Genomic DNA, 144,179 nt, shown 5'->3' on the forward strand with positions numbered 1-144,179 from the left:
GTTTTTGTACCGAAATTTTGCTTTTTTATTTACCAAAAATATAATTTATTACTTAAACACACGTTGTTTTCCACGTTACCAAACGAGGATGAACATCTTGGCCACTGGTGCAACCTCAAGGAGGGGGCAGGGGGGGCATTGCAGAGGTTTCTTTTTTCGATTTCTTGATCACATTGACACTACCCATCATAGTTGCCACTGGCTGCCACTGGATGTAATTAGTGAAATTTTTTTGGAAAGCTTGAAAAAATATGGTCAAGCGACCAGTGTTGAACTTCATTTGGATTACCCCATACCATGAATGGTAAGATTTTGAAACAAAGTTAAAGGAAGGGAAATTTATTTCTTTTTACAGTGTGTTGCAAAATACCTGTTACAATGCTTGGGAGGTGATTCAACAAGTAAAAACAAGGAAAAAATGCCATGTGAAAAAATGTCGAAATCGGCACAGTTTTTGAGTGACAGGCGTGCGAAAATTGCCTCACACCATGTTTAGAGCACAATAACTCAAGTAGGAAGAAAGATATCAATGTCGGATTAAAATAATACAAAGACAGTTGTACCTGACAAATACAATGGTGCAGCAATTGAGGCCCAGTGTAGTTGCGCAAGGGGACTCTCAAAGAAAGTGGGGAATCGCCTGATAGAAAATACAGGAAATAGAAAAATAGAAAAAAGAAACCATACAAAAGATGACAAGAGGCTTTACAACTTAAAATTTCTTGGTTTACATGCAATAATAATAGAATAAATGAAGTAATCATTGAAAAGGCCTGTAGCTACTGTATCTGCATAGCGTTACCATATGGTAACGCTACCGAGCAAAAATTGAACAAGTGATGCAAATTCTTGAACAGAAAACATCATTAGTTTTAAATTACATGTGTTTACTAAATGCTGAAAACATTCAGAACTCCATAATGAAAGACAATCAGATAAAAACACCATATTTAGTTTCCAGCGTATGACATTTTGAATAAAAAAATTGAAGGTCAAAATAAATACATCCTATCAACAATGTCATTACCTGGATTGAAACTAACGGTCTCAAACACAAGCTTTATGCTTCCTAGAGCGACTTCTGGCAGTAGGTTTGCCTACACACTCAATATAGACAAGCCTCTAGCACGAAAGTGTGCAAATGTTGAGAGTTACCATATGGTAACGCTATGCGTTTAAGGGTTAATATGTCCCTTTCTAAGTTTATACAATATCCATTTACAGTTCTGCTAAAAAAATGAGATTTACTCACTAGATAAGTGTATTACAATAAAAATACTGGGGTGCTGCAGATGTTCTACGACAAAAATTATGTGACCCTTAAAAGAATAATTGGTGTAAGCTATTTGACTTTGATTTCCTGAAGTGTAGTTTTTCCCAATATTGATGCATAGGTTTGATCCTATTACCAACATAATGGGTGACCCCCCTCCCCCGTCCTCCTGCCACACACACATCCACTTCCCAAATGCACAAAATTAGAGCTCATATATACACACTGCACACATCTTTTTATAGAGAAAAATCAGCATTTCTTCAAACACAATTTATTATAAAAACAGGTATTTTGTAACAATTAAAATGACAACCATCCACAAAGGAAAACAGAAATTTTTGCACAAAACATGACATGTAATAATATATGGCTAGGAGTTAATTCTTCCATAACACTGGAATTAGAAAAATAAATGTCTTTCAAAAGCTTTGCAAATTTTGTTGCTTATAATAAAGAAATGGGTAATAATAAAAAATGAAATCAATAACAGAGGTCAATCTAAGGAGGTAGTTGTAAAATATTTCCATTTGTTCAATAATCTTTCATTCTTTTACACTCTCTCTGAACAACTACCTCAAGAACTTATAGCATATCAATGTGAATATTAATATATATCGAACTATAATTTAATCTTTCGGTCTGCTAAATTATATCTTTAGTAAAGATTACATTTTTTTATGATTAAAGCAGAATATTTCTTTGATTCTACATTAACTCATGACATGCATGAAACCAAGACTAACAGAATTGAATAAACACTGTAATGTAAAATATACATTTTATTCACACTGTATGTCTCTTTCTTTCCAATTTAAAGCTCTAGAGTGTATTGTTTGGACCCTGTAATTATATTACCAAGAAATATGGTTTGTTCCACCTTGTGCCAATGTATAAGAGTTCAATTCCAGATTAAAAATTTCAACATGTATTAGCCATGTATTAGCATATCACAATTTAGAAAATGAAAAACTTTTCTTAATTACTGCTAAATTTGTAGTCTTGCTTGTATGAAATTCTCCCTTATAATATTTCTAAATGTTTTATAATAATTTTTAATGATTTCAAAAAGGCAAAAGCAAAAATTAATTATAAAAACAATATTCTGATTGTTGCCCTATTATGAATATGTAAAAATCATTGTCAGTTATTGTATTTAAAGTTAGATGTTCAATTTCAAATGTTGACATCTAACAATATTTCCATCTCTGGTTCTTTATACATAATACAAACAAAACAAACATGTACACTGAAACAAAAGACAACAGCTGCAATTTTAAATTCAATTCAAAATATAAACAGTAGAATTCTTGAACTTTCTGCTAATGTCAAGTTATTAAAACAAAGATAAGTAAATACAATTCCTTTGAATTTTAACACAACCATTTTGTAAAGATTATTTGAAAAATGACATTTTGATATATTTGAGCATAGAGTTTCTGTTTCTTATTCAAGCACAGAATAAAAATAAATAAATAAATGTTTAGATCTTATGTACACATATACACACACATACAAAGTTTACAGTTGGAATATTGTTACACTTATATTTCACAAGAGTATCTTCAGTCCGGAGGTTTCTTTGCCTGGGCAAAAAAATTCTGAAAATAAACAGAATTATTAGATTGTCACCTACACAAATTCAAAACAAGCCCTTCCAAAGGTAAAACATGCAAAAGTTCTTATTGAAAATAATACATTAATGTTGCAATTCATGCACAGAAACCAAAAACTATATTCTTCAATTACCGTGTAAAAAATTCTCCTGAACTTATCTGAATCTAAAAGTGGAGAAACTATTATCAAGGCACCATGCTTTCTCAAATTAGAGAAAATATTGTTTCATTAAGTGTTTGTATGTCTTTTCTACATTACCATTTTGTGGGCAAAGTACTCCATCAAGGTTCAATAAATATCTCAAGATAGCTTTCAATATAATTAGTGGAACCTCAATTTTACATTTTTCAAGGGGAACAAGATGAAAAAACTTAAAAACGCAGGAAAATTTTGTAACATACTCTACAGGGACTATGAAGATTGAATGTACAGTCAAGGACACTTCTGGGTTGTAACAACTGCATTGACTTTCAATGGGATTACAACCCAGAAGTATGTGACTACAATGTGGAAAAACATAAAATCGGGGTTTCACTGTACATTTAGTGGTAACATTCTCCTAGTTCTGAGTTAGTTCTATTTCTATCTCTTAAGTTTTCAAATATGAAAATACCACTCTGCTAAAGCCACTCACTGTCTGTTTTACTGCCATTAAAAGTATATTTTTAAAAATTATAAAACCTTGTAGTTTCAATTAAACTGATAAAGATATAATTAGTTATATTTATTTTGAGCACATTATTTTTTATTTATCTTCGAGAGAATTGTCCACTCCCAGCCAATAGACACCAGCTGACTATGCCAGATCTTGTGACCTGTATTTCTATGCAATTTTTTTTTTTTTTTTTTTTAGTAGGGGACTCTGATTACAAACAACTTTGCATAATGTCTTTGTGCCAGGTGCCTACTAATAGAAAACTGCAAACTCGTATAGTAATGGGATCTTTTACCATGTGTATATGTACAGTCACTAACAATTCTGGGTTGTAAATAACCCATTGACTTTCAACTGTGTTGTTATAATGCAGAACTGTCCATGACTGTATCAGAGCTGATCTGATTTCAGAAAGTATCAGTTTGAATTTAACCATAGATACCAGCTTTTCTTTATGGGGTTCAGGAAATGTTGAGAGACACTTTCAGATTGCAGGTTTCAGAGGAATCCGGAATTTGGGGGAACTTGGATTTTAACAAAACGCTGGTATCAGTTCCACAAATCACACAAACTCTGAATGTTTGTACATAGACATATGAGAGCAGGAACAGTTCAATTGAAAGCAGAAGGAAATATGACACTTTGTGTTGCATATGATTTCACTGTTTGAGCCCAGGGCAGGAAGCAGGTGCAAGTGATGACATTGTTTTGGCATGAGATGTTGAGTGTACATTGGGTGCAAAATTGTCGAATCAATGAAAATTCTGTTGTTGTGCAACAGCTATCACTGATAAGGAATCTAAAAACAACATCGAACAAGGTGAACATGTTTGACAGAAACTAGGGATGGGACCGATTAATCGGTTCTCTATCGGTATTGGCCAATATAAGCATATCAGTGTATCGGTAAAATTACCGATTATTTTACCGATCTGATATATCGATAAATATCTTATAATTTAGTGCAAAATTCTGCCATTTTGTTGTAATTTTTATGGATAATTTCCATGCTCTTCTTTCTAAAAAGTAAATGTCTAAATATTTAGCTTCTCTTGCACTGCAGTCACCTCAAAACACACATATTTTAAGGAGATCAATGAACCTTTCAGGTTTTTCCAGGACCATTTCTAATTTTATATCGGATCGGTAGAATATTGGTTATCAGTATCTGTAAATTTTATATCGGTAGTTTATCGGTATCGGCCAAAATTTCATATTGGCCCATCCCTAACCAAAACAAAGAACAGCTGTAGCTTCACAATGCTGTTGTCACAACACTAATTTCATTGCTTTTAAGTTACCTAACTGCTACTCTTTTTCCAAAATCCAGATTTTTTCGATTTTTTTCTGATTCTAGAATTTATCCTAAATCCGGACTTTCCGGTTTTACTATCCCGATTCCAGATAGTAAAAAATCTGGATTTGGCCATACCTAGCTTGTATGAGGAAAAAAGACAAGCCCTTTTTCAGCTGTGGGTCAGGATACATACTGCCCCAGGCACCAGTGGTAACAGCTTTGAACACAGTGGTGGCAACACCTTACAAAACAACCCCCTTTTATTGGAGCTTTAGGTAGTTAAAAGCCTGTATTTGTATTTTAGGAACAATCAATCTTCAAAACCTGCAGGAGGGTTTTTTCCCTTTGAGGATGCATTCTCCCCTTCTTTGAAATTATTGTGATAGTTATTTCTACCAGGTGTGGCAGTATTTAGCTGGAGTCACAGGTACCCTGGGCTGAGCCCCTTCAGGAAATACATCATCATCCCTCTCAAAATTGTTATTTACCTTAGGAGAAGATGAGATGGTATCGACTTCTACAATAGTCACCAGTATTTGTTGTTACTAGGTATGATCTAGGAGTTCTACAAGCTTTAATGATGCCATATTGTTTTAAATCTTTAGCTCAGATTTGCTCACCCTGCCATATAAAAAAAGATAGCCCTCTTACAGCATTTAAATTACTCTGAACACTACATTGAATTCACTGTACTACTCCACAAAACTGATGAGCACAGCAAGTAAAATTGTATGGACTAGTATGAATAACAGCAAATTCTTACCTTCACATGTTTCTTGAAGTCCTTAGGTTCAGATTGAAGAGCATTGCAGTACTTTTCTATGGCTTCACTTGATAAATTTAAAGACGGCAAATATTGATTTCGCAGATAATTTACAAATGGTGCACCCTAATATAGTGAATAAAACATAAAAATCAGAATTAATGCACTAAAGATAGAAGTAAACTACATAGTATTAAATGAAAAAAAAAACAACAACAAAAAATAACACTTGAAGCAATTAGTAGTAATATTGCCTTTTGGCATGTACCTATTATTTTTTGGCCTCTTATTTTCACTACATCATGTTGCTTTATCTGGAAGTTGCGCAAGATTATTAAACTTTAAAACACATTAAAAGGTAAAGTTAAATACAAGTTTTAAATCCACTTTATGCTCACATAGCCTACTCCATACTGGACTACACTGTTGGCTATGTCAGCATGAAGGTAAAAAAATAATTAAAAATTATGTTTAGTCTTTCATACTGTTGCAATTGTGACCAGGTGCCTTCTTCCCTATAATGACACCAATGCACAAGCATGTCTTTTGTGGTTGATACTTTTAATTACAGGATATCTTGGCATATGTGTATCTGTCAAAACGTTGAATACATAAGAAAGTAGCAACCACGATCTAAATCTTTTTATCTTTTTTTCTATCCTATCTATCTATACCTTTTTTTAAACCTTCTACCTTTAAAAATGTTTCTTTTCAAATCACTGTATTAGAAATTATCTATTTACAGTTTTTAAAGCCAATCTCGGTTTGTTCAAATGTGGAAGACACTTCTGGATTTGCCAGTATTGAAATTCTTTATCAATCTAATTTACCATATAATCTTGTTGCAGGCTTGTCTTGTATATATGCCCCTGTAAGTTACTTTATCGTCTTCCTCATCAGTTTTTACATTACATTGCACATACTAGCATAAAGGTTTCATTCAATGTGTATTCACGGTGAATGAAACATATTGTTTTCTTTGTTTTTCTGGAGCTTCGCAATGGCATAGTGGTTTGGATCCCACTTTAAACTCTAGGTCCAGTCCCAATTAGCCTTTCTGTGCATGAAGTGAACTTAACACAAAACAAAAACAAAAAAACTTTTTCTTTTTCTTTGAAAGAATCATGCAAACAATGCATTTCTGCCATGAAGAGTTTCTTCCTTCTAGAGTGATGGCACGCTTTTATAAAGATGTTCTTTATCTGATTTTTTATATTTAGCATCGCTTTTCTGTACTTTTGGCTAATTGTGACGATGAAGATGAAATGACAAAATGATGAAGGGATGTTCACAAAGAAAACCCATGCGAGAATTCGAACCTGGGACCCCTGGCATTGTAGAATGCTGTGCTGACCATTATACCACAGAGGTCAGCTATGATGTTCTTTAATTACTTCATTTTTCAGTAATTTGTTGTTTAAAAGTTATATTTACATTTGTAATTGTAGTTTCCTTGCTGAACTAAAACATACATTTTTTCAGAATTTCCCATCTGAGGAGGAGTGTATTTGTATTTATACATTTTCTTATTTTATATTTCTTTTTTTGGGCTCTTTAGGCTTAACTACAATGAGAATAAATCTGATTAATAATGAAGGGACACCCAAAACTCAAAAGAGTTATTTGATTAGAACATAAAAGACAATTTATTTTTCTTACATTACCAAACAATGCAACATACCCAAAATACATAAATTCTTACCAGTCTTTGCTGAAGCAGATGCAAGCACATAGCACTTTCATTTAAGGCACTCTGTGTTTGGGTATCTGATAAATCAAAAGTCTCTTTCATGGGGGCCATAAAACAAGCAGGTACTATGTGATGATATGCAAAGTCAATGAAACTCGCAGGTCCATCAGGAACACACAAGGTCTCAATCAGCTTCCTCAAAGTGGCAAAACAAGCCTTCTGACTCTGGAAATAAATTGTAAAAATTTGCTATAATACGAGTAGATAAATAAACAGTTTTATTCATCATTACAATAGGAACGTGTACACTTGTCTCCTTAAAAAGCAGGAAGTAGAGCACATTTTTGCAAGCCAACCTAAATGACTGTAATAAATTGTTGGGGACATTGAGATGTGTCACAAAATAATAATATATGCAATGTGCTACAAATAAGGATTGAACCAATATCAACATAATGAAAAACAATTCTTCACACACTGTTGCTTATTTGGCATAAGTGCCACAAGTGAGAAAAAGTTTATAAACATGCAGATTTTAGGAACTTTCAACTGTAATGCGACAAAGTTTCATGTATCTGTCTCTAATGCTCAATGCATTAAAATTAAAATAAACAAAATTCTGTGATTGGTGCTCATGGCTCTACATCAGTTAAGTGACGATACATATAAACTGAATCCTGTGAGATATACAACATGCTGGAACACACAATTCCGTGGAAAAATCTTACAGCAAAAATTTACTTCTTTAAATAACAGAATGATTAATTTGAGATATGAAATTTGACTGAAATTGATAAAGAGTTTCAACATAAAATTTGCCAATAACTGATAGTGCACTTATCTGACATAAAATGCCCAACATTTCATGAATAACCTGAATGTTGGTTCACCTTCTTAATTAATATGTGACCTGAATCTGAAATACAGGGTGAATGAATTATGTTTTTATATTCATATGAATATCAAAATGACACAATTTTGCATTTCAATTGTACGAAGTTTACAGAAATATTACACCTGAAAATTATCAGCTATTTTACCAATACCCATATGGCATTATTGGCAGATAATGAAAATAAAACTGATTATAGTCCATCTCATGTCCAATTGATATTCTTATAAGATAAAAGTGAATGCAGTGTTTTTTCAGCTCATAATAAAAACCATAAAATGCACGAAAGCATTGAGGAGGCCTGAAACCCAAACGTGGGTAAGAAACAACTACACAATTGGCTTTTTTGAGGGTATAATATATTAAAAAGAATTTAACAACAGGAAAGAAGTAATATCATGAATCTGTTATTACAGATTAATGACCCTCTCTCATGGGTAGGAGTGGCAGAGGACTCCATTTGGCTGCTGCCTATTAGCTTTAATTTTGGGAGCCACGTCTAGTTAGTAGGGTGTCCGACTGCCATGCAGGAGACACAGGTTTGGAGTGGGTGATCTAAATTTGGAGCTTTCTCCCTGCATAAAGTGTCTCTGGGGCTCACCCAGTCTCAAATTAATGGGTACATGTTGGCACCCTGGAGAATAAAGGCAGCTGGAGCATGGTGCTGATCACCACCTCCAAAATGGCTGCGATCGAAGAATGTGTGGGATCGTATCTCAACATCCCCCCTATATAAGGTAAGGTAAAGTTCCCCATGCATATAGAACTGTAGTGGGGGTATTTGGGCTATTTTGAAGGTGATGTGATCAGCACCATGCTCTGGCTGCCTCATGGCATGGTGCAAAAAGTGCACAAGGAACTTTACCCTATCTTTATTAGGTTTAATTTAGTTCTTTGATGGGTAGGATCCCCATTTACTATGTTAATTGACAATTTATTGCTAGTTTTAGAAGTGCCAGGGTGGCAGGAGACATTCTCAAAATGATATCACTTGCACAAGGTATTACATAGTAATTTCTTCTGGGCATGTACTTTGCAAATATGAACATCAATGAACAGATTACAAAAATCGTAATTCAGCAAAACCTGATTAAATCACTAACTTAGGAAAACAAATCTTAATGTAATACTTACCATAGGGTCTGCAAAATCAATGGCCTGTGTAGCTGTAGTCGTCAAAACAGCTTCCTGGAATTCAGCAGTTTGTGTTACAAGTACTTCTGTAACATTATTGGACACAATTGCTCCAATGAAAATATGCATATTCCTTTGAAGCTGAATGCGATCTTGCCTTTCTTGTTCATCATTATTCACAACTGGATGAGTAAAGAGTATGGAACAAATGCCTTCTATGATGGGTACCACAACAATTTGAAGAAATGGAATAATTTCCTTCTGAAATACCCAAGATAGCTGTTTTTCAGTTGCAGTGAAGTAGCATTTTAATTACTACACTGTTGCAAACATGAAATTGCAAACCTTTAGTTGAATATATAATTTAATTTTCTACACTAAGTGATAACAAATCACATGAAACCATATATTAGAACATTATTTCAAAAACAAATATTCTACTACAGGGTGTTTCACTTGGGGCAGAACCCTGTATTTCGGTCATAACTCTGACACTAATAAAGATATTGCAACGAAATTTGGAGTGGATTTACCTCTGTTCATGCGAAGTCGGGTTACATCATAACACGTGTTGGAAATGGCCACCATTGGACGCAGCTTTCCATGTTGTGGAAAGTCCATCTTAGTACGTCAAGTGTCACTGCTTGGATGGCCGCAATGATGTTTGCTTTCAAGGCCTCTATGGTTCACGATTTGTTGGCGTAAACCTGCAACTTCAAATGTCCCCACAAAAAAAAATCAGGCGGCATGAGATTGGGCAAGTGCGGTGGCCAAAGTCCTTTGGAAATTACGTGGTTGCCGAAAAAAAAAAAAAAAAACAGATTTCGGCCATGCTTGCGTGCGAGGTGTGCGGTGTTGCTCCATCCTGCTGGAAATAACCAATGGATAATTCCTCATCGTCCAGTTGGTTCACAAAGCAGTTGAAGATGTCTAGGTATGCTGCTGTTTTGATTGTGGTGTCGAAGATGCCAATGGTGGCCATTTCCAGCACTTCTTATGCTGTCACCCGACTTCGCATGAACGAAGGTAAGTCCACTCCAAATTTCATTGCAATATCTTTATTAGTGTCCGAGTTATGACCAAAATACAGGGTTCCACTCTGAGTGAAACACCCGTTACTTATTTTTAATTTATTTTGTTAATAGTTGCCTTAAGATTCACACGCTATGAAAAAATAAACTAACTTCCTGATGGTAAGCCATCTTGCCAATTACAAGATATTGCAAAATCAATTACAAAATAGTTGAACAAATAATATAAAATCAAATCTAAGATTGACAAATCAAATTTTTACTCAAAACAAGATGTGTATAGTTTTACAGTATTCACAGCAATATTAAAAAAAAAAAAAAAAACACTTTATTGATGAACAAATGCGTAAAACACATGGGACTAGTACTTGCTGCAAAAAATTAGCTCACATCACAATGTGTACATACATAAAGAAGTGGAACAGACAGCACAATTTCTGCTTTTCCACTTATATGATACCATAATAAACAAATCTGTTGCAAAAGTTGAGTACATTTCATATGTACTGTTGCAGACTAGTTAGCACTTATTGCTTTCTTTATAAATATATTGTTTCTTGCTTGTATTTTGCGATAATGCTATTCCAGGATAATTCAAGATGGAAACTGTTGACATAGGTATGGGAATGCCGTATTTCACCTAATAATCACCAATAATTTTCAGTCCAAAAATTGGTTCATAACCTTTCATCACTTAGGAGTGTCAGATAACGAAACCAATTATAGCGGTGCAGAATCTTCAGACAAAGATGATTAAATTTTGGGAGTCAGTACTTTGCAACACTGCAGTAAATTTTCTCAAGTATAATATTTTGACACTAATGCACAAATAAATAACAACTATACTCCATGAGGCCTTAAAAAGATCGCTTCCCGGGCTTGCAGCAGACGATAATATGGGGGTGTGTCTGCGAGAACCAATCAGATCTGCGAATGTGCGAGCTCGGTTGCCACAGCTACCTCGCTGCACCCTTCTGGAAGGGTGAGTGACCTCTGCCTGTTTGTTCGGCTGAGGAGCAGACAACACAAGAGTATCGGCAACAGTGCAAGCGACATCTGATGTTAGCCCACGAAGCGATCTTTCTAAGGTCTCCTGCAGTATAATGTCTTAACTTTTTTCACACTGGAATAATGTTCATTGAACTGTCACAAAGAAATTATGTGATTGATTTGTTGTTTTAAGTCTACTTTATGCACAGGAAGGCTAATCGGGACTGGACCTACAGTTTAAAGTGGGATCCGAACCACTGTGCCATGTGCCTCCACCGGGTATCGAACCCAGAAAGAAATTATGTGCATTGATGTGGACTAATCTATTTTAACATATATTACGAGTATGCCATACATCCTAATTATGCTCCAAAGTCAGTTTACTTAATAAAAAAATATTTTTAAAGACAGATATAGATCCACCAAGGCATTTGAAACCCTGGCATGAGAGTAGTGGAGCTAGTGTTGCTAGTTAAAGTCATGAGGAAGCCTGTAGTTCACATATTTTCCAAGGTTTCAGAAGTCTTGGCACTACTATAATACCAGTACATTGTATCTAAATATATCCATTATATTTGCTCTAATGAGTTCAAGTTTCATTTTTTCATGCAGTTTTTTTTTTTGTTATTGATTTTGCCACCTGTCTGGTAGCCTCGTCAAGCATGTACTATCATGAGTACATGCCAGCAGGCATTAAAAAAAAAAACCTCATAAAATTTGCGACAATTATGTGGTGAAATATGCTACACATTACAATGTCTTTCTGCATCATTTTTCATTGAAACTCATTCCTTTGGAATAATTTCAGTTACCATCTTACACAAACTGTGTCATCAAGTTAACACAAGCAGGTCAGTGCCTTCATATGTTTACCAATGCATTACTTGATCATAGCTTGTTTTATGCATGAAATAAAACCAACATTCGGCATAACAAGCTTCCACTTTCTTTTAGATTCAGTGTGTACACACATGGAAGCTACACACTATTATTACCTGCTACAGATTGTTCAAGAAAATATGAGCATTGTTTTAAAGTAGAGAGAAGAAAAACAACTCGCTTATATTCTTATGAATATAAACTCTGTGCAACATCCCTTTGAGCTTGCAAAATGGCTTTCATTGAATGTGTTATGAACCAAAGTCAAGATACATTATGAATGGTATTTCCTTCAGGAGGAAGAAAACACTATTTGTAAGTGCCTTGACTTTTGATGGCCTTATTACATTATGCTTCAAAAAAGAGCTATAAGAATCATAACTGGAGTAAGGAAAACTTATTCATGTAGAACTCTTTTCCGTAAACTTAATGTGTTAACTCTTCCCTGCATATACATTTATGAATGCTTAATTTATGTTAAGCAAAATATTTCCAACTTTGCCACAAATGAGGAAATACATGGCCTAAACACAAGAAATAAAGACAAACTTCACATAAAACACTGCCGCCTTAACTTATGTAAGAAAGGTCCCTTAAACTCTTCAATAGACCTCTACAATAAACTACCACAAGATGTGAGGAAAGAACAAAAATTGATGATATTCAAGCACAAGATAAAATCAATGCTTCTGAAGCATGTTTTTTATTCTATAGCTGAATACATGGAAGCAACTTTTACATAAGACAAATGTACATAATGCAGTATAATCACATATTTTTCTTGTAAAATTAAATGTCAAATGAAAGTGGATAATTAGTATCACCTAGAAGTAGGCTGCAATGTTCTATATCTTCTCATGTTATATTTTTTTTTTTGTTGTGATTTTGACATAATACGAGAGTAAGACCTAATTTTTTACAATTTTTGGCTGTATATTTTGTATTTGTAAAATCTATTAATGTAGTATTGTATTGTAATGTAAGTATTGACATGTCCTATATTACCATGTACTGTAATTTGTACACACCGGTAGTCCTTGGATGCAAATAAACTAAACTAAACTAAAACTAAGCTATCAATGGCAGTGCGAATATTTAAGAAGTGTCTTGATAGCTTTTCACTTATGTTTGATACCTGGTGGAGGCACATTGCACAGTGGTTCGGATCCCACTTTAAACTGTGGGTCCAGTTTTGATTAGCCTATCTGTGCATAAAGTGGACTTGAAACAATAATTAAAACAAACAAACTTCTTCATTGGTGGACACATGGTCAGTGCGTGAAGTCCCATCGCCATTGTTCTATGGTTTTCTAGACTGGAGTCTGCTACTAATTCTTTGTCCTCACAATACTGGGTACAAAGTCACATTTTTGTCCCACTAGGGATCAAACCCAGACTACCATCAAAGGCAGAAGCTCAATGAAAAAATCCAAGATATCCCATTTTGTAGTTAAGAACAAATTGCCACACATCACCCAGTAACTTCTCTCTCTCAGGCATGTGGGAGTGAGGATGGCAATCGGTAGGAAGGGCCTAACCTTCAAGGGCTGTTGCACCACAGGTTATTATCTAATAATAATAATAATATACAAACAAAAGAACAAATTGCATTTCTGTGATAACATCCTTACCTTGAACTTTGTAATTATCTGAATTATCAATGGAATGTATTCTTGAATGCTGCGAGCATCTGAACAATTTAAGAGTCTCTCGGAAGCTAACGGAATGAATGGAAGTAAGTTCTCCTCCAAGCACACAACCATTCGGTGAAGAAATTGTCTCACACCATTTTGTAAAAGAGTTTGCTGCTTTTCAACCTGCAACAGTTGTACTAAGTAGTAAATGCATCACAGGATGTTAAATCAGGCTACTTTTAAAGAAAATTTAATGCAGTGGAACCTCGATTTTACATTTTTCAGGAAGCCGAGATGTAAAACTTACCATGGAAGTAATGTAAAATAAAGGAACATTACAGTTTACTATATTGGAACCATGAAAATTGACTGTATAATGTGGGAGAATGCTAAATTGGGATTACACTGCATACAACATATTACTCAATACTCATAATTTCAATTAACAAAAAAATATCACTACTTGTCCTCTACTTCTTAATTTACCATGCACTGCACTATTGGAAAGTACATGAGACTGTTGAGTTATAATATCAAGAAGCTTCTTGACCACTGTGGTGCAGGTCAAAGTTCTCGAACATTACCCACTAGGCTGCATTGTAGAGATCGACTGATGTGAAATTTTGGCCGTTACCGATAAAGTACCAATCTAAAATTTACCGATACTGATAACCAATATTCTACAGATCCAATATAAAATTCCAAATGATCCTTGAAGAAACTGAATGGCTAATTTACCTCCTTAATAAATGTATGCTACAATGCACAAGAAGCTCCATATTTTGACATTTACTTAAAATAGAGAATGGAAAATTATAGCAAAGTGGCAGAATATTGCACTAAATTATAAGATATTTAAAGATATATCAGATTGGTAAAATTTACTGATAAACCAATATGCCAATATTGGTCAATACCGACAAGAGTACAGATTAATATATCTCATCCCTACTACATTGTGACAGATTTCAGGTTCAATGCAACTTGATAAAAATATGAAACACTTAAGTTGTATTGTATGGCACACGTGAAGAAAGCATAAAAGGCAGACAATATTGGATAAAATTACAGTTGATAAAGGTACAAACCCAACAGCTCAATGGTAAGTACAGCCATGAAATGTATGTATCAAAAATTTATCTCATAACTGAAATTCTTCATTCCATTTACTTGAAAACATGATAGTTTCTGTATTGAAGGTAAAGAGTACAACTTAATCCACAAAGGAAGATCTAAGTAGCCTTGTATAGGACAAACAAGAATGGATGCTCATGGAAGGATTACTGTTTCAAGTACTCCAAGAACATGATTTGTAATATAACTGCAAAATGCACATGAACTGAAGGAAAAATAATAATATCAGATAAAAAATGCCCAAACAATGTTCTGATTAGTGAAAACATTACTGCCAGTCCTTAACATGGACCTGCACCACTTGACAGCATTTAACACACCATTATCTCCAAAACATATCTTAGACCTGTTTTTTTTTCTTTTCATCATTATGCATGATTAGAGGCACATATTTTTGGTAAATATAAAAGCAAAATTTCGGTGCAAAAACAGAGTCGATTTTGGGTTCAAAAGCGGTAAATAAAATAAAATTTTGGTGTTATAGGGGTGAATAATCACATCAAAAGTGCTATATAAAATGACATTTTGGTTTTAAAATTGTGAATATAATCCTAAATTTGATTTAAAAACTGCACTTATTACACAAAATAAACTTATCCCTTCTAATAGCACATTTATGTAGTTACCAGAGTAATACGTCTATTCCTGTGTAAAGGGGTCAATTTTTTCTTCTCAAATATTTACAGCAGAATTAATCAATTTTCCGTGAATTGCATAACTCACAGGATACTTCAGACTTCAGAAAGTGTCGCGTCTGTATATAAACGGTACATTTCTTGTTTAAGAGTCAATTTCGCATTTTGCAGTTCATTTCGCATTATTTCATGACAAAACAGGGTAGAAAAATGCATCTCAGACCTTTCAGAAACATGAAAAATGAACATTAGAGCATGTTATTTCATATTTCGTCAAAAACGAAATTTGCATGCCTCTATGCATGATATTGGCTCTGCCCTAAAATTTACAAAAAAAAATAAATTATATCAACATCCTTATTTCACCCCAACACAAGTATACAAGTATACATAGCATAGGGCTGACATGTTCATCACTTAAATAAGTTCCTAGTGCAATTACAAAAACAGTAACAGCTTTTCATAGATATATACAAGTCTACTGAAAAATTTAAATTCTTACCTGAAGACTACTAAGGAACACATTCAATGCTTGCAAGTAAGCCTGGTCACAACCACAAGCTCTCATTGTTTGGTGATTACTAAATGCTTTGCTTGTTCGACTAACCACTGCCATTATGTGGCACATATTCTGTGCAATACTTTCTTGTTGCTTCAAATCATCTTCTTTGGATAATTCAGGTACAAGTCTCATAAACTGATTTAATAATGGCTCCAGAAACCCAGTCAAAAGTTGTGTCTTGTACTACAAGGATAAAGTAATAGAATATTGCAATGTAATAACAAAATGAACTGTCCATAAAGATGGAAATATGTTTTGAACTACAGACTAAAGTAACAGAATATGGAAAAATGGGTGTGGAGACTGAGAGGGGGAGAGGGAAAGAATGCTGTCCCCCCCCACCCACCCACACACCTAAAAGCATGCCCTTTAAGGAGGTTCAAAATCAATTTTCAACGTTGTTTTTTTGTTTTAAAGTTTTCATAAATACTGTATTCAGTTGAGTACCACATGCACTTTTTTACTATGGCTTCATGGCTTAATCAGATATGAAGCTCCTACCAGAGTAAACATCATTTAATCAATACAGACATGCAACCTGTTAAGCACTTCTCATGTAACATCTTGTTGAAAAGAAAAGAAAACTTGAAAATCATGTGTATGCATAATATAATTTGCTCCAGAAATGAAAATTGAAGCATTCTGGTGTAATTGCCATAGGTTTTTGGATCACTGTAATAAGTTTATTTTTTCATTCTCTCACCTTTTCAATGAAATTTTGAAAATTCTAATAAATAAGAAAGGGTTATTTTCTTTCCATGTAAAACTCATAGCTCAAGTTACTAAATTAAAGAGTAACAAAATGATACAATTTTGCACTAAGTTACAGGATATTTATATATCAGTAATGTTATAATGAAATGAAATGATTGTAACTCTCAACTCAACTCTCAACAGAAAAAGTCTGGCATAAAAGTGCAAGATTGGTTGTGGCATACACTTAAAAAAAGATCCCCCTTCGTTCCTTCAAAATCCAGATGAGTAACTTACTCAAGGGTGCATGGACACTCAAATAAATATTGTATTTCTTTTGCTGCAAAATATCAGCAATGAATAAAATTTAAGTAAGTGCTATTCTACTTTACATTCTGTAAAGTATGATGCATAAATTGGACTTTATACAGTATTAGAAATATTTTCTAAAAAAGATCATAGGTATCGGATGGCCCTGAATGAAAATAATGTCAAGGTACCAGTGTGTAAAACACATTTATCAAAAAATCAATATTTTAGAAATGGCATTTTAAAAATATGTCCATTTCAAAATACACTGAAAATTACACTTGAGATAACAACACTGTGCTTAGAGCTCTCTTTTGAGTATTTGAAACAACACATTATCTGTTATCATTCACTATCTACATGAAATTATGCTTTACATGCTTCATTGCCTCAATTATTTTAAGTAACATGAAAAGAAGAACTAAAAATCAGAAACTTGTTCATATAAACAAAACCTACCTGTGGCTCATAAGATGAACTGACTATCAAGACCCCAACAGCCTCATACACAAAGAGAAGATCATCTTGGGATAACAAAGGATCTTGAGTGGGTGCTACAGGAGAAGAGAGAGCTATAAGGTCCTGTATACGGGCTACCATGCCTTCAGTGTATGGCTGCAAGTAAGCTCTGAAGAAAAATGAAAAACACAAATTATTTTCAAAAGTGAACACTACCCACAACTTACAATTAGTTTACAATTATACTACAAGGGTCATTCAAGTCAAATCAAGACTTGCAATTTTTTAGAACAACAGAACACACCCAGATGTATACAAAAGGCATTACATATAACAGACATGTCTATTATTACCAAATGGAGCACAAATGTTGTGGGCAATGAGTCATTTATTAAACAAGATGGCAGACAAGCCTTTGGGTGCAAAAATGAAATAGTACAGTGGAACCTCGATTTTACGTTCTTCAGGGGACTGAGCTGGAAAAACTTTAAATGCAGAAAATGTAAAATCAAGGAAAATTTTATAGCAATTTGCTATGTTGGGACCATCAAGATTGAATGTGTAATGCGTGAAAATGTAAAATCTGGGAACGTAAAATCGGGTTCCACTGTATGTTGTGATGAAATTTCTTGTGAATAACTGTGTAAAACCAAGTCTACAGAGAAGACTTCAAGCACAGTACGGTGATTGGGCTCTTTGAATGGTGCAAACAGTTTAAAGACAATCATGGCCGAAGGTGGTTTGGAGTCCACTGCAGTCATTCCCATGAACTTTCATCAAGTGGAACACCTGATCCTTGAAAATCAATGGATAACATATTGTCAACTTACGGAACAGATGCATTGTTCTGTAGAAAGATTGAACACAATCACAAAACAGCCTGCTTTGATCACTAAAGCATTCTGTTGCCTCAAGACAGTGCACACCTGTATATTGCTAACACATGATTTGCAGACTACAGGAACTTGATTGAGTGTTACTGGATCAAACACCTCAGTTCTGATATTGCTCAAAGCGATTTTCACCTATTTGGACCTTTAAAGGAATTCCTCAGAGGTCAGCATTTCAGTAGTGATTTCAACCAAGGCTTCGGCATACTGAGAAATCTTTCTATGATGCTAGTATCCACGTGCTAGTGAAACACTGGAATAAGCACATTAGTGTAGATGGGGATTACATTGAGAAATAAAAGTATTTTCTTTACATCCGAATGTGTTCAGTTATTCTTAATACTCAAAAGTACCAGTTTGACTATAACTTCTCTTATATATAATTAGCACATTAGGGAAATTTAGGATTTACAAATCACTTTCTTTTAAAATTGGGAGTTTTTTTATACATTTCAAATGTGGTAATACCAACAACAGTAAAATTCCAATGCAAATATAAAGCATAAAACATATCATGCAGAACCTGAGTGATTCATTTGCCACCTTAATTAACATATGTGATCATGACACTGAAAGTTCTATCCTTAGAAAATTTATTACTAAAAGTGACTTACATAAGTTATGCCCACAGGTTTGTAACAATTATTTGTTAAAAACACACAAACAGCATGATAAAAAACACTTTAGGAGTTCTTCCAAGCTTTCGATTCCATCTCAGAATCATCATCAGGGCTGGTGTTTTTAAAAAATAATGATATAATAGAAATATGCACTCTATAAATGACTATTTATAAGAATGGTGAATTGGTTAAAGTTATAGTGGAAACCAGACTTTACATTCTTCAATTTAACATTTTCCCCAACATTCTTAGTTTTAACATTTTCTCCATTTAACATGTTTATCATTACTGAATAATATTAGTGGTATCAGTCTCAAATTGTTCAATTGTTGTTTTAAGTCCACTTTATGCAGAGAGAGGCTAATCAGGACTGGACCTAAAGTTTAAAGTGGAAGCCAAACCACTGTGCAATGTGCCTCCACTGTGTATCAAACATGGTACCCCTCGATTACAAGGCAACAACATTACCACTATGCCATCAGGGAGGCCCCCATCTCAGCTTGAACCTATTCAGTGATGATAAACTGACAGTTTCTCACTGTATAATCTGGGTCTTATGCAATATGCAAAATTTTCTTTAATTCTCCACCAAAATCATCATGATTTGAGCAACCCAAGAGTAAAACGTGATAACCCATACTCTGTTCAAAATTGAGTTAACATTGGATGCATTTGCTGTACAGTCTCCTGTTGCTGCACAATAGATTGATTGATGGATTTAATTTAATTTACTTTGCTTTTCAGCCACTTTTGGCTACTCACAAAGATGAGGATGAGTGATGATATGATGAAATTGATGAAGGGACACTCACAAAGAACACCTATGGCCAGGCTGGGATTCAAATCTGGGACCCCTGGCATCATAGCTTGCTGGGCTAACCACTCCACCACCCAGGTCGGCACATGGATAGAATTGGAGAGGAAACATCAAAAATACAATGGAGCATCACTCCAACTCCACCATTAGATTAAAACCATTCTCATTCTGAGCATCAACATGCCTGAATAAATGATAACACAAAAGAGAACTGGGTTCATTCAGCATCCAGTGATAGGCAGAACCATGCAGGAACATGTGGGTGATGCATGAGCCACAACATGAAAACTTCAGATTGCTACAATGCTCAAGTATCAGTGTTGGCAAGAATGTGTAAAAGAGTATCTATTCAAATTATGTGTGGCATCATGTAATAAATGTAGTGCATTCACAAAAAATCTAAAACTGGAGGAAACATACTTACTTCAAAAACTTAACAACACGACAAAATAGATAGGAGCATCTGCTTCGCACTTTAGAACTGAAGTTGCCCATTCCTCTGTTATCCAAAAAGGCAAAAATTACAGAACCAACATACTGAGTATGGGCATGGAAGAATTTGTCATATCTTGCTACAGTCTCAAAAAATTGGAGAGAGACTGCAGGATGAGAATAATTACTTATTCCTGAGTCCACTAAAGATACCATCATCTCCCGCAGACCTGACTGTAGTGGCTGCAATGAGATATTTATACGTGACAATGGTTAGAAATACTAAACACACAAGAAAAATTTACATGAAGATAGTAAAGATCATGATGAATTTCAAGTAAACTAGTGACAAAAGATAATGCAAAACATTTTATTCATTTCAACCATGTATACAAATTCATTGCAAATTATTCTAAAAATAATTTTGAAAGTTAATAATTTGTTTCTCACGTCATGGTCTGTTATAATTTCTGGGTTATGACAACTTAGCCTTTAGGACTGAAGGGTTTGTAAGGCTTTGGCTGTCTGCTACCTTAATGTGTACGACAGCTCTTCCTATGAATTTATTTCTTTAGTCAAACACAATTACTGATTTAACAGATTTATTATTTCCTTAGCTATATCTGTCAGTAAAAAAATGGTTGAATTACTTAGCTAATGATCTCTCTACCCAATAAGACAGCTAGAATTTAGAAAAAAATGTTTCCTAGCCAGTTACCTTATGAAAAAGCATAGAACTAGCACAGAGAATTAATTCCTAAGCTTGTTATCCTAAGAGACAAACATAAAGCTAGCTGGGATGAAACTCCTACAGGGGTAAGATTTAGCCCTTTATACCTGTACTTCTCGATTGTTTAGGTGTAGCTACATAGCTATTATTTACCAAATTTTTCCTATTTAAACACATTATTATAAATTGTATGTAACATTTTAAAGAAAATATTTTTTTATAACAACTTAAAACTAAAGTATTTTTAATTCTCTTCCACTTTTAACACAAAACTCAAGATTCATTCAGCATGTATAAATACAGATATACTACCTACATAGGTAATTACACATAATTATCAAAGATGGCTGTTTGTTTCTTACAGAAGCAGGTTCAAATGTGAAGTCAATCAATGCCTAAATTCGAACATAAGATTTTTAGTTTCCATTAGATTGTATGACCAAGAAAAAAAAACTTCTGCTTTATCATGTCTTTTAACCTGAGAATTATAATATAATTAAGCCTTGTTTTTTCCATATTAAAACCAATACGTTGCTGACCAAGGCAGTTTATTAAGATAAAACACTTAACACGTAACGTTTCGACCCTGTATCAGGGTCTTCCTCAGACGAAGAACTAAACTAAAATGATGAAATATACTACATACAGAAAGATTACATACACATAGCAGGGTCACAAGCCACACAACAACAAATCAAGGTGACAGTCCTTATCTATGAAGATTTCTCCGAAGGAATTAAACATATCACCTCCTGACAGTTGTTGACTAATGGGTCTACTACACTGACAGGTGATTGGCAGGTCAAGATTAGCACCTGCTTACCACTCCCCCACCCCTCCTGCCTTTTTGGTTATGGATGAATGCCTCCTCCTCTGATCTTCTTCTTTTCTCTTCTTTCTTCCTTCTTCATACTTCTTTTTTCTTCATTCCTTTTCTTCATCCTTTCAACTTTCTCTAACACACTCTTCCATTCCTTGTTTATCTTGAGTCCTCCATTCCAATTCATGATGTCTTCTCCTTTCTTTTCTATTTCTTTGGCCTCCTTCCATTTTCTCACTAGTTCTCTCTTCTCTTTTCCTATTCGCCTAGCCGAATCCCATTCAACTTCATGTCCTGTTTCTCTAGTGTGTTTGAATATGGCATTCCTGTCTCTCTTCAATCTCACATCATCCATGTGTTGCTTTAACCTGTCTTTAAGTCTCTTCTTCGTTTCCCCGATATATACACTTTCACATCCTCTGCACTTCACCTCGTAGATAACCCCTTCCTCTTCTTCCTCTCTCTTTTCTTCCTTCTTCTTGCTGGCTATACTTAAAATAGTGCGTCCTCCCTTCCTGTAAGTTCTTATACCCACTTTCCTCAGCACTTTGCATATCTTCTCTGTGGCATCGCCCATACTTCTTATACCAAACCATCTCTCTTTTTCTTTTTCTTCCTTCTCTTCCAGTCCTCTCTCTTTTATCTCTTTCCTTCTTCTGTTGATGTTGTGCCTGTCTTTCTTTTCATAGCCATTCTCTTCTAGTTGTTCCCACAGGCTATTAATCTTGGTTTCTTCTTCCCCTTTCTCTGTGCATATCTTCTTTATTCGGTCTTCCATGTTCCTTATAAAATTACGTTTAGTTCCATCACCCACATCACTTCTTTTGTGGCAGAACACTCCTGCCGAACACTTCTTTTGATACCATGTAGCCACAATCCCCATTCCTCTCTTCTTTTTCATCTCAATATCAAAGAAATTTAATGCTCCTTCCTGTTCCGTTTCGAGCTCAAGGAATATCCCTGCTTTCTCATCTTCTACATCTTTAACAAGCTTACTCAGCTGCCTTTTTGTTCCCTTCCATATCCCAAAACAATCATCCACATATCTACAAAACAGACTTAACTTATCTCCTCCTTTCACTATCACTTCCTTCTCCCATTCATTCATAACTAATTCCGCCAGCACAGGGCTCAAGCAAGAGCCTATATTCAGACCTTGAAAAAGAAGAGAGGAATGGGGATTGTGGCTACATGGTATCAAAAGAAGTGTTCGGCAGGAGTGTTCTGCCACAAAAGAAGTGATGTGGGTGATGGAACTAAACGTAATTTTATAAGGAACATGGAAGACCGAATAAAGAAGATATGCACAGAGAAAGGGGAAGAAGAAACCAAGATTAATAGCCTGTGGGAACAACTAGAAGAGAATGGCTATGAAAAGAAAGACAGACACAACATCAACAGAAGAAGGAAAGAGATAAAAGAGAGAGGACTGGAAGAGAAGGAAGAAAAAGAAAAAGAGAGATGGTTTGGTATAAGAAGTATGGGCGATGCCACAGAGAAGATATGCAAAGTGCTGAGGAAAGTGGGTATAAGAACTTACAGGAAGGGAGGACGCACTATTTTAAGTATAGCCAGCAAGAAGAAGGAAGAAAAGAGAGAGGAAGAAGAGGAAGGGGTTATCTACGAGGTGAAGTGCAGAGGATGTGAAAGTGTATATATCGGGGAAACGAAGAAGAGACTTAAAGACAGGTTAAAGCAACACATGGATGATGTGAGATTGAAGAGAGACAGGAATGCCATATTCAAACACACTAGAGAAACAGGACATGAAGTTGAATGGGATTCGGCTAGGCGAATAGGAAAAGAGAAGAGAGAACTAGTGAGAAAATGGAAGGAGGCCAAAGAAATAGAAAAGAAAGGAGAAGACATCATGAATTGGAATGGAGGACTCAAGATAAACAAGGAATGGAAGAGTGTGTTAGAGAAAGTTGAAAGGATGAAGAAAAGGAATGAAGAAAAAAGAAGTATGAAGAAGGAAGAAAGAAGAGAAAAGAAGAAGATCAGAGGAGGAGGCATTCATCCATAACCAAAAAGGCAGGAGGGGTGGGGGAGTGGTAAGCAGGTGCTAATCTTGACCTGCCAATCACCTGTCAGTGTAGTAGACCCATTAGTCAACAACTGTCAGGAGGTGATATGTTTAATTCCTTCGGAGAAATCTTCATAGATAAGGACTGTCACCTTGATTTGTTGTTGTGTGGCTTGTGACCCTGCTATGTGTATGTAATCTTTCTGTATGTAGTATATTTCATCATTTTAGTTTAGTTCTTCGTCTGAGGAAGACCCTGATACAGGGTCGAAACGTTACGTGTTAAGTGTTTTATCTTAATAAACTGCCTTGGTCAGCAACGTATTGGTTTTAATCTGAGAATTATGTGGAAGGCTTACTACAGTTAACAAAGTTCTCTATACTAACAGCTGCATTACAAATAAAGTTAGCAAATTATATCCCTTGCATCAAAATCTATCTTGAGAGAACTGACTTTTCACTTTCATAAGGAAAATTGTGAAAGAAAAATGAAACTTGAATATAATAATGAATTACAACGTACAATGGAACCTTGGTTGTACGTTTGTCAGGGTATCGTGGCTAATATGGGAAAATTTTATAATAATTTGCTTTATTGGAACCAGGAAGGTCAAATGTAAAAAGTAGGGATGGGACCGATTAATTGGTACTCTATCGGTATCAGCCGATATAGGCATATCGGTTTATCGGTAAAATTACCGATTATTTTACCGATCCGATATATCGATAAATATCTGATAATTTAGTGGAAAATTCTGCCATTTTGTTGTAATTTTTATGGATAATCTCCATGCCCTAATTTCTAAAAAAGTAAATGTCTAAATATGCAATTTCTTTTTCACTGCAGTCACCTCAAAACACACAATTATTAAGGAGGTCAATGAACCTTTCAGGTTCTTCAAGGAAAATTTCTAATTTTATATCGGATCGGTAGAATGTCGGTTATCGGTATCGGTAAATTTTATATCGTTACTTTATCGGTATCGGCCAAAATTTCATATCAGCCCATCCCTAGTAAAAAGCAGAAAATCTAAAATCTGGGAACCTAAAATTGAGGTTATACTGTTCAATACAGTATGAGAGTAGATAGAGTTGGAGAGGAAACTGATCAAAAAGATAATGGAGCACTGCAACTCCACCATTGGATTAAACCCCTATCATTCTAAAATCATTCCTTCAAAGGAAACATGACAGGGTCAGATGCCAAATTTGACACACACATTTTAAGCTCAGTTCCTCAAAGAAGTTTAATTATAATTTAAATTTCAGTGAACGTGGGAGGAATATCAACTTACACTCCAACCCACACACACTCCATACTTTCATTTTCATTCTGGTAAAAAATAGACTCTGTGACACAACAGTCTATTGAGAGCAAAGGCCTGCCAAATAGCTTTCTTGGGTGGGTGATGCATGGTCAGCACATTGAGACCCATCAGCAGTCATGTCTGGCTTTCTAGATCATTATATGTATTAATAATAAACAGATATGACTTCTTCGCTGATACAAATGATGTATTGAAATAAAAAAAATACTGAAACTGATAACCAGTATTCTATCAATCTGTTATAAAATTGCAAATATTCTATGAAAAACCTGAATGGTTTATTCAGTTCTTTAATATACATAACCAAGCAACTGCAATGGATTTTGCTATAGAAAAAGAAATTGTGAATTTACTTTCAACAACAAAATGGCAATTTCACACTAATTTAAGGGTTATTTTTAGAAATATCAGATTGGTAAAATCATCACCAACTTTACTGTTGATGTGTGTCATCCCTAATATATACAGTAGAACCTCGATTTTACAATTTCGAAAAGACTGTCTAAAAAAATGTTCTGCAAGAAAATAAATTATCCAGGAACATTTCAAAACACTAGGTTATAATCCAAGGTCAGAATTTTTCTGGCTTTGTGCTTGCATAAGGTGGCTCTGGGGCTCACCCAGCCTCAAATCAGTGGGTACCTGGTGGCAACCCTGGGTGGTAAGGCAGCCAGAGCATGGTGCTGATCACAGCACCTCCAAAATGGCCATCCCCTAAATGTGCCTTCATGGCACACTATATGTACCTTTACATTTTATAACATTTTGTTTCATTGGGACTAGAAAGGTAGAATCTATAAAGCAGGAGAGTGTAAAAACAGGGGAACGTAACATCATAGTTACACTGTATACTAGAAGCATAAAACATGCATATGAAAAAGGACAACCTATTATCATAACTATTTATCTAATTATGCTGCAACTACATAACAAACTTTGTAAATTATACATACCTCATCACCTACAAAATAATTGCCACTAGTAGAAGGTAAAGCTTCACCCATTAGATAAAGCAAGTATATGGCATGCTCCATGTCATTGAACTCATAGGTAGCCCATGAGGCTAATATAGGCTGAGCTACTTGTTTCACAAATGCCATTACCATGTTCTGATCAAGAGCCACCAGATTATCAAATAATATTTTCAATTGCTTCCTGTTCGAAAAGAAAATGTAGAAATGTCAGAATTAAAAGTTACCAAATTGCGGTATTAACAATGAAATAGCTATCATTATCCACATTTTGAGATATGGTTAAATCTAGTAAAGTATTTACAAACATTTAACACTAGTTGGCTGATTTATTTAACAGTTATCATTGTCAGCAAGTCTCTTTTTCATTTTTAGGTCAGATTAGTCTGTCAATGTAGCATATATTGACAGACATTATCAGACTGCTAGTTTTAATTGTTTTTTGTTTTTTTTTTTGGTATATTTCTATTACTTTACATCCATTTTCTACCTCTCTTGGTTATTGCAATGATGAGTTGATGAACAAACATAACAAAACACCCATGACTAATACAGGAACCAATCTTACAACCTCTGACTTACTGAATGATGCTTCCTGAAAAATTCCTTAAAAAAATATTTTAAAAAACATCTAAAAATTGTTTACTTACTTGTTAGCGAGTATTTTGTTACTTTGAGCAACGTTTCAGGGTTCCTACAGCTCCCTTCTTCAGGCTTCTCGTGGCACTACATTATCCTACATGCCACGTCACATTTTTAAAAAACAAGAAATGTTACTTGGCATGTAGGATAATCTAGTGTCAAGAGAAGCCTGAAGAAGGGAGCTGTAGGAACCCTGAAACGTTGCTCAAAGTAACAAAATACTTGCTAATACGCAAGTAAAGAATTTTTAGATGTTTTTTAAAAGAATTTTTAAGGAATTTTTTAGAAAGCATTATTCAGTTTGCCACGAGTGAGTAATTTGCACCTGTGCTATTATAACCTCTGACTTGTAATGCTCTGTTGCTATTTTCGTGTTGGCTTATGAGCATAAAGATCCTGGGGTGGTTGGGTGTGATGTGGAAGGTAGAAAGCTGGCTTGGAATAATTCAAATATAAGTTTTGTTTTCTGTTTGTACAGTGGAGAGCTGATGTTTGTATATCCATGTTTATTTACATTTTTGTAATGATTTATTCCTCATTTAAGTATCTTCCAGTCTGGCTTGCTTCATTTTTTCTCGAATTTTTATGCTTTCAGCTGTCGGCTAATTGGGCCTGACACAGCCTACACCTGGGTGGTGGGGCTCCCACCTGTGGGTTCTCAGGTACACCCTTGTTTTTCTGTAGGGGTTCCAACTCCCTTAGCCTTTCTGGATCCCTTCAGGCCCACAAGGCAGCCGAGGTAAACACTTTTAAGGCAGTGTTTATTCACCATGACACAAGGCTGTCTATGGCTATTTGTGGTATTTGCTGAGTATTCTCATATCACTGGACACCCTCCACACCCTGATAGCCTTGCTGCCTTGATCCGGGATGGCTTATTTTGGTTTCTACTTATTCGCAGCTCCACCTCTGAGGGGAGTTTCACTATCTGCCAACTGTGACCCATCCATTAGTTGAGGCTTGCCCTGCTACTCCAGATAGTGGAGAGAGTTAGAAGAGGACAAGATTGGAACACCGGGGAAATGGCGTAGGTTGATGATGATTTAAGTATCTTCCTTGGATTATAACAGGAGAAAGTCAATGTGCAAAAGTTCAACCTTGCCTTATCATTTAGTTTAATAGGATGGTTGGGTAAGGTATGAACATACTAGAAACCTGTGTGTGAGTGACAAATTTGTTACATTTTCTCCCCATGGTGAGACAGCCTCTCTGATGATGTAGTGGTAATGTCATCACAGGCTCCCAGGTTCAATACCCAGTGGAGGCACACAGTAGTTTGGATCCTTCTTTAAACTGTAAGTCCAGTCCCAATTAGCCTTTCTGTGCATAAAGTGGATAGCAAAATATGTAACTTCAGGCTAATAGTTGAAAACTGAGTTAGACAATGATACATAATTTTGAAAAGAGAAAATTACTCTTATATTGTATTTCACCTTCACAGGTATTGAAGGAAAAACACTAGCATTTGTGAAGAAATTTGGGAAAAATATTTACATTACACAAAATGAATTCAAGGTTAAATAGAAAAGCTTATACTCAATACAGTGAATTTCCAGTCTAACATCTTGCATTTTTTCATGGTCCAAGTGAGCCTCCCAAGTAAGGTATGAATTTTTTCACATTTAATGTTCCCACATGTTTGAAAAAGAAGGTAAAGAAATCCACAGACATTTATTTATTGGTATATAAAAAAAAGTAAAGTAAAGTGTTCCCCTGTGCATAGCACCACGCCATGAAGGCGTATAGGGGGTGTGGGGGTAGCGCCCCACACTTTCTTGATCCGGTCGTGAGTGGGGGTGATGTGATCAGCATCCCGCCCCTGACCGCCTTTACCCCCCAGGGTTTCCCCCAGGTACCCATGTTATTCGACGCTGGGTGGGCGCCGGGGCCGCTTCCACCGTTAGAAAAGTTCCCGGATTTGAACCGGCCGGGGATCGAACCCGGGACCTTTAGCATGGTAGTCAGACACGTTACCGACTGTTCCCCTAGTTTCACTAGACCTTGACCAGAAGCAATTTCCTCCTTCCCTCCCTCTCCCCCTCCTCTTCATTACACTGTGATTTGATTGATTGATTGAGTTGGTGTTTTAAGTCCACTTTATGCACAGTAAGGCTAAACGGCACTGGACCTACAGTTTAAAGTGGGATTCGAAAAAATTGTGCCTCCACCGGGTATCAAACCCGGGACCCCTTGATTACAAGGCGACGATGCTACCACTGTGCCATAGGGGAGGCCCCATTACACTGTGAGAATGTGTATTAATTTTCTGGTGTCATAAAAAAACATGCTCAGTATGTAACAAATATCCCTATTCAATTAAATATCTCACAAATTAACAATGGTATAGCTGAGAATCATATCTCTTTCTGCTCATCACAGACCAGGAGGCTATATGGTGATGGTCATAAAGGACACCCATGCATCAGTATTTAGAAGAAAAATAAGAAAATCTGAAAACAATATTTTTCAAAAAATTACTTTTGCCCCCCCCCACCACTCCCCTCATTATGAAAGATATGGTAATACTCAGAACTATGTACAATTTTCAATATTTGAGAATGGAAATAAAATATGTAAAGTACCTGAACTCTTGGAAAGAAATCTCATCTTCACCCTCCCTGTTGAAGTTGTATGTTTCATCATACTTCATTTTCTTTATTACACATATTGTCATCTGTTCAGTGAATTTCCTTTGATGCTCAGTCAACATTGGCTTTGTTTTCAAAACCTGTGTAGAAGAAGCAGCACACACAATCAAAACACATTAATTACATAACTACCTAGTCTTACCATAAATACTGTCCCAAAGTTGTAAATAAATAGACACAAAATGGTGAGAGATATTGTAATATCAGAATAACATGAGGTGCATGGATGTATTATGAACCAAAATCACAAATAATTATTCGAAATGGGCACCTTTAGCACTGACACACTTCTGAAGTCTTTGTGGCCATGCATCAATTGAATTACGCAACACATCGACTGGAAAATGAACAACTGCCTTCAGAAGAGACTGACCGCTTTAAACTTTCAATATTGAGATGCCTGTTCTTTCAAGCCATCTCCTGAAGCTTGGACCACAATTTGTAGTCCAAAGAGTATAGGTCCAGACTTGCAGAAGGCCAATCTGAAGTGGAAATGAAGTCTGGAACATTTGCTATGAGGGCACGATCCATTTCTGTGAAAAAGGGGTAAAAACATCAGCCAAAGTGTACCAGCAGACAGTGCTTGAGAAACGATGCAAGAATTTTGCCAACACCATCTTCCATGGAGAGAACTGGAGCTTCCAGCAGGACTCAGCCCCAGCACACAAGGCACGCACCACCCAGCAGTGGTTGGAGGCAAATGTTCCTGACTTCATTTCCACATCAGATTGGCCCTCTGCCAGTCCAGACTTAAACCCTTTGGACTACAAATTGTGGTCCAAGCTTCAGGAGATGGCTTGCAAGAAGAGACATCCCAATATTGACAGTTTAAAGCGGTCTCTTCAGAAGGCAGCTGCGGAGTTTCCACTTGATGTGTTGCGTAATTCCATTGATGAGTGGCCACGAAGACTTCATAAGTGTGTCAGTGCTAAAGGTGCCCATTTCGAATAATTATTTGTGATTTTGGTTCATAATGCATCCATGCACCTCATGTTATTCTGATATTACAATATCTCTCACCATTTTGTGTCTATTTACTTACAACTTTGGGACAGTATTTATGGTAAGACTAGGTATATTAAATTGTCTAGCTCCTTTATAATGATACTGATAAACTCTTACAAAATCCAGTTCACAGGATTTAAAAAGATATTAGTAATACCAGGGATAGGGGGAGGCATCTGAATAAGCAATACACATTTTGTTTGGTTTACTGTGGTCAGGCAGTCAGTCACTACCAAATTTCAACATGCACTACAACTCAACACTAGACGGAATGCCATATTGAAGGTCCATGCCTTGGAAAGGAGCAATTCAGTGTTACAGGAAGTAATTCAATTCAATTTTCCTTTATTAAAGGGCGAGGTTCAGCCTGTGGCTGAATTCTATGTCCTGCTGATCTTAACTAACCTTCAAATATTCTCCATGAAATGGAAAGAACCATTTCACAATATAAGAAAAACACACTACAAAAATATTTATTATGGAAAATTTAGAAAAATATCTACCTCCTTATTAATTCTAATATTAATTCAAATTGATAAGTTGCCATTGTGGCTGACTGTTTTGAGTGGTTGACTAAACAATCTTACTACTTAAGGTTCCCAGTTTTATTAGTCCTGAGCATGACTGTTACTTTGGGATTGTTCCTTCATAAATTTAATCTAATGACCATTCATCCTCATTGTCGCAATTAGCCAAAAGTAGTATAAAAGTGATGCAAAATATAAAGATAAAATACACAAAATTCAAATTGAAAAGCATGTAGCTAACAAATAAAATTAAAATAACAAGTTCACTTTTCATTTTTATTTTATACTGCCTTTTTAAATTACCACATTCATCATTTTTGGATCCTATGTGCCTCCATATTTTAAGAGGTTTTCAGTACCTGTACATCCAACCCTAATTAGTATTACTGCAAAAGTTGGTAACAACTACGAGAACTATGTAGAATCATTTTGTTACTGCCTGCACAGCCTGGCTACTCTGAACAAATAACTATTGGGTCAGTTACGGTACTAATAACTAGAGACATATTTGTGACATTAATTTAAGCCACTGACTTTCTTGCTAAACTAATAGAATAGTGTGTTTGCTTTCCATGTGCAAGTTCCTAGGTTCAACCCTCAGCCATGGCAAAATCTTTTTGAGAAAGTACATGCCATTAGACAGAATACTTTGGGAAGCTTACATTCAAGGAAATTGTCTGATTTCTTTCCAATACAAGAGGTGGATAGGTTAAAGAGGAAAGTATTGGTTGTAATTTATTTACTGATACAGGTCAATAAGTTTCCAGCATTTTTCTCTTTCAAGGGGTTTGCAAGAATGCCATGTAACACTTTTGCGGTGTCTAATTATCCTGGAAATAATGAAAAATTTGGAGTATTTTTTCATTCTGCACCAGTTTTTTGGTGTGTAAAATGGATTTTACAAACATGTAATTTAATTTGTTAAAAACAACAAAAAAACACACAAACAGCATGATAAAAACACTTAAGGAGTTCTTCCAAACTTTTGATTCCATCTCGAAATTATCATCAGGAGAGACGACGAAAGGTACGCGATTGAAGTTCCACTGGCGCTACTCGCTGTGTCTGCTGGCATGTGATGTTTTTGACTGTCATACATATTTTAATATTATGATGTAATTCTTGAATGTTTTATAGCAAAACTCTTGGTAAATTTATGCATGTAATTGGAATACTTAAAAAAAATAAAAAGTAAAGTGTTCCCCTGTGTTGCATCACGCGCCATGAAGGCGTATTACATACTAATATTTATCAATGTCAAATAACTTATAATTATTACAACAAATAACTTATAATTATTACAATCTTCAAGCATCAGTATCGGTGGAAATCTGTAAGAGAATCAGCGTTGGTATGGGTTATCGGTTTAAAGTGGTATCGGCTCAGCTCTATTTGTGATGTATCAAAGTAATACTCCCATGAGTCACAACACTACATATTATACATAAATTTATTGAACTCAATCCTATGTACCTCACACATGCTCCATATATATATATTTACTTAACCCAGTCCTTTGTTATGGAAAATGAAATCAGATTATGAATACTTGCACAAGTTCATTCTACATATATCACAGATTAGACTACCCTACAGTAGTGTATCCCTCCTGTCCTCCGAATTTGCACTGAGCTTGTACATATCCCCTGTTAGGATCAATGATTCTACAGAAATTCCAACTACAGAGATGGAATAAATTCCATCTTTCATGCACAGGATAATTCCATAAAATTGTCATTTGTCCAACCATTCTAACAAACAATACCTATGAAAAAGAGCCACTGTGGTCCAGTTGGTAGGGTGTGCAACTGCCTTTTTTGCAGATCCCGACTGATTCCCAGAGTGAATATAATGGCCCTTTTACACACCATCTCTCATCAATGGGCACATGGAGAGTAAATGTGGTTAAGCCTGGTACTGATCACAGCACCCCCACTATGGCTGACATTGAGAATATGAATTGTACCCCAACCCCTTATGTGCTGTCAAGGCATGATACACTGAAAATATCCACCTTCCTGAAGAATAATAAATACAGTGGAACCTCGATTTTACATTTTTCAGGGAACCAAGCTGAAAAAATTAAATGCAGGAAAATGTTATAACATTTTGCTACATTGGTACCATCAAGATTGAATGTATAATGCTGGAAACATGTAAAATCGGGGTTCCACTGTACTAAATGAACAAATTCCTTTAAAAAATTTAACTGCTTGAGTGGAGGTATCACAAGCTCTACCAATCATTGTTTTCAGAAACTTTATCTGGGCCAACCCTGTTGGTAATGGTTACTACTTACACAAAATAACTGATGCATTTGGGTGAGTTACATATTTCTGCACTGACCAAAATTCTACATTTGTTCCTCTACAATTTTGAATTACCACATGGAATGTACGTATTTTACAGTTGGGCTCATCAAATGCTTCTTTAAGCAAAAAATACCATATTTACTCATGTATAATGTGCACTTTTTCCCAAAATTTTTGCCCCAAAAAACCATGGTGCATATTATGCACGGAATAATTCGGACAGCCAACATGAAACTGTACAGGGTCATTCCACGATTTTGTGACACTTGCATTGACTTTTAAAGTTTACAGAACCCTATCATGTTATATATTGTTGTAAAGCTTAAATCCTGCAGTTCCCGAATACGGCAACAGAATTCCATTCAAGATAGTGACACTAATGTGAAATGCGATTGAAATAAGCTCATCACCATATGAAGGAATGTTCCGATTTTTATGGTACTTTGGATGAAAAGAAAACATAAGGAAAAAGAAAATAATAATTAAAATGTACTACTGGTTAAATAATATTATATAGGGTGTCCCATATAACTTGACAAATTGAAATACCGTGAGAAATGTGCATCGAACGAAAAAATGTTCCATATGAAAGTATAATAGTATTGTGGGGGCAAGTCACCTACGATACAATGAACCCACCCTGCCACCCCCAGTGGGGTGGGGCAGGGGGCAACCTTGAAATGTTAAAAGGGAACCCCTATTTTTTATTGCAGATTCGAATTCGACTTCCGAAAATACGTAGGTTTTGTCAGACACATTTTGTTCCATTCGTGATAGATAGATGGCACTGTAAGCACAACGTGTTGGTTGTATCTCGCAAATGCAGTGTCTGGCAGGTTTGTGAGGAGGGATACTGTGGCCTAGAAGCATTGTGCTCGAACTCTCAGTAGTCAGTGATTGTAAGGTCAGTGCAGTGTGACCGCAGAGTCGAATGACACAGTTAAGTGGGGTATTCAACATCATGGATTATCTATCCGTAGAAGAATAAAATTGATATGATCCTTGTTTATGGTGAATGCAGAAGGAACATCGACGATGCTGTGACCCTTTATGCGCAACATTTTCCTGACAGGCCACGATTGCATTCTTCAATTGTTCGAGTTGTCAAAACAGTTTTGTGCCGAAGGAAGTGTACAACCTAAAAAAGGTTGTTAAACAACTTGAATAAATATATGGGACACCCTGTATATGGAGTGTGAATATGTCTTAATCGAAGAAATCTTGTTCTGCTAACTGTTAGTTTGAGGGTCCTGAATGTACCTTGTATAAATGTTACGTTAGTCACGGAAAAAGTATATATGTTGAAGTTTTTTTAGAAAAGGTAAAGAAGGAATGAGCAAAACCACATATACAAGTTTGAAGGCAATTTCCCACAATTTTTAACCTTCTAATGTAATGCTCTGCGACACCAAGAAAAGCAGTGCCATTCTGGCGGAATTCGAGAATGCACCTCACATCACGTGTGATGCGAACCAGTGGTATTTGTTGGGTGAGAAATAACAGAAAATCACTTCTTGAGCACTGCAAATCCATAACATAATTTTGATCTCACTTTCTATTACAGAATAAATAAGGTGGTTAAAGAGTGAAAGCTTTGGGATGCTAAACACAGTGGAGGGAGAGGGGGGAGGTGGTGTGGGTTGGTGACTTATTGTTTACACCAGAGGATATTCTCCTCTTGGTCCACAAAGCAACAGGTGACTCACTGAATAGGTATGATGTCATTCACTCTTTATCGGCATAGCAACAGCTTTACGACCTACAACTAAGAAAGCCATTTCTTGAAACTGGTTTGTACTGCACATTATATACGAGATGTTATTGTTTGTCACTTTTCCCCATCAAAAACCATGGTGCGCATTATACATGCGTAAATACAGTACTGTAGTCACCCACCCATCTTCTTGTAGGAAAATGACCCTCAACTACTTACATGGCAATATTCCTTTCCAAATTCAGTCACGGCAGATGACATATCATCATAATCACTACCCAAGCATTCAAGCATCAATGGCATTTTCGCTTCAGCACAGAGCATGGACCAATTTGCCTCAGACTCATTTCCAGATTTAGATAATCTGTAATGCAAGTATTAGAAAACCATAATCAATAACATGCAAGTAGGTACAGTATTATTATGCATTAGGGATGAATCAATAAACAATTTTTACCAGTGTCGATAAAGTAACAAACATAGTTTGCACTGCAGATAACTAATGTTCTGACATTGCAAAATCTTCCACGAAGAATCTGAGTCATTCCTTCACTTCTTGAATTAATGCATGTATACGCTTTGTTTCAGAAAAAGGTACTGCATTTACTTTTCAAAAACATTGTATATGTATATGAATTACATCCACAAGAAAATAACAAAATTGCAGAATTTTGCACTAAAAGTAATTTGTCACATAATTAAAACAAAAATATGTGGATGATGCTTTGCTTATAAGATTAGCAATTAATCTGTTCCATTCCTACTATTCATACTTTGGGGCAGAAATGTAGTACACACACATGAAGTTCAACAAGTTGGACGTAAAATTCTTGAAAGCGTGCAAACAGTGCGATGTTTTTCTCAAGTTCATTCAGTGGAAAGTGCATATTAGTAGTTACAGAATGAAAAACAAAGTGTCTTCGCAACAAACTACACCACCTGGGAGGAACATGGCTGAGTGAGTGTGCGATCAACCTGGATGACGGACAAGGAAAAAACATTGTAAATCTATCGAATCTCTCGATCCCTAGCAAATTCAAAGAACTCCTTGCCTACGGTGATAAGTTTAACGTACAAAACAGTAAGCCCCCCACCCTCGACCTCATATGTGCAGCAGAAAAAACCCCAAGATTCTGAAAACATCAGAACGTCAGCAGCCGGAATTTTTCAAAAAGTGATGACCAACAGTGAAACCAGGAAACCTAATCCAGTGCACCAAGAAATCACTTCAGTCCTCTCCGAGTTTGGCAAATGAAGTTTGGTGTTTAAAATCTGACAAAACGAACCAGTTTGTAATTATGCACAAGGGCGAATATTCTAAGAAAGTAAAAGACAAACTAAGCAGTGACTCGTACAGTGTCAGGGTCATCACAAAGGACCCCACAGACAGGTACAATAGAATTTTAAAAAATGCAGTGAAATCCAGTTTTATACTAAGTGAACAAGACCACAAATCCCTTCTCAACCCCAACCCCAATCCATTCCCAAAACTCATAAACCTGGAATCCCCATGCACCTTATAATAGATGGCTTCAATCACCCCACAGTTCAGCTGTGGCTTAAAAACAAAATATCTCAGTTCAACCACAAACGTGTACTGCCAAAAATCTTGTGACTTCAATAGTACAAGCTGACAGTGCAAAATTAGCCAACATTGACATAGCAGATATGTATAATTCAATCTCCATAGACCTAACTCTGCATTGAGTGGAATGGATGACAATAAACAGAATCCCTGCTCTAGAGGTACAAGAAACAACCAGGCTGTTGGAAGTTTGTTTAAAACACAACTACTTTCAGTTTGAGGATAAATTCTACAAACAGTCCGAGGGCCTTGCGATGGGCAATCTGCTGTCAGCTCCTTTAGCCAACATTGTCATGCACCTAGCTGAAAAAGAGATACTTCACACTCCAGAACTGCAATACGTCCGATATGGAAGGTATGCGGACGACACAATAGTCATTTACAAAAAGGCAGAAGAACTCAACCTTCTAGTGAACAAACTAAATAGCATTCATCCCAGGCTCAACTTCACCTTAGAACAAGAGGAATATCTCTTTCTCTATCTCTATATCTATCTATCTCTATCTCATGGTACGATCAACTTCCTGAACATCACAATCAGCCGTGAAATTCATAACCACTGTCTACAGAAAACCAAATGGAGGCAACCAGTACATACACGCTCTCTCTAGCCATCCCCCCAAACAAAAAGCTAACGTGTGGCTGAACTTTTATCGAAGAGACTTCTCCTACTGCTGCAGAGAAGAGGATCTACGAGAATAGATAGCCACCATCACTGGAATAGCCCTGAAACATGGCTACACAGAAGCACAACTTTCCAACTTGGTGCAGTAAAGTGGAAATACAGGTCAGGCACCCTAACCAGGCACAATCAACCCATCCACAAGCAGCACAGCCACATCAACCTCCAACAACCAATATTAATGGTTTGCCTTCCCCTACCATCCCACCACATCCAACCGCATATCCAAAGCCCTTCTCCCATATGGCATCAAAGTAGCGCACAAACCCAATGCCAAATAGCTGATAAACTAAACAAACGGTACTTCCTCTCCCCCCTTGATAACCCAGGTGTATATGATGCAGAGTGTGAGTGCAAGTAACATTACATTGGCAGATCCATCAGATCTGTCAATGAAAAATCCAGCAGCACCTAACGGATGCAAAAAAAGCCCAACCCACTACTGCTCTTGCCAAACACATCAAATACCATAGTCATAAAATTCAAAAGGTACAAGTCAAACACACTGCCCACACACTCGTAGACACCAAAATCAAGGAAACACACGCCATAATGCACTTCCCGCATGAGCTGAACATTGATAGCAGACAGGCACACCACACCTGGATTCCCCTACTACAACAGTTAACGCCGGAAAATAGCAGCAGACGACACCGGCGCAGACGTACAGTTAACAACAGCACACCTAACGGCGGCCGGAGAACTACAAGCAAAGACGCATGCTAAGCAACAGTACAGCGAGTTCCAATGAGGATGGTGACAGTGGCCACTGAAATTAACTGAACAAAGAAGAAAAAACAGTTTCGTGGATAAAGTGAGTACTAGTTTCTCCATAGTTATTCAACATTACAATGTGGAAATTATAATGATTCTGATAATTCATGATGCTGCATCATTATAATCAAGAAAGCAACAGACAAACTAATCAAATCAGTTCAAGCTTCACATTTTATACACATTTTCATCTCAAAACGAACTACAACTTCCATGATGTATATTACATATATGTTAACACTAGAATGTCCATGGGTGGGAAATTTGTTCTAGATAATATTTCATGAGCTAACCTCTACAAACGGCTTTCAAGCAGTGGCCCATTCTCCCATTAACTGGTATACCACCTGTAAACCAACTTTGTCCAAGTATAAAGAAATTGCTGGACAATTTGAAGTTGTCTGACTTCTGTTTTTGTTTTACTTGCATATCTGCATTGGTGTTTTATTTCTTGATTGATTGATTGATTTAGTTTATTTTACTTCGCGTTTTGTGCCTCTTGGCTAATTTGCGAAGATGGGGATGAGTGATGAAATGATGAAAGTGATGAATGGACATTCACAAACAACCAAGCCCGACCGGGATTCGAACCCAGGACCCTTGGCGTCGCAGCTCGATGTGCTAACCACTCAGCAACAGGGTCGGGTCGGTGTTTTATTTCTATTATATCTCATTAATATATAATGAATACATGCAATAAATAAAAATTATTGTGGTAAACTAGGTCAAATTTTCAGATTACGGATCTGCTTTCAAGAGAGGTCATAATAGGCTCCTATTATGTCTACAGTCTGTCACATTATACAATTTTCAGATAAATGATTTTTCCAGTTATACATTCAACGAGTTCAATCCCAACAAGGAAAACACTTCAGTTATACGTTTTTAACTGTGCTTGCTCAAAAGAATGCTGCTCTTGGAGTTCAAGATTTCTGTGATAACATGTGTCACCCATTTCCGTATAAGTTTTCTTATCAGCTGCAACCACGGGACAAGAATTCAATTTTGTTGCTTGCATTGGAGGGCAGGGGATGGGCAATGCACCTTTGATCCAGATTGGCCTGTCTTCCAAACTTTTTTGAGCAGGCCTCATCTCCAAAAAGGTATCAACTTGGGGCAAGCCCCAGCACCTACCAACCTGTTGGGTGAGAATGAGTCAAGGCAAGGACATTAAAATACATTTTCCTAGCCAGATTGGCCTGTGCTAAATAATCCTGCTTTTGTTCTCTGCATTGCGTTGGGCAAGTTGTATATGTCTAAAACAGACCAAAACTGATATCTTTAAAGCTGTCAGACAAGTCACTGGCTCCAAACTTCCCAGCCTGTCGTAAACATTGCAAACAAGGTGAAGAAAGGGAGGGGGAGTCAACAGCAACTTACAGGTGGGAAAAAATTCCGCTGTGTCCTACTACCATGATATTTAAAGATAATATGGTTGTTGAAGACAGAGAAGTTGTAGTACTTTTTCTATGCAAACGAAATCGCAGATAAACAATTTATGAAACACCCTTGACTTATTTTTAGCATGTGAATGGTCCTGAAGAAAAACAGTGATCATACTAAACATTGTGAGCATTTTCTTTCTGCAAGGGCAATTTGAAAAGCACTTTGTTTCCCTTTTGTTACTATGGGATAAATTGAAAATAAAATGCTATAACTGCTCAACCACTGCATCTTTTTGAACAATTTAAATTCTAAATATAAGAATGAGCAAAAAGCAACATTTTAAGTAACATCCAATAATTAAGGGTCCAGTGGGAAAGTGGGGGCAAAGGCCCAAAGTTCAAAATTTTCCATAATTATGCAAAATTTGCAAACGCCATAATTTCAGTTGTTTTTTCTTTTCCCCAAAGCTATGGCACGAGCATTACATATCCGTATAAAGTGGTCTTTTGTTGTGCTTCCCTCCAAATATGTTCCATCCAGCATCCATAGGGCCGATGCTAGAAGCAAAATTCTAGACATTGTCTTGAAGCTGGCAACACTGCCACTTTATACAATGTTATTATTTTTTACTCAACAAGTATCAGTCTGATTTCAATGGAACTTTGTATGGTTGTAAAAATGTACCATCACTACATACTGATTTTTTCATTCACTTCACTCTATTGAGGGGGCCACAGGGGTGTGTATATCCGAATTTTTTTTAGAAAGTCAATTTTCTTTTTCTACTTCCTTTAACACTAATTATTGGGAGGCACAATGTATAAACTTCACATTTGTAAAAGTCTTGTCTTAAGAAAGAAAACAAAACCAATTTCAACTGTCTACGACAATTAGTTCTACAGTGGAGCCCAAGTTAAGAGTTCAGTATGGGCTCTTATGGGCTTTTACTTTTGAGATCACCACCCCTAAACAAGAGTGTTTCTGTCAGAAACAAAAGTCGTTAACATTCGAAGAGAAAATCATAAATAAGCAAAAACCAGAGGAAATGTAAGGCTTTGATGGTCTTCATCATCTTTTGCAATTCGGACCATCCAAACAAGATGTTTTCATTTCTTGTGTTTACCGTGATTTTGGGAGTTAAAAATAACAGCCGTCCGAAGGTTGCCACTTGCTGCAAACACGTGTTGGGAAGACGGAAGGGAGCAGGGAATGTTCAGGCAAACGTTCGTGAATAGGCTTCCGTCGGGGGTCAAGTGGTTTATTGTTTGCATGCATGCTTTCTCATTTTGGGTATTTCTTGAAGGAATTTATTATTGCAAAAAGGCAAAGGGTGGTATTATTAAGCATAAAAGTGTCCAGAGTCTTACAAGTAAAGAGAGACAAATTGTAATAAATATTACTGTATACTTAAAGCAGAAAAATCCTGGTAAAAGTTTTAGTCGGACTGCAAGCAAAACCGCTGAAACAACTGGAATTTAATTCAAAACTGTTTACAAAATTAATAGCGAAGCAATTAAAGGTCCTCTTGCAACACCAAATGAGGAGAAAAACACCAAGAAACAACAGGTACGCAAAATGCAAGGACTTTGAATACAACTTTTATAAGAAAAGTCGCAAAGTCCCAGGCACAGTGTATATATTACATACACATATCACATATAATACATTGGCAGATTTTTCAGGAGGAGGTTGACTTATCCCTCCCAAAATGATGACTAAGTATAATGAAAAGTATTGTTAGCATCATATTAAAAGATAAAAAAATTATCGAGCAGTTTTCATAGATAGTTAAAAGAATATCCGTTTCCTTCTTTCAGTAATTATTCTTCATACAAACACATTAGAACTTCTTTTATTTCACACATCTACTAATAATTGATTGATTGAGTTTTAAGTCGACTTTTATGCACAGATAGGTTAATTGAGACTGGACCTACAGTTTTATGCGAGATATGAACCACTATGTGCCTGCAGGAGGTATCAAACCCTGGATCCCTTGATTATAATGCAACGATGGAAAATCTGCTACGTTGAAGGTTCAGTCCCGATTAGTTCATCTGACCACAAATTAGACCTGGAACAAACCCTTGTAATCGTATTGATGTGAATGGCATGACGTGCCTAATGGGGGGTATGTGCTGGTCATAACTCCCCTTTGGATAAGTATTCCTAAAAGAAGAGGGTCAACAGCAGGAGAAAATCGCATACGAGGACCAGCTACTAAAAAGTATACGTACAACCCACCCCCCTCTTTGAAAACACTGGGCACACCACTGATATAAAGGCACTTTTTGATGTATCGAATAAGTTGCAAATCTGCACATTATATTTCCAATATTACGTAATGCTTACAGCATATTTTGTGCACGTCCCAGGAAAAAAATCTAGACCCGCCTATAACTGTCAAGTCATGGAGCGGCTGCTGTGCAAAGAGAATGGAGAAACAAACTAATAAAGACACAACAAGACTTTCTTTGCGGCCTTACGAGTGGTTTGCGAGCACCTACAGGTCACGGGGAGAGATTGCTTTGGTGTATGCCGGTAATGAACACGGTTTTGTCTCAATCGAGATAGTGTGCCGAGAAATGTGAAACAGGCCTCCTCGATGGCACAGTGGTAATGTCCTGGCCTCGTAATCAAGGGGTCCCGGGTTTGATACCCAGTGGTGGCATATAGTGGTTCAGATCCCAGTTTAAACTGTAGGTCCAGTCCTAATTAGCCTTTCTGTGCAAAAAGTGGACTTAAAAGAAAAAAACACTGCCAACATGCACGATAAAATGGACAGCAAAACAAATGACAAGTATATTCAGGAACAGCTATTTGCAAATCTCCCTCCATGGACCGTCATTACTCTGTACCACAGCCGCATGAAAGAACAGCTTCCCATCAAATCATGGAGGAAGGATTTGCATTCTTGTATTGAACAGTACCCGTTCCGTTGATCAATAACTTTTGTTGTGGCGTGTACTACAGCAGACGTTCAATGTGCGCTGGAGCCACCTTCTTCTGTAAACCATGCAGCAACACTGTCGCCATACTGAATTCTCTAAGTTAAGTTCACCAATAGCTACATTTTTTTTCTGGTTCCTAAAAAAAATATCAGATAACAGGAGTTGGCAAATTCTCATTACTTTTTTCCTGGCAAAAAAGAAGAAAAGAAAGTTTTCCAAGCAAGTTTCCCCCCCCCTTTTCTCTCCCTCCCATCTACTTGGAAGGATTACATAAAAGTGTGGGTAAAGAAGTGTGTATAGTGATTTAGCCATATTCTCAATTGCCCACATATGGTTTGTGGAGGGAGGGAGAAAAGACACACCTCAGTCACACTCTTAGAATGTGTTAAAACCCCCCAGAGAAAGCAACATTTAATGACTATCGCGGTTTGGCAATAGTGCTCTTGTTACCTGATCATAAGGCAGAAGTTCAAGGTTGCATGGTGAATGAATGAGGCTGCTGCAAAAGCAAGGAAGAGGGGAGATAGAGAGGTTACCTGGCATACGAACAGGCTACTGGCAAATTTTGTTACTGGTAGGGTTTGGAAAATGAAGCAGAAAATGAGAGTTACGGTAAGATCAAGATAAACATCTTAATGTTTAACATGTTTTTTTGCAGGGAATTGGCTGAACGAATTAAGCAGGTAAACTTTGCTTGCACCCCCCCCCCTTCCTCTATTTGTTGTGATTTTGTGAATTTACAATATTTTTAAGGAGTATATTGGGGAAGACTAGAAGGGATAGAATAAGAAATGAGGAGATCCGACAGACATTGGGGGTGGTGAAGCTTCAGGACAGGATAGATCAGGCACAGATGAGATGGTTTGGACACATGAAGAGGATGGCTACAGAAAGACTACCAGTAAGAGCTTACAATACACAAGGAGTGGGAATAAGGCCAAGGGGGAGACCAAGATGTCGGTGGAAAGAGCGGAGAGTGTTAGGAGAAGAGGACAAGATTGGAACACCGTGGAAAGAGATGAGTGATGGAAGACCAGGAAAAAATGGAGAGGCTTGACTTCTATGCCGACCCAGCCAGAGGCAGGAAACTGCAACGGATGGTGATGACAATAACGATTTAGAACAGATTAGTGTAATACAGCAAACCTTGGTATATATGTAGTACTCCTTATCTTTGTGTACTTAGTTTTACCATTTTTAATTATCTTTCAATAATACAATTTTTCTCATCTGTTCCCCATAAAAGGTATAACTGAGATGTCACTGTATAATATAGTTCTTTACATAAAATTTCCTGCCATCATTTTATCATCATATTATTTCATTATCATTATTGTCACCTATTAAACAAAATCTTAACAGAAATTAATTTACTTACTTGTTAAAACTCTCTATAAGAAATGTTCCCATTCCATTAATGAGTTTTGCTATCCTGACTGAAAAATCAGATTCGTCATTCTGGAAAAAAATGTAAAAATTGATTTGTGACAGTTTTATCTTTAGTATTATGCTCCATCATTATGTTTGCTACAATCAATTAAATTCTAATTACTTATCAAATTTAGAAAAACATGCATATGATGATCAGTTATATCTCTTCATCAACAACATATAGTAGACAATGTATTTTGCTTGCTTTACATGAGTTTTCTACTCCCATAAACACAAAGACTCATACTTAGGAACATGAATTCCCAAGGATATTACACACACCACTACGAATGCCAGCAAATGCAAGAAAAATTATGATAATCAGCTCAAAAGTTGATGCACATGATGCTAAGCATAATGGTAGTCTGTTTCTCTTCAGTTACAACCAGAAAACATTGTTTTTATTCAGAACTTTGGGGGTTATTAGTCGGTTTTCAAATTTTCCGTAGGTTTTCATAGCACTTAAATAATTGTTTAGGGTTCATAAGTGTATTTGGTTCCTACATGGTTGCTTGTTGCATTTAGTTGTATTTTGATTTGATCTGACTGATTGATTTGGTTTATTTTACTTCGCTTATGTGCCATTTTTGGCTAATTGTGAAGATAAGGATGAGTGATGATATGATGAAATAGATGAATGGACATTCACAGAAACTCATGCCCAGACCGGGATTCGAACACGGGACCCCTGACTTAGCTGTATTTTCTTATTCCAAAATCCTACATTGGAAATTGCATCCTTTAGTTCAAGTTAAAAGAGAAAGCACCCTCTTAATGCCTGATGATAGGAAAAGAAGGTAGCTGTAGTCAATAGCAATAAAAATGGGATACCTAAATTGTGAAATTTTCACTTCCCTGCAATGCATTGTGTGGGTTGCTCAACTTTACAGCAATGAGTGAACTTCAATAGTCAGTTCGGCTATTGCCATCGAGTTAGGAAGATTTCAGACCAAAGTAACAAACAACACAGGGTCCCCCTTCAGACTATAAGCAAGCATTCACTGTACATGCATGAACAACAGGCTGAGGTGACACAATGTACTTCAAGAAAATGGTCCAGTCTGAGTGACCCATGCAACTTTTTTATGTCGCTTCAGTTTGAAAGGTTCCATTGATTACTGAGAGTTCACTTCCAAGCAACATGTGTTGCCTGTTTGTCCCTTTGGTCTGAATCTTAGGCACATACACTGCACTGCTGGGAAATGAGTATTTCAAGGTCTGCGTGTCTCATTATTATTGCCAGTATCTGTAAGATTACAATAACACTAATTTTTCCTTTCCCCCCAACATCACGACCCTCTCCTTAGTTTGAATAGTTTAAACCACCAAACATCTGGTTGTGTCAAGTAGTTTCACAACTACAGGACTCTGTTGCCCTTTATGGAAACTCAATTGAAAAGTAACTTTACATGTCATTTATTAAAAAGTATGTGATGTCATTTATTAAAAAGTATGTGTAATACAATGATTACAAGAAAAAGACAAAGGATAATTCAAAAAGAAGTAACAGGGTGGCTACAGACAAGCAGAAATGAAATTCCCTGACTTTTCCAGGTTTTCAAGGACAAAATGTAGATTTTTCCTTGACAATTATAAACCAAATTCATGTTCTTGCAAATGGAAATAAGAATGTCATACAGATCCAGGTGTATTAAGTACCTATATTAGCTTCCACGAAATTGACTTCATTTCTCTTTGATTTGCATTCAAACTGCAAAATAGTGAATTTGGAAAATGTTTACTATTCACAAGCTAGAGAGGAATTATGGAATTTTTTCATATGCAGCCAGTTTTTCAATAAAATATTTGATGATTTTTAAAGTTATGACTAAATGAGATTATAGTGAAGCGATTGATGCAAAAAAGAATTTTGTAATTTTTCAATCTCTTTAGCCTTTCTCGTTATTATATGAGGGCTAGTCAAAAAAGAGTGAGAATTAATTTTTCTTTTATCACACAGTGAACACGCAGCGATGCAGATAAAATTGCAAGCGCATATGCTCATGCACCTGGCAACACTGCGCAAACCCTATTGAGTTGTTGAATAGAACACAAATGGTCAGAAGTCTCATACCGAAAATGGAGTCTGATCATGAGGAGCAGTATGCCACTTTGAAATCTTGCATTCGTCTGCAGAAATCCACCACGGAATCATATGAAATGTTGCAGCAGGCATACGATGAAGATGTTCTTCCACAATCAACCTCATTTCGGTGGTTCAAGCAGTTCAAGGAGGGCCATGTTTCAACTACAAAGCAGGGCAGTTCGGGCACTCCAGCCACTGCAGTGAACAAGATCATGGTTAACACAGCTGCCGTCTTTTTTTGGGAAGATCGCCAAATAACAATAAATGAACTGGCGGACATGTTACACATTTCGTATGGTAGTGCGTTCACCATTCTGCACAATCGCTTGCACATGAGAGGCATATGTGCAAGATGGGTGCTGAGATTGCTAACGCCTGAACAGAAGCAGATGAGAGTGGAGGTGTATCTGGAGCTTCAGCATCTGGTAGCGTAGCATGGTGAGGTCTACCTGAAATCCATCAAACATTAAATGTGTCCCGCAAGTTCCATACAGCCTGCATCTTGCTCCGCGTTACTTTTTTATTCCCTTGTCTGAAATCGGAGCTGCGGGACAAGCGTTTCGACTCATGAAAGGCAGAGAAGGTTCTTTCAGGACTGGCAGACAAGATTGGCCAAGTGTATAGAACTTGATGAGGACTACCTCAAAAAAGACCATATCAACCTGGACCCTGTCTAATGTATTTCATAAGTAAAAAAAAAAGTTCTCATTATTTTTTGACCAGCCCTCGTATGTTGATATTTCCACTAAGGTTTGAAACCCTCTGCTTACAAGAACCATGAGTGCAGACTCATTTTTCAATGCACAAACCTACTTCTCTTTCCTATGTAAAGCAAACAACTTATTAACCCTTGCACACAAGTGAAACAATTGAATCATACAGAACAAAGTGTCATATTTCCTTACATTATTAATGGAACTTCTCCTTCAGTACAAACATTCAGAGAATATCCAAGTGAAGTACTGTGAAACTGGCAACATGCAGTTATACCATTATTACTGGCAAAAAGGGTATATATGTATTAAAAATTAAACACAAGCAATTTATGGAAGGTGAATCTACTGCATTGTAAAGGTGCTTGATTTAGCTAATCAAATATTAAAACAGGAGCACGCTGTTGATAACAGCTTACAAAAGTTTATGTACAAGGGGCATCCAGAAAAAGTTCCAATGCCACCTGTACGCAGCACTAGTGGTCGGAGCGCAACACATTATCTTGTGCAGTAAAATGCAGCAGTTTTAGGACAGTTCTAGGTTAAAGATGGCAGCTCTCATACAGTCTCCCACTGACTGTGAGGTATGTGTGGTAATCAGATTTTTGCACGCTCAGAATCCGGAATAGAGCCACCAGCAATCGTGTGAGGTGTACAGACCAGACATCATGAGCGATAGTATGATCAGACGATGAAGGCCAATCCAATGTGCATGACCCCATACAGCTGAGCACATGCAGGGTCTTGTACATCATTTCAAGTGAGATATCTTGGACCACTCACTGTACAGCTCTGGCCTTGCATGTACCCACTTTCATCTCCTTGTTCAGCTGAAGAGATTTCTGGCAGGACAAGGTTTTGACAGCTACACTGCAGTACAGATAGTTCCAGTCTTTGCTGTCAGACACATATGCCATGGGCACACAAAATTTAGTGTCATGCTATGACCAATGCCAGAACAACAGTGGTGATCATGCCAAAAATTAGATTAGGAGTCACTGTAACTAATGGTTTTAATTACTACTGACATTCTTGTTTTATTTATGCCTAATCAATAAGGACCTTGATCTTTTATTTTTCTTCCAAATTGGTGTTATTCTTTCCTTCTTTATTTATTTATTTTTACAATTCAGTGTTATTTTTCCCAAAATTCACATTTTCATTTTAGCGATTTTGTGTCAAATATATCTTAATATACACCTTCATGGTATTTTTAAACTAATGTTTTAATTGAAGGTCATGTGGTGTACGTATTTTCGTGACAGTTAGATATGTTGGAACCGATATTTGAGGAAGTTATTTTCCATTATTTATCCTCGACAAATGTTGATTTTAAGACTCCCCTGTGGCAGTAGGTGAGCACTCTATCTCCACCAAAATCGCACCACTTAGCATGGTGATTCAAATCACTTCTTGCGCAACAAATACTGATAATGCGGCATTCTGTGTGAAGCCCACCACTTTGCTCTGTGGTGCAAATTGTTCTGATAGTTGAGAAAATTCTAGGAAATATTTGATTGAATGTAGCTGTTGGAATTATTCCACGTTCTCATAGATAAAACGTTGGAAAAACTCGTGTTTTCTAGATACACAAATATGGCACATATTGTTTCCTTAAAAAAGACAAGAATGTTGGCTTTCGAGGTATTTCTCGTTGTTGTTTAAGCACATTTTTAAAATTAGTGAAAAATGCAAACAATTCAATTTTATGCCAAGTTTTTGTTATTTCGCTATTTCAAATGGGTGAAAAATGTGCCCACACATCACTGCACATTCATGAACACAATTTCGCAGCAATTGACATTTTTCAATATTATCGAGTTGCAAAAAATCAAGGTCCCTACTAATTGGAACTTACTTTCTGGATGCCCCTCATACAAATCAGTAATGAAAAGTGAAAATTTAGCAGGTCTGTCAGAGAAACTTCAATTACTGAAGAAAATGATTAGGATTCAGTGATTTGAGTAATTATATTAAAATATTTATGTATTTTTTATTATAATTTTATTTCCTAACATTGGATATTCCAAGAGTTTAAACACACAGGACCGAAGGGGGGGGGGGGGGGGCGTGAATTGCAATGCGAGTGTTGCAGAAAACTTGAGGTTGGGAACATCACACACTTCTCAAATTTATATGACGTTTACCAATGCAGATTTCTGTCTTACTTTTTCGTGACATTATTCACCATATAAGTATATCCCGATTTCTTGGATCCTTCTTGACATGGACTTACAGTTCCATGTCACTGTAAATGAATGTTGACCTGTGAGAAACCAGTATTACACCTGGATTATGAAAGAAAACCTTTGTACGCTTTTCTACATTGAATAAGATTAAGTGAGCCAGAAGAGTAATAAAATTCCAGCAGCATATTTGCAGTGGTGCAGCAGATGAAGGCTCCATTTTTGTTGGATGTTGCATCTGACAAACATCGAAAATGACAAAAACTGTCTTACTGGAACATCCAAGAAACGTCAGATTCATGAGAGCGCAATGTGTGTGATTTTTGTCGGATGTCGCAGAATGACAAGTATCGAACTGCTTAGTTCGATAAAAAATTGCATGCATATTAGGAGCCAAAAAGTTTGTTCAATGAAATGTTGTACCACACCAGACAAACTTGGATATACAAGGCTCTGTTTATGCATGGAATTTTTGTCAGATGTTGCAGTCCGAAGACATCCAACAAAAATCAATTTCATTTAGGCTCCATTGATACATGCGATTTTTGTCGCACGTTGTAGTGAACATTTTGTCGAAGTTCAACATTAATCAGACAGCGATATCTGACAAAAATCGTATGCATCAATGGAGACTAAATGTTCATCTGACAAATACTGTATCACGACATTAAAAATTACAGGGTTGCATAGTGCCCTTTTTGTTTCCATGTTCCTTCAGAATATCCGACAAAATGCAATACTACGACGACAACAACTATCAGACAGTGCCACACTGGTAATGCTCCTCCCTCCGAGCCCTCCATCTGTTGACTGTTCTGTTCCATTACTACTTCCATACAGACAACAAACATGATAATTCAATGCATTATCCATGTGATATTTAGAGGCTTATCAAATTTTTCTGCCCCTCTGGAAATTTCTCTCCACCCCTCCCCTCCCCCATCACTGGTTTCTGTTCTTGTGCTGTGGTTGTGTTGTGCATAAAAGGGGCCTGAAAGTTGAGGTCAAGATTTAGCAACAAGAGTTCCTGTTCCCATGAAGTGCTACATAACAACATCTTTCAAAGCAAACACCTGGCACATTCATTCCAGCGCTTAAAAAAAAGAAGAAAAAAATCAATATAGACAAAATTCCCTGACTTTTTTTGACCTCTGAAATTCCCTGACTTTTCCCGGTTTTCCAGGTCTGTCGCCACCCTGAGTAATGTACCATGTATTATTGTTGTTGAGTTTAAAGTTCACATTTTGCACAATAGACCACAACTGGACCTATAGTTTCAGGTGCAATCTAAACCATTACATCCCTCCACTGGGTATTGAACCCGGAACTCCTTGATTACCAGGCAACAGATGCAAAAAAATACAAAACATTTGTGAGTTCAACAGAATAATGAAAGTACATTGGAAATTAGGTGATTTAAATGAAAGGGCTTTACCAAATAAGTTGTAAAAAGCTGTTAAAATAAATATGAACTAAATGCAAAGAAGTTTGTTAGGTAATAGTCTGTATTCATTGTACTTGCTCTAAAAAATTATTACAAGAATTTAATGAACTAAGAAAAAGGTGCAAAGAGGATACTGGATGAAAAATCCAAACTGATAGGAAAAAGATAAACTTTTCATCAAATGAGAGTCACAAAATCATTGTTGCATTTAAAATAAATTTATGATAGAATTTTGGACTGATTAAAAGAAACCATGTGGAGAAAATTTCAAAGACTCCTACCAACAGGTTGATTATTTTCATCAATCTTCACTGAAACAAAAATATTTTTCTTACTTAAACAGAAAAACATTTACAAAACATGCATAGCATGAAAAAAAATAGTGAAATCAATTGGAGCCTTTCGAAATGTACAAACATTCAAACATTCGATTTTGAACTCAGAAGAAAAGCTGAACATTTTTAAGAAAATTTTAAAGATTGAATTGAAATATTGCATTCCTTTCAGAATACTTTACATGTATTCTGCATCTTTACTCATATATAACAAAAATGAAATCTTTCATGAGTTAAAGAGTTTGCCTGACTATAATGGCCCTATCGTGCCATTTAGCAGATTACTGTCAGTGCTCTCTTTTTAAAATTAAATCACACCAAATGAATTTTTCTCCAGGCAAATATACAAGGGCTGCTCAAAAAGAAATTGAACTCGTTTGTAAAGTTTGTATATAAATTTTGATTGAGTGATTTGCCTTATATTAATTAACTTTATGTGCCACTTTTGGCTAATTTGTGAGTGCCACTTTTGGCTAATTTGTGAAGATGGGGATGAGTGATGACATGATGATATTGATGAATGGACACTCACAAACATCCATGCCCAGGCCGGGATTCGAACCCGGGACCCCTGGTGTCGTAGCACAATGTGCTAACCACTCTGCCACGGGGGCCGGCATATATAAATTTGTTGAAGAGAACAGACAGTGGTGGTGTACAGTGGTGTCTTAGTTACTAACTTGGTCCAGTTTGAAAAGCTGTTTCTAACTGCAGTAATGCAGTAGATCGCATTTAGTGCCCATGGCAATTTTCAGTTACCCTATCATAAAGGAACTGGAAGAGTAGCGAGTGAATCTCTATACCTCATAGTATAGTTCTCTCAAAATTAGTCAAACATATCAAAGGTAAGAGCAGCTGTAAGCTCTTTCAAGAATTTCAACAGCTAAGAAAAAGATAATGGGGGCAAGAGGGTACTTTGCTGTTACAGTTAGTAATGTCAATACCCTAAATGTTCAAAAGTACATTGAGGAGCAGACAACTTTCGAAGAGACATATGACATGTTACATGAAGCCTATCACAAGGAATGTTTCAGTCGAACACAATGTTATGAATGGTATACATATGTTTCTTCAGATCGGGTCGAGTCTCCATCAAGGACAACACAAAATCTGGATTCCCATCCACCTCTACCGACATCGAAAAGGTGGAAAGGGTATGGGAAGTCATACATGTAAATCCTTGTCTCACCGAACATGAAGTTGCAGCATTCTACTTTAACATCATGCAACTATTATGAGAAAAGGTGTGGCACAATCGGCCACAGATGTGACAGAACAAGTCCTGGATTGTTCATCACGATAATGCATGTGCTCATTCTTCACTCGTTGTCCAGGAGTTTTTGGCAAAGCACCAGACATCTGTTGTCCCACAACCGGCCTACTCCCCTAATTTGGCACCAGCAGACTTCTTCCTCTTCCCCAAGTTGAAATCAACCCTCAAAGGTCAAGGATTCCAGACAATAGAAGAGATCAGAGAGAATTCGCTACAAGATCTACAGACCATTCCAAAACTGGAGTTCCAGCAAGCATTCCATGACTGGAAGAAATGCTGGGAGTGGTGTATGCACAATAGAAGAAGACAGGTCCAAATAGCTGGTGAATATTACCATTTTCTAAATTTTGTAAAAGTTCAGTTTCTTTTTGAACAGCCCTTGTAAATTATGTACCTTTGCTCAGGTCTTAAAGAAACATGGTTACCAATTACATACAAAATAATCAAATTGATGCATCATTCCCTTTAAATCCGATCAATTTTAATTTTTTACCTTCCCCTGTTGTGGCCTCACATGCAGAGTGTACTTTCTCCTCCATGCACTTGTACCAAAGTAAGATGTAGTGTAGTCTGTAGTTGAGCAAGTGCTTGGGTATTTGTAGAACCTACCCTAACTGCAGCTGGTTTCTTAAGAGCATTTGTTAACATTTTGAGTCTGATAGTCCTTATATTAGTTAGCAGTGTTTTGTCTCTAATCCGTGAGCCCTAATATGAGTTTTGCGACATTTAAGAAATTAGAGATACTAGTGGTAAATGGTGAGGTCCTTGCAACATTGATGGCCCTTTGTTCACTACATTTGGTACTCAACAAACAACATTTGCCATGAGACTGTTTTGAAGTGAACAAAGAGCTATGATATGTAGTTCATGAACTGGGTTCACTTATTCATACCACCTGTAGTGGTGAGTTCTAGTAATGATTATTTTGTTAATGTTCCATGCAAGAGGGAAATTTTCTGATGTGATAACCTCAACAGAGTGGCAGCTTATTGGGAGTTATAACCACTGTTGTCCCTGAATCCAATTAGAGGCTCTCGGATTGATAAAAATGACTACTTTTAGAATGTATTTAATCCAAAGCAACAAACTTACAAAATGATTCTATACGACTGTCTTTTAATAAACATTGTAATATGGAAAGCAAGAGTAGAAACTAAACTCTTACAGTTATAAGTGTTAGGCCCAGCTATAGGATTAATGTTATACTGGCAAACAAGTTAAGGTTCGGTAAGTAAATAAAAATGTAAGGAAAATTTGTGTACAAGCAAAAATTCATGAAATTTTGCAAACATATTTTTCACTTTAGCATAGAAGTTTAAACATGTAATAACTGAACAAACTACATACACAAAAAGCTCGATTGCAATCATGAGCAAGACTGCTTAGATGAAAAACTGATGAAGGGACAAGTAGAAAGGAAAATACACAAGCAAATAGCCAAGGACTCAAACCCACAATCTTGAATGGTGAAAAGAGTACTTTTAAACAATAAGATTTTGTATGAGTGGAGGGGAACTGGTCTCCAAAAGCTAACCATATGCTGACTGAAAGATTGTCTTTCCAATGTAGATTCAAACAAACAGTTGTAAAAACAGAAAATGCAAAAATGGTATTGGGTTAAACTGGTGTGTACTTGTATTTTGGTTATTCAATGTTCATTTTCTACAGCATTAGGTTCATTGTGACAGACTCTTCCCCAGCAAAAGTATTAGTCAATCATTCAATGCACCCATCTAAATGGTATGGTATGAATATTTGATATTCAATAAAACCTTCATAATTCAATATGCAATAATACCAACTAACATTTAACTCAGTTTGAAACTGACATAGTTAGATGTATAGTAAATGTCAATATTTGTATTGTTAAATTTGAACTTCCAGCAGCATAGGGAAATAAAATCCCCTTTCAAGAATGCTAACATTGTTTAAGGCTGGCAACTGATTTGAACTGATTGACCTCAGTTAAATAAATTAATTACTTTTGAGCCTCTGTGTGTTTCTGATGTGCCCTAAACATCATACAACCCTCTATCTTCCTAACCTGTGACTGAAAAAATGTGTTAATCTGTGTTGGGCATTTTTATTTCCTAGAATGCATAGATATACAATTATGATAATTCTACCATATGGAGAGAAGGATTTTCTTTCATATCACGTATCACAGACAAAGATATTTACCTAAAAATCTGGCTACAGTGAATTTCCAATCTAATGCTTTGCAACCTAAAGTTGTTTCCCAAATTTAATATTTTTCCCAGTTGTGGCAAATCTCTCATATAAAATTTACATTTAACAAATACTTTCTTGTGGATCTAATGTTACACATGAACACTCCCCAATGAAGAAGACAAATTGTTTTAAAAAGGCAGAAAGACAAAGGAATTTGCCAACTTTTATCTAAATAGTTCCTATCTCCCTCAACAATCCACCACACTCTTATATTCCACCCTAACAATAAAGACTTCATAACTTTAAAAAAAATGATATATTTCTTTTACACACACACACATACACACAAGATTAATTAACTGTACTTTGCATTTCTTTACATTCAACCAACATTGATTCTGCACAAACATTCACATGTAACTTTTGAAAAATCATAATTTTACAAATATCTGGCTAGTTTTGGTGAAAAAAACAGCAACATTGGATCAGAAATTCACTGTAAATATATTTTAGTATAACTTACCAACAGTGGCCGAATTGCAGGCTGAAGAATATCTGAAAACGATTCTATCAACCTTGCTTTCTGCAAGGGCTCCATCCCCTTTGATATGATATCTAACACACAGTCCATGGAAGCATCTCTGAGAGACTTATCTGACAAATACTTGATCATCTCTGCCACGAAGTTATCATTTGCCACTAAATTTATATCTATCCATGATATATATGCACCAACAACAGAGAGACACAAGACAACAACAGAGGGTGATTTTTCATGATATAGTCTCTGAAAGAAAGAAAAAAAATATGCAAAAAATAACACAACATTCACATATTCAATTTTTTAATGAGCCTAAACAAATGTATGGTATCAGCTCACATCTCTGATATCTGATATCTAGGGGCATGCATATTTCGTTTTTGACAAAAAAACGAAATTTGAAAAAACACGTTGTAGTGTTAATTTTTCATGTTTTTGAAAGGTGTGAGATGCATTTTGTGACCATGTTTTGTCACGAAATAATGCGAAATGAACTGCAAAAAGCGAAATTAACTCTTAAACACGAAATTCAGGGTTTATTCACCGACGCGACACCTAATGAGGTCTGAATTATCCTGAGAGTTATGCAATTCCCGGAAAATGGACTAATTCTGCTGTTAATATTGGAGAAGCAAAAATGGACTCCTTTACACAGAAATAAACTTAATACTCTGATAACTACATAAATGTGCTATTAGAAGTGAAATGTTAATTCTGTGGAATAAGTGTAGTTTTTAAATCAAATTTAGGATTATATTCACAATTTTAAAACCAAAATGTATTTTTATATACCACTTTTCATCCGATTTTTCACCGCTATAACACCGATATTTTATTTTATTTACCGCTTTTGAACCCAAAATTGACTCCGTTTTTGTACCGAAATTTTGCTTTTTTATTTACCAAAAATATGTGCCTCTACTGATATCTGATTTAATAACTACTTAGATTATCACTTCATTTCTCTCAAGAAAGAGAGAAACAGAGTAGAAACCATTTCAACGTTCACAAATCTTGTGATATATGAAAACTGTGAAAAACTGTTATCAAGATTTAGGGGGGATTTGCCACTAGGTTATCATAGGCTATAGCCTAGGGTCGCAAGTCCAAGGTGGGGGACAAAAATGAGCTGCTGAAGGGCGGAAGTGACAAAGACCATTGATTATTAAAATTCCTTAACTGATTCGAGCACAAGCTAATGGACTATGTAAATATTTTCAGAGGGTAGAAACAGTCATTTTGGTTATATTTTGGAGTGTGTTCAACATACAAATGAGGTGTTGCAAAATGAAACTGCTACCTTAATCGACATACATTTGTATAATTTACTCAATAATTATGTCAAAGGTCTTAGGGAAAGATTTGAATTTTATGGGGGAAAAAAGGATGGAACTACTGGTATCTCAGATATAGTGTTATCAACTACACAAACAAAGGCAAAGAAAACAAAGAGTAAAAAAAGAGGAGTGTCATGAAGAATTTGATGGAAAATCAGACACAAAAATACATTTCTAGCAATAGTTGCAGAACTGGAAGAGCAGTCGAATACCATCTTTAGTTTTCCTCGATAATTTAAAAACTCTTTCTTCAGAAGACATAAGAAAAATGGTGAAAAAAATTGTGGATAAATATCCGGACGTAGCATATGATCTGATTGAAGAACATGTGCACTTTCAAGGATTTTTAAGGAGTATACACTTGACTGAAGCAAATTATGGAGTGAATTCGGCTGGTGACTATTTAAAACGTATTTGTGAAAAACATTTAACAATACTTGTCCCAAATCTTGACATTCTGAGAATTTTTGTGAGTATTTTACCATCAATTGCCAGTGGAGAGCAGTTGTTTAATGTTCTAAAAAGAATTAAAACTGCCCTCAGAAATTCAGCATCGAATAGTAGACTTTCTACTTTGACATCCTTCACAACAAATGCTGATATCCTGCAAGAAATTGACTTGGGAGTCTGTCATTCATCAGTTTGCTGCCACGAAAGCAAGAAAGAAACAGTTTTACGTGGGTGTTATCTTGTTGAATCTAAGTGTATTGTTTTATAAAAGTTTTATGAATATTTTTAATCAAATGCTCTATAATTTAAAGTTTACAAGTAATATTAATACAGCATGCAATTAGTAGAAGTGAAGTACTATGAAAACAAAACTGTTAATAATAGTAATAATAATAAAATTTTGGCAGGGCCCAAATTTTATAAATCATCCCCTGTCAAGAGTACCAGCAATGGCATCGGTGTGGCATAGTGGCTCAGCCTTCTATGCAAATAAAAACAGCAAAAATCCTTTCAAAATCATGATATAGAATATCACTAGTATTCCAATAAATATATTGGACAGAACTTGGTTCAGCTCTATATTTTCTCCTCGTCAGTCAGTCCGTACACAGTGGAACCTTGATTTTTTTTTTTCAGGAGAACAAGCTGAAAAAACTTCAAATGCAGGAAAATGTAAAATCAAGGAAAATTGCTTAATGGTTTGCTACCTTGGGACCATTATGATTGAATGTATTATGCAGGAAAATGTAAAATTGAGGATCATAAAATTCACTGTATTTGTTTTTAGTATGGTTGATTCTCTTTACACTAACATGCTTATCTGACTAATCTGATCATACTTTTTTGATTATGAAAGAAATAATGCTTGCAAACACAGATATAAAAAATGTATCATCATCAGTTCTGAAACATTAAACACAAATCAACTTACCAGAATTTGGTACCAAGATTCAACCATTTCCTGCATAAACGTTTCGCGCATAGCATTCTTAATGACAGAATTTCTTCTACATTCTAGTTCAGTCCTGTGGAGATCTTTATCAGCAACCTGGAAATGAAGAAATTAAATTAACCACTTCAAGTAGTAATTTGCAAATGAAAACCTTTTTCCTGATTAGTCTATTTCCAAGAAAATACAGTCAAAAATGATTCGTATATGGTATGGGCTAAAACTAAAAATATAGAATTTGACAAAAATAACACCAAAGGCATGACAGAAGTAAGAGCCCCTGTATCCCTACAATAAGTTCTTGGATGTCAGAAATTTTAGTGCCAGTGTAAATGCTATGCTTGTAGACACAGAAGAAAAATTCTAAGGGTGTTATGAATTGGGAGGGGTATAGAAACCGTACACAGCATCTGTGTAGACTAGGAAACTCTTAACACTTCTAATGAGGAGATCCATCCAACTAGAATGCAACAGTTGATAGCAAACAGGCTCACTGCAGCACTGCAAATTGTTGAAGCATATGCAGATATGAATTTTCTTGGATTGGCAAGTCCTCAAAGAAAAACAAGGCAATGAAATTAGGGCTCACCAGCACACACAATGCAGATACTTTATTAGTATTGTGGATGCGCTTGACAAAGATGTGAAGATTTACTGGCCTGCAAATTCATGTCCATTTATGTTTCCATGTGTGTGAGTGGCCTGGCCAGAGAAAGCAACATGTTGATAGCAGTCTTCTAGACTTGTCAAGCTGAATTTGTAGCAGGAATTGCACTTTATAAGTGAGTGTGTTTGGAAAGAATGAAGAACAAGGAAGTGTGTCAGCACAAGCTGGAATGCAGAGTGGTGTGAGGGGACCAATCATAGTCTATGATGCACCACATCATGAACATGCCATTTCCAGCATTGTAAAACATGCAGTGCTCATTTTCAATAAGAAAACGTATGTTGAGGAGTATTGCAACACAACTTACACAGAATATATGATTGTGACAGTACACAAAGGGGGGTTAATGACTTGTTTATATTGACCCATTTCTCTCCAATATCATCAAAATTTCAATTCTTGCTGATCTCACAATTCTGTTTTAGTTCCAAGCACTTTTTCGAACACAGTGAGATTTGTTTACCTAGTGACAGAAGGGGAATTGCCAGCAGGAGCAAATGAGGCCAGTGCAGTGCAGCTTGTAGATAGTGACATGTCATTCATGCAAAGCAGCTGATGATACCGATGCAGGGGTGCAACTTTTTAATCTCATGTCATTTATCATTTTAATAACTTTTTATTCTAGTCTTTCCTTAATGTAATTTCTGGACAGCCCTGAGGAAGTAAGTGGCAACCTATACAAAATGTCGGAATTAGAAGAGGACATATAACCCTCCCATAACTAGAAACTCATGCTTTGATTAATATTTGCAAGCTGTGGATGGAACCTTTAAGAAATCACTTGCTAAAGCTGGCGGATAGTAATGTACTCAAGTTTCTCCAGGGACATCACAGTTTTACAAATCCTTCAGTCTGCCAAAACTGGGCCTTATGAATAGACCTTCTAAAGTGGGGTGCAAGCATGAAACTGGCATTTATCCCATGCCTCATTGGTGTTACATAATCAAATTTTACGCACAATACACATCAGTTGCACAATATAATTTGTCTACAAATGCCACCACATGGTTAAATTGATTTCATTGCATCAAAATGGACATTTATCTTTGTGTAGTAAATTATGGTAATGATTTGAAGTGTGTGTCTCAACCAGAACACCCTATGTACCAAAAAATATATATCACCAATTTTCACACATTCACAAATATATCTTCTGAAAGTCATATTTTCAGTTTAACTTTTTCCCAAATCTAACATTATTTTATTTATTGTTATTATTTTTTGGTCAGTCTCATCAAATGTTAGATCAGAACTACACTCTATTTGAAAGACAAAATAATTTCCTTTTAATTCAAATTGAATGTAACTGCTTATTCATCAGATTTTACATTACCATAATCAAATCACAGATTTAAATTATATATTTGAAAATACTATGACCCACACAAACAACAAAAACTTACTTCACAATCAATTGCCAGCAAAATTCTTAGATAAAGATCAACATCATCTTCTGCTTCCGCAAGACTTTTCAACATGTCACTGAAGAATGTGGGCCACGTCGCTGGATATTCTCTCACAAAAACCAAAGAATAAATTTGGGCAATTTTGTTTCGGACATATGTCGGGCAATTTCGTAACCTCTGAAATAAATTAACAATGTGAATCACTGAAGTTATAAATACAACAAATGAATAAAACTAAAGATTACATACAGATTGTTTTCCAAGTTCTCTTATTGCAGAAACAAATGTTCTTTTTGGCATGGGTAAGTTACTCAAACATCTATAATAGAGTTAAAATAAACAATTTAACAAGGTTGCTATTTAATCTCATGAGGAAAGGCACCTTCTTGCATTAATATGTTGTATAACATTTTGTAACCCATATAAACTTTCTTCTTTTCTATTAGGATGGTATTTCTGATTTGCTATTATAAATTCAACCATATAAATTTGTTATATGTAATGGTCCAAAGCTCTGAATTTATTGAGACAAAAATATCACTGAAAATGATTTGAGGGGTACAGCTCATTATGTGATTTCACTGTATTAGTGGGGGCCATAATTGTTGAAGTAAAACATTATTTAACTTTAGACTACAGAAAAATAATACAATATAAATTGTGAGTGTTACCATCCTTGTTGAAATCACCTCAACCAGGATTACAAAGTTGTGTGTACACCAGACAGTTTCCTGTAAAATATTACAGGAAACTATTACACTGATAGTATTTCACTCATGGAATGTTTACCATGGGAATTTTGCTGTGTATGTGCATTTTCGAAGTTAATATTCCATTCATATCGTATCAATCCATAAGATTGTATTTTATTTTAAAAGCCTCCCTGAATGCTTCATGTTGACCAGGGCATTCACTTGTTTATCTCAGTTGTCTCAACCTCTGAGGCATGTAAACAATGCACAGTGTTGTGCTATGCAAACCTCCTGAGGTATTCAGGAAACAGGTAGTTTCTTCTGCCTATGGAGTCAGTGGTTTGCATAGTGGCAATTAAAAACACGATTCGGCATGGAGGAAGGGCTCCATGGCCTGGGTAATATAGAGGTGAGACAAGCTGAGAGGGGACTGACTTTGGATTGGAATTGAGGAGAGAGAAGAGGTTAGGAGAGGAGTGGAGTAAAAGTGAGACGACGTGCTGGTCAACCTATAGAGAAGCCAACAGAGGACTTAGTTTATTTTTATTCATCGTATTTATCTTCATTTGTCAGATAGACAGGTAACTATCCTAAACCCAGCTATGATTCAGGTTCAAAGGTTTATAAAACCCAATGAGTGACCATTGCCTTTTCTAGTTGTTAAGTTCCTGAATCTTACTTGTACCCTTCGTACTGCCAAGTGTTAACTCGTCATGTTAATGACGAGTGCTCTCATCATAGAGGATGAATGATGAATAGCTTACATCACCCAGCAATTAATTGCGAAGTGACTGGTTCTGATCCCATCATTCTATAGAATGACACGATACTATGGGAATGAGACACGCGGTAATAGATAATTAAGGCACTAACGTTTTCCGCGAAGCTGTTTTACATTATTTTCTATTAATATTGCCAACGAGGATGGTGGCAGTGGCTACCGAAATTGATAGAAAATAATGTAAAACAGCTTCGCGGAAAACGTGAGTACGTTAATTATTAATATTCCAATGATAGTGTTCCAAAGTTCTACTTGCAAACATGTATCTCAATTATTAATGAGATACATGCTTCTCTTCCATCACTTCCAACACCTCTCACATTGGCAGTAAATGCAATGAAAGATTAAAATTATGGCTGAGGCCATACCACTTTGAACTAATACCTACACAGATACTGATGCTTGACACTTGCAACAATTAACAATTGTTTAAAATACTGATTAATATTAGTGGGTGAATATTCCACCCCAATTATAAGCATCAATTTTACCAGAGTTTTGGTTTAAAATACAGTGGAACTCCAGATTTTACATTTTCACACATTATATATTCAATCTTGATGGTCCCAACTTATCAGAATGATATAAGTTATTCTAGATTTTACATTTTCCTGCATTATAAGTTATTTTCAGCTTGGGCCACTGAATATGAAAACTACCTGTTGCATTATCACAAAATACAGCTCTTTCACATAATATTGGTACAAAATCAATAGAAACTTAGAATTTGGTATAATTTCCAGAAAAATTAGACTCCAGAAAAGTGTCATGTGGCTCCCATCCTGAGAGGCTAGCCAATGTCAGTCAAACATTAATTTTAAAAATTCACATGTTACTGCTTCAACTACTGACAATTATTTTGGTGACAAATACTATGGCAATTAACAAAAAGTAGTATGTTGCATAACACATTATGAGCACTACTTTACTCCTGTACTCTGATAGTTGATACTGATTTTGATACTATTACTGATGATTCTAAACCAGGGTTTATAATTATTATTTTTTTTTTTTGTAGGACCTACATACTACTAAAGCAATTTCTCACACCATATTTACACTAATGATAATCCAAGACAGGACGTATGTATTATCTGCACTGAGGCAGGTCACATAAAAATCCTTGATTGGCTGGATGTGACCCATGGACTGTAGTTTGGGTACCCCATGCCATAAACCATGTTTGCATACACAGACTATTACCAATCTCACCTTACAAAAGTCATTAAAATGAAAGAAAATTAAGATAGTACTGTCAATTAAAAAGAAAAGATTAAATATTAAATACAACTGCAAATTAAATTACTTAAATTCTATTACCTGCGATCCTATAAATTTAATCAGAAATTCTCGGATAAATGTCTGCTCAGTAAGTGGGGCATGAGCATATTTATTTTTTATGTAGTGTTCAAGAACTTGAAAGCACAGAAACTTTGCTCTATCGTCCATGCCCATATTTTCTAAGGCTTGGAGGCAAATCCTGTGTCCATGAGGATTGTTCTTTAGGGACTCGAAGTAGCGGTTCATCTGCAAGATAATTTTTACAATTAAAATGCATGTATATAATATGCATGTGTGTGGGTGTGTGCAAGTTTATGGAAAGAACAACAAAATAATGAACTTTCAGAAGCAGATTAGAAATCCCAACCCCTACCACATCTCATTCCCCAAGTGACATGGAAAGAGTGGGTGTAACTGAGGAATGGTGCGAGCCCATAAGCAGACTCAATAAATGTGAACACACAAAATCGCATGCTAGTGTGTTTGACAAAGTATGCTACCTTGGAAAATATAACAAGCGACACTAGCTCCACTGCTTTCATACCAGGGTTTCAAATACAGTGGTGGATCTAATTACCAAAATGTTCATTATTGATTAGTAAAATGCAATTGTTTTCCCTAAGTATGTCATGTGATAATTACACTTTCACAGCTATTCACACTTTGACAATATTTATAAAGTGTTTGAGTTATATAGGAATAAATTTGTGTGGGGGTGCTGTCTTAACAGTTCAGAGCAAGTATGTTGCAGTACTCAGGCAAATTTGAAGACTAACAGGACTGTGAATGGTAATTCCCCAACCCCCTAAAAATATGCCACATAAATAAATAAATCATTTCAGCTGCAGTATATTTTTTTGTTAAATGTGAGGTTTTACATTTGTGCAAGAATCCACATGTAATAACAAAATGTAGGTACTTAGGTATTTATATTATTTAATGTCACATTCCTGACACTGCTCATGACAATGAGGAGATATTATTGCACGATAGGAGGCATAACACTTGAATTTGAATTTTATTTTCTTCCGTTGACCCTTGATTAAAAGGGCATGGAAAACGCCAAGATACATAATGAAATAATAACTAGTTAAGTGCATAATAACAAAAAAGAAGAAACATTGTGTAGTACATTACATCACTACACCAAAGTAAAAATTAAAAAATACACTTCATTACACTACAATAAAAATAAAAACACATTATCATTGTTGCATGATTGAAATAAGAATACAATTAAAATACATATTTTTTAGTACATTGTATTGTCTTGTTCCATGAATTCTCTGATACTGTAGAGAGCTCTCTCTGTCAAATATTTTTTGTATTTGTTTATCTTTTGGAGATATCAGTTTTATGTCATGAGGCAGCTGGTTGTAGAATATTTTCCTTCATTCATTGGTGATTGTTTTGAGATATTGAGTCTGTGTTGGTTCTGGTAATAATTATCTTTCCCCCTTGTATTGTGGTTGTGTAATTGGATATTTTTAGTCATGCTTCATACCATAGATGCAGAAACAGCATAGGGTGCATCTGCAAAGACCAACTAGGCTGGCCAATTTGCCACCAGCATTGCCAAAGCATACTGCACCCCCTGACGATAGGGTCAGTGACCTCTGCACTCAGGACATTTCCCTTTGCTATTGCTCTTTGGATTGAAAATAGAATATGCAAGTGATATGGAAGGGTTGTTTCTAGCTGTGTTCTAGGAGTTTTTTTTTTTAATGGAAGAATTTAAAGTTCAGATATGAATGCTTGATTAATTGACTCAAACTCTTTGGGTGTGTCAAATTTGCACCTGCCACATTGTACAGAGCCCAAGCCCTTACTGTAACTAAAATCAACATCTGTCTCTTCAGGACTAAAATATCCTTACCTAGGTCAAAACCTGAGGCTGTAAAGGGGCACTCAGCACATATGTTGACAACTCTACAGAGGATTAGATAACAGTTTAGTATATTGGAAGCACATTTCTTCATTTTTACAGAAGAAACTACTTACGGAAATGAGTTTGTCTAAGTTTTACAACGTTCGTCGAGGTATTTTCTTTCATCGTGGAATATATTTGAACGGGAAATCATATATTTTTCAAGAGAAATATCTCACAGATGCACAATTGCCATTGTTTTCATTTGCCTCCTGTACGTAAACTGGATGCAGCGTACGTTTCATGATGTAAACCCCTGTCAGTGTTTCCAACCCCCTTTTTTTTTCACTATGCTTGTCTAACCTAACCTTATCGGAAATTGTTCATGGGGCTATCCATCAGCTACCGTGCAGAATGGTTCATGGGGCTATCCGTCAGCTACCCGGGCTATCCGTCCATAATGTACAATTTCCACCGATGATAGGTATTTTTTGGTGAAGAAGGTTGGAAACACTGCATACCCAAAACATGAGTCAAGATGTGGCCGCCATATTGTGTATTACAGAAGCAAAGAAAGGAATAAAAACAATCACTTTGTATGTTAAAAATTGTGTTTGATTTCATGTAAAAAGCATAATAGCATCTTGAACTATGTTCCACAATACACAATTGGTAAGTACGAACCATGTGAAACACAAAATATCTGATTTTAATGTGTTTCCGATATACTAAACTGTTACCGAGGTTTATACTACGGCCCAGATGCCAGAGCCTCATTGACCTTGCAACACTGCAGTTATCAGGTGTACTATGTGGAAGTGAGGTTGACTTTTGGTTGCCTTCCATGGTGGCCACTCTAGGACCATGATAAAATTCAAGTATAATTCCTGGTGTTCAAGGTTAACATTCCAGAAATTCAAGGGTACAAACTAGAGCTGAGCCGATACTGATGTATCATAAAATATTTATGAGGAACTTTTCCATTCATCAAATGGACGTACCATCATTCTTTCAGTTATTAAATAAATATTCAATTTTTTACTTCTTTGACATTGATTTCCTTGCCATGACAGTTGTTTTTACACAAATTTTAGAAGTCTTAACTACACGTAAACTAGATGATGAATATTTGCTGTTTTATATCGGATTTTATAGCATTTTTTTTTACTATTTATGTAACAACAATATTTTTAGTCAAGAAATAAAGAACAAAATAGGTATTAACATTGTCTTTCCTTCGTTTTTTAGTCTGTGGTTAGATACAACAATACTCCATACGCATCGGAGAAATTAAGTACTAATTAATTAATTTATGTATTATTTACGAATAAACCTATAATTATATTAACGTATTAAATAGAAACACTTTTATTATTAAATTTCTGAGATACTTGGCTTAGACTGGCTCCCCAAATAGATTTCTAGATATGTGCCTAGTGATGTGATGAGTTAGTATGACTCGGTAACTAGCCTTTTGTTATTTTATACTGGAATTATACAAGTATCAGAAATCGCCACCCACAAACACGTACATTCAAATATATTCAATATAAAGGGTCTGTGCTATTCCAAAATCCTAATTAAATTACATTAAATGATATATATATTTTTGGCACATTTAATTTAAGGTGCGGAGTCTACATTTGCCATGTCACATACTCAAGGCTCTAAATACGAGGTTTGGCTGGAAAAAAACCCGGACTGCTGCTATGAAATCTTTTATTCGGCATTTTGTACAACAGGAACATTATCTCCTTCAAAGTACTCCCCTGCACGATCTGTACACCGCTCCATACGAATTTTCCATTGCTGGAAGCAGTGTTGCCAGTCATTTTCGGAGATCATGTTCATTACATCCGTCGCTTTTCTTTGCACTGCTTCTACTGTCTCAAATCTGGTTCCTTTTAGGGCGGACTTCACTCTGGGGAATAAAAAGAAGTCACAGGGAGCAAGGTCCGGCGAATACAGCGGATGTTCTAACACTGGGATGCCATATTTAGCCAAAAATGTCTTCACTGACAGGGCCGTATGGACAGGAGCATTGTCTTGGTGCAGAATCCATGACTTCCGTTGCCACAAATCAGGTCGTCGTCTTCTTACTCGCTCACGAAGGGTTTTCAGCACATTAATGTAATGATGTTGGTTTACAGTTTGACCCTCGGGTACCCAATGAACGTACACAATGCCTCGAATGTCGAAAAAGACTATCATCATGGCTTTGAATTTGGACTTGCTCATGCGAGCTTTCTTGTGACGTGGCGAACTCGGGGTCTTCCAATGCATTGATTGGCGCTTTGTGGCAGGGTCGTACGTGAAAAACCATGATTATCACAGGTTATCACTCTCTCTAAGAATGTAGGGTCTGTTTCAATGTTCTTCAAAGTGTCCGTACAAATGTTCACTCGAGCTTCCTTCTGTTCCAATGACAAGTTCCTTGGCACAAGTTTTGAACACACTTTACTCATGTTCAAATTCTCGTGTAAAATTCATCGAACACTTTCTTTGTCTATTCCTGTGATTTCAGCAACTGCTCTAATGGTCAATCAATGATCTTTTCAAATCACATCACTCACTTTTTGAATGTTTGTTTCCGTTTTCGACGTGCATGGTCGTCCTGAACGTGGGTTGTCTTGGATCATTTCCTGTCCTCCTTTAAACCATTTAAACCATTCAAACACTTGTGTGCGTGATAAACATTCATCCCCGTACACAGATTTTAATATGTCGTACACTTCTGTTACGGATTTCCCCAAATTGTAAAAGAACTTCATATTGACACGCTGTTCCATTTTAATACTCAGCATTTTTCCGACGGAGCACAGACGCATGTTCTGCTTTGTCCAAGTGCCACAGCAAAACTGAGAAGCCTGCACCCAGGGCAATTAGTCATTCTGTAGGCAGGGTATGGTAGTATAGAATCATGCATTGCTCAACCTTCGCGCATTCGTTGTTTGCCAATAGCAACATCAATCCAGTTTTTTTCTAGCCAAACCTCGTACATTTACAAACACAAGTCCCAAATGATAAGAAATATACTAATCTGCGAAAGATAGTTAATTGTAAAGAATATTTAAACTCGAATTTAACTAATCAAATGCAAGATATCTTACCATAATCCTCCACCTGTCAGATAGATTGTTCTGCAAAGGACATTAGCAAAGTAAATTCTGTTTTATGTTCAACACAGCTTTCCTTTCCTTCCTCGATAAAAATTAAAGTTGTCAAAAACTTGGGCAATTATAAATATGGAAAAATTCAATGGGATTTTGATTAACAAAAGTTGCAATATTTCATGTCTATGGAGACAAATTCATGCAGAATTCACGGTGAGTAGCCAATGCCTTCTGTGAACACCCCAGATATGAAGGAGATGCGGGTGAATGTATAAATTTCCAGCAGTTGAAGTTGCTGAGCAGATACTGGTCAATGATAGTTATTACTAGGATTGCTTACAGTTTCGAGAATGTCAGGCTACTGATATAATAAAAATTAAAAAAATTACCCATTCATGATCCGCAGTGTCACCTTGTGCCCCAACATTACTGAACAACTCCTCCATTTCTACGAGAACTGCAATTAAAAGAAGATAACTGTTAATAAAATATGGTTCATATTTTCAGAATTACTAAATGGTAGCAGCTTAATTTGTACAATTTCCCATTTTCATAAATGCCAGCAAAAAATATTTTCCACATTAAGAAAATAGAATCACATGTATATATCACAGCAACATGGGTTCAAGATATTATTTTAAAGCTGAGAGTCCTAAAATAATGTAACTATGAAAGCATGTGCTAGGTGAGTTTCACACGGCCAGTGTCTATTCCGCATGTCTCTGAAATCTTCAAACATTTTTGTGATGTAATGAAAAATACACAATAACTCACTTCACAGTAAAAGGGGGACCAAATTCAGAAATCCTTTTTGCACCCCACACACATGACCTAGATGGCAGAAGCAGTCCATAACTAAGACAAAAAAACAAATGGCTGGTAACAAGAAAAGAATCATATAAGTATAACAAAAGATAAAAAAAAACATTCTAAAGTATGCTAAGACATAAATAGAAATTGAACCATGTAAAAAATGCCTGTGTACCATGATTAATTGGAATTAAACAATTGGAACTTCAGCCTAATACTTTTTCATGTTCTGCCATAGAAGAGCAAAATCTTTCATAATTCCTTCATGTGCTTAACGTGTGTGTTACATAACCAGTTTGAAGAACCAAGACTGAATAAGATATTGATAACATGCACAATGTGAAGTGTATACAAGTGTGGGCAACGAAAAATGTAAAACTAACTTCATTTGGGCAATGATAAAATTAATATATGTACATGGGGGCTTGAGCCCACACAATGTTAATGATGCTGGGGCAGAGCCCCTCAAATAATTTTGCTTAAGAGGATCTAATGTATTATTTTGCTTCTCTTGTAAAGTTTACTCTGTATTGTGCCACATGAACTTCACTTTAAATACACATTTGAAATGTTCTAGACCATCAACTTTGGGGGGGGGGGGGGCAGAGACCGCTAAACCATCAACTTTGGGGGGGGGGGGCTATGACTGGAGACAGCAAAACACATGACTTATTACTATATACTAAGTATATAATTATGAGTATTGTTAACATTTTTACTAAAAAGAGTTTCAAAATAACGAGGTGATATGACAATTATACCAGTATGTTGTTTAGTGAATTCTGAACAATTTGAGGTCGTAAACACAACTTTTTGGCAATATTGATATGTACAATATTTGGTTGGGGCGTTACCCCCACACCCCCTATATGATTTCATGGCATGGTCTTAAGCACAGGGGAGCACTTTACCTTTTTTAAAATTATTTTTTTTTACGATATTTAGTTATTCTCAAAATCTCTTCCTCTCATCCAAAGAATAAGGGGAAAATAATTCTAAAGTCTTCGAGTTTATTTAACACTGGCTTGCAGTAAAGTACGCAAGGAAAGCTTATGAAAAGTGTGTATTGCGAAAGTGGGAACGGCTATGATCAAATGCGTTATTGCTAAAGCACGGCATGCTATGTGATTTTTTTATTATTGCAAAATTAAATTTAAAAAGTAAAATATTGTAGTAAGAACAAAAAAGTAAAACTATTTTCCTGCGATCTGTGTTAGCTTTTATGTAAATAACTAAATAAAACTGTTAAATATTGTAAATATTCCTTAGTTTTATGGGTACGTCAACACTAAGGTTATTTGTACCTGTCATATGTCCTTTCTTTACAAGTCTGTTGCGGACATTAACCCTCCATAACACACGCGTCGGCACTCTGCCGCCTTTTCTAAAATTTTAAATTATTCTCCTTATCAGTGCAAGAATGGTCTGGAAAGCACTAGGAAACTTATATACACTATTCCCATGAAAACACAGAGGCGTTCCAACCTTTTTTCTGTCGTTTTTCAGTTGTTTGCATGCCTCAAAAGTGACCGGTCCCCTTTAGGCGGCACTCAACAAGATTTTGACTCAGAATTTTGGAACAAATTGCTCCTTTCTAAGCCCATATAAGTTGTATGATTTCAATTAGTTTTGAAAAATATGTTGAACGTTTTTGAAAACTACGTTGAAAATTTTGTGAATGAGGAGTTCATTTTTTAGTTCCTTTATTATATGGCAAAATTTTAATTACACGTATTTTGGGAATAATATTTTGGTGCATTTGCTTCAAGAGTCTAAGCGTGTACTTCTGTGTCATTTCCTCTAATGTTTTTAGTTTATATAGTTTTAGTTTAGCTAATAAAAATGTCCGAAATGGACTGTTTGCGTTTATATATATATCGTCTGATTTCCAGTAAGCACTAGGGTAATTCAACATCAATTTGCATCAATAGTTCATCTAAATAAAGTTGGTTTTGATAGGGTGGCACTGAGTGTCGTGCATGGGACATTTGTGCTACTATGAAGGCATGGATGACGGAGGGTTAAAACACACCCATGCACTCACCGGGACTCGAACCCGAGACCTCCGGATCAAAGCGAGTTGAGTCGACCACCCAACACGCTCGGCTACCGAGGCCGGCATAAAACTGTTAGGTTGGCCTCTTAATGCTACTTTTCAATAAAAATGCTAATTGTTATCTAAAAAAACAAAAACAAATGAGCAGACACAAAACACACAAAAAGACATTTTCTAAACGTTTTTCATGTTACATTTAATTTGCATGAGGAATAAAATAGCTGCTAAAAAACTGCTATACGATTACGTAATTTTTATTATTAAAAAAGGGAGTGAGTGAGTCATTCATTCATTTATTTCAGTGATCAGAGCCCTACACCAATAATTTTGACAAGTCGGTGCCCCTGTATATGTATAAATTAGGGATGGGCCGATACTGATAAAAGTACAGATATAAAATTTGCCGATACCGATAACCGATATTCTACTGATCCGATATAAAGTTACAAATGGTCCTTGAACATGAAATGTTCGTTGATCTCCATAATAAATGTGTGTTTTGAGGTGACAGCAGTGCAAAAGAAGTTGAATATTTAGACAATTACTTTTTTAGAAAGTAGGGCATCGAGATTATCCATAAAAATTACAACAAAATGGCAGAATTTTGCACTAAATTATAAGATATTTATCGATATATAGGATCTGTAAAATAATCGGTAATTTCACCGATAAACCAATATGCCTATATCAGCCGATACTGATAAGACTACTGCTTAATCAGTCCCATCCCTAATATAAATGTATAATCTGTGCGAGTCAGGAACGTTGGGAAAGTTTTTTTTTATTCCTGTCTAGATTGTTTCTAAGGCTACATAAAGGTTGCTGAGACTGGAAACATGCATATATTCCATAACAAAGATTTCTGTAGTAGGTAACATGAAATCATTCATTTTCTAAAATTTTGTCATGGTACAGTCATTTTTTCATGGTCCAATTTATATTTATTTTGATTTGCTTTATTTTACTTTGCTTTTGTGCCACTTTTGGCTAATTGCAAAGATGGGGATGAGTGATGATATGATGAAATTGATAAATGGACACACTCAAATATCCATGCTGCTCAGTCCAGGATTTGAACCTGGGACTCCTGGTGTCATAGCACGATGTGCTAACAACTCTGTCACGGGGGCCAGCTAAGAGCATTGAGAGTACTGGCAAATATTCATTCGTTTGACCCTTGTTTGAACAAGAGTTTGGTTGCCAGAAAATATTTTTGGTTATTCCAAACTATTTCCGTTGTGAAGAGTTAACAGTATTTTCTGTTGAAAGTTGGTTTTCTAAAAGGGGCCCTGAAGAAAATCAAAGGGTGCATAAGGGACCCCTGGGTCCCCCATGTTCTCGATCATGATGTGATCACAACCATGTGGACAAGACCAGAAAAATTCACCCACATCAAGAATCGAACCAGTCAAGACAGCCTGCAGACTTCTCTCTTTACATTTTTAATAAAAGTAATACCCCTAAGCAGTAGTATCCCCATTTTTTTCTATTTTCTCAAGTTTCACACACATCAATTTTCTCTGTATTCTCATTGGGACAAACATCCATGTCCGAACCAGGATTCGAACCCAGGACCCCTGGCATTGCATGCAGTGTTCTGTGCTAACCATTCTGCCATGGAAGTCAACTAGACCACCACAGCTCTCAAGTATTAGTATAGTATTGCAATGCAACCCTGGAAACTGATCACAGATCTATTAACTTTTACGCCATCCACGAAGAGTAGAATCAAACTGTTGGCCAAATATTTTAGAACATAGTATATTAAATACGGAGAAACTAGTACTCACTTTTATCCAACGAGGGTGGTGGCAGTGGCCACTGAAATTAATCGATAAAGAAAAATCAGCTTTGCGGATAAAAGTGAGTACTAGTTTCTCCGTATTTATATACTACCACGTCTCTCTTTTCCCAATTATGAAAAGTATTTTAGTTAGTTTAATCATTTGTCCCACACTGTGGCTGTGTGGTCTCACTGGGTAACAATTAAAATGTTTCTCATTGTATTTTAATTGTTTCTGAATCAGTTTTTCACACTGATTTCAAATATGTAATTACTTCTTTGTCGAATATGGACCAATTCAAAGTTATAATGATTTTCTTATATTTTGTATCGTTTCAGACTAAATCAATAGGCATGGTTTCCAGAGGTAGTTGTAAAAACTCGCCCGATTCCTTCCGTTATTGCTCCCAAGCAGAAGAAGCATTGCATAACACCTGGCACCAATATTAAAATATCTTTATATATTAATAAAAATATATATAAATCCTAAATTACTTACGACCAGTATACTGGCACCAAGTATTACACAGCGTATAATGCTTACTTTGGAGTGCCGATGGGTGACAAATCATGGACTCCTCATGTCATCTGTAGTTACTGTAAATCAACTTTGGAAGGATGGCTATGCGGATGTTGGAAAAGCATGCCTTTTGCAGTTCCCAGAATTTGGAGAGAGCCAACGAACCACCATGACAATTGCTACTTTGTGTGGTCGATTTGTCATCATTGAAGTATTGAAAACATCGAAGTAGAATCCAGTACCCAGATATCCCATCGTCAATTGCATCTGTCCCACATGGGCCAGATTTGCCTATTCTGGAACCACTTGCCTCTTACACAGAAGACTCAGCATCACCAACAGTGACCCTGACAGTGACTATGATGATTCCAGCAAGAAATCTCATTTTCCAACTCAAGAGGAACTCTATTACCTGATGGAACAATTTTAAAAAAATATTTTTTTCTGTCCAGTTACTTTACCATGTTGTTACTTGAAAACAGTCATTATTTTAATTTTAGTGGCTGTAGGTTTCGAGTGGCAGCCATATTTGTTTTCAAAGATCCGCCATTTGGTGGTCGTAAGGGGTTACCGAATCTGAAATATCTCAGCCCCTAATTATCCTATCGATGTGGAACAAAAACAAAAATGATCAGCAAACTGTAAGCTACAAGACTGTGTATTAGCCACTGTTATATATGAATTATGAAAGGGTGAAATTTACGTTTGAAAAAGTAGGTCATTGACGCTAAAAGTCCTGATTTTAGCAGATAATATTTGCAAGAAGGGAAATGGTCACGAAGTTTGCAACAGTTCTTTAATTCAAAGACATTTTTTGCAATTATATTTTATTATTTCATTTTGAGCATAATCTGAAAAGAATGAAGAAAATTCTGTTGTGCTACTCTATTCAATGTTGATGTTATTTTGTTTGTTATTTGTTACTATAGTGACTGTAGAAATTGGTTAATATACTAATGTGTTAATTAACATTTGAAAAGTTATTTTTAATTAAAATATTGCAACTAACTGCTCCACACTGGGGACAGTTGCAATAAATTGGCGACCTAGAGCCAGGATTCGAAAATTGTGAGTTGATAAGAACTGAACTGATAATGCAATAATGAAGAAAAGAGAAGTGCCTTACGTCCTTCGAAGTAGCATGTGTCTTCAACTGGATCTCAGTGATGTTGCTGAAGTAAGCAACGAAGAGGATAATTCTGGTAAGCAAATGGAGGATTTACTCTGTTGCAAGGACAGATTTTCTGACACTCGCATGATTAAATGCACGTCATGCAAGAAATGGGAACATGTAAATTGGAGAGGTCTTACAGTTATTCACTGGGTAAAATATTCAGCTCTATGAAAGAAGACTATTACTGTAAGACATGCAATCCAGAATTCAATCCATTCACTCTAAAATCATACTTGGATACGGTGAATCCCAATATTGACCAAATTTTATCTGCTTTTCACTTGAGTTTGGCCCAACATGAGAATAGGTTGCAAGACAAGTTGCTCCAGAATACCGAAATGCTGGAGAATAGGTTACTTCAGAACATTGAAGCTTTGGAGAATAGGTTACAAGATAGACTTGATCAGAACACTGAAGCTTTGGAGAATAGGTTACAAGATAGACTTGATCAGAACACTGAAATGCTGCGTGATAGTTTACAAACAAACTGTGAAGTTTGGGGCACAAAATTGGTTAGGTTGGAGCAAAGTACTGAAAAACTGAACGAAGGGCTCCCACAATTAGAAAATAAGTTGCAGCAAGTTTCTGATTCTTGTCAATCAGCTAATAGGTTACTAAATGAACGTATAAATGATGAAGTAACTTTATTAAATTCGAAAGTCAGTGATCTTGAATCAAAACTAGACCATCATGATGATGTGTTAAAACAACACTTATCAAACCAGTTGTGCCAATATGAAACTTCTATAAGTACACTACAAACAAATATGAATACTAAGCAGGTAAAGTTGCAAGAATTTGATTCTATGCTTAAGGATTTAAATGAGAAATGCATTAACTTAGAGCAAAGCGATGTTATTTGTACTAGTATGGTTAGAGACGTTTTACAACCAGATAAAAAATTAAGTAATGTTGATGCACTTACTAATGAACATAGGCACATAGCATGCCAAACTGATACAAGATTAAATTCTAAAATAAAGCATGTTGTTTTTAGTGAACGCAATAAATGCGAAACATTTCATACAGGTTCTTCTGGCTATGATACATCTGATGCTGAAGTGAATTCTGCAAAGGAGAATGTAACCAAATTGTGCAAGGGCAAATCTGCTCACAATAAAAGTAGAAATAAATTTGGTGAAGCTTCCACTTCACAGGGCAAGAATACATATGCATTGCGGCATTGTGTTTTAGATAATACTGAATTTACTAATAGCAATCCTACTAGTGACAAAATCCATTGTCATGTTCATTAAATAACCATTCATGTCTTTCTTCCTTGAACAGCTCTTTACTGTATGATAACAAGCATGTACATACTTGTGATATTGAAAATAATGCACCTAGTTCTTTATGTGCTACAGACACATCAAAGCAAATTTGTTCTACATCTAACAGAAATTCCATACCTTCTAGAACTTATGTTGCTTGTGATAATAAAGACAATTTCACAGGTCTTGAAACTTCAGTATGTGGTTGCCAACGTCAAAGTACATGTCATTCCTTGATCAGTTTCCTGATGACTTACATGTAAATCATAGTCCTTGTACTAGAACAAACTGTACTTATAACCCGATGAGGCTGAATAATGATTCTACATGGAATTCTTATAATCAGTCTGATAAATGCTCTAATAGATTTACACGAGTTAGTGAACTCAGTCAATTGCAACGTTTTGGAGGAGATGTTTCAAAACAGTCTGCTAGAGAATTTATCAAACAACTAACTACAATGTTTAACTTAATTGGTGTTCCTTCCAAGTATAAATTATGTATAATTCGTAAGTGTTTTTATAATGTAGGCGCTTACTGGTTCAACAGTGAAAAGAAGAATTTCACTTCTTATGAGGACTTTGTACAGAAATTTCTAGACCAATTTGCTTCTAATGAATTATTAGAAAGTCAGTTCACATTGTTACGATCTAGAAAATACAACCCAGCTTCAGGTTTATCATTGGAAGCATATGCTTTAAAAACGTACTCTGCTTATTGTAACCTTGTGGAAACTCCAAACAAAGTTGATGTAATACGAATGATTTTGAAACAGCTACCTGAGTCAATTTCAAAGAATGTGGGCTGTCATAACATTATAGACCTTAAGCAACTGATGCAGAAATTAAGGACTATTGATTTGTATTTGAGTGATAAGAATAAAAGTTTATCCCGGTGATAATACAGATTCTGATGACAGGGCTAATAAGAAGAGAAGTTTTGACAGACCAAAATACTTCGTCAGGCAAGTAAATGTTGAGAGAAATTCTTATGATTCTACAACACAGACTGAAAATGCAGGAATCAATGTAAATAATTGCCCATCTCCCAGAAGATTTGAATGCAATCCCTCAAGAAGGCAGTTTGTAAGGTCTGAAAGAACTAATAATAACGTGAATAATTCTAACTTCAGACGTGAAGATTATCCATCCAGATCTAATAATAATGGAAGTGCTGGTGTTAGAAGAAATGCAAATGTTGATGAACAATCATCTTATATTAGTGGTCAGTATACACTTAATTGTAATACTAATCAGAATAGCGACAGTGTTTGTAATAATTCTCGTAATTCGATAAATTACTCGGATGCTAGAACGGATAATCCTGTTTCATCTGAAAGGTTAGATGTGTTTATTTGAACAGTGAGTTGATCATCGCTGTTACAAGAAAGCTCATTGTTTCTTATTATCGTGTGTAAAACACCATGAATTTATTGTATTTGATCTGTTTATTTATGTTCTGTTGATCATCATATTGTCTTTTATGGAAGAACTTATGTTTGGCTTCTCCTCTCACAAGCCATGTCTTTTATTCGTCTGACATTTCAATAAAAGCGGAAAACGACAAGATGAAAATATACAAAGTGTCTCGCTGGAAGAACTATAAGAAGGAATATATGTAATGTAGGATAAAATGAATGTAATATGGTATACCATTATAATGAAGGACTTCATTTGCACATATAGCTTCAAAGGGAAGAAGTGCACTCGTGAAGAATATAACCCTTTAAATGGATATAAGATGGTTATGAAATAGAAATAGTAATAGTAATGACATTGCAGTAAAGAAGAAATCTACTGAAGATGGCTGTAAAGAAGATGTGAAAAGAATGAGATTGCTGCCAAAGAAGTAGCAGAAGAAGAAGTGATGATGATACATTGAAGATGTTACGTTTGAAAAATATACGTATTTCTACATCAAAGTATGATGTCAACGTTTTCAACCGGAGGAGGAGGCTATTGCAACAGTTCTTTAATTCAAAGACATTTTTTGCAATTATATTTTATTATTTCGTTTTGAGCATAATCTGAAAAGAATGAAGAAAATTCTGTTGCGCTACTCTATTCAATGTTGATGTTATTTTGTTTGTTATTTGTTACTATAGTGACTGTAGAAATGGGTTAATATACTAATGTGTTAATTAACATTTGAAAAGTTATTTTTATTTAAAATATTGCAACTAACTGCTCCACACTGGGGACAGTTGCAAGTTGAGCTTTACTGGATAAAGAGCTCTGAATTAGATGTGCTCATTCACCAAGTTTCAACCCTTAGACATGCTCCCCTTTTTTCTAGAAATGATTAAAAAGTTAGAAAAGTGAAAAAAGGGAGACCTGATAAAAATATACAATCCCTCCCTATAGCAGAGTTTGGTATGAATATATTATGTACCAAAAATTAGGATTTTCAGATTTCATTATAAGTACCTTTCATATTAACACAAAGTTATACCTACAAATAAGCATATGCAGAAGTACGGATAAATGAGAGTTTACTGTATACACATCATAAATCAATTGACAGTGGAGGAATAACGCACAAAGGGGTTTATTGTCAGATCAGACAGATGCTGCAATCCAGAGTTGGAAAACAAAATGACACCTGTAGAAAAAAGTGTCTGGGAAGAATTTTCTGATGTTGTGCATAACTTACTAGGTAACAACAGGAGCCCACATTACAGTGAACTGATCCAGAATTTACTGGATACATTTCATACCTTAGGTTGCCGAATGTCAATAAAGTTGCATTACCTGCACTCACATTTGGATTTTTTTAGACCAAATTTGGGCGATGTGAGTGAAGAACATGGAGAACGATTCCATCAAGATATGCAGAACATGGAATCGCGGTATCAAGGCAGATGGGACACAGCCATGATGGGGAACTACGTGTGGGGCTTGGTGAGGGATAGTCCCCAGCAACACAAAAGGAAAATATGATCACATCTGCATTTCTAACATACTAAGATACTTGATTGCCAAGTCAGTGTTGTGGTAACTATTCGTATATTATATTCTGTCAGACAATATCCAAATTACATAGATCGATCATTGTTATTACGTTATTGGACAATTTTCTTTGTGATACTATATACACTTAATATACAGTGCGTCCATTTCGATCTGCAGCCGAGAGATCGGGAGAAACATGGCGGGCGGCGCTGACGGAGATGCCGACATTTGAGGCCTGTAATGCCCGCTTATTTTTGTGGACATCTTGCAAAACGAGCACTAACCTGTGTTATAACATGCAAAAGCTCTTCTGTAATTCTTCCAAGTTCCACCCTTATATACACAAATAAATACGCTTTAGAAATTATATTAAGAGCCACAGATAATACTCTGTAAAACATTTTAATCATAGTTTTGACCAGTAACGTCCTGCTTAAGTTTATATCCTTGAAAGAGTTTTGTGTCGATGGGGATCGTTTGGAGGTTTCGAATGTGCAACACTGTATCAAGATTACACTGCAGATGAACCGTTAAAAGCTAATGGTGTTCGTGAGCTTCCTTGCAATCCGAAATCTCCTAGCTCAAGTTTTTTGTTCCTTCGCGACTACAGAGCTGTGAATATAGTGGCAGGCAGATGTAAACCAAGAGCGTGTTAATTTCGTACAGTGCGTAAGAGTGTTATTCTTGGTTACTTGCCGTTACTTGTTTGTGTTATTGCAGTGTGTATGTGTGTTGTGTCAGTCAGACGATTGGAATGCCAGCCGCAAGGTTCACGTTAGAACAAAGAATTTTTATGTATGACACTTACGTGAAAAGAGACTCGTGTCGAGACGTATGTAGGCAATTAGTACAGAAATTCCCAGGCGTTTCACCTCCACATAGAGATACGGTTAGACATCTTGTCCTTAAATTACGAGAAACTGGATCGTTAAATTTTAAAACACCTAAGCAAAAACGACGGATTCTAACCGAAGCAAAACTCGATGAAATTGGTGCAGCGTTAGAACGTTCTCCAAACAAACCTCTACGCCGTGTTTCACAGGAGATGAGCGTGTCAAAATCATCAGCACATACAGCCACTAAGCTACTAAAATTAAAACTGTACAGAGTTTCTATAGTGCAAGAATTACGGCCCCCTGACAACGTAAGTAGAGTAAATTTCTGTAATTGGGTTTTGCAGAATATTGTAGATGGTATTGTTGATCCACAGTTAATAATTTTTTCGGATGAGGCATGGTTTCACTTGCGTGGTCATGTTTGTTCACAGAACAATAGATACTGGAGCACTGAAAATCCCCGAATAATACACGAAGTTCCGTTACACGATGCAAAAATTGGTGTGTGGTGTGCTGTAAGTGCCAAAAGAATAATAGGGCCTATATTTTTTGAAGACACAATAAATTTAGAGAGGTACCGCACACAAATGCTCGCGCCGTTTTTTCAGTTGTTATCAGATAATGAGAGACAATATGGGTATTTTCAACAAGATTCGGCCACAGCCCATACCGCCGCTGATTCTTTGGACGCTATAAGGGAGGTGTTTGATGACAGAATAATTTCAAGAGGTTTATGGCCTTCACGTTCGCCAGATCTTACCGTATGTGACTATTATTTGTGGGGAAGCTTGAAAAATAGAGTCTACCGAAATAACCCTCATAGCATCGACGAACTAAAAGACAATATAAGGGCAGAACTAGGAAGAATTACGGAAGAAGAACTTTTGCGTGTGAATCAAAATTTCATCAAACGATGCCAGGAATGTGTGAATGTAGGTGGACATCACTTTGAACAACTCTTATAACACAGGTTAGTGCTAGTTTTGCAATATTTATATAAATGTCTGCATATGTCCATAAAAATATGCAGGCATTACAGGCCGCAAATGTCGGCACCTCCGTCAGCACCGCCCGCCACGTTTCTCCCGATCTCTCGGCTGCAGATCGAAATGGATGCACGGTATATGCAAATTACTCAAACATATTTGGTTAATTTTTCATATAACTATCAGTGGGTGTGAATTATATAGGAAACATAAAAAAACTTTGGAGAAACAACAAGTTGATGAAAATTTGTTGCCCAGTATGTCTAAGGCATTATGCTTTGGGCTCTGGCTAGGGGACACATGCAGGTTCGAGTCTCCTGGGAGAAACGTAACAGCTTTTCTTCTGAGATTTCAGATTGTGTATGAGACTGGTGAACACTCACCATCATAATTGAATTTGTGTTTTAAGTCCACTTTGTGCACAGTAAGGCTAATCGGGACTGGACCTACAGTTTAAAGTGGAATCCGAACCACTATGTGCCTCAACCGGGTATCGAACCCGGGACCCCTTGATTACAAGGCAACGACACTACCGCTGCACCATCATAATTAAATTGGGGAGCTACGAATAAGTAGCGTAGCCTGGTCATGAAAACCTACGATGACTGAGGGTTCATCGCGCTGACCACACATCACCCCATAACTGATTGGATATCTCCCACCTCAGAGTAGGATCAGATGGGAGTGCGACTAGCAGTCGGTAGGTAGGCCTGGGCCCTCAATGGTCTGTTGCACCACGGGTTATTTTTTTTTTTAGTTTAATGATTTCAAAGGTGTGAGGTGAGACCTTGATTGTCAATTCTTAACTATGTTGACGGAAAATATTAAATAGTTTTTGATTCAGTGAACTAAAACAATACATATTAAATGTCCCAATAAATTAATACCAGGAAACAATGTATTTCATCTTAAATATATATATATATATATATATATATATATATATATATATATATATATATATATATATATATATATATATATAAACATAACCTGAAGAAACTGAAAAACCCAGGCAAAATGCCAACCCTGATTAGTGGCTAGCCCTTATTTTCCATCTTTCCCACCTTTTTGACAGTCTTTCTAAAAAAAATACTAGGCCAAGGGGCAGGGGGGAGGTGTTACGACCCCTGCCAACACCCACTTGGGCACGCAACTACCTTATGTTCATCACGATCCTCATCGATATCAATCTTTGTGCCATAGCCCCACCACACCAAAAAGACCTGTCTAGAACATTGGGGTATGCAAGGAGTTTTTTTCAAGCAAAGTAGACACCAGAAGCCTGTCGGGACTGCAAAGTCCCAGATGATGTTATGCTTATGAAACAACTTTCCGATCATATATGGCCAAAATTATTTTATAACCATATTTATATGAGCTAAGAAGAAGATATAAAAAAATCTGGGGTACTTAGTTATTCTAACACCAAATTTTCATAAATCTAAGACCACTGCACTTTTATGTGGTCAATATGGCTGTATTACTGACGCTCAAGTCTTAAGAAATTGTTTACTGCTCCCTTGCATATACTCCAGCAGTGCCTGCCATTTGTTGAGAGTATTTATCACTACAATTTACAGGGACGCATAAGTTCTGCTGGGTCGGAAACCAACTAACTGTATTGTGTGGCAAGCGTGCGCATGATGTGGGACTTTTTAAACTGGACATGCACATGAGCAATGACCTGCCGTGGCATGTTACACGGATGTGTGCATTCTTTAGTTGTTGGCGTGTGTAAACTCATGTTGCTTTGCATTTATCTTCATGAAGGCAGCAAAAACTTTTTTTGTGCACACTATGGAGTTGGGAAAATAACACAAAGTGTTTTAATATGGAAAGCTGCTGCTAATATGTCATGTGACATAAATGTGAAGGAATAATACATTCCTAAATGCTTTCATTCTTAGGTTAGGAATGTCAGGATTAGGACTGAGTATTTAAATTACTTCCATCAATACTTCCAACACCAGATCATGTGATTTCTGGTCTTCAACACTTTCTGCTATTCTCACCACCTGGTGAAAGTTGTCGTGGCGAAGAAAAAATAAATGCATAGAACCAGGGTGGTTGCAGTGGTATACCATGCACAACATTTCAGTCTCCTATATTTTGTAATAAACTGTAAGTTAGATATAGAACATTTCAGTCTGCTATGTTTGAAATGTCAAAGTAATACAGCTGAAAGTATATTAAATAAATTGAAAACTCCATAGTTATTCCTACTATACACATATTTCTGGTCAGGTACTTTTTCAAAAGAATTCACTTTGCAACAAAAATGTCTATCAGTCATATTACACTCCAAGTACTGTATATGTATCATATAATTCGAATTTTGTCCATTACTGGGGGCCATCGACCCACTGTACCCCCTCGAGAATTACGTGGACTTTTTTTTAATCAACAGATTTCAATGTTTTACGTAACATAAAAGTGGTTTCAGCATTAGGAAACCACAAATAATGGAGATATTTGATCGCGAAGTATAACCCGCATAAGCACAAGAAACTCCTATTCCAGACTACTATCGTTCATTTCTCCCGTAAAATATTCCCAAACAGCAGCAAAACTAACACTCCTGGCGTATCCTGACATTACTATGACTCCAAATTTTAACTATGTTTGCCTAACCTAACCGTGCATGGTTCATGGGGCTATCTGTGAATGGTTTGTGGGGCTACCCATGCATGATGTCAACGCCAAATTTTAACTGCAGATTCGTGATTACGAGGCCTAAATTACTGACTATGCAAAAAATGAAAGAAATTGGGGAACTGTCCGGTATTGTAAAATCATGACACAATCATTTCCAATACCAACGAGAATATATAATTTTAAAAAGTACTAACCTTAAAACAATGCACTTTCTGCTATGTGGTTGCCTGGCCGAAGAGTGCCACAATACTGAAGATATCGATATGCTCCCCAACATGCATTTTCAATGAATAGCACTTCCCACACTAAAAACGCATGCCCACCTTGCAAACAAAGGTAACAGTTCCGTATATCGGAGACACATTTCTTCATTTTCACAAAAGAAACTACAGCATGAGTTTAGAATACCGGACCACTCTCCAATTTCTATAAAATTTCGCCTACTTACTAATTTTGGTGTCCTGATGACGTATCTGTAGTTCATTGTCACACGAAATTTGAACCTTCCTTAAAGTAATGAGCACTGTTTGGACTCGAAAAATGTTTTTGATGTTGAAAAAAACAACTTGAAAAAGGTACCAGTTAGATATAGTGAAAACACATTTAACTCTTTTATTTCCGAATTATTTACATTTGTAATTACCTTATATGCATAGCGGAACATTTTGCAACTTGGGATTATGTTTTTTTTACTGAAAAAAGCGTAATTTTTCACATTACAAATATTTATTGGTCGTTGCTAATTCGCTTTCCTTACACACAATATGGCGGGCACATCTTGACTCACGTTGTCTATCGTCAGCTGATATGTAGTTTCCAAACTTATGAACAGAAAAATGCCACACAAACTATTCACAAAAGGTTTTTCAGCAAAAATTGATCCACAAACCATTCAGTTCACTTGTTAGGCAAACATAGAAAATAAAATTGGGAAAAAAAGACCGCTCACACGTCATCTTGTAAAACTACAGCGTGGTTGCTACACTAACACTTATTAACCGAAAAATGATGGTTTTTAGGCTAACATTGATCCACAAACTATTCACGGAAGGTTAGGTTAGGTTCAGTTATGTTAGGCAAACATAGAAAATTAAACTGAAAATAAAACCACTCGCACGTCATCTGGTAAAACTACCGCGTGGTTGCTACAATGACAGGGGGTTACATATTCGAACGTATGGAACATTTGATTCATGTAATCGACGGTAATGGTAGAACGAGCTATCGTGCAACAAAGATACATTAATGTCGAAAATGACATATACCGGCCGAATAAGTTGCACGAATGGAAATAACACTATTCCCAGCTCCCAAAAGTCCACAGGAACTCAATTCTGTAAGTACTTTCCCATCATTTCTCCTGTAAATTTGATTAAATGTGTTTTCACTATATCTAACTGTTACCCTTGAAAATTACCTTACGCACTTCTCATGGACAAGATACTCTCCATCGACAAGCGACAGTAAATATCATAGAAGCGTGGGAATGAATGTAGAAGTAAATCGGAACCTTAGTAGAATGCATTTAGGGACTTTGGAACGAGTTTACAATACCGGACCACTCTCAAATTTCTATGAAATTTCACCTACTCACTTGTGAACTTCTAATCACGAATCTGCATGAATAATTGGCGGTTGAGTATAGAAATAGAGAAAAAAAGAAACTAAATAAACTATGTTTTCTTAATGTAAAGTAATCTTAGCATAAGAACAGTAGCTCCACGGAACACACAAATTTCCCCGAATGGGTGTCACTTATCGCACAACACTTTAGCAACATAGTGTTCTGACATCATGGAAGAGTGCCTTTTCATGTTAGGCAAGACAAGGTATTAGCCAAAATATTAATTTTTCTTTGTAGTTATGCTAATGGAACCTAACCTAACCTCGTAGGCATTCCTCGTCTGACGTCAATATTCAAGGTAGCAAGATTGTTGTGCATAAAGGAAGACCATTAACGAATTGTGAAAGAAAGATGGTTCCGAATTGCTGTGTATGGACAATGACAGTGTTAAATCGCAAGGTTATTTTAAAAGTTCTACACGTAAATGTACAATTTTAACAAGTGACCGCGAAATATGAACTACAGATGCGTCATCAGGACACCGAAATTAGTAAGTAGGCGAAATTATATAAAAATTGGAAAGTGGTCCGGTATTGTAAACTCATGCCGGGACTCTATGTTAATGCTAAGGGAACCTAACCACGAAAGCATATATTGAACAAAACCTTAAGTAATGGCTAAAACTCCGCAGTATGTGTTAACAGACGTACATCGAAATCGAACCATGTAAAAAATTGCATTCGTAGCATGATAAAATCGCAATAAAACAAAAGGAACTTGGGCCGACAATTTTCTTACTGCTCGTTCCGATACGGGTCACGACATTGCACTTAAACAACTTCCGACTTTCATATCAATTTTACTGATATCCCAATCTGTGCAATTTATGGGTAAATTTTCCTGGCAAAACTACGTAGAAGAATAGTTTCACGAGTTTCAAAAATAACAAGTCTGCAGTTGATATTCCTATTATCACGTGGGTTACACGCTAGGCTTAAACAGGGTTTTTCTAATATACACTGTTATAGCTTTAAAACATTCGAGCAAATCGTTACATGCACTTATATCCACAAGGAAACCTTGAAAAAATATACCTAATTGATACAGATGCCTAAAAGAAACATGAAAGAGTCATTGCATATAAAGTATGAAGTATTTCGTATTCCATCGTGTCTCTTCAAATTTTGTAGCCTTCATGGAAACCATCGTGTTCGTTGCGAGATTAATCAGACTACCATTGCCAAATAATTTGACAACTACCAGTCAGGGTAAAGATTAAAATACATAAATGGGAAAAAATAATATTAATAACTACCATTTACCAAAATGTGTACTTTTGTAGGTTTGTTCTAATGAAATTATGCTTTGTTTTGATCATCGATTCACAAATAGCAAACGCGCTTCCGCAGTAACTTGTTCAACCTTCTTCTTCTTCTTCTTCTCCCTTTTTCTGGCCCCCACCGCCTTTGCAGTCTCCGGCCAAAGTTGCTTTTAGTGTTGATATCATTCCTATGATTAAAGTAGCAAATGTTCAAAGTGATGACCGTTCTCTTCGATGCATTTCAAAACGCAGTGTCTGAAGCTCCACACTGTCCCAAAATGTCAGGAGTGATAGAGGCACAAGCATCAATAATTCGTTGCCGCATGTTTTCTGGCGTTGTTGGAACTTCGTGGTAGCACCTTTCTTTAAGTAGTCCACAAAGGCAGAAATCAGGCGATGTGAGATCGGCTGAACGAGCTGGCCAAGAAACGGGTCCTCCACGTCCTATCCATCGACCAGGAAACTTTGTGTCCAACATGGCTCGAGCCTGAATAGAGTAGTGAGCTGGACAACCATCGATACCGCATGTGGCAGCGCTGGTGTAGTGGCATTCTTCTAACAGCCCTGGCAGAATATTTACCAAAAACTCTGTGTACTTTCGTCCATTTAATGTGCCTTCAATGAAATATGATCCAATCAATCGGCTTCCAATTATTCCACACCAAACATTTACACTCCAAGGTCTTTGGTGTTCAACTTCTCGAATCCAATGCGGATTTTCAACAGACCAATAATGCATATTGTGTCTGTTGATATGACCATGGTTGGTGAATGACGATTCGTCAGAGAATAACACCGATGAAAAGAATTGTTCATTCATTTGCATCGGTTGCAGCGCCCAATTGCACAAATTCAAACGATTTTGAAAGCCTTCGCCATGAAGTTCCTGGTGCAAAGACATACGGTACGGATGGAACTTGAAACTTCTCAGAATTCGCAGAGTACTGGGTTTGGAAATCCAGGAACCTAGGGATATTTGCCTTGTGCTGATGTGGGAATTGTAAGCAACAGCATTAATTACGGCCTCTTCATTTCTAACAGTTTTCATCCTGGTCTTAGATTTTGGATGAATAGTGGCAGTTTCTGTGAATTGTTTCACTATGCGGTAGAAGGTTGCAATGCCCGGAGTATCTCGGTCCTCGAGTCTTCGAATTGAAACCAAAGAGTTGAAACAAATTAATATTATTTATTGTTACACAAAAACATAAGGGCCTCCCCCATGGCGCAGTGGTAGCGTCATTGCCTTGTAATCAAGGGGTCCCGGGTTCGATACCCGGTGGAGGCACAAGTGGTTCGGATCCCACTTTAAACTGTAGGTCCAGTCCCGATTAGCCTTAGTGAAGAAATAACGTAAGAAAATCGGATAGTTTTTCACGAAACATGTTAACAATTTACTACAGGAAAGTCGATATAGTTAGTCTTTTCACTGATATACGATAGAAATCAGTATTTGTTTCCTAACTGCTGTCACAGTAACAAACAAGACCATTCTGCGATCAGTTTTCACCACGTAAGCGCTAAAAGCGCCTATGTTACGAACAGTTACGGCACCAGCCTAAAATAAGTAAGGGGGGAGGCTACAGATTTCGAAGTCAAATTCTCGGGGATCTAACTAATATTGGCTAAAACGTAATAGTTTACTTCTGTGTAATTTTACCATAGCATCTCAACATACCAGTCAAACACTGAGATGCTATGTTGCATGCTATATTAGATGTGCTTCAAAGATTGATTCTCCTGCACGGAATCACGTTTGGCCACTATGGGGATTCTGCAAAAATTGTTTTCTAACCTTAAAAAAATATAATTATTTAACAGGACTGCGAGTAATAAAGTTGCCCAAGCGTGCTGATCTTCGCACCTTATTGCAATGATTACTTGATTGGATTTGTATTAAGGTTCATTATATTCACATGGCTAATCAGGACGAGAGCTACAGCTTCTAGTGGAATTTAATTATTTTTGAAGTACACTTTATGCACAGATAGGTTAATCGGGACTGGGACTACAGTTTAAAGTGGAATCCGAACCACTTAATGAAATGTTACCTCCACCAGGGATCGTACCTAGGATCCCTTGATATCAACGCAGCAATTTTATTGCTAAGACTATAGGGGCTGGGAGCCCAAATTTAATCTTTCCAATGCATAGCATTTAGGAATTAGGTAGTTTGTGTACTCTTTGATTCTTCAACTTCGTATTTCTCCTTCTCGAATATTTGCAGCGATAAGGATAGGAAGGCTTTGTGTTGCTGGAGTCATAAACCTTCGGGTTTAAGAATGCTGGAGAGTTAGTTAAGAATAGATATAACATTGAGACCAATAAGAGAACTTCGCTAACACTCAATTGTCAGTACTCCAATGAGAAACTGCCGGACCCTGTGGCCTAGTGGTTAGCACATCGCGCTGCAACGCCAAGGGTCCTGGGTTCGAATCCCGCTCGGGCTTGGTTGTTTGTGAATGTCCTTTCATCAATTTCATCATTTCATCACTCATTCCCATCTTCGCAAATTAGCCAAGAGTCACAAGATTCGAAGGAAAATAAGCTAAATCAACCAATCATTCAATCAAATCCAATGAGAAACTAACAAACAGATATTGAACGTTTTTCACACCTGTTAGACCTATTCCGAAATATAGTGATACGATTTACAGAGGAGCCGGCCCCGTGGTGCAGGGGTTAGCACATCGTGATATGATGTCAGGGGTCCCAGGTTCGAATCCCGGCCTGGGCATGGATGTTTGTGAGTGTCCATTCATCAATTTCAACTCATCCCCATCTTCGCAAATTAGCAAAAAGTGGTACAAAAGCGAAGTAAAATAAAGCAAATCATTCAATCAATCAACTATTTACATAGGCTAATAATTACACCGCTCTGCAATTTGAAATATTTTTTTTTGATGTTTTGGTTTCGAATGTCGTTTCCCCTAATTTTGGGGCGCTGATTCCAAATATGTAAGCAGTTTTCTTCTATCACGTCCAGATTGTTGAAAAAAAAAATGAAAACAAAATTTGCATATTGAACCATTACCGACATATATTTATACCCTTCTACAAGATCATTGCCATGCTTAAAAACGTGGTGTATATTATAATTATGTAATTGCAAACACAATGTACGTACAGTTCACAAGAACTACCAACAAGTGATATTATTTACAGTGACCTCACTTATTTTACAGGCAGGAATTTTCGTCTTTTTGAACTTCTTCCATATGCATGAGAAGTATTTTCCCTTTTCAGGGACCAACAGTAGTCTGCCATCATGTTCACAGTCCAACCACCATGGTACCTTCTTTTCATGTCTTTAAAATACCGATGGAAACGTTCACCCTGTTCCTCGCTGTAAAATCCAAATCAGGTATCTGGAAAATAGTCAATGTGAGCATGTAAGAAGTGTAACTTCAAACTCATGTTACAACCTAGTTTTCTCAAATTTTCCAACATGGTGTTCACAATGGTTTTGTAAGCTGGAATCCTTCTGTTTCCTAGGAAGTTTTTTACATCTTTGTAGCTCTCCCAGGCTTGCTTTTCCGTTTGGCTCATTGTATCCTCAAAATTGGGGTCACACATTAATTTCCTGATCTGAGGTCCAGTACAAAAACACCTGCTTTCAGCTTATCTAGGGTCATTCTCTGATAAGCACAACATATGTACCTAAAACACCCACTGTCCTTATCTAGGGCACGTACAAACTGGCTCAAACCCAATTTAATGTGTAGAGGAGGGAGAAGAACTTTTGTGGGTTCCACAATGAGCACATGCATAACATTCTTTGTTCCGGGTATCAAGGGTCCTCTGGTTGGCCACTGCCGCCTTTGCCAGTGATTTTGTCTGTCTCGACTATCCCACTCGCACAGGAAACAGGGCATTTTTGTGTATCCCATTTGTAGTCCCAGTAAAAGGTTGATAACTTTGAAGTCACCACATACAACCCACCCATACTCGGAACTTCACACACTGCAATAGAAACTGCAAACTTCATATGATTATTTCAAAGTAATAGAATAAGCAACTGGTACAGATTCGCGAACATTGCCATTGTGGAGTAACGCACCTTGCAGCCTGGTTACAGAAGAATCTATGAAAAGCCTTCATTCAGAAGTACATCCTTTACACCAAGCCACGTTACAAGTTTCGGTATGTCATTGCAGAAGATCATAGACCTTTCTTCTGAAAATAAAAAAAATATTTCTTGTTCCCGGGATATGTAACATGAAATGTTAGTGCCAGGTAACAATAAATGTCTGTCTTCCAGTACAGAAGCTAACAGTTCAGAACTTTCCTTTGGTAACGCAAGATCACGTACCAAGTCATTCAGTGCGGTCTGACTAAATAAGTGTGGGGTATTATCACTTGTACTGATCCACTGATGTCCGTTGTATCGCTTACAACTTCCTTTCGAGGCGATGTACAGCTTGAAGATGGACGAGAAGGAATAGGTAGACTTTCGTCATGTTTGATTGGTGTCATTGCAGATCGCAAATGTGGATACACTATGTCACTTTTGTTCTTGGCACTAAAACCTTGCACTTGAACTTGACAAAAATAACAGTCATCCGTATGGTTTAATTGTTCCCTCCATACCATTGGCAGAGCGAAATAGAATTTCTATCTTTGTCTGTTCATCCAGAACCTCAAACCTTCAACACAAGTCTTACATACTTTCTGGGGTACCCATGGTTTATTTTCATCGCCAAGCACAAGTCCAAAATACGCAAGGTAGGCTTCTTTGACGAATGGCGTTATCTTTAGTCTTTGTTTACACATGTACTTCCCACATATGTAACAGAAAGTGTTTGGGTCGTTTTTGAAGCCACGTGAAGACATTGTTGTCCGAATATACACAATTTGTCACTTCATGCAACCGTTCAGCACTAGCACACTCAAACTGAAAAACAAAAAAACAGTTGAATTAGTGTCGCCAGACCAAATACAAAGGTGTAATCACAATTTAACTCTAAATACTCTCCATGCCCTCCTATGGTATATAAACGGGACTTTTATGAAACACAAATTCCTGATTTTCTCGAAAACCTGACGTGATAGGAAAAAACGGATTGCACCCTTTAACTCAGCGTGAAAATTCCATTTAGGAACACTCATTCATTTGAAAACCTCATTTTTGCTGCAGAGCAGTGTTATAATTGTACACATTTAGCTGTATATGCCATCAACAATCAAATAACAATTTCACAGCCACTGAATACGTCCACCTACCTGGCAGGCAGCAGACTCCGTAGCAAGGTTGGCGACTCATGATTGGTCAATTACTTAGTATCAAATTATCAGTGGCACCTTGGTTTTAGAACACATCGTAATAAAGTAATTGCGATCTAACCGAACTAAAAAATGTATTGAACAATGGAATTTTTATAGTGGAAAATGTAAACTTTACTTTTTAAATTTTCGGTCGAAATGCGCCTACCGTACTACAAAAATCTAGGGGGCTACAGGGAAGCCTGAGACCTAATTTGGGGTGACTTCAGCTCCCTAGCCCCCTGTAGCGCCGTCCCTGGTTACGAAGGCTTCATTTTTTCACGTGTTTCCTAAAAAAAAAATACTAAATTTTCTTACGTTATTTCTTAATGAACCCCTCATCTGTAAGCAATTGGTAAAATATCTGTGTATTCACCAGAATCTAATCTTTGTACTGATGTGCGACACATCTCACTATTTCGCTTGCTAACAGCTGTCACTGTAACAAAAGCTTTCTCTCTCCGATACGTTTTCAATGCGAAAGGATAGGAGCACGTGGATTGAAGGTTTGTTTGGAAACATACATCCGGGACACTGGCTCTGGTGACGTCACCGCTTAACCAGTCCATAGTATCAAACTTTTTTCTGTGCAATTTTTCGATTGGATGCATTCTGCATGCGATATTCCATACTATCATTATAAATGGACCACCCGGTATATTATTTAATGAGTCGTTCTTTGTTTCCTCATTTCAAAATTTGTAGGATGTAAATGTCACAAACCATGGCTTAAGAAGAAAATATCGAAGAACGGACACAAAAAGTCGGTGTTTGATACAGGGGGGAAGGGGGTTCACTAAATCACAATCCTGTCTTGGGGCCCAAAATATCTACCTACAAGTTCTTCGACACAATCGGTTTCAACATCAACAAATCTTAAAAGGATAGTTATTTGGCCCATAAGTGTGCTATCTTTGGTGTAATCAATTGATACAACTAATTTTGACTTTGTTGCACATGAATTGTACAGTTAATTTTGAATTTTACAACTTAGATGATAATAATAATTGTGAATCTCATTTTGTTGTTACGTCTTAATGTTCTTGTATTATTAAATATTTGACGCAGTGACGTAACAAAATCGTAAAGTACGCGTCCGCAAGAAACAAATTTGGGTCCCTCAAATACAGTCAGTTTCTTCCAGGAAATTTATGTAATTACTTAGAATGGCTGGTTGTGGCTACACTTACATTAATAATTATACAAATCGATGCTCTAACTCTGAATTTTTACATATTACAACATATCTTTCTTTGACGTTTATGATTTCAAAAAAAGAAAAGACAAATACTTATCCGCTCCCCCGCCCCTCTTAACAGCTGGGTGGAAAAAGATCATAATTTTAATTTATATTTTTTTTTATTTAAATCGATATTTTTTTATTTTTAAACACACGCTTAAAATTGCTTGCGTGTTTTTTGGCACCGTACAAAATAGACATATTTTTTATATAGAAAGGCTTTTTCTGATAAACGGCCCTGTAAATTATTTGAATAGTTCGATTAAAGCAAATAACAAATTACATGTAAATATGCATTTCTCTGTTTCTGGTACTGAATATAATGAACTTAATATGAAAATGTTTGTTGAGTGTGTTAATGAAACTACATGTATTATAATTTCAGTAACTTTCTTCCACTGAAAATAAAATATTCTGGATGTACTCTATAATTCTAACTTCAAATATTTTTTACAGCCTTTGTAGCAGAATTTTAATGTTTTTTAATGATAGTTAGCCAAATATTTATTTACAGTTTAATGATGACACTATTTACGGTTTAACATGATTAGTATTTTGCATATTATTATATTTAAAAAAATGTGCTATTTTTGCTTATAAAAATTATGGAATTTTAAATCAAGGGAAATTTAAGTGTATCATTCAGATGACATATTACTTTCGTATGAGCTTCACCCCATCAGTACATATATTTTGTTTCCTTTATTTCCTTTCTTAGAGCATAATAAACACCATTAAATGATTACGAGATTAATGTTGTTGCACAAAAAGTGATTCTGATGTCTACAAATTTATTGTGTACATTATTCTGTAATTTTATTTAAAGTGATTTCAATAAGTGATTTTTAAAATAGAATTCCCCAATTTAAATCTTGATTTAAATTAAACCACCTTGCTTAACAGAAAGCTGGCTGGCTTCTGGGCAGCGAATGACACTTTTACTTCACAACATTAGATCTTGCCCTTTCATGTTCAAAAATGAGATTACTGAGTCCGCTAAATTTGGGCTGAATCATACCATTCTACACTACCTTCCAGAAGTTCTTCCTAAGTTTCAATTTTGAGAAAGATAGTTAATTTTCCGTGGTTGTTACTTGAAGAGTAGGAAACAAACAGAAGGCGGTACAGGATACAGAGAACACTGGAAGCTGGTGTAGAGCTATCAAGGAGAAGAAACTTTGCCAAAGCACTATGATTTTAGATTTAAGCACATTCCTGAAACGTAAAATTGATCAGGAAATTCGGAAGATAAATCATCTTCGTGCCCATTACAGAGGGCAATAGCTGCATCTGAAGTTGTAGGAAGGAAGGAAGGAAGAACTGCTAATATTATCCATGCCCTTCTTCTTGAAAACAAGGGAAGTATTTAAGTGCCCAATACCTTGCTCCGTGGCAGTTTGAGGTGCTTTATCATTAACATATTAAAATCGGGTAGGCTATGCAAGGTCACGAGACAGAAGAAAAGACAAGACAAAGCGCTTTTTATTGAAGAAAATAATAAATGGATAAAAATGTCCAAGCAATTTTTGCGTTAATGTTTCACATGAGAAATGAGAATTATTTTGACTTTTTCGGGGCTCCTTAGGCTTAGAGCTCCCACCCGCCTCTGATTTGACGTATTCATTCATATTATAACGTTAACGTTCGTAGTTATTGATAGGTTCACATTTAAACATTTCAGGGTTCGAGGGGTGCATGGCCCCCATGACCCCCTCCCAACCTGGGTACTGGCCTCACGTAAACAGTGGGAGAGAAATTTTGGAGAATCTTTCTATTAAATTTATTATTTAAATCCACCTTATGCTCAGATAGGTTTATTGACAATCGTGAACTCTTCGTTTAATAGATAATATTTAGTTATAAACGAAGGGAGAACGTTGTTCTAATTTCCTTTCTTGCTCTTTTGAGAGAATATATACTTCTACAAAGCAATCGCTTTCGGAAACGGTGAAAAAAAAATGACTTGGTTTTCAAAGGCAGACAAGCTTGGTAGCGTAGCTTGCCTGCGTTCAAAGTTACTCACTCACGCTATTCAAGGCTATTTCTTATCTTCACCCAGCATGTTACATGACCAGAGTCGAATTTTAAAGAGAGTCTCTGAAGAATGATAGATTTCATGTTGGGCACTAGCTCAACGTGCAATTGTTTAAGTGATAATTCCTGACAAACAAGAAACCTTATTGAATAAGTATTGGGATAGTAATACGTGTATCCGCTCCTTTTTAACAATGTAAGCTCGAACACAATCTGTATTCCATTTGTTTATATTGGCAACTTGGTCAACCGGAGGTTATTATATGGAACTATTTCGTAGATGTTCATGTAACAGTTATAAAAATACAAATAAAATATATTCACAAGCTTAGATATACTAACAACGAAGAAATAAATTCAGAGTTAAATTTCAAATGCACGTGTATAGAGTAATTCTAGAAGTACGGAGCTATATCAGAGTATTGAACTTCTTTTTGCATGATAACGTTTACAATATTGACGCGACAGAATAATTGAGAAGTGTTGTTCCAAGCGAAACAAAGGGCGTAGTGTATTGGTTAGAGTTCTTGAAAGCATTGATTGCGGTCCCAGGTTCGATCCTCCATACTACGTACATACTTTTTTTAAATCCCCTTCTATTAAACAAGAGCATGGTAACATTATTTGTAATAGCAGTGTATAGTGGCTACATTGTTCTGCATATGGAATTTATAAAAAAAATGAACAAATATATGAATTGACCCACGTTCAAAGGGATATTTTCATGTATAAGATCGTGAATTATGATACTCTAACGATAATTATGTACTGCTTCAAAGACATTGACAAATATTAATGAAATAACTATTTATATTTGTGGCAATTCAGGACATACTAATTTTACCCCTTTTCCCACTCGAGTTCAATGCAAGGATACCTCCGCAAATATTGAATGAAAAATTCTCATCATGTGCAATTCTCCATTAAATGTTTTCGCCTCGTCGTACTACCTTCGTTTTCTTTGTTACAAACAAGTATTGTTTGCACATTACATGTAGGAGGAGAGTTGCATCTACATTTCACATTGGTCAGCTCCTTCTACTTACTTTCAGGCGCGAAAGCTTGTAGGGTAGTGTTTACCGTTCAGGAACTGTCAATCTGATGGTCGTAGGTTCAAACCCTTCCGGTGGCGGAAAATTTTCGTAAGTTTTAGACCTAGCCCATTGTGTTCATTGTTCACGCCGTGTGAAACGGAATGATTCAGTTTGGAATTAACGATAGGGGATAGGGGAAATATTAAATTACAAAATCTCCATTTCAAGGAACCGAGAAGTGGACAAAAATTGGAGAATTCTTATAAGTATTAAAATTACATTCATGTTTTTAGTGGTATAATCGCAGGTAAAATGAAAGATCTTACATGGAAGAATTTACCTTGCTCTGAACTAAGCCAAAAGGCATTTCGCACCGATCTAATACATTCTCCAATACATTTCAAAATGTTATTGAATGTTTCATTTCGATAATTTGACCAATGCATCAATTCTTGACGCTGATACGATATTTTTTTAAACTAATTCTTCTCTTCTCCATCTCCTTCTTTTCTCCCCTCCTTCTGCTCTGCTTTTATCTCATATCGCCTTCCCTACTTTTCTTGCATCTTATCTCCATCCCACTTATCTCCACTCCTCGTATCTCCTTTCCTGTCTCAGATTTCCGACTCCACTGCACTCTTCTCCTCTTCTTTTCGTTCTTCTCTTTTTCTCTCCTTTACTCTACTCTCCACTCCCCTCTTCTCTCATCTCGTTTTCCTCCTCTTTTCTCTTCTTTGCTCCATTTTCCTCATCTCTCTCCTAGAATCTTCTTCCATTCTCCTCACTACATCTCCTCTCCTCGTCTATCCTCTCTTTATTCTCTCCGCTACTTTTCCTCTTCTCCTTTCGCTTTCTCTTTCTCCTCTCCTTTGTCACCTCTCGTTTTCTCTCACCTCTTTTCCTTTCTGTAGACTCATCAGCGATGAAAAACCAGAAAACCTATTTTTTTCTTTGAGAAAGAATTTTGTCACTTGCGATATAATAGTGGTATTTTTAATAATTTTGTACAATAAAACTTGTTTTTATTTTTTCGCGTATTTTATAAATATTATTGTGCATGTGGCAACCCTGAAATTGAGCCTAACTCTACACGCAACCTACCAACGCCTTGTGTAAATTGGGTTGCCTAGTTTAAAATGTCGTTGTCCTAAAACTTTTGAGAGACACTGTACACTTCGCAACATCTTATTTGACCGCCCCGAAAGAATTCTAAGTCCCGAATGCGTAAACTTAGCAACATTGCACTTCGGTTCCAAGTGAGAGTATCCAACTTTGAGTAGGTCCTTCCGTGCTGGGCAGAGCGGTAGAGAAGGGTTAAGAATATTCAGAGCATTAGACTCCCAGGGTTCATTCTTCTCCGCTGCCACTCCAACCAGGCACTGGGAAAGGGTAGCTGCCATTTACTATTATTGTTCTAAGTCGACAATGAAAATAAATAGCTGTGAATTTATACGATAATCTATTCTATATAATGAAATGAAAAAAATAATAATAATAATAAAAAAGGTACAACTCTCCCACCCATTTGTTTACATAAAATAAAACCCCATTGGCCAAGAAAAAAAATGAAATAGCTATTTGAATTTTTGAGTTTAGTTCAGTTCGTGCACGTTCCAGATTCAACTAGATAAATTGGAGGTCCACACGCTTAGCTTCACATTTCCTCTGTCCGTGAGGGTCTAGGAGACGATCGTCTAGGGGCGATCGTAGGAAGTGCCACTGCCACTACTGCAGTCGGGCTTCACTTACGTGTCTGGATCAGCTATCCTAAATTGTTCTGGTGGTATGAGCTCATCTCCCCTCGGCGTAGCACAACTCAATGGAAGATGAGTCCTCCCATCCACTGTACTCGTGTTTCATCCACTTCACCACAAGACACAAAGGACAACGAAAGTTCTTCTCCTTCCCTCACTTAACACAATTTCACAATCATCCTCTCGTCAGATCTAAAAACACACTGTCTCGGAAAAACCTACGTTTCCCTCTTCCCACAAAATTTCTTTTTTTTTTAAAAAAAAAGGGGAAGAAATAGCCAATCAGTTCTTCAGTTCTATCGCGCTTTGGCTCCTCTGTCCTCCCTTGGACCAATGGTCACCCGTCTTTCATGGTTCCATTTAACATTTTGCACAAAAAGAAGAAAAAAAAGTCACTTCTTGGAGACCCCTCTTTTCACAACACACACAACTGCCAACTCGTGTCCTTATTTACCCCTAACTCAGTTCCTGTACAAATTATTTGTTGAAGCTATTGCACTCTATTATTCCATGTATAATAACTCATCACGCCTGTGCAATGGATAGAGGATCCGATTATTAATTATTTGAACAAAATTACGACAATGTAAAGTTTAGTTAATTATATAGGGGTTTGGTTATACTGGATCCTGGGGTGTCGCTGGAATGCAGGAGTTGGGGTAGCCGTACGGCCTCTCTGTCTTCTGGGGTGACAAAGAAAAAGACAAGAACGGTCGACTAAGAAAAACGAAGAGAAAAAAAATGATGGACTTGCCAACAAGGAAAGACAATATGAAAAATTAAAAGCATAATACTACTAATAATAACAAAATAAAGGTGCGCAGTACATTCCACTAGACGAAAAACGCTGCGGTGATAGGTTTTCAATTTAACAATTTCCATGAACTTAGATAGTACAAACCGCTATTATAATACACAATCAAACAGAAATAATAAATTGGAAAAAGAACCTTGAAGGATATTTACGATTCTGCTTGCTCGACTTGAAATTTGGGGGGTTTGAAACACTGAATAGAGTTTTTCTCCACCTGGAGGAAATTGCCATCAAGTTTGTGCAGAAAGAAGCAAATTTGTGAGGAATTTATGCGACATTTTATTTACAATACCTTGCATAATATCGAACAGTTCTCAAAAACATATGTTTTGCACGACATGTCGAGAAAATGTGCTTGAAACACAGGAAGGTGGGAGTCTTCATAAACGTCAACATGTTTCTAAGGGTATAATGTCATTAAGTTAACGTAGAGAAGTTGGTTACGTGCTGTTGTCCTTATTTTTCATCAAGCGTGAAAGGTCGCGGGTTGAAATCTACACCCTCTCCTATTTCATTTTTTGTTTTTGTTTGCTGAACAGATACAGTTGATATTAGATTATTTAAAAAAATGAATCCGATGCACACTTCAGGGACGTCCCTTCTGCGCACATTTCCCCTTAGTAGTTGGAGATTTCCAGAATTTAAAGTTAAAACTTTTCTTTTTAGTTATTGTTCATATGTCGTGTTAACACACACATCATGATTAATTCACAAATCACATATATGTATTCAGGATGCAAAATGTAATGTTATTTATGATTGTAGGCGTTGATGCATTATTTACCGCTTCCAAGTGAATTGCTTTTGTTGCAAGACACACGAAAAGAGCGACGTATTCTTTGGTGATTTTTGAAGACCTGAGTTGGCAACTCTTGATTGAAAATGGGCCGCAGTAATCTACACCTGCATTTGCAAATACTCGGCCTGGGTTGACGCGAGGGGCTGGCAAACTACCCATGAGTTGACTTGCTATCAACTGTTTTTCCTTAAAACTTTGATTGCACTTAAATACAATTTTTCTAATTAAGTCCCGCTCTCGTACAATCCAGAAACGTTGCTGTAATACAGCAAGAAGAAATTGTGAGTTGAGCAATCAAGCCGGTTCAACGCCCGAAAATGGGGCTCCGTGGGGCTCGCCTTAATGGATTTCTCTCGTAAGGCATGAGCCCCATTTTCTTGCAGTGTTGCCAGCCCTCTTGCTTGAAAAAATCACCAAGGTTTTTGTTTTTGGGTCTAACCTAACCTAAAGCAAGGAGCTGGCAACACTGCTTGAGGCTTATCTTGCAGCGTTGCCAACATCTTACTCGAAAAATCACCAAGGTTTTTATTTTGGTCTAACCTAACCTAAAGCAAGGAGCTGGCAATACTGCTTGAGGTCTGCCTTACAGTGCATAAAGCAATTTGCCAACCTACTGGTACTTTTGCCATAGCTTTTTTACAAAAAAAGAGAGAGAGGAGAAAAAGAGAGAGAGGGAAGAGTTAAACAACCGACAGTATTACCAACACCTACCTACAGCCCTTTTTTTTACTTGGCAAGGGCTACCTTGCTTGAGGCTTAGCCAATTTATATACTGGCGTAACATACACACACTGGGCAAGAAGAACCGGCAACAAATATATACTGCCGTAAAAGAGAGAGAGGGATGGATGGATGGATGGCAACACAGTATGTGTGTGCGTGTGTGTGTATAATATGTAGTATTATTAACTAGATTGTGTTGGCAACCCACCTGCAACTAAAAAAGATAGAGATATGCCAATGTTGCTGTAAGATAAAGAGGGAGAGACCTATCGTGACCTTTGTAAACCTCTCTCGGGGGAAACACGATGTGCTATACACACGTGCGCGCGCTGGCGCTTCTCATTATTTTCGTATTGTGAGGCAAACAAACAAATAAATAATTGTTTTTTTTTTTTAGGATTCCTGGCCCCTATAACCTCGCCAGGGTGCGTGGTGCCCAACCAAAAAAAAGTAAAAGGTTTTCTAATGGCTGCGGTTCTAGATTACCGCACCTCTGTAGGGTTTCACGTGTTTTTTTTTTCCCCAAACTTCCATGAAACCCTACAGAGGACCTCCGTAATGCATGCAACGTGTACTAACGACTCTAGTGTTATTTTGATGTTGTAATATTTTTGGATATAGAGTTTTATTGTGAGATATAGATAAAAATAATTATGTTTATTATAATATTTTTTTGATGAAGATGGAGAATGTATGTGTGTGTGTTACAAATAAAGTTGCATGCTTATTTTTTTAGTGTGTTTGTATGTGTATGTGTTTTTTGATGTTCGACAGCATCTGAAACGATAAAAAAAGAATTTTATTGTTAATTTTCTCATGTAAAAAACAACAACAACAAAATTTTTGTGCAAAAATTTCTGATTGTCTCGTGCTATAGTGCAAAAACTGATGAGAAAAAAAGATATTGTAACTGATAACTGATGAAATTGATATTGTAACTGATCTTGAACTAGTGAAATTTTCGTATTGTGCTATTGTAACTGATTGTGCTAGTACAAAAAATTTCTTATTTGTGCAAGAAAAAATATTAAAAACTTGTTAAAACTGCTCTGTGACCCTCTCGTTCTTCACGTCATGGACGAAGGACTTCTCTGCAATCAGGATGACGCTGCACACGGTGTCCTCGGGCAAGGCTTCGTGGAACTCACAGACGACCTTGATGTTGGTTCGATCGTTGACCACCACCTGCTTCCTCTTTGTGGTATTGATGACGAACATGGGTCTGCGGGTTTTGAATTCGCTGGGCGTGTAGTACATGTCCATGCTTCCCTCGGTCACGCGTTTGAAAGAAGTGTAAGCTTCGTAAAGTTTGAGGTAATCGTCTTTGGTCATGTCGAGGTTGTAATTCTCGCGCGGGAAGACTTCGTTGCGTCCACTCTTCAGATAAACGTTCTTGATCTTACAGTCGTCGAACTTGCTGGAATCTTTTTCCTGGTTGTTATCGCGCCCGGTCTGAAAGAGCACTACGACGAAATCTGGCATGTCGAACTGTATGTTGTTGAACTGTGTCGTCACGTCGAATTCCATGTGACTTCCCGACGCCATCTTCTGCACGCACTGGTAACCGTGAAAGTGAATCGGTACCTGCGGACTCTTCAAGATCTCCGCTTTGTACTTGAGGGCGTAGTTTGTTTCGTATTCCACGATCGGCATTCTCAATTCCATGCTCCGGATGACGCACTTGGCCGCTTCAGGTAATGTGTTGGCTATCGGCGTGCCGTCGGCGTTCAAGTTGGTGTATCGCATCAGTGCGTCGTTGTCGTTGGCCGCTCTTCGAAACGTGACGCGCAATCCTCCCTTCCACACGATCTCCTTGTAGTCCGAGAAGAATCCCGGCAGCAGACGCATGGGAAAGAGCACCGTGTGATTTCTAGTCGATATTTTGGTCCCTGCTTCGAATCCTCCCGCCTGGTAGTATGCTGCGTCCGTTTTGGATAATTTCAAAGTTCCCACTGCCGTCGACGTGATGCCTGGATAGTCTATTCTGTCTATGACGGTGTTGTGTTTCCTCACCTCCACCTGCGAAAACAGGTGAGGCACGAAGTTGTCCACGAGTATCAAATTTGCATTGGGCGGAAACGCGTCTCCGCTTTCCTTCTTCACCACGTCGAATTGAAGGTAGAGGTCCGCTCTGTGAGGATGAACGAACCCATCACCTACGTCCACGTCGTATTCGATCTCCCTGTTCGCTTCGTTGAGATTGGCGAACGTGCGACGGTTGGGAGGGAAAGATTGCAATTCGTAACTTTCGATTTGCTCCATTTTCACTATGCGTGTTATTTATTATACGTTGATCTCCACGATGGCAGTGGTCGTTGCACCTGCGAAATCCACCACGTCTCCTTTCTCGTTTTTCACCACCAACTCTATGTCGTCTATGCGGTTGCGGCATACTGGAAAATAGATCGGCGAAGAGGGTGTGTAGATGATCGGTTCCATGAATTCGGAACTGGGTTTGAACGTAGCTATGATTCCTGTCTGCTTGTGACTTCCTAACAATCCGTCCGAGGATTTCGTGATCATGCCTTCCGCCACGTTGCAGTGAACGTTTAGAGTCTCTATGGCTAGAAATTTAGGAATATTGGTTGCCGTATGTTTGATGCCAGCTTCGAGTTTGGTGTCGTTCTCGAAACCTAAAAGTTCTCCCATGGTGCCCAGGTCCACGGTCTCCGTCGCCGACACGATTTCCACTCTGTGCGTGACCGAATTTTGAGAAAGGTACGTGCCTTTGGGTAACTGAGCTTGCAAAGTGGAAAGATTGTATTGGCCTGGCGTGACGACGATGTGTTCGCTTCCGACACTAATTTTGTTGTTGTGCTGCGTGACGTTAGGTATGAGGTACATGCTGTAGAATGCACGCAGAGCTACGGATTTAGGATAGACGATGTCGTCGTGCAGCGTGAGTTTCAAGATCGAAGATTCGCTCGTGAGATGGAACACGCCCATCGTGTTTAAGATTCCACAATGCTTTCTGAAAATGTTCCACCGACGGGTTATTTATTTTAGACATGTATGCGAGAACGGAAAGGCATAGGTGGCCGCAGTTAACATCGGTGAAACCCTGGATGCGTTTGTCATTGTAGTAGAGGTTGGCAACACTGAGATACTTCACCAACCTGGCAGGTGGTGTGCCACCGAACGAATCGAAAACAAATGCATTGTTATCGTCAATTTTGAGGTAGCATATCCAATGTGTACCAGGATTTTTGTAACTGTCCAGGTTGACCACGCCATACTCCTTTTTCTTCACAGCAGAGGGTAGAGAATCGGACATGAAAACACCCCTGAAGTTTTTTATTCCCAACAGTTCGATCAGAGATTCAATATCGAAGTTGGACAGGGCTTCTTTTTTTTATATATTTCTTCAAAGCATCGAGGTTGCTTTTTTGTTTTTTGGTTATACCTTTCCCCTTCTTCTCCATAGCCAGGTTGTGACGTTTCTGTTCTTCCAATTCTGCCTTGTTCTTCTTCGAGTCGATGACGGTTTTCGCGATGGCGGCACTTCCGCCGGCCAAACTTCCAACAGCCCCCAATGCTGCCAGGATGGCTGGGATGCTGAATATGAAACCTCCGATCTTTTGCTGTTTTCGCGAACGCTGCAAGCGTCTCAATTGAGGTGTGCTGAGAAGTAATTTCATTCCGTGTCCTTTCGTCAAGCAAGAACGTTTCTTCTCGCGTTGTTTCTTGGTGAGTAACCCATCGAGGGCACCTAGATTTTTCAGATTGGAGTATGGTATCTGGTACACGACACCCTTGGGCTTCATGTTGATGCTCTATATGTTATCTTCACGGTATGTTATTTATATATATGTTTTGAGATTTTTTTTTGTTTTGTGTAATTTTTTTCGGTATGTTATTTATATATAAATGTTCTGAGATTTTTTTTTGTTCTGTGTAATTTTTTTTCAAGAATATACTCCGCGCAGAGCTGTTACACAAATTCTATTACGTGCTTTGTTTTCTTACCAAGAAGTTCCTTTGTACCCTTGTACACGATTCGAGTTTTGTTCTCGATTAAAATAGCTAGCTTCTCGTCGGATAACATGTTAGCGTATCGATCTGGTAAAAATAGACTGTATTGTGCGTTGAGCAACAGACGCGCCTTGGGACCATACTGGGTAGAAACAATTGAACCGGAAGTTATGGTGTAAGGTTTGTCCACTTCCAATTCCTGAATTTTTACATATTCGACTGATGAATTTAGCATTTGTTTTAATGCTTGGGCGTCTAGTGATTGTTTACTCATTTTTTTATAAGATGGCAAACACAACTGGAGTTTTTTTTTTTTTACGTAGTGTTATTTATATACCGAAGAAATTTTTTTCACGGTTCGAGAAATTTTTTTATTTCTACACACCCCATCCAAATTTTTGTTTCGTGTTCATGGCGATGGTGGTGCCCAGTGCTGCAATTCTTTCTCCCAGCGAAGCGTCTCTGCTGACGAATCTTTCGAAAGCTGCGTGCTCTAACTTTCTGTCTGCTTCGTGACGTGCATCCAGATCGGTGCGAGTGGTGTTGTAGGCGATGTCGTGATCTTTGCATGCGGCGTCCAACGGATTCACACCCTTGTCTCCTCTCTTCAATCTTTTCTCGAGTTTGGTACCCGGTCCGCAGTACTGGTAGCCGGGTAAATGCATCTCGAAAGGTAACTTGTTGATGATGTCGTTCACGAGTCCCTTTCCTTCGGCAACGTTCCAGAATCTCGGAGGCAGCGTGTTGATAATTTTAATGAGGTAACCTATGCCCTTGTCGTCGTTCACGATGAAGTTGGAAAGTTTCGTGCTGATCATGTCCACAATTCCTACCTTCTCGTTGTAGAAATTACGATTGCCAGCATTCTCCTCTCCTGCAATAACCAACAATCGGTCTATGAGCTTGCGCACGTCGTCCACCCACACAAACTCTTTGGGCAGGGTGTTGTAGAGTTTGACGCCGCTGCCTGTTTTCACCTGGTTCCAAATCGGTTTGATGAGATTTCTGTACTTCTCGCCGCTGCTCGATTTCACCCTATTCTGCGAGGCGTCGTTGTTCTGGTACAAGGCATCCGTCATGATCAAAATTTCCTTGTAACTCTGGTAATCTTCGTCGGTGTAATCTTTCGGCTGCTTTTTGGCAACGAGTTCCCACAGTCCCACCGTACCCGGATACCTGTTCCAACTTTCCTTCTCGCCTAAATTAACTTTAATGTCGTTGCCTTCGAAGCTCACCTTCGATTTTCCAATCTTCCAAACCACACCGCCGCCTTCGTTGCTCTCCATGCTCGGATACAATCCGAACACTTCATCCTTGTCGAATTTCCCCGTGCTCAGGTAGTCTCGTGCCAAAGGTCCCAACTCGATCTTATCCAAAGACAACGGCGTGCTACCTATGGCTCGACGTCGTGCCGGTACGTCCTTCAGTTCGAACGGCGTCGAAGGAATGCTCGAAATGGGCGTGGGTACGGTGTAACTTTTAGCTGCAAGTGGTACGAGTTCGTTGATCAAATTTTTATTTTGTTCCGTGACGCCTTTAATTTCTTTACCTAGATCGCTGATGGCGTCGATCACAGGTTGATCTTGACGTTTCTTCTCTTCGTAGAATCCGCGATTCTCGGATTTCCAACCTTTGAAGCGTTTCGCGAGGTAATCGCGAAGCTTGAGATTTTCGTCTTCGATTTTTCGTTTCGTCATAGCGTTATTTATACATGTCGTTTCTCACAACGTTGCAACGTTTAGAAAGTCGTTGATTTTGTTTCTGTATTTTCCGTCGTTGGGTTTCCTCGTCATGTCGATCGTCGCGAATCCGAAATCGTCACTGTTCCAACAGTGGGAGCAGCAGCGTTCCGAAAATTGATTGTAGTTCATGTCTCCGCCTACGTAGTCATCGTACGCGTGCTTGAGGTTGGTGTGATCTTGACGAAACAAACATATGAAATTAGCGTTGTCGCGTACTAACTGTTTTGGAATTTTGGAAAACGTTTGAGCTAGGAAGAAGCAATCTATTCCTTTGTGACGACCTTGCGTGAAAAAATTGCGAATTTCATTTTGATTTTCCAGGATGACATCGTCGAACACAACGACTGAATTTTCACGACAATCGTCGAGTGGCTTTATTTCCGAAGAGAACGTTGCAATGTCCAGACCATCGTACAGTTTCATCAGTTGCTGGTATTTGGATTGCTCCAAACTTTTCGAGAACATGTACAGGTGCCTGTTCTTCCAATCTAACCAATTCGGTGCGAGGAGAAAATTGTCCACGAGCAGTGTTGTTTTCCCACACCCCGAAGGACCTACGATCAGACAGCGGATGCTGTCGGGAAGCAACTCGCCGTTCTTTTTTTTTGTTTGACTTTCCGAATCCGGTAGACGCTTCACCACGTTCCACGTACTCACAAGATCACTTCGTTCGCGTCGATCCAACTCTTTTCCGGAAGTCCCAGCCATTTGACAAACAGTTTGTCGCCTTTCCTACGCAATACTTTCTCGATGAGGTACGTGTTGGGATGTTTTGTTTTAGAGAGTTCCTCTTCGTAAAATCTTCCTTTCAAAATCTCGCCGCTACTATCTTTTATTATATACGTGTGTCGGTTTCCGGGTAAAACTCGAACCACCGTAAAAAGTTCCGTGCTCCAATTTTTTGTGAACCCCTTCTCGAAGGTGCGTTTGAATTTGCTGATCCTCACCTGGTCTCCAATTTTGAATTTTGATTTCTTGGTAGTCGTGGGAGTGTACTTTGGACAGTAAACTGTAGAAATTAAACGCTGCTCGTCAGATTTCGTAACGTCAGCTGGCTTCATGCCTATCGTTCTGTGTACTGTATCATTATAGGTGTCGACGAGTTCCGGCAGTATGTCGACCCATTTGTAATTTCCTCGAAGCGTGAATCGTTTCCACATGTGTGTTTTCAAGGTTCGATTAAATCTTTCCACGATGCTGGCTTTGATGTGACTGAAGGTTGAATAATGTCGAATGTCATGTTTTTGAATAAACTTTTGGAATACGGCATTGTAAAATTCTTTACCGTTGTCTGTTTGCAAAAACCGTGGTTGTCTGTCGCTTTCGCGAAAAATTGTCTTGAATGCTTCTGTGACGCATGTTCCTGTTTTGGCTTTCAAAGGTAGAGCCCATGCGAATTTCGAAAACGTGTCTATGACGGTGAGGAGGTACTTGTTGCCCTTGTTCAATTTATGCACATTTTTTAGATTGCCGCTACTCATCTCCACGAGGTCACTTTGCCAGAGGTCATCGATTCGCTTGGTTACCACAGCTAAACGTTCGTAGTTGCGGCGTGCAGGTTTATGCAATTCTTCGACGATGGCTTGCCTAGACATTTTTTAGAGATTACGTTTGAAGAGAAGCACAAGCGTGATGGGATTCAAAGAGGGTGGCACCTCACCAGTGTTTTGAATGATCAGCTTATCGCCGGCGCTCACGTCAAAAACGGTGAGATCTTCGTCTTCGTGTATTTCATATATGTTGCGCGTTTCGTTCCAACGTGCCAGAGGAATGTTTCCTGCTTTCTGGACACCACGATTCGATATCAAGGTCATGGTAGGAACGCTAGCTTTTCTGCCGTGAGACCAGTACGAAAATTCATTTATCTGAATCGTGCCATCGAGGAGAAACTTGTAGTACGGATGATAAGGATGTAACATGTACAGTTTGTTACCTTCGACGAACGTGGAGATTTTCTGTTGATTGGGTACGCTGTTGATTTCGATGGCTTGCAGAGAATGCAGTTTAGCGAATTTAGTATCGACGCTAACGAGGTTGCTGTGAAGCTGTCCCAGTGTATTTTGTACGGGCAACAAATGTTCGACGATGGTATTTGTTACTGTAGAAAATGACGGTTTGATTTTCACTTCCACGTTCAACTGCTTGAAGTTTTCGTTGAGTTCTTGTAATTTGGCACCGAAAGAGGCCAGCGTCGATTCCTGCGTGGATTCCAGCACTCCAACTTGATCTCTGATGTTGACGACGATACTCTGAAGGTTCTCGACTTGATTCAATTTTGAACTTTTCTCGGTAAGATCGTTCACGATGCTTCGCATCTCGGTAAACTGTGTGTGAAGGTCGGCGACGCTCTGCGAAGTGGGCAGCGTCGACACCAGCGAAGCAAGTTCGTCTCGAATCTGTTCCACGTTCGCTGTTTCCGTTTCTAGTCGTTTCAGCATACGTGATATGCTCCTTTTCAAAGCGTGTAATTCTTTTGAGGTGGGGAGATTGGCCACCCTACTCTCGAGATCGCTCAATGAACTTTTGACGTCGCTCGAATCGGATAGTGCCGTCACCGCCGTTTTCAATTTTTCCAAATCTTCGCTCGAAGGTACGCTCGTCCGTAACGATTCCAAGTCACCCTGTATGTTGTCTAGTACGTGATGAAAATGAGCAAGGTTCGATTCGACGTTCAAATTTTCTAAATATTCGATCTTCTGCTGAACTGTGCTCAACGTGTCTTGTATGCTCGTCAACGCACTTGCTTCAGCGTGAATATTTTTAATTTCTTCGTTGATCAACTCCAGAGACGCCTGAAGCGTAGCGATGGTGGTTTGAATGTGTTCGAAATCTTGATAAGCCTCCAATTGAATTTTTATGTTCGCGACGCTTTTGCCGATGACCTGTAGTTCGTCTGACGATGGTAGGTTCGTCATGGTATCTTCCAAAGTTTGTAACTTGGATTTAATTTCTTCCAACGTGCCGGCGAATTCTTCTTGTAATTTGGAAACAACAACATGCAAGCGTTCTACATCAATATCCTTCACGACGGTTTGAAGTTCAGAGAAGTTCTTTTCGATTGCCGAAGTTCGTTCTTCGATTTCGAGTTTCAATTTTTCCAAATCTTCATTTTTCGATTGAAATTGCTGCAATTTGGCCAAATCATTTTGAAGCTTATCCACGCTCAACTGTATATTTTGAACGTTGTCGTAAGAAGGTACGTCGACATAATTTTTTATGAGCGTTTTCAGTTCGGAATCGATTTTCAGAATGGGGTCGAGACATTGCGTTTGGAGCGTAGCGATCTCCGACTCTAAACTTTTGTTTAAGGTCTCCTGCAAAGCGATCAAATCGCTCCTCAACTTTTTAATTCTGACGTCCAACATGAGAATCTCTTCTGCGTGGTCTACACGCTTGGTGTTGCCGAAAATATCGTTAGGCATTTTGGTTAACGGTTATTTATAATAGGATAGACGATTCGTAATTCAACGAAGAGAGGAATGAGTTTGTCGTAATCTCCTAGGAGTTCCACGTAAAGATAATCTCCTGCAGAAACATCGTACGTAATGTTAGAAAGCATCTTGTCGTGCTTGATTCGAAAAATGTTCTTGCCGGTAGATATTTTGATTTCGCCTACGTTTTCCGGATTCACGATGATTTGAAGTTTTCCATCGATCGGAATTTCGTAAAAATGTAAATTGTTGTTGAAGACGTAAAACATCTTGCCCACATCGTCATCCAATTTCGTCCAAATGCTGTTAAGATGAACAATCAGTAGACCGTTGAGTTTAGTTAACATGGAAGGTAGAAATTCATGATCTGTCGTCGCGCGGTGTACAGTCTCCATGTTGGTTTGTTTTCGGAAACCAAAGAGATTCATAGGTATGCTGGTTATTTAAGAATACGGTCAAAGTTTTTTTTGTAATGACAGTCAGTGTTTTTTTTTTTTGTAATGACTAACAAAATAATTTTTTTGTTTTTTTTTGTTTTTTTTGTTTTGTTTTATGAATCTTCTGTTGAAGATGGGCATATGTTGCAGGTTTTGCTTTCTGCTAAGCGATAGTGCCCCCACGGCAGTGTGTGGATTCCGCATTGGAGAACGCACCTCTTGTCGTCGTTGGGATCCAGGGCAATCTTCCTCACTTTGTTGGTGGTCAACACATGGTCGACGCTCTGGATGCGCTGTTCTGCTCTTAGAACCGACGACCTGGTCTTGAGGCAATCCACGAAGTCCTCGAATGTGAGATGCTCCCGAACCACCTGTCTGCCGACACCCTTGGCCTTCTTGGTAACGCTACCCTCGGCTTTGATGGTATAGGCCTTGGCGCGAAGACCTGCAAACTCAAGAATCACGTCTCCGTCCTTCTCATCTTTGAGTTTGCCAGGCACCTTCTTGTTGCGGACCAGGATATCGTACTGGTTCGGCTGGGGATAGCCCGAGGTGTCGAAGAGGTTAACCAAAGATGGAACTGTGGCTATATCCCCATATGCGTCGGCTGAGCGAACGTGGTACACCAAGCTGTCCGTGTCCGTGTAGAGAAGCGAGATGTTGTGGCCGTAGTGTGAACGTAATATGTCGTAGTACGTCTCGAACATGTGGAGCTTGCTCAGATCCAGAACCGTGGCTCCAACATAGATGGGCTTGGTGAGTTTCACCACACCTTGCTTCATGTGAATCAGAGCCAGCTGCTCGTTATAGATTGTTCGAGACTTGAACAATGGACTTGCGACAAGCTGACGACATCGCTCTTTCCTCGTCACCAATTTTATGTCCACGCGATTCCGTACATTCTCCATGGTTTTGCCAAACACCGCATTATTCATAAGCTTGAAGAAATCCTTATCAAGCTCGGACGTGGCTGCTGTACGATGTTCGGTGTTGAGCTCGATGTATGGGCGCAACCACGGAGAATGCTCGAACTTGAGGATGTGGTGAACTGCGTGGACTGTGACCCCTCGCTGCATCAACCACCGGAGATTCTGGTAGTGCAGGATGTAATTCTTCTTGGGTTCGAAATCCATGACGAGCTTCTTCTGGTTGGAATCGGGTGGACACTTGAACTCGGGTGCAGGGGGAAGATCGCAGAACAAATCCTGCAGCTTCTCGGAGAACTCAAGGTCCACCTCGGCGAAGAACCCATGTTCCGAATCGTCGAAGCTTTCGATGTCGAATTTGGAAGGATCGGCCCACTCGAACCCTCTAAAGGGGAGTGGCTGCATCATGGAGTGCCCGTACAAGTTATTCACGTCCGTGTGCATGATGTAGCTCGACGGTTGGGTGGAGTCGTAGCCAGTAGCCATGTGATGGTTGTTGGCGCGTGCGTGCCGTTGCGACACCTGGACCATTCCACCCCGCACGGCGCGTTCCACAAACAGCACCATGTCTACGTCCGAAAGAAGCTCCAGCTTGATTTTCGTCACCAGAAACATGGCTGACCACGCCAGTCCGGGGAGACTATAGAAGTAGGCGGGATCCAGGTGGTAGATGTTCATTGCGGTCGCCCGGAACGTCTGGAACACGTCGGCGAGAAGTGTCACATCAAGTCTGAGGTAGGCATCGTGGTAGTCTCCGAGAGTTCGACAACCTAGCTCGCGCCACATGGACTGGGCATGGTGGTATTCTTCGTTGGTGATGTTCGAGCCTCGTAGCTTACTGTAGAACTTCGCCTGGGGAGGTAGCGACGTCTCCGCGAACTTGGCAGGGTCTGTGACGTATTCGTAGGGGTAGACCCCCTTACGCCTGAAGAGACCGGCGTCCAAGTTCGGAAAATTTGCAGAGGTAATGAGCATTTGCTCGTTGCTAAGCTTCCCCGCGAGAGCATCGAGGCTGGCCGGGAGGAACCTCAGGGAGTCGAGGAAGCGAAGCTCGATGCTCCTGCTTTTTGAGTTGGGGATCGGCACCCACTTGCTGACGCTAATATAACGCTCCTCGTTTTGTGAAAGGACATTGATTCTTGCATTGTCGTATCCAAGATGCTTGATCAGGTGGTGAAAGTCGTACCCCGAGCCATTGTGAAAAAACACAGGGATGAAGCGCGGGTCCCGGGCCAAGCAGTTGCAGTCGTTGCACCAAGGACCAACGTACCTACCGTTAAAGTGATCGTGGTGATGGACTTTACGGTTGTTGATGCTAAACTCACAGGTGCACACAGGACAGGTAGTAGCCTCCTCGTGTCTACGTTGATCGTCGGGGGACAGTGGGAGCATAGACTTGGGGGTCAACAATACCTTCCCTATCTCGATGGCTTCCACAACCATCCTCTCGAGGAAGTGTTTGGCTGCGTCGGGACCACGGTACACGTAGGGCTTGGGGGTGATGTGCTGGTCTCGTCGCACCACAACGTAGGCATAACTCGAGGCCTCGTGGAGTTGGTAAGGGGTGGTGGAAGAAACTTCGGGATCGGGATCGCAAGTAGACAGGGGTTTGAGGAAGGCCTCGAAATCCGCGATGATGATAGCAGGGTGTTTCACCGTGGCACCGTGCATGTGGAAACGCTCCACGGTGCCAGGTTCGGGCAAGTCTGCCACCCCCGGTTCGTTGGCATTGTAGTAGAGCTTGTGGTTAGCGAGCTTGTCGGCAGCGATGTTGGGACCTCTGATGTGTTGGTAACTGCGTTGATCTTGTCCGTCGAACATTGACAAGCACCTGCGACAAACTTCTTTGTGGTGTTCGTGTTTGCTTGTTTGGCTCGAAACAAGCCGAGAGAGCGAGCGAATGAGGGTGTAATGGTGATGGGTCTCGTCCTTGATGAGCAGAAGATGAATTTCCTGCACACCATCGTCGTCTACGTCACTCACCCGGATAGGGTACACCACATTTTCGTCGGTGAGGCCATAAACGTTGATGGCCAACCGAGGGTTGCGTGTACGGGTCTCGAACTTGCGAATGTCCGAAAGCGCCACCGGGTAGTCGATCCCAGCCATCGCATCTTCCAGCTCTGGCTCGTAGGGTAGGTAGTGGTTAACTCGGTGTGGATGGTTTTTCCAGTGGACAGGGTGCAATGCTGCAAGCACACACCATATGAAGCACTTGGCGTCACTGTTCTGAATGTTCAGGACAGCCTTCTTTTCCACAATCGCTTCTGGTAAGGGGATGTAGCTGGAGGCGGAGAGAGGCACAAACTTGCAAAGTTTGACGCGCAGTTCGTGAGGCTCCCCACACAGCGAACCCCCCGAGCCCTTGGCTTGATGTTCCTCCTGCTTTGCCACCAGCTCCTCGACAAACTTGTTGTAGATGACCTCTAGGTTTTCGACATCCGCCAGATGCAGCGTCTTCGCCTTGGTGTTGTGGCAGAAGCTGTAAATTTCATCAGACTGCTTCTTGTACCAGCAACGAAGCGATGCGTAGAATTTGGTGGAGTGCGTAGCCAGTGCATCGCTGAGGATGGAAATAATTTGGGCTTGCACGTTCTCCAAAAAGCTACGCACGTCGCATGAGCCCTCCGAAGTAAGGGGAAAGTCCTCTAACAAACGCTGGAAAGCAGACTGGTTCGCTTTAGCCACAGTCTTGATGCGCTTGGCGGATGGTGGCGAGTCGGCTTCCGCTTTCCTCTTGGTTGAGCTGGTCGACGGTTGAGCCCCAGATGTACTTTTGCTTAAACAAGTAAGCTTATGCTTCTTGGCATATGCAATTGTAATGTGTTTATTGCATCCGGAACACAGTTCGGTGGCAGCCAAATGCTTGCCTGGCACGCAGGTGCGACAATGTCTTGCAAAATGTTTGCTTGATATAGTTTTTTTGCACACAGGGCAACTTTTCATGGAGCGCATTTTTTCGGGGTATGTTTATTTATATATGGGTGGTGTTGCCTTCCTCAAATATGTGCTTTAATCAACTCTATAAAAAAATAAAAAAAATATATAAGAAAAATATAATTGTAGATAGAAAAAAAACACAATAAATATTGTATGCATGTGTAATTCTATTTAGTTTATTTTTGTTAGACACAAATTTTCTTCAGATTTTATTGCCCATTAGTATATTTTTCCACCAATCTAGTAGAGGTATGAAACTATGAAAATATTCTTGTTTATATATATTCTATTATTTTGGCTGATATAATAGCAAATATATATATATAGCTATTTTGAAATTCTAAAACTTTCAGGTATACTTATTTTTACATGCAAACCTACATCATAAAAAAATTACACAATCGTATTTTTTTCCATACACACATTTTTTATTTTCAGAAAAACAAAATTATTTTCGATCTTTATTTTTTAAATCAAGCAATAAACATTATTTGTGTTTATAGTATTTGTCGGGCAATAGCAGATAAAACAAGAATAGGTTTTCTACGACCCATAGTTTACGAGTTACAAAACAACTTAGAAATTACATCTTGAAATTTAAATTTAAAATAACTCGAAAACAGTAAGCACTAATCATTATGTTTCCAATAGGTTGTAGAGTGCATTCAATTTTTTATCAAATGTCATTAAAATTTTCGAAATAGGGTAAAAACTAAGCCAGCAAATCAAGTTTCTCAAAAAATAAAAAAATTGTTTATATTTTCGAAACTTGAGGGGGTGGAATCGATTTTATTTGCTAGTCGAATAGTTTTCGTCAAATCCTATCCAACAAACCTAAAATCATCATCCTAGGTCAATTAGGAGACAAGAAAATCAATGTCTTGGAAAACATCTTAAGACAAATGTCTTAAGAAAATTTTCTTGACAGACCGGAAGTAACATCTTGACAGACCGGAAGTCGACTTTCTTAAAGATTAAGACAAATATCTTAAGATGTTTTTCCAAGACATTGATTTTCTTGGTTCCTATGGGACCTAGAACCACGCAACTTTGGATTATGTATATACCGTTGTTTTTTCCTACATATTTACTAGGGTTCGATAGTGCTGTGGTTGTGTTGTTGCCTTGTAATCAAGAGGTCCTAGGTTCAAACCCGATAAAAGTATATAGTGGTTCGGATCCTACTTTAAAAAAAACTGTAGGCCTAGTCCCGATTAGCCTTACTGTGCATAAAATAGACTTAAAACAACAAATCCAACCCAGAATATCAACAAATTCAAAAAATAGAGTTTCCCCCTGTACACTTGTATAATTGTAAACTCCAAGTTTGATACCCGACGGAGGTGGTTCGGATCCCACTGTAGGTCCAGTTTCGATTAGCCTTACTGTGCATAAAATAGACTTAAAAACAACAAAATCCAATCCAGAGTATCAACAAATTCAAAAAAATAGAGTTCCCCCTGTACACTTGTATAATTTTAAACTCCAAGTTCGATACCCGGCAGAGGTGGTTCGGATTCCGCTGTAGGCCCAGTTTCGATTAGCCTTACTATGCATAAAATAGACTTAAAACAACAAAATCCAATCGAGAGTATCAACAAATTCAAAAAAATAAAGTTTCCCCTGTACACTTGTATAATTGTAAACTCCAAGTTCGATACCCAGTGGAAGTGGTTCGGATCCCACTGTAGACCCAGTTTCGATTAGCCTTACTATGCATAAAATAGACTTAAAACAACAAATCCAACCCAGTGTACACGCGTCAATACTATCCACTAGAAGTAAACTAACATGATCATAATCATTGCCCCCTCTCCCTCCGATTGTTACCTCGCTTTTATGTTATTTGCGATGAAGAATAGTTTTTTTCAAGCACATGTTATATATGCTCATATTTTTTTGTTTAGCGTAATTTCGTTGTTTAATCAAAACAACACTTTCTGTTCACTAACGCCGCTCGCAATTATTATTAACACACACACATGCAAAAAAATAACAAAAAACAAAACTTACCTACAAAAAACTACTAGCAATTTAACACGCACAAAACAGTAGTATAATTGCATAAATTTTAGTTTTATAGCTGGTCAAGCAACTTGTGTGCGTATAACTTATGCTGATATGGTACTCACCTGACAGACCAAACTAATTCGGTTTCTATTACACTTGATATTACACTTGGTATAGCGTACACTTTTATGCGACTATCCAGTAGCAATACTCGACTGCAACTGATGTGCGCAGGGTTTCTAATAGAAACTTATACCTGTCGGTAGCTAAAATTCCAAGGTTGGTTCGAATTACGTGTGCATGGCCTTTGACGATAAATAATAACAAAAAAAACAACACACCCGTCCATCATGATTTGGATCGCAGCCTTTGGAATTTTCTGCATTGTAGTCGTCATAATATGGGTCACCTTGGCATACTATAGAAAATCCAGCAAGAAGAATAACAAAAAAGCAGACAAAAGCCCTGGCGTGTATCACGCCCCCCCGATTCACCGGATGTCGATCAATACCCGAGCATTCCTGGCGCGCCCGGCGGCGGAACCAACACAATACCGCCGAGGCCACCCGTACAAAGACCGACCGGAACTGGGCCGAGCAGACCTTCGGGTGGGAACAATAACGCGGGAGACAATCAGACGCCATCGCCTCACTGGCGTGCCCGGCGGCGGAACCAACACAATACCGCCGAGGCCACCCGTACAAAGACCGACCGGAACTGGGCCGAGCAGACCTTCGGGTGGGAACAATAACGCGGGAGACAATCAGACGCCACCGCATCACGTTCCCACGCTAACTCCTCCAGTTACCAGCAGCACTCTGCCAAATAACCAAAATACTACAACAACAATTAACCCACCCACTATTGCCGGCACCACCACTACCATACAAAAAAAACACGTGAAACTCTACAGAGGTGTGGTTATCTACAACCGCAGCCGTTAGAAAACCTTTTTACTTTTTTTTTTGGTTGGGCACCACGCACCCTGGCGAGGTTGTAGGGGCCAGGCATCCTAAAAAAACAACAATTATTTATTTGTTTGTTTGCCTCACAATACGAAAATAATGAGAAGCGCCAGCACGCGCACGTGTGTATAGCACATCGTGTTCCCCCCCCCCCGAGAGAGGTTTACAAAGGCCCGATATACATTGGCGCCCGGGACTTGGAAATAATGCGTATTCGCTCACCACTGTTGCCAGCTCTAGGTCACTCTCTTTTCATCTTACAGCAACATTGGCATCTCTCTATCTTTTTTTAGTTGCAGGTGGGTTGCCAACACAATCTAGTTAATAATACTACATATTATACACACACACGCACACACATACTGTGTTGCCATCCATCCATCCATCCCTCTCTCTCTTTTACGGCAGTATATATTTGTTGCCGGTTCTTCTTGCCCAGTGTGTGTATGTTACGCCAGTATATAAATTGGCTAAGCCTCAAGCAAGGTAGCCCTTGCCAAGTAAAAAAAAGGGCTGTAGGTAGGTGTTGGTAATACTGTCGGTTGTTTAACTCTTCCCTCTCTCTCTTTTTCTCCTCTCTCTCTTTTTTTGTAAAAAAGCTATGGCAAAAGTACCAGTAGGTTGGCAAATTGCTTTATGCACTGTAAGGCAGACCTCAAGCAGTATTGCCAGCTCCTTGCTTTAGGTTAGGTTAGACCAAAATAAAAACCTTGGTGATTTTTCGAGTAAGATGTTGGCAACGCTGCAAGATAAGCCTCAAGCAGTGTTGCCAGCTCCTTGCTTTAGGTTAGGTTAGACCCAAAAACAAAAACCTTGGTGATTTTTTCAAGCAAGAGGGCTGGCAACACTGCAAGAAAATGGGGCTCATGCCTTACGAGAGAAATCCATTAAGGCGAGCCCCACGGAGCCCCATTTTCGGGCGTTGAACCGGCTTGATTGCTCTACTATTGTGGTCCCGCTCCCGCATGTAAATGTTTCAAATGTTCATGTTTCACGATGAGCTCTGTAAGTTTACGTTCACGAGGTAACAGAATGGGATGTTTCTTGTCAATTGTCACTCTCAGAATTCCCTCCTGGTCTAGGAAAGGAGTCAAACTGAGTAATGGGTTGTTCGAAGGCAAAGGATTCCCTTCTTTTAAATGCTTCATTTCTGTAGGGAATGCTGTAATTTGTGCTTGTTTCACTAACTCAATCAACGTGTGATTAAGTTCCCGTGCCGAGAGGTGTCCAAACTGACGTTCATTAACACTTCGCTTGGTGTTAAGCATAAATCTGAAGCACCAAGCCACTACTCGTTGAAGCTTTGATAAGGTTGAATACTTGTTTACTAATAACTCCTACACCTCGACAGAAGACTGTAATAGGGATGGCCAAACGGATCCGGATCCGAAAAATCCGGATCCATTCAGATCCGGATCCGGATCCAAAAGTTACGGATCTGGATCCGGATCCGAGAGTTTCGTATCTCAATCCCATTATAATATTACCACACCTTAAAAGGTATTATGATCTTCGATTACAAAGAAATTCTTCATTAGTTAGTCCTACAATAATTTTTTTCAAGTGTTGTTCCTAAAATACTTCGCTACGCATCGGCTAACACACTCATGCACAAAAATAATCTTGTTTAACATAAAATGTCAGAGGTGATTTTGTAAATGCCATTGAAACGAATATGTATTCATTCGAATGTATTGGAAATGAAAACACACATTCCATTCCAGGATGAAACCTTTAACACATATAACAAGATAGAAATGTTATACATAAATTATAAAATTGTTCTACAGTTACAGTTTTTCAAATTAAAATAAAACATTATAATATATGCAGTGTTATATAATTACAAAGTGTAAGACTAACAAGGGAGGATATCTAAGTGTCCCTCTTCGATTTCCGTGACACTTGGCAGGCGTATAGAGGGCCCAAAGGAAGATATACGTGTTTTTTTTTTGTTTCAGCTAAAAAAAAACGGTTTTACAGGGCGAAACCCACTCAATTGTCAAGATGAGGACAAATTGAAGTGAGGATCTGACCTCTGTGTCCCCCTCCGATTTCCATGATACTTGGCAGGTGTGTGTATAAACGGGCACGAATGAAGAAATACGTGTTTTTTTTTGTTTCGGCTAAAAAACTATTTTAGGGGGCAAAACCGCCTCAAATGTCAATATGCGGACAAATTGAAGTGAGGATCTGACAGATCCCTGTGTCTCTCCGATTTCCATGAAACTTGGCAGTATAGTGGGGCCCAAAGGAAGAAATACGTGTTTTTTTGTTTCAGCTAAAAAAAACGCTTTTACAGGGCAAAACCAACTCAATTGTGAAGATGAGGACAAATTGAAGTGGGGATCTGACCCCTGTGTCCCTCTCCGATTTCCATGAAACTTGGCAGGTGTGTGTATAAACGAGCCCAAATTAAGAAATACGTGTTTTTTGTTTCGGCTAAAAATCTGTTCTAGGAGGCAACTTTCCCCCTCAAATGTCAAGATGAGGACAAATTGAAGTGGGGATCTGACCCCTGTGTTCCCCTCCGATTTCCATGAAATTTGACAGGTGTATAGAGAGGCCCTATGCCCCCTGTTTCTTCCTATGCCATATTTACGTGGTTTCGGGGTCAGATCCCCACTTCAATTTCTCCTCATCTTGACATTTGAGGGGGGGGGCTCTATACACCTGCAAGTTTCATGGAAATCGGAGGGGGAGACTTAGACCTCCCTTGTAAGTGTATTAATTAATTACAAATCGCGCACACGCTATATATATATATATATATATATTAGTAGGTAACAATATGTTATAAGCACATTCTTACTTTCCAAAGAATCGCATGTGGGATGGCAAAACGGATCCGGATGCGAAAGTACCGGATCCGGGTCCGAAATTTCCGGATCCGGATCCTTAGAATCCGGAACCAACCGGATCCGGATTTTGGATCCGCCAGGATCCGGATCTGGCCATCCCTAGACTGTAACACGAGAAGACCCTTTTTCTCTCTCTCTCAACCTCAGCTGTTCCTGCTGCGTTGACCGTGCGTGTAGGATTGAAGGACTGATTACGTAACCACTGTGGGCCGAACAACCAAATATCACGTTCGAGCAGGGTTGAAGGAGAAATTTCCCTTATTGCCAAATCGGCTGGATTCTGTTCGCTGCACACGTGGCACCGATTCTCTGCAAGGAGAATGTCTTCTATGTTAGCGACTCTGTTGGCAATAAATGTACGCCAATTAGAAGGAGAAGAATTTATCCAACGCAACACTATTGTAGAGTCAGTGAATGCAAACATATTTGTAATGTTCAGATGAAGAGCTTCCTTTAATGTCTGCAGCAAACGTGTGATTAACACTGCAGCACAGAGTTCGAGTCTCGGGAGAGTCACTTGCTTCAGAGGCGAGACTCTCGTTTTGCTTGCTATGAGATGCACTTCTACACTGCCGTCGTTGTATGTAGAACGTAAATAGACTGTGGCCGCATAGGCCCGCTCGGAACCATGGTTCTAAGACTAGTAGGTTGGCTCATCCGGCGGACGACTTTCGTCCCTTCCAGCGCATTACGTCATCTGGTGAGCAAATGTCGCAGCCAGCGGGTAGAAAACACATAGCAGGGGTTCTTTTTCATTGAATGAAGTTTTCTGGGGAAGGTTTAAAACCTTATTTACTGCTTAAAAGGACCGCTATTTCTTTGTGCACAAAGTCAGTAAAAGTAGGAATGAATAGAGCGTAGGGGAGGAGCATACGGAAGAAAACCTGTAGCTAATTTAGTCGCTTCTTCCTCTGTACCTCAAGTTAACACATGTTGCATTGATCCTTGTAAGTGTTTGGACAATGTAATAATATTTTCGCATTTTCACCATGGCTGTTGCTTTTGTCTTCTATATTTCGCAAAGGCAAGTAACAGAAATGCTTTACCCGGTATTCGAATTTTGTAACTCACTACACACTACTTGCGTTTACTAAATGATATATTGTCTGATGATACGTAAATTTAAAATGAAGCCTACATATTTAAATTCCTAAAATGTAACGTGTTAAACACATTCTAAGATCCTTCAGTGTCATTGTAATAATTTCAGTTAATTTAATATACCAATATCAGTGTTTGTGAAAAGTAGTAAAAAATAGGTTAAATAAAGTACATAGGGAGGTAGTCACGGTAGTCATCCAAGATACAGTTCGTCGGGTAGAAATAGTATCAAAGAAACAACAAAAATCTAGAATATTTTTTTAATGGAAGAATCAAGAATATAAATATAAAATTTTATATAGTGTTTTTTTTTTCTTTTTTGTAAATGATATTTCCAAAACGCCAAATGTTTAGTTACATTATTTATAATGTAAGTTTGTACTGCATTTTTTTTTAGTTCAACACACATTTTATAAAGTACACAAACAACATTACAGCACCACACGTACAAGCACAAGGGCTGACGTAATCCTTCTTAACATAGAATCAAACCCATAAGATCAGTGGCGCAGGAACTGGGGGGGGGGGTTTACAGGAGTACATTGTACCCCTCTAAATTTTTGAAGGGGTACTGTACCCCCTAAATGGATTCTAGTTGTACCCCTTGTACCCCCTCAGATACAAGATGTTACTGTTAAAAGAACCTAGTTTTTTCTAATTGCTCAATATAAAAAGTGTAAATTGTAAGCATTATTTTCCTTACCACAGGAATTCAATCCGTTGTAAACTTATTCTACATGTACTACATTGTTCTTGCTACTACAGTTAGTTCATTGATCTGTGTGTTTGGAAATCTTTTTAAGGAGATGAAAATTATTTAAAATGTGTGTGGAACGATGGAATGAGCTAAAGTTTACTTTCAGCAAATCACGCTGCAGACGAATTCCCTTCGTATGAGGGGAGTACATGTTTTGTAAACAAGTGATCGCGTCGATTCGAAGATATAAACTGCATCAGAAGAATATATGACTGACCTTCTTTCATTTTGAATTTTTCAAATGGAATTTTCCGAAACGAAATACTTCCACAATTCCTGCCTCGTCTTGTTTTCGAGACGCGACACGACAGACCAATTTCGGGGGTACAATATACCTCACCGATTATTTTTATAACTTCGTCAGAGGGTGTTCGGAAAACTGTACTTAAACCTATATATTAAGAGATTTTTGTCTCATCTCGATATCATTCCTAGTTGAAATGGATCAGCGATATTTCCTAGACATTAAAACAGAGTGCGATTTGTGATTTTATCAGAAGAAGACATTACCTATGAATTAGATATGCTTAGAATTGGACATAAATTGCTTAAAATCTAATTTTGATATTGAATGCAACACAAACACAACACCATTTCAAGTTTAATTCTAAAGTCAAACTGTAAGAAAATTACATTATTCAGTTGAATGCACGAAATTAATGAGACACTGCAGGTTCGATGATTTGCCAGTTGGCTTGTCAAGGACACTGTAATGCTTGCTACTTGATCCATCTTGTTGCAAATTTTTCTGCATTAAAACAATGCACTGGGAGTCTACAAGTATTGAAAGAAAAAGCAGGTTTATAACTTCTAAATGATTTCTCTAATCAGTAAAGTTAAGGTTCATGGCACTGACCCCGCTTTCACACTCAGCTGTAGATATTGGTACAATTTGGATTGGATTCACAAAGTCTTTGAGTGAGGTGGGAATGTATATTGAATTTTCTTTGTAGATGCGAAAATATTCGACTGGTGACGCGTACATGCTTTCGCTTACATTAAAGTTCACTTTTTGATATAAAGGAGGAATTAACATGTCACCATAAAACACACATATGTATCTGTATTTAATACGACTACACCCGAAAATAAACCTAGCTTTTTAAACCGGCTCTTCATATTGTCCACTAACCATTGAAAAAAATATTTCGAGCGTATGGTTTTCCTCTAAGTTTGCTTGCTCTGAGATATGAAGGATTTCGGTTTAGCATATGCAATGATAGTACTTTCAGCGTTTGAAGAACAACATAAGGTACAGCTAATTACATTACAAATAATTACTATGTCAAATGTTTTACAAATACTTCAAAGTTAGATCTGTTGCGAGTTGATCGGGAATCATCTCGATTCAGTAAAGTAAAGTAAAGTGTTCCCCTGTGCATAGCACCACGCCATGAAGGCGTATAGGGGGTGTGGGGGTAACGCCCCGCACTTTCTTGATCCGGTCGTGAGTGGGGGTGATGTGATCAGCATCACGCCCCTGACCGCCTTTACCCCCCAGGGTTTCCGCCAGGTACCCATGTTATTCGACGCTGGGTAGGCGCCGGGGCCGCTTCCACCGTTGGAAAAGTTCCCGGATTTGAACCGGCCGGGGATCGAACCCGGGACCTTGAGCATGGTAGTCAGACGCGTTACCGACTGAGCCACCGCGGCCACATCTCGATTCAGTATTTTTTTAAAAAAAGGCAAGGCAACGCTATAGCTGTCATCAAGCGTTCGAAAAGTGTTGTTAACATACGTCAAAGTTTTCGTATTTGATAGAAAAGTACTTGTAAAACACCTTCTAGAAGTCTGAGAAAATACCGAATACATGGCTTCTAAAGGGCACTGCATACGGCACATATCTGTCATAAATTAGTTTAATGATATTTTATATATAGCTATGGGGTTCTAAAAGTACGATATATTTAAAAATATGATTTTCATATTCAGTGGGTGGGAAATGTTTATTCCTGATTTGGGATGAATCAAGTTAGAGGAGGGAGAATGCTCCTCACCCCCTTTATGTAGCAACCTGCATTAAAATGAATACATGTAACTTTGCTCGCAATTTTCATATTACAAACTCCTGATTTTCCATCCCATTAAATTCAAAATGAGCTCAGAATAAGCTCCAGAACTTTATATGTTTTGGAATTGTTATCTGGTCTTGAAACCTGTTTTGAAATAGTCATAAATTGTAAAAGCTAAATAATAATAAATAAATAAATAAAAATTATTTAGGCAAATTTTGCATTAAAAAAAACTATATTCGCGTCTAAAATGGAATTCCCCATGCTCCACATTTTACGTAGGTATACATATATGTGTGAAGTACACACGCTTCTACGAAGCCAAATCCACTGTTTTCGTACATTTTCATCTCTCGGAAATCTAAAATACCTAACAGTCTTACGGTTGTAGTTATTACATCGGAACACAGCACAAGCCATTTTGAAGAAAACTCTCACTAAAGAAAGAAACGTCTATTTGTTAGCGAGAGACAAAGATTCACTGCCAGATGTAGCAGGCGAAATCTCGAGTTGCTCACCAGTTGACGTCACAGCGGTCCCGGGGAACCCCCGGCGATGCGCATAAGCCTACCATGTCTCTTAGTATCATGCTCGGAACTGTCCGTAAAGCCTACGAGTTCGCATGTTAGCGGGTTTGAAGACACGATGCAACTTATGCAACTCCGCCCGAAAACTTCGCCATGCATTTTCTAGTTCTGGTGGAAGTACATCGTCCCAGTGAAGTTTAGCTTGCCAAAGTGTTTGCATGAAGATCTTTGCTTTGACAGTTACTGGAGATATCCACCCGAGGGGGTTAAATATTTTCGCGATGTCTGATAACAGTATGCGCTTGGTCAATTGCTCATGAGTTGCGAGTTGAGTCACTGATACTGCGAATTCGTCACTCGCTGGATGTTATTCGATACCGAGTGCCTTTATACGTTCATTTATGCTCACATCCAATGGAAAGTTCGTTTCTCGCAAATGTACAGGGATTTCATTCAATACTTCTGAATTGTTCGGTCAACGTTTTGGTTGAAGCTGCACAATGCCGAGAAGAGGGTGCTTGTTCTGCAATAAATTGCAAGAACAATGAGAGAAGAAAATATGAACATGGAATATATCCGCTTCCCAAAAGACCCAGGAAGATAGGTTTCCTTCACATTTCCTTCTATTTTTGGAAAATGGTACAGATCATTATTCTAATGACAAATATTTTCATTGTAATATGAAGAAATTCTGTTGTGGTCAAAATGAGCTACAAAATTGTAACTATATATATTTTTCATTTCCTAGTGACTCATAGAAACATAAAAAGCACGAGCGTAGCGAGCAAAAGCAAATTACCAAATTCTAGGTTAAAATTGATAATTTAGACCGACTTATTGGTGTAAATTTTGAATTCCACGGGAAAAATTTACCCTTTTGGCTCTCCCTGCGGATGCCCTTTGGAGGGGGGGGGGGAGCGAGACAGTATCTGTAATAGCGGATAAAAATCTGTAAGCATCCATACATAATTATATTTAATGGTTAAAATTGTAATGAAAAATTAAGATTTGCCTGCCAGAAAACGAAATACGCAAATATGAAACTACCACACAAGTAGAAATTACATAAGAAATAGTAGATATAATATAGCCTACGAGATAATTAAAACCATGAAGCGAGAGATAAAAATGCTTGTATAAAATTCGAAGCTTGTTCCTGTATGAGTTTGCTTTCGTTCAGTGACTGGTGCAAACCAAGTATATTCCTCATTAATTTCATTCCGTGTATTAAAAGTTAGAATGTCAACTACTTTTTAAAATGTGTCTTTTTCCTAATAAATGTAAACAAACTAATATAAGAAATTACAGGCATGCTTTCAATTTAACAATTAATAAGAACAAAACATTCATGGACATCAGCAGGACTTTTATTTTGTTGGGAGAGAGGGGTATATATGAGGCATATTCCTCCACAACAGTGTCGCCCCCTGAAAGAAACACCCCTTTTAATAATATACACAAACGACTGTGACTGGAAAAAAAAAGGATGTGTGTGAACTGATTTGATTGATTTGGTGTCTAAAGTCCACTTTATTCACAGTAAGACTAATAGGGACTAGACCTACAGTTTAAAGTGGGATCCGAACCACTATGTACCTCCACCGGATATCGAACCAGAGACCCCTTGATTAGAAGGCAACGACGCTACCACTGCACCATCGGAGAGGTCTGAATGTGTGTGAAATACGTACGTTTTGGTTGACCTTCATTTTCCAGGGTTGGAGGCAAAGCCCCCCTCCCACGTGCCCAGCCGTCCGTGCATCTAGGAAAACTTTATTTAAAATTTTATACTCTAAACATTTGCTTCAATGATATTTTGAATTACAATCTTAGATTATAAATTCATTTGAAAAATATAAAATCCGGTAGCCATTTTGAAAAATTTTCAGAAATAAGTTGCCATATTTTCAGAAGGAATGAAAAAGCCATCAATTTTATCTCTGGGTAAGTTAGATCTTATAAGTTCATTATAAAAATACTTGTGTTGGTGTTGCCCTCTTGATGATAATTGAAATTTTAGTAAGCCAAGTTTTCGGTCCCAAAAAATCAGATAATAATACAATTTTATTAATTTAATTGTCTACTAAATATAAGTGTGATATGTTGAAATATTTGTTTCTGGAATCCTTATTACTTGGTTATCATTGTTGTGAAATTTCAAAAAGATTGAATAATTTGTAAGGGAGATAGAATTATTTTTCCAATACAGTGCAGCTCACTTGAAGGCTTTGAGAATAGAAGGAAGGATGAATCACTGAAAGTCTGAGAAACTATAGAAATTAAACCAGACCAGTTACAGAAAAAAATATGTAGTTTCTCGCCACCATGAAAGGATTCATCAAAATCTGAGAGCATAGGTTCCACAACCTCTTCTTTTTTTTGGTTGAACTGACATGGAATGACATGACTTATATTATCATAGGGCAAATATGTAAACTTTTTAGTGCCTCGTTCTATGCAATGAGTACAGGCAAAGGATTGTGACTCTCTATCATCTCCAATAAGCTCATGTTTATATACGTATAGTAACTGTAAATCTTGGAGAGATGTAGAATTAAAGGAAGGAACTAAATACCAAAACTTCCAAGTGTGTACATAAAGAATGTACGTATTTTCCTGGTCAATAGGGGTGGAGGTAAAACCTACCACTAGAGCATGGTTTCTCAAAATATGGTATGCAGTACTGGTAAAATAAGTAAGTACTCAGAAAGTAAATACTCGGTTGAGGATGGCGTTGAGAGCGAAAATTCAAATATGAAATCAATTAAGACCAAATCGTATAATTTCACATTCTATTGCCACTTGAAGTTCTTGGAGAGACATATATTTCCTTTCCTGGAGTGTCTACATGTGTGCTAGAAAGATTTCCGTAGGTAACAGGAAATAAAAACAATCTTAAAATACGCACATCTGAAAGACAAAGAACGAAAATAAAAGTATTCGAGTGATAAACATTCAACGTAATTTATATGATTTGTTACCGCTGCCGCATAAAGTAGGAGCTGTATGTGAGTGATTAATGTTACGGATTGGATGCGTGTTTGAGCTCCACGCCCCCACGCGTAATGGAGTATTTTTTTTTAACTGCCATCAAAATGATGACGGTACGGCATATCGTTGTGCCCACCTTTTAGTACATCGCGCTCCGAAGCCTGAGTCCACGCATGGGTGTTCCTTGTTAGTGTCCCTTTCATCATATCATCACTCATCTTCATCTTTGCGATTAGCCAAAGTTGCAGAAAAGAGAAGGAAAATAAACAAAATAAATCAAAAGGCATATCATTGCGTACTGCCAGAAAAAATATTGATTATTATTACTAGTATTGCATCAAAAATAAATACATAAACACACTATCTATCATCCTGTCCTTTCAAGAAATAGGGTTTTCATTTTCATCTTAAATGCAATGCTGAGACGATCGATGCACCTTTATCAATTTCATCATATCATCTTTCATTCTCATATTTGCGATCAGCTAAATCATTAGGAATTCCCGAAGCTTGTGTGAAACAGGTTTTTTCTTCGAATCACAGCCCACCTTCGATTCCTCCATTTTCAATTATGCTGTTGTTTTTCCAGTGTAATTCTCTGGTTCTGACTGAAAAATGGGTTTGGAGTGTCCCAAAATTGCCTGTTCGACCTTTACGTTCCCCCATTTGATAAGGTTTTAATCCTCCTTGACAGGAGTTCAAACCTGGGACCTCCAGCTTCGTAGCGCGTTACGCTCACCACTCTCCACCCAGCAACCGATTTAGTGGGGATCATTTCACTGGAACCCGAGAGTAACGAAACTCAAAATAAAACACATACACGAATTGTACTCGTTTTGTACCGAAATGTACCACAAAAATTTCGTTTTGTACCAAGTTCCTTATACCAGATATCGTATACCAAAATACCGGGTTCCAATGAAATTTTATTTTCGAAATTCGAAAATTGAAGTTCTGATACTGCCATCGAATAGTACTCGATTTGTACCGAAACCTACCACAAAAATTTCGTTTTGTACCAAGTTCCTTATACCAGATATCGTATACCAAAATACCGGGTTCCAGTGAAATTTTATTTTCGAAATTCGAAAATTGAGGTTCTGATACTGCCATCGAATAGTACTCGATTTGTACCGAAACCTACCACAAAAATTTCGTTTTGTACCAAGTTCCTTATACCAGATATCGTATACCAAAATACCGGGTTCCACTGAAATGGTATTTTAGAAATTCGAAAATTGAATTTCTGATACTGCCATCGAATAGTACTCGTTTTGTACCGAAATGTACCACAAAAATTTCGTTTTGTACCAAAATCCTTATGCCAGATATCGTATACCAAAATACCGGGTTCCAGTGAAACGATAAAACCCCGACAATCGAATTACGACGTTTTTATGATGTCATCGAATTGTACTCGTTTTGTACCGAAATGTACCACAAAAATTTCATTTTGTACCAACATCCTTATACCAGATATCGTATACCAAAATACCGGGTTCCAGTGAAATGGTATTTTCGAAATTCGAAAATTGAAGTTCTGATACTGCCATCGAATAGTACTCGTTTTGTACCGAAATGTACCACAAAAATTTCGTTTTGTACCAAAATCCTTATGCCAGATATCGTATACCAAAATACCGGGTTCCAGTGAAATTTTATTTTCGAAATTCGAAAATTTAAGTTCTGATACTGCCATAGAATAGTACTCGATTTGTACCGAAACCTACCACAAAAATTTCGTTTTGTACCAAAATCTTTATGCCAGATATATATACCAAAATACCTGGTTCCAGTGAAATGCTATTTTCGAAATTCGAAAATTGAGGTTCTGATATTGCTGGCGAATAGTACTCGTTTTGTACCGAAATGTACCACAAAAATTTTGTTTTGTACCAAAATCGTATACCACAAAATGTACCACAAAAATTTCGGTTTGTACCAAAATCCTTATACCAGATATCGTATACCAAAATACCGGGTTCCAGTGAAATGGTATTTCCGAAATTCGAAAATTGAGGTTTTGATACTGCCATCGTATAGTACTCGTTTTGTACCGAAATGTACCACAAAAAATTAGTTTTGTACCAAAATCCTTATACCAGATATCGTATACCAAATACCGGGTTCCAGTGAAATGGTATTTCCGAAATTCGAAAATTGAGATTTGATACTGCCATCGTATAGAGTAAGGTGGGGCAAGACTGCGCAGTTTGAGTTCATAATTTTATATTCAAGCTATGAAACTACAGACACACATGAAAAATGCAATACACATTGCACTATCCTTTGTTAACTCACAGTAAATTTTCGAAAGCTGAATGAAAAATATTTCTGCATGACACAATTACAAAACCGTGACCATGAAAATGCGTAGTCTTACCAGCACCGCGGGGTAAGACTGCGATCAAGTTCGGGTAAGAATGCGCACTTTCTACACAGAGTCACATTTGTATAAAAAGAAACACAAATCACTTAAAAAAGTTCTTCTATCATATGGGATACATTTCTCGTGGCATTCTCACAGTAGACACAGTGAATCCCGTCCTGCACTTGGGTTAGGAATCGCTAACACAAATCACAAATAAAGGTTCCTGTTTCATACGAGGAGCAATTTTCATGCCACCACTCGTCACATGTGGAACACTGGATCCAATCCTCTACTGGAGGATCTCTGTACTTATCATTACAACCTGGGCAATTGTACTGTTTGTTCTGGCGTTTTCTGCTTGCTACATCTTCTTCAACAACGATGTTCCGTTTCTGTTTCCCCTGAACTTTCTACTTATTCTTCTCAGCCAACGAGGCTTCCAAGTTGACTTTGAATGGAGATCCAGTTACCACCTGAGACTGCCTTCCCTTTCGTCGGCGGTGCTGAAAATGCTCTGCACGTAGAAGTGGTTATATCTGGTTAACGGAAATGTGCCCGTATGATCCAGTATTGTTAACCCAACTTGTTGAAGTCTGCTCACCTGGAGTTTCAGCTGATGCATGAGCCTCATTTGCCTGCTGTGGCACGTCATTGGTGGATGGTCCAGTATTGTTAATCCCACTTGTTGAAGACTGCTCACCTGGAGTTGGAGCTGATACATTTGTCACAGTAGAGGGAAGAAACTCGTCCTCAGTGAAGATGTCTTGATTGAAAGGGCATAATACAGTCACTTCAAAGCCCTTCATGGTATTCCCAACTGTAGCTGCCTTCCCATATGCCTTTGTAAAAATGGATGCCACTTAGAAAACTGTGATTGGGCGACCCGGATGGTTACTCATCCATTTATCACACTCAGATGAATAAAACGACTTCAGTGGACCAAAAAATGATCTATCTCAAGGCTGGTCCTTGCAAGCCACACACTTGCACCTGCAAGCCACACACTTGTGGGGTAAAACTGCGCACGTGCGCAGTCGTGTCCCGTGCTGCATTCCTGAACAAATCACGTGATGCTGTCCAGCCATTGCACAAAGCATTGGAAACTAATACGCAGGTGGACTCGGCATTAACACAGCTTTTCTATCCATCAACATCGTAATATTATATACATTCACAGTGACGTAGTACTCAAAACACGTAGTACCAAAATAAATAGCAAACACCCTCAAAATCTTTTTCACTTACCTCTCTCAGCACAACGAATTTCAAACGTATCTTCACCACTGTCCACCGCTAGCTACCATCTTGGACGAAGTAACGGTGGGGCAGTGGTGCCAACTGTGTGTGATTTTCACCTCGAAAAACCGGTGCGCAGTCTTACCCGCCGCGCAGTCTTACCCCACCTTACTCTAGTACTCGTTTTGTACCGAAATGTACCACAAAAATTTCGTTTTCTACCAAGTTCCTTATACCAGATATCGTATACCAAAATACCGGGTTCCAGTGAAACGATAAAACCCCGACAATCGAATTTCGACAAATGAATTTCGTTTTGTTTATTTCTTGATTTTTTTGTAAATTGATGGTTTAGATGTAATTCGAGTGGCAGTCCTCATTGTTCTGATGCCCCATCTTTCTTCCTATGCCCGGTAATAGGCTTTTATGCTTGTTTTTGTAATACAAGTCATTATTCCCCTTGCTCACTTAACGCTCACAACAATGAAAGCCCCGTGGCGGAGTGGTTAGCACATCGCGCTACGACGCCAGGGTCCTGGGTTGGAATGCCGACCTGGGCATGGATGTTTGTGTATGTCCATTCATCAATTTCATTATACCATCATCACTCATCCCCATCTTCGCAAATTAACCAAAAGTGGCACAAAAAGCGAAGTGAAATAAACCAAATCAATCAAGCAACAATAATTAAAAAATGAACTAAAAGAAAAATATAACAATAAAACAACAACCACAACGCAACAGGAGTAAATCGAGGAACTAACGAAAACGCAGAACGCTGTGATAGAAACATTTTTTCATCCTCGGAATAAGTTGTCTTTCCCTTTCTACCCTCATATTCCCTTTCCCCCTTCGTTGGACACCCCGCGCTGGACAAGAAATAGATGTGAATCCCAGTTTCTACCGAGTGTCCAGCAATGCCAACCTCCCAATCAGCAAAAGTGTGCTGATTAAACTCTTAAATTTTGCTAAATGTAACTAAATTGTGCTCGGACGACTTAGGCCTTAAGTTCATTTTATGCATCTATTTTGGGGAGAGTTGTGATGTGAACATGCGTTGTTGATTAGTTAAACAATATTGGTGATTTCCCCCCATTAAATTAAATACAATGGTTTAACCAATATAATTGGTTCAATATAACGCTTGAAAAGTTTGAGAAAATTCGACGACTAAGAAATGAGGCGGCTTGTTTTATCTGTGACCCCAATTTTCTACCAATTTCCTTCAATAAAATGTTCCTCCTGAACTTAGTAAGGAAGGATAAAGAAAAGATGAAAAGAAGATGGTGAACAGATGTGGCTAGATCGGCATGCTACGTTTTGTTTGAAACAAATAAGATCTGCAATTTTTTATTTTATTTATTTTTTATTTTCAAAATATATTCATCTGAATTCCATTTATCTGTCTCCCAGGAACGCATGTTTGTAGATAATGCTATATTTTACCATTATGCCAAACCCTGGGTGCTAGTTACCAACAAAGTTCAAATTGTACTACGTTTAGCATAATTATGCTTGGGTTGGCATTACTGCGTGAGGCCGGGCTCACTGTGTCCATTTCGAACGAACGCGCCCCTAAAATTATGATTTCCAGCATGAATCACATAGAATGTTATGGGACCAGCTGAGGCCCTCTGAGAAGTTGCTCGACATGCGACGGTAGAACCCCTGGCAGGGATGGAAATTTGTGGAAATTATCGTAAGGCCTAGAATTTTAGTTTTCTTAAGGCGTCGTTTAATGGAATTGTAAGTAATAAAATAATCCGTAATAGCCAAATATATTAGGGTAGGCCGGCCTCCGGGCCTCTTATGACGCTTCGCCACTTGTCGTAGGGAGGTAATATATTTTAATCTTAATCCTCATTAGATGGGATACAAAAGAGAATCTATTTAGTTTTTCGATACCGTCTGTGGTTTTGCGGTAATTTAAAAATAATCTTAAAAAATTGAAAATTTTGTAGTACTTTTCAAAGTTTTTGCCTTATAATTTTTGAACAAAGTAAATAACAATAAAAGGTTTCGAATAAAAGTTGTACCCTAATTTATAAGCTTTAAAACTATATACATTTTAATGAAGAGTACACCATAAAATGTATCCTCCGAATGTAGGATAGTACCACAGTCCGGCGTTTAAGTCCGGAATCATTGACTTCTTAATAACAAGAAAAAAAAAAAATAGTATAATTAATTGTTGTACGTACCACTTACGTACATACAGATGGGGGACAAAATAATACAAACACCTGTGAAATTAGAGAAAATCTTTATTAATATGGGGTTGGACCATCCTTTGACTGAAGTACACTTTGTATATGACGTGGGATGGATGGATAGAGGTCATGCACAATGTTTAAGGGAATATGGAGCCATTCTTCCTCCATAGCAGCCTCCAATTTCGAAAGTGTGGCTGGAGGCGGACTTTGAGCACACAGTTTGGACTCCAAATATCTCCACAAATGTTCTATAATGTTAAAGTCAGGAGACTCGGGGGGGGGGGGGGGGGGCATTCAAGATGTCTTACTTCGTCATGTTCTTCGAACCATGTTTGGACAGACCCAGAAGTGTGGATAGGAGTGTTGTCGTCTTGAATAAGCGGCCGCTCCCCAGGAAATAGTCTGAACAAAAGGATTGAGATGATCCCCCAGAATGCTCCGATAGTGATTGGCGTTGATCTTCTCATGCAGAAAAACAAGTGGTCTCACACCGTGCCAAGATATCGCACCCCATACCATAATGGACCCACCTCCATGTTTCACAGTCTGCAAGAGGCAGTCAGGATGTAACACATCTCGGGGCGTTCTCCACACATAAACGTGCCCGGTGGTCTGTGAATGTTGATTCATCAGACCAGATGACTTGTTGCCACTGCTGTGGGGACCAACTTCTGCGAGCTCTGCACCATTGGCGTTGCTTGACAGCATTACATGATGTCCCCAACAGCTTAGGAATTGCCACTCTGCAATGAATGTTTGCAGCATGGAGTTTCCTTTTGACAGTTTTGTTTGAAATGGGGTCCTGGAGATGCCTGTTCATTTCAGATGTTATCTCGGATAACGATTGCTTGTATTTTTGGGCCACTATGCACTTCAACACCCTCCTATCCCGAGCAGCAAGTTTGTCTATCGTCCACTGTTGTGCTTTGAAGATGCCATCTTACATTGTGTTGTGTATGCTGTCATAACGGCTGATACTGTGCTCTTGCACACCCCTCAAGGTTTGCGGTTTCCATCACCGTGGCTTCAGCTGAACGTGCTCCAAGAATCATGCCTCTTTGGAACTCTGTCAGGTCTGACATTGCAGCATCTCTTGAGAGCGTATGATAGACGAATACACCACCAATGACTGCTGTTGACAGACTAATACCTTCCCCTTCACGGCCACTAGGTGGCAGACTTCAGTGCCAGGTGGTGCTGCAGTACTGCCGGTGTAAAATGTGGTATACTTTTTCACAGGTGTTCGTATTATTTTGTCCCTCATCTGTATACTTAATATATGTTCAGTTGAGTAGCCTATCGCCATCTGCATTCTGACGGCCATCATCTTGAAAAGAGTCCGCCATATTGGATATTTTTGATTTGATAGAGCTATCTCTGGAACGGTGGCACATATCAACTTCCGTTGTTTTGTTCTTTTCAGAAATATTCCAAACAGTGCAAATTATCGTAATATATCAGTAGCCCTAAATGTTTTTTTTCGAAAAATAAAAATTGTAGTTTTGTAGAAAAACTCACTACTATTTATAATACTTTATGTGAATAACGGCAAGTTGAAAGTCTTAATAATTCTCGAACTAAACAATAGTATTTTATATCTTGTAAGGTTACGAGATGTTTATTATGTAGAAGACTTTAGACGAACTGAACACTTAACATACGATTTTGTATCTTTATAAATTTTCCTAAATAATATTTTTAAAGGAAATACAATTTATGAACAATCTAATTTGATTTCTGAAAGTTGGAGTTATTGATATTTATCTAGCATTAAATCGTTTTATTATTTGAAAGAAAAACACTCTATTAATTGTCATTGATGATACGAAAATACTGAAATTTGTTTTACAAAATATTTTGATATGAATTTCTCATTACATCGGTTCCCTTTTTGATCAGGTCTTCAATTTAAATCCTACTTTTGGAGCAAGGCCACGCATAACGGCAGAGAAGGGGAGAAAGCGAAGCGAAAGGACGGAGCAAAGCAGTGCACGCTGATGCAAACAGCTGGTAAATGCAGTCCATTTCCCCCCTCCACGCAATTCCGTTTTTCGCAAGTTTTCATTGGTCGAACCCTCTCGAGTTACTACTTGCGCAGAGACTTGCCTTCGTTCCTTCGCTTGCTCCATAGATTCCAGGGACAGAATATAGTACCTCGTGCTTGGTTATAATGGTCTTGAGCGTGAAAAACGAACTGGGGATTTCACAGAGATTTGAGGTATAAAGATTGGTTTATTTCATGAAGGTGAAGAGTGTGAGGTTCAAATTAAATTCAAAATCAAATTCAACGTGGAGCCTCCCAATATGATGTCTCTCTTATCGTCTCCATTTAGTTGTAGTCAGCCTAGAACCAATGAATCCAGTTCGATATTTTAAATATTTTGTTGATCGCATTCAATAATTGGAACTGTTCTGGTTTCAGATTTACTGCTTTTACATAACATGTCAACACCAGGCTTCTTTTTTTGCTTTCAAGATCTTAACTCATCCGATCTTGAAGGCTGAAATGTTCTGAGCTTAAGTCACTCACTCACTCTCTAACATTCTTAAACCCGGAAGTTTATGGCTGCAGCAACACAAGCCTTCAATCTGTCCCTATCCTGGGCAAGATCAATCTTTCCCATCCTTACCGATTTCTTACAGGTCTCTTACACTCAGGTTTCTCAACAGGAAACTTTTCTTTCCTCTCCCACTCGTGCCACATGGTCTGCCACCTAAATCTTCTTCATTTAATTATTCTAATAACATCTGGACATGAATGCATATTATTCAGCTCTAAATTATGTAACCTTCTCCACTCAATTGTCTCCTCATTCCTTTTAGGTCCAAATATTGTTCTAAAGGTTTTATTTTCAAAGACTCTTAATTTATGTTCCTCTTTTAATGTAAGGGACCAAGTTTAACATCCATTATACCACAGGCAATCTTACTGTTTTGATTATTTTAACTTTTAGTATCTTAAATATTATACGAGAGAATAAAAATTTGTGAAGAGAATAGTGTTCTGAGCTTAAGGCTTTCCGGAAATGTATAGTTATTGGGAAACATCCCTATCTAGGGTACTCGTTTTGACGGTTAGAATGGGCTATTTTGATCCACTTTTGTCCACATGAGAATGTTAGAATAATAAAATTTCTGTATCAGGAAAGAACCTCCAGCACTTACAACCATAGGGCTGTTATCTTTGTTGTAAGTGGCCTTGTTGTTAACCCTAACCTTCTGATTTCTAATGAAGAATTTATTTCAATCTATTTCTAGAAATCAAATTCGGTTGTATATAAATTGTATTTCTCTTTAAAATGTTATTAAATATAAATATTTAAATATAAAAATCGTATGTTAGGAGTTCAGTTCGTCCAAAGTCTTCTACATAACAAACATCTCGTAACCTTACAAGATATAAAATACTATTGTTTAGTTCGAGAATTATTAAGACTTTCAACTTGCCGTTATTCACATAAAGTATTATAAATAGTAGTGAGTTTTTCTACAAAACTACAATTTTTATTTTTCGAAAAGAAACATTTAGGGCTACTGATATATTACGATAATTTGCACTATTTGTAATATTTCTGAAAAGAACAAATCAACGGAAGTTGATATGTGCCATCTTTCCAGAGATAGCTCTATCAAATCAAAAATATCCAATACGGCGGACTCTTTTCAAAATGGCTGCCGTCAGAACGCAAGTGGCGATAGGCTACTCGACTGAACATATATTAAGCGGTACAACAACAACTAATTCTACCAATTTTTTTTCGTTATTAGTAAAAAGTCAATGATTCCGGACTTTACCGCCGGTCTGTGATAATCACTTGTTTTGGTACTATCCTCAATTCGGAGACACATTTTATGGTGCACTCTTCATTAAAATTCATAAAAATTACGGTCGCGGTGGCTCAGTCGGTAACGCGTCTAACTACCATGCTTGCTCAAGGTCCCGGGTTCGATCCCCGGCCGGTTCAAATCCGGGAACTTTTCTAACGATGGAAGCGGCCCCGGCGCCCACCCAGCGTCGAATAACATGGGTACCTGGGGGAAACCCTGGGGGGTAAAGGCGGTCAGGGGCGTGATGCTGATCACATCACCCCCACTCATGACCGGATCAAGAAAGTGCGGGGCGTTACCCCCACACCCCCTATACGCCTTTATGGCGTGGTGCTAAGCACAGGGGAGAATTTTACTCTTCATTAAAATGTATATCGCTTTAAAGCTTATAAAGTAGGGTGCAACTTTTATTCGAAACTATTTATTGTTATTTACTTTCTTCAAAAGTTGTAAGGCAAAGACTTTGAAAAGTACTAGAAAATTTTCACTCTTTTAAGATTATTTTTAAATTACGGCAAAACCCCCGAAAAACTAATCACATTTCTTTTGGTAACTCATCTAGTGAGGATTAAGACTAAAAAACGATGACCTGCCTACAACGATTGGACGATTGGTTAGGGAGATATTGGCCAATAACTGAGAGTCTGCGAAATTGATTTTTTTGGGGAGGGGTTTGCTGGAAGGAAACATCACAAACATTGGAATTTTACACTACCAATAGTGGTCTAAGAACTGAACAAAATTCAGCTTTTATGGAATTATTCTCAACATTGGCCTTTTTTGTCTTTCATTAACTGGGCTATACTGCCCTGAAATATCTTGTGGGACAATACCATATGTTTTTTTTATTGTTTTCTCACAAACGGTATTTTTGGAAATAAACGATTCAATTGCACTACTGTCTTTCTGATGGATTCCACCGATTTATTTTCCAGTATAATCACAGTATAATCCTCTGTGGGGCAGGAGCTTGGGTTATTCTGTCCATAGATGTTTGTGTAGGCCCTTTACAACAATGTAAAAATGAAGCGCATATATGCTTTAGCCACTACATAAAATACCAATGAAATTTCAGTAGGTTTCTATGAAAATTTGCCAAATTCACCAGAAACGTTTTTCATCTTTCTTCCCTGCTTGTAAATAGGCTTTCTGTAGTGTACAATAATGGTTGTCTTCCTTCAGTCCTAACATTCTGCGTTTTGTATGACGATATGGTATTTGTAAGTCATAGTGTAACATGACACTGTAAACGACATGAGTATTTTCTGTTGAATTAACAAAACACTTTATGGTAACTAAACGGAAGAAAATAATAGCATTTACTAAATTTGCTAATTTTGAATAAATTCTTTGGTAACGATAAGCAAAAAGCAAATATGCACTATACTAAAGAGCATTTAGTACTGGTGAATAATTATGCCATTTATTTATCACCTGTTTAAACAAATGTTTGGTTTGATTGATAGGTTGATTTGCTTCATTTTACTTCGCTTCTTGTGCCACTTTTGGATAATTTGCGAAGATGGGATGAGTGATCATGTGATGAAATTGACGAATGGATACTTAAAAACATCCATGCCCAGGCCGGGATTCGATCCCGGGACCCATGGCGTCGAAGCCGATGTGCTTCTTCTTTTCTTCTTTTATTACGTCATGTTTTAACACATATTCCACTTTGGTAAGGACACTTTTGCTAATTGACATTTGCCCCAAATAATTAATCTGATATTCCTGACTGAATGGTCTTTCTTCTCTCATTCTGAGTCTCACTTCACTCAAATACATTATTTATTCAAGTAGATTTAGTATTCATTTGGGATATTAGTTAATGTTTCTTTCATTTCTTGTAATATTCCTTCGCTTACAAACGTTGAAAGAATTAAAAATATCAACATGCGCAAAACTGAAGGTTGAAATTCAACATTTGCTCAAATTGAGGATCGAAACAGTTTTCATGTTGTGTAAAGTTTTAATTGTTATGTCCTACCTAATAGAGGTAGGAGCCCCAGTGGTCTAATCGGTAGGATGTCTGACCGCTATGCGGGAGACCTGGGTTCGATTCCCGGGGTGATCTAAGGTCGGAATTTTTCCGACCTTGTCCCTCCATAAAGAGGCTGTGGGGCTCACACAGCCTCAAATCAATGGGTGCGTGGGGGCAACCCTGGAGGGTAAAATTGGCCGGAGCGTGGTGCTGATCACATCACTTCCGAAATGGCCGAGATCGAGAATGTGTGGAGTCCTAACCCCACATCTCCTAAATGTGCCTTCATGGAACGGTGCTTTCTGCACGGGTAACTTCACCTTTACCTAATAGAGGTAAACTAAGATTGTTTTTTTTTTTTTAACAATGAAACCAGCTGTGTAAAATTTGAACTTTTAATTCTTTTTTAAATTTCCTAGTACTTGGAAAATAGAAAAATGACTTGAAGCTGTGGTTCTAGGTTAATTCTTTAACCAGGTTTTCATAATTATTCCTTTCCATTCTTAAATAAAATTCCAGTGCTTCAAGTTATCAATGAGAAATAAGAAAACAAACTATAAAATCATAATTCATAATCTTGCCATCAAGGCAAATTCCGGCGTGGCTAAAGTTCTTCCTTTGTGAGTGTCCAGAAATTGCATCTAACGAGACCACAATTCTAAGAAGAAGAGGATTTCTTTTACGAATTGGCAACTTTAAAAGAAAAAACAAAATAGCAGAAATTTTCTTTCCATTTACAATTTGAGATGCTGAGTGTAAGTAATTTAAAATAAGTGGTGACCTGCAATAGTTAAATCATTTTTGGAATCCATTGTTTACAAGGAACTGTTTCACTAACTTATCACATAAATGCAACTTAACCCAGTCCATCTCTCAAAATTTCCTTGTAAGGTGCATTTTATTTAAGATTTTCACATAACAAAGAGAACAATGTAAACGACATATTAACAAATAAGGATTTTTATTCTATCAAAGCTTGATTCAATACAATCAAATTACAATCCGAATTTGCGTTATTCTTAGTCTTTCCCCATGCCGTAGTCCTTATCGAAAAATACCGGCTTGCTTGGAATATCACTGGTAAATAGAGAAAAAAAATATATTAAAATAAGCTTTTAAAAGGTTGATGATTGCTTGCTTCATTTGTTTTATTTTACTCACTTTTTGTGCCACTTTTTGGCTAATTTGCGAAGATGGAGATGAGTTTGATGAAATTGATGAATGGACACTCACAAACATTCATGCCCAGGCCGGGATTCGAACCCGGAACCCCTGGCGATGTAACGCGATGTGCTAATCATCTTTTAAAAGGGTGGTGGGGGTAAACCAATGAAAAAGTTCACTAAAATTCTGAACACGATTCACTATCAAAAATGACGCAATCTTGCCAGCATTTAGCATGACAAAAGTAAATCAGTACAGATGTTATATATAGAGTTTACATCTTTCATTTTGTTTCATTGTTATTTACCACTTTCTTTGTTAACACACAACTAAACTCTTATTGTATGAGGGCCTCCCCGATGGCGCAGTGGTATCATTGTCGCCTTGTAATCAATGGGCCCCGGGTTCGATACCCGGTGGAGGCACCATAGTGGTTCGGATCCAACTTTAAACTGTAGATCCAGTCCCGATTAGCCTTAATGTGCAAAAAGTGGACTTAGAACATCAAATCAATCAATCTTATTGTATGACAATTTGAGAGCATTGAATTATAATGTAGATGAGAGTTTTGTTATCACACCATTCTTAAATCAAAATTTGTATCATTATTTTTTTATCTGAAGTTACTAAACCATTCATCAGTATTTTTGTTAGTTTTAGAGTCCAGTTAAATTAAGATCACGTTTCCTTTCAAATGTTGTATGTTCGCATATCTTCAGCCTACATAGGCTAAATCCAGAGAGGCTTTCCGAATTCAAGCACTATTCTACAGAGACGCCAACTTCACATAAATATTGGGGAGAAGAGGCTACGGTTGAGAAATATTTTTCTCATGTATAATGTATGTACTTTTGAGGAAATTTTGGGGGCAGATGGTGTTTTGCCCCCCCCCCAATCCATAAGTCGACGCCTATGCTATACCAAAATATATTTTAGTGAAAAGTTAGTATTGTGCTATACAGTGTAGAAAAACTGTGTGCGTTATTTGGAGAGATTGCATAGTTGTTTGTAATGCGATACTTAATCGATTTTATACTCTATCGTGCATACTATTTTGTACCTTTTTTAATATTTGTATTTTCTTTCTTCAAATTTTCCCATTCACAAACAAATTAACAAATTGATAATTTTTTCAAGCAAGCACAAACACATTACAGAAAATTATAAATAACTATTTACCCTATGATATGGACTTTGTAATTAGGTATGTACCTGTTGAGTTAAATAAATAAAATAAAAATTAATAAAAACTAAAAATATTTTATGTTAAAGTTGTGATTTGTATTTAAATTCCTAATAAAATACTGGGAGAGAATTTACATTCTAAACATACGCAGAAAGTGCTCAATTGTGGGAGCTATAACGTAGATCATGAATTAGAGAGATTATTCTGTGTTCAAATATATGCAGGGTGGCGTAAGAAGAACGCATGCTTTTGGAATAAGTGTAACGTCGTTGATTTTCAAGATACAAACGTTTTATTAACACCAAAACCATCGATATGAAATGCAGTTTGGATTGGTATACATCGATGGTTTAAATATGGAAAGATGACGTCATTGTTGCTGCACACATCAGGAGCCTCTCCTCAAAGTTCCGCATTGCCCTTGCCAACATTTCGTCTGGCACAGCTGTAATTCCTTCACGAATGGCAACTTTCAGCTCGTCGACTGAACGAGGTTTTCGACTTGAGGTAACTCCGCAGAGAGAAGTCGCAGACAGGCAAATCTGGGGAGCGTTGGGGCCAAGAAACGTAAGATTACGTGATGGGGATAGCAACAATGACGTCATCTTTCCGACATCATCTTCCATACTTAAATCATCACTGTATTCCTATCCAAACTGCATTTCTTAGCGATGGTTTTGGTGTTAATAAAACGTTTGTATCTTGAAATTCAACGACGCTACACTTATTCCAAAAAAATGCATTATTCTTGCGCCATCCTGTACATTTGAGCATAGGATATGTAACACAGGGGTAGAGAAAGGTTCGTTTAATATATTTGTGGAGCACGCATTCATACAAAACTTCCATTGACTGTAAGTACAAAGGTTCATCTTACAAGAAATGATGAAAATGAATAATGGTGGGGTAATTTTCCAGACTTCTCAGAATCAAAGTTTCGTTTGATACGATGAAAGGGGGTATAAATGCGCAGTGTGTTTGAGAAATGGATACACTATTCTCGTATGCTGTACTTTCGTAAGCTTATGAAAAAGACAGGGAAGGAGATGGAAAGACGATCATCTTCCCTTAAGGAACAAAGGGAAGCACTTTTAAGGAAATTGATGAAGTACTTACTACAAAGGAAGGAATCCTTAAGAAAGAACCTAACTATGCGGAAACTTGATTAATGTTGACGCAAGTCATTGTGAGAAGAGAAGGCGAATCTAAATGAGAAAGAAATGGAAAGGAAAAAATAAAGTGAAATATGCATTAGGGCAATGCCTGGAGAAAATCCTCTTGCTTTCGAATAGCTTAAAAATCACTAACTTTCTGAGCGAAAAAAGTTTTAAATTTATGCATGTGGACGATCGTTTTCTTCTTCTACTCGAACGAAACGAAATACCGTTCATTCAGTAACATATACAAACGAGAGAATAGGATTTTTTAAAACCCGGTTTCCAGTCATTACGAATCTCTAATGGGGTAGCATATTATGGATGGATTGTAAATTGTATTATAAAATTATCCATGGATTGTAAAATCCTACATAAATTTAAAAATGAAATCAGTTTGTAAACATACTAGGAATGTATTTCAGTAATCGCTTGTTTCTTCCCAAATGATTGTGTTAACTTTTTGCTTCATGTGTCGCGTGTGTGGAGAAAAAATACAATAATGCCAAACTAAAACTATTTGCATAAATTTCCTATCTTTAAACATTATTCAGTATTATTCAGTATTATTCACTATCATTACATCATATACGTAACATCTTCAAAAGGAAAGAAAAGTATTTATGTTGCAAACATATGTAGTAAATAGTAGACGTTATTGAAGCAATAAATTTAGATATATGAGAATTTTTTAAAGTATAAAACTGTCATATTAAACATTCAGTAAACCAAAGATTTGTGATTTTCATAGCTATTACATGTAAATGTGATGCTATAAGATAAATTTGTTCAATGGGTATACAAGTATCTAAGTAAAAAAAACAACATTGTAATTGACCTTTAAAAAAATTACAGTGTAAGGAATATACGGATTGTGTAGCAGCCAAAAGGATAGTATATGTAACAGCTAATGATTGTGTTGGGTAATTGAAGGATCCAGTTTCTTTTCATTTTTGAATGCATTGTTGCACTTTATGATTAAAAATTGCAAAATTCTAAGCGCAAATTGTGAATCAAAACTAAGGCCATGGGCTTATTTTAGAGCCATCCCCGCTAAAATTCAACATGCTGCTTATTTATGAAGTTCTACCATGCTCATTTAGAAACTCATGTGAAATGTGATATTATTCATAAATTCGTTTGTAAACATAAAATACACTGATTAAGGATATGTGTGTGTGAGAGAGAGAGAGAAAGAAAGAGAAATATTGTTTACAGAGATAATATTCGAATTACTGTAGTTGATGAAAATACAGAAAATTAATTACAGCATTATGGGGCATCCATATTGCCTGAAGGAACTTCGAGACTCTGTAGGGCCGATCGGAATTCGACGAGAGCAGTTTACTGAAAAATTAAAAAAAAAAAATCAATAATGTGGATAGTACATATATTTCGATGACATTACTTTGGCATTGCTTTTGGTAATATGTACAGTGTACTACTGCTATATGGAGTATAGTTTATGTGTATATCATTTTACATGCCACTACTGCATAGAATTGTAATCCTGTTGTATGTTTTTGCTGTCATATTTATCACATTTAATAAGACTAATTCTACATAAATATAGTACTATTTATATATTTTAGCAGAATTTCTTTGTATTGTATTGACAGTTATATTTGTATCGCTGAATAATTAAATTTTGAGAAAAAATTATATTTAACATTATTCACAAATGAATGTCCTACATTCCGCAACAAGAAAGAAAAAACGTTATACCTACCTGATGGCCAAGGCTTAGATATGAATGACGTTCCTGTGGAGAACGTAGGTATATTACAATACTCCTCTGTAACACCACATAAACCTGAAATGGCATTTCCTTTTCAAAATGTTCATGACCAGAGAGTGAAGTTAAATTTGATGAAATGAATAATGTTTTTATATTAAGGAAAATTTTGAATGTTCATAATTTAAATTTCTGCGATTATAATTTTATGTACTACATAGGATTAGAACTTACTGCATACCTGCATTATTGTAATTATCGCACATTGGAGAAAAAGCAAATTTGTTTATTTGCGAGCTATTCGTGAAGACTATTAATATTTATTTAAATCTTTAGATTCAAAAATTAAGACATTGTTTCCAACAAACACTAATATAAATATTTAACCTGGACACAAGCACCCTGTTTCAAATGCGATTTGTAAATAGGACTTCCTGACTTCTGCACTGACCACTACAGTGTGGAAGTTGCATATTTGTATTGGATAATGAGGTAACTATATATGTATGACAATTTAATAAAGTACGTCAAATTGAACAAGCATTATGTCCTGAAGTTCTGTCTCACTTCTGTTTACGTGTTTAATAGAATCTCGTCTATGAAGCATATCATCATTAGACATATGTATATAATTTTTGAACTTTTTTAAAACAGATAGGACATGAATTTAAATTGATACAATACGACCTGCATTTTTTAAATTTACTTACAGTTTGTAGTATAATTTCAATAAATATGCCACAAAATTATATTTCAAATGCAGCAATACATCAAAGCAAATAGTAATTGGTAAATTGGAATTTGAGTACCATTCTCTGTTATTAAATTACAAAAATAATTTTACCCAGACAGTACAACATTTATAATCCAATACCATGCATAACATTGTAATTTAGTTCTTTTATTAATACTAAACATAATTAATTGATTGAGTTTATTTGTTTGCAACTTTTTTGTGGGGAAATCCTGAAAGCAGAGTATTTAAACGTAAGAATTTTCATACTTATGTGCAATATTACAAAGCAAGCAAAACTATTGTATGTACCTGATGGTGAATTTTGATGTGCTGGATCACATAAGTTGTCTAGTAGAGTCTCTCCAAAAATACTTTTTTCGCAATTCAGTGAGTTTCCATCAAATGAGGACAAATAAATTAAAAAGTAACCAATTTTGACCTTTGTAACATTTTTCATTAGAAGGTAATGTTTTACATGCTATACAGTATATTTTATATATTTTGTTGTGTTACACTTCGTAACTAATATGAATACGTCCCTCTTTGGTGTGCCTTGACGTGGGGCATAAGAATTTCTTCAGCTTTGTAGGGTAAGAGTACTTCTCCCTGAGAAATATACTTTCCCCTTTAAACTTTCTTCAAGTGGGAAGTATAAATTAATAAGGAATTAAGTAATGAATCAGAGAGGAGAGAGAGGAGTTCGGCACATTTAAGATCAAGATAATAGGCTACTACATGTTTTCTTAATTAACAAACAAAATCATCTTACAAACCTGCCGGTGAGCATTTACAATTGACTATGGGACATGCAGGTTTCTTCTGTCATTGTAGGACCGGCAGAAATATATATATATATATATATATATATATATATATATATATATATATATATATATATGTATATATTAAAATTCAGAAGTCTTTCATCAAATACAAAGAGGGAATATTAATAGTACTTTATGTAACGCTACCCACAATTACATACAGGAATTTTCTTTCAGTAACATGAATAGTTAAGTTATAAAATATTACATATTTTACAGCATATTTTCTGTATTTTATGTTGTGTGTATCTAGAAAGAAAT

At 37.5% G+C, this 144,179-nt stretch overlaps 2 protein-coding genes across 5 annotated transcripts in view; both read right to left on the minus strand.

Annotated features, from left to right (window-relative positions):
* Positions 1-1,536: 1,536 nt before the first annotated feature.
* Positions 1,537-85,250, minus strand: LOC145983976 (exportin-T-like). 4 transcript variants are annotated; one of them, XM_083117209.1, is made up of 18 exons: positions 85,163-85,250; positions 67,621-67,688; positions 62,291-62,497; positions 59,495-59,674; positions 57,407-57,523; positions 54,671-54,934; positions 43,886-43,965; positions 35,349-35,493; positions 29,506-29,651; positions 26,264-26,465; positions 20,399-20,649; positions 17,648-17,816; positions 16,127-16,369; positions 13,853-14,038; positions 9,322-9,600; positions 7,308-7,520; positions 5,606-5,731; positions 1,537-2,874 (listed from the first exon to the last, which is right to left on the minus strand). In XM_083117209.1, the coding sequence occupies exons 2-18, from the start codon at positions 67,675-67,677 to the stop codon at positions 2,839-2,841; spliced, it is 2,901 nt and encodes a 966-aa protein (XP_082973335.1). In that variant the 5' UTR covers positions 67,678-67,688; positions 85,163-85,250; the 3' UTR covers positions 1,537-2,838. The 4 variants fall into 4 exon arrangements, with proteins under 4 accessions (XP_082973335.1, XP_082973334.1, XP_082973336.1 ...); XM_083117208.1 differs by having other exon boundaries at positions 85,156-85,250; XM_083117210.1 differs by lacking the exon at positions 85,163-85,250 and adding an exon at positions 84,935-85,042 and having other exon boundaries at positions 9,322-9,582.
* Positions 85,251-138,138: 52,888 nt separating this feature from the next.
* The window catches only part of LOC145981559 (uncharacterized), a 22,149-nt gene continuing 16,108 nt past the window's right edge, over positions 138,139-144,179 (minus strand). Inside the window, exons 6-8 of the mRNA XM_083114903.1 lie at positions 142,353-142,436; positions 141,892-141,970; positions 138,139-138,196 (exon numbers count right to left, since the gene is read on the minus strand). Of these exons, the coding sequence (XP_082971029.1) occupies positions 138,139-138,196; positions 141,892-141,970; positions 142,353-142,436 (221 nt within the window). The remainder of the gene's footprint in view (positions 138,197-141,891; positions 141,971-142,352; positions 142,437-144,179) is intronic.

The sequence above is a fragment of the Lepisma saccharinum genome, chromosome 2 (genome assembly GCF_977018435.1).
Source record: "Lepisma saccharinum chromosome 2, izLepSacc3.1, whole genome shotgun sequence".
Taxonomy (NCBI): Eukaryota; Metazoa; Arthropoda; class Insecta; order Zygentoma; family Lepismatidae; genus Lepisma; species Lepisma saccharinum.

Coding starts and splice junctions, on each gene's coding strand:
- LOC145983976 (XM_083117209.1), bottom strand. CDS start 67,677: ATGGAGGAGTTGTTCAGTAATGTTGGGGCACAAGGTGACACTGCGGAT. Junction 16,370..17,647: donor GTTCATCTTATGAGCCACAG/GTAGGTTTTGTT, acceptor TTATCCTTGTAG/TACAAGACACAACTTTTGAC. Junction 9,601..13,852: donor AGATAATTACAAAGTTCAAG/GTAAGGATGTTA, acceptor ACTGAAAAACAG/CTATCTTGGGTATTTCAGAA.